The sequence below is a fragment of the Apodemus sylvaticus genome, chromosome 3 (assembly GCF_947179515.1).
Source record: "Apodemus sylvaticus chromosome 3, mApoSyl1.1, whole genome shotgun sequence".
Taxonomy (NCBI): Eukaryota; Metazoa; Chordata; class Mammalia; order Rodentia; family Muridae; genus Apodemus; species Apodemus sylvaticus.
Genome location: NC_067474.1, coordinates 41788963 through 41933141, shown reverse-complemented (window position 1 = coordinate 41933141; position 144179 = coordinate 41788963). Strand labels below are relative to the sequence as shown.

General features: G+C 36.3%; 1 non-coding gene across 1 annotated transcript; it reads right to left on the bottom strand.

The window, feature by feature from the left end:
* Positions 1-33433: 33433 nt before the first annotated feature.
* Positions 33434-33561, bottom strand: LOC127681990 (small nucleolar RNA SNORA17). The gene has a single exon (XR_007977303.1). It is a non-coding gene; the product is annotated as a small nucleolar RNA SNORA17 (small nucleolar RNA).
* Positions 33562-144179: the final 110618 nt, after the last annotated feature.

Genomic DNA, 144179 nt, shown 5'->3' with positions numbered 1-144179 from the left:
ATTTTATTTATTTATTTTTATTCTTTAACTCCATTTTACATTCCACACTTCATCCCTGTCCAGATCTATCCTCCACTGCTCCTCATCCCATAACTCCTTCCTTCCCCAACTCAAAGAAGATATCCTCACCTCCCCACCCTTAGCCCCGTGACCTCCCAACTCCCTGGGACATTATGTTTCTTGAGGGTTAGGTGCATCTTCTCTCCCTGAGTCTAGTCCAGGCAGTCCTCTGCTCTATGTGTCGGGGATCTCATATCAGCTGGTGTATGCTGCCTTGGTGGCTCGGTGTCTGAGAAATCTCAGGAGTCCAGGTCAGTTGAGCCTGCTGATCTTCACATAGGGCCACCCTTCTCAGCTTCTTCCAGCTTTCCCCCAATTCAACCACAGGGGTCCTCGGCTTCTATCCATTGGTTGGGTGCTAGTATCTGCATCTGATTCTTTCAGCTGCTTGTTGGGGCTCTCAGGGGGTGTTCATGCTAGGCCCCTTTTGACAAACACGCCACAACATCAGTAGCAGTCTCAGGGGCCCAGGCCTCTCCTTGAGCTGGATCCCAATTTGGGCAGGTCACAGTTCTTTCTCTCATGCTCTTCTCCATTTTCAACCATGCAGTTCTTTCAGACTGGAACAATTCTGGGTCAGAACTTTTGACTCTGGGATAGCAACCCCATCCCTCCACTTGATGTCCTGTAGACTCTACATGTTCCTATTCCCCACTGTAGATCACTTCATTCAAGGTCCCTCCCTTTGATTCTTCTGCCTCCCAAAGACACTCTTCTCACTGATGTCCAACAAGGCCATCCTCTGCCATACATGGCCGGAGCCCTGGGTCCCTCCATGTATATTCTTTGATTGGCAGTCCAGTCCCTGGGAGCTCTGGGGTATCTGGCCAGTTAACACTATTGCTCCTTTCATGGGGCTCCAAAACCCCTCAGCTCCTTCTTCTTAATAGTTGGGTAGAACTCCATTGTGTAAATGAATAATATTTTCTGTATCCATTCTTATATTGTGGGGCATTTGGGTTGATTTCAGCTTCTGGCTATCACAAATAAAGCTGCTATGAACATAGTGGAACATGAGCATGGTGGGTCATCTTTTGGGTATATGCCCAAGAGTGGTATAGCTGGGTCTTCAAGTAGATCTATTTCCAATTTTCTGAGGAAACTCCAGGTTGATTCCCAGAGTGGTTGTATCAGATTGCAATCCCACCAGCAATGGAGGAGTGTTCTTCTTTCTCCATAATCTTTAGCTAAATGTCCTAGAGTGACTAGGGATACAATACAATATACCACAGCTAAATAAGGGCAAATAACAAGAACCTTGACAAAGGTATTTTACTTGGAATCTGAGAGAAAAGAAAGTAGACAGTAGTCTTGAATTTGGCCTTCTGTACAGGACACCTACAGCTTGAATGCTAACACCAACTACTAATAAATTGGTAGTTATAAAACTAAAATAAAAATAAATAAATAAAGTTTCAGGCTACAGAATGAAAAAAATATGTTTTCCAATTATACATCAATAAAGGGTTAACATCTAATATGTATAAAGAAGTAAACACATATGGGGACACACACACATGCACTCACATACACAAACACACTCACTCACACACATACACACACACACACACACACACACACACACACACACACATATATACAAACACAGACTGGCACATCAAATTATCAAATAACCCAATTGAAAATGGTGTTCACAATTAAACAGAGTACTGATAAGATGATACACAAGTGGCTGAGAATGGCTTTAAGAAATATTCAGCATCCTTAATTGTTAGGTAATTCAAATCAAAGCTACTTTCAGATTTCATTATACATCAGTCAGATTTGTCAAGATCAGTAAAATAAATTACAGCTCATATTGGTGAGCATTCTAGGAATAATGAACACACATTCATTGCTGACAGGAGTGCAAACTTGTACAGCCACTATGGAAATCAGTGTTTAGGTTCATAAGAAAGCTAAATATAGATCTACCTCAAGAACTAGCTGTACTACGCCTGAGCAAATGTCCAAATGACTTTACTCTTACTATAAATACACTTTCTCATCCATGTTCATTGCTACTCTATTCAATAACAGCCAGAAATTGGAAACATTCAAGATGTTCATCAATAGATGAATGACTATTGAAAATATGACAATTTGTATAATGAAAAATATTTATGTTACAAATAAATTTTGAAATTCAAATGAAAATATCTTGACCACAGGGAAAAAAAGACAAATACTGTATGCATTCTCTTATGTGTGTATATTAGTTTTTAAGCCTTCAACCAGCATGGTTCAATATAAAACCATGGTGGTTAGATATATGGAATTAGGTGAGGTGGATTTCCCAAGAGACTGGAAATAAATATATACTCATGGGAGACTAGATAAGGTGGACTGAACTGGGTGTGAGACAAAGAAAAGTTGAGGTAAGGAAGAAAAATGGGGAAGGACAGCCAGCACTTAAAGACCACTTGAGTGGCTATATGGAAACCAACTACTGTGGAAGTACCTTAAAATAAATGCATCTAAATGGGGTCACCAAATAATTGGGAACAAAGACCTCATTTGCCAAGAAGGGAAGCATCTGGTGCTAGAAATGTTTTGCACCTAGTTGAGTTGTGAAAAACTCAGACCACTGATTGCTTTCTACAAACTGATAATAAAGCCCTACTGCTGAATACAACACTTACATAACTTATTAAACACAGAAAAGTCAAATTGCTGTCTGCCTAGAGCCTTTGCCCACTATTGACTCCTGTTCATACTACTGGAAGATACTCTGCATGTTAGCAAAGTAGAAATGTAACCATCAACCTAGCTACAAATCCCATGATGTATCATGGTGACAAGCCTGTATGTTACAGGAGTGAAATAGTGGCACGACCATTGTAAGCGTAACCAGTCATTATCTGACTGGTAAAAGAGCACCATAGCATGGGAGGCAGTCTAGCGATGAATGCTTTGGGAGAGAAAACTCTTCCCCAAGTGTTATGGCTCAAGAAAAACAGCCACTTTCAGATGATCCTCCATGAGATAAATTGTATGCTTCCCTCCTTGTATACAGGGACTATGTAACCATTGAGGGATATGATGGGATTTAGGGATAGATATTCCCTATTGATACAGTTTGTGATGTTAGCAATATTTTATTTGCATGGGGAAGGACTTCAGGTGTTCCCTAATTGACTGATTGCTATAGACCTTTCAGTGGTTTGTTGTGATTATGTATTCCAGAACAGGTGATAAGGAGTGGCTAGATTCTTGCCGATCTTAAGTTTCAGAGACTCTCAACCTTTTCTATTCTGTCTGGTGGAAAGACCCACTTGCCCTGCATATTTGGACTATTTGTGTCTCATTTCACTTTATCACTTTACTTGAGTTTTTTTTTTGTCTTATTGTTCCTTACTTATATATTTTGGTTTCTGATTTTGTATTTTTATAGGTTTTATTTGTATACCCCCCTCTATATGTGTGTGTGTTTCTTGTCTTTTTTCTGTTTTAACTTTATTTTAGTATTCTGTTTGTCTGTCTGTTTCTTTGCTTTCCAAAGAAAAGGAGACAAAACAGGCTTCTGTGAGTGAGTGGTGAGGTGATAAGGGTCTGAGAGGAGTTGGGCAAGACAAAAATCATGATCAAAATATAATATCAAAAAATTTTGCCAGGTGATGGTGGCGCACGCCTTTAATCCCAGCACTTGGGAGGCAGAGGCAGGTGGATTTCTGAGTTCGAGGCCAGCCTGGTCTACAGAGTGAGTTCCAGGACAGCCAGGGCTATACAGAGAAACCCTGTCTCAAAAAAATTCTTTTTTTATATTTATTTATGTTTTATTTATTCTTTAAATTTTGGAGTCTAAATTTTATCTCCTTCCTGGTCAACTCTCTGACTGTTCCACATCACATACCTCCTCCTCCTGTCTCCAAGATGGTGTCCCCATCCCCCTACCCCACTAGACATCCCAACTCACTGGGGCCCTAAATCTCTCTATGGTTACATTCATCTTCTCTGAATGAGTCCAGACCTGGAAGTCGTCTGCTGTATATGTGTTGGGGGCCTCATATCTATTGTGTATGCTGCCTGATTGGTGGCTCAGAGATCCTGTGGGTCCAGGTTAGTTGAGACTGCTGGTTTTCCTATGAGGTTGCCCTCCTCCTCAGCTTCTTTTAGCTTTTCCCTAATTCAACCACATGGGTCACTAGCTTCTGTCCATTGGTTGTGTGTAAATATCTGTTTCTGACTCATTCAGCCACTTGTTGGGCCTTTTGGAGGGCAGTCATGATAGGCCCACCATAGCATCAGCAATAGTGTCAGGCCTCGGGACCTCTCCTGAGCTGAATCTCAATTTGGATCTCTCACTGGACCTCCTTTTTCTCAAGTTCTTCTCCATTTTTGTTCCTGCAGTTCTTTCAGACAGTAATAATTCTGGGTCAGAGTGTTTGACCCTAGTGGCAAATCAAAACTACCTTAAGATTCCACCAATCAGAATGGCTAAGCTAAAAAACTCACATGACAGCACATATTGGAGAGGATATGGAGAAAGAGAAACAGTCCTCCATTGCTAGTGGGATTGCAAACTGGTAAACCCACTCTGGAAATAAATCTGGAGGTTCCTCTGAAGATTAGAAATAGATCTACTTGAAGACCCAGCTATACCACACTTGACCATATACCCAAAAGATGCCTCACTCTGCCATAGGGGCACATGTTCTACTATGTTCATAGCAACTTTATTTGTCATAGCCAGAAGCTGGAAACAACCAAGTTGTCAAACAATAGAATAATGTATACAGAAAATGTGATTCATTTACACAATGGAATATAGCTCTGCTAAACCATGAGGACATCCTGAGTTTTGCAGGCAAATGGATTGAACTGGAAAATATCCTGAGTAAGGTAACTCAGACCCAAAAAGATAGGCGTGGTATGTGGTACTACTAATTGGATATTATCCAAAAAATGCACAGAATTCCAAGGATACAATCCACAGAACTCTAGAAGGATAACAACTTGCAAGGTCCAAGTGAGGATGTCTTAGTCCTACTTGGGAGGGAGAAGAAAGCAATCACAGGGAGTAGGAAAGGAAGGAGGGACCTAGGTGGGAAAGAAGACTGAGAAGGTAAGTGGGGAACATGATCAGGTATTGGGTAGGGGCAGAACTGAAGCCCTGAGGGTTAGAAGAAAGAATGGAAACAGACAACCTCTGGAGGTAGGGGATAGGTATACCTTCTAGAATGTACCAGATATTTGGGAGGTAAGAATCTCTCAGGACTCAAAGGAAGAGACCTTAGATGAACTATTGTGGGGAGAGGGAACTTGTAGTGTCAACTTCTATCAGAAAGACAGGGCATCAAGTGGCGGAATGGGTTTGCCATCCCACAGTCAACATTTTTCTTTTCTTTTTTTTAAATGAATATATTCTTCATTTATATTTCAAATGTTATACCCTTTCCATGTTCATGCCTTCTCCCAGAAAACACCAACTCATCCTCCCTCCCCCTGCCTCCAAGAAGATGTCCCTCTGCCCTACCCACTCCCACCTACCACCCCCCTCGATTCCTCCATGCTGGGGCATCTATCAAGCTTTAAATGGACCAAGGACCTCTCCTCCCACTGGGGCCCAACAAGGCATTCCTCTACCACAATTGCAGTTGGAACCATGTGTACCCCTTGTTTGATAGCTTCATCCCTGTGAGCCCTGGGTGCGGGTCTGGTTGCCTACAGCATCATTCTTCCCATGAGGTTGCAAACCCCTTAAGCTCCTCCAGTCTGCCCTCCAACTCCTCCATTGGGGACCCTGAGCTCAGTCCAATGGTTGGCTGCTAGAAGTTGCCACTGTATCTGTATGGCTCTGGCAGGGCCCCTCAGGAGACAGTCGTAACAGGCTCCTTTCAGCAAGTACTTTTGGACATCCACAATAGTGTCAGGATTTGGTGACTGTTTATAGGATGAATCCCCAGGTAGGGCAGTCTCTGGTTGGCCTTTCCTTCAGTCTCTGTCAGACACTTTGTCTCCATAATTGCTTCTGTGATTATTTTGTTCCCTTTCTCAGAAAAAGATGAAGCACCCACACATCCTTCTTCTTGAGCTTCATGTCATCTGTGAATTGTATCTTGTTTATTCTGAGCTTTTGTGCTAATATCCACTTATCAGTGAGTACATACCATGTGTGTTCTTTGTGACTGGGTTACCTTACTCAGGATGACACTTTCTAGTTCCATCTGTTTGACTAAGAATTTCATTAATTCACCGTTTTTAATAGCTGAATATACTCCATTGTATATATATATCACATTTTCTGTATCCATTCCTCTGTTGAAGGATATCTGGGTACTTTCCAGCTTCTGACTATTATGAATAAGGCTGCTACGAACATAGTGGAGCATGTGTCCTTATTACATGTTGGAGCATCTTCTGGGTATATGGCCAAGAGTGGTATATCTGGGTCCTCAGGTAGTACTATGTCTAAGTTTCTGAGGAACCACCAAACTGATTTCTGGAATGATTTTACCAGCTTGCAATTCCACCAACAGTGGAAAAGTGTTACTTTTTCTCTTCGTCCTCGCCAGCATCTGCTGTCCCCTGAGTTTTTCATCTTAGCCATACCTTCATTTTAAAAGTCTTAGAAGGTCAAGAATTCAAGACCCATACCTAATCATAGTAAAAGCAATATATAGCAAACAAGTAGCCAACGTCAAACTAAATAGAGAAAAATTTAAAGCAATCGCACTAAAATTGGGCAACAGACAAAGCTGCCCACTCTCTCCCTATCTATGTGATAATAGTAGTTGAAGTTCTAGCTAGAGAAATTAGACAACAAAAGGAGGCCAAAGGTATACAGATTAGAAAGTAAGAAGTCAAAATATTACTATTTGCAGATGATATTTTCGTATACTTAAGTGACCCCAAAAGTTCCACCAGAGAACTCCTAAAGCTGATAAACAACTTCAATAAAGTGGCTAGACATAAAATTAACTCAAACAAATCAGTAGCCTTCCTCTAATCAAGAAAATCATTTTCAATAAAATATTTTAAGTAAAATTAAGCAAAGTAGTAACCAAACAAAAACTTGAAGAGAAAACTTAAGGTACAATTTTAAATGTTCAGGATTTTAACTGGAAATCACCTATGATTAAATTACTTGGTTAATTAACAACTAATTAATATAAAGAATATTGCACCCAAGAAAAAGATGGCTCATTTAATTTCTATTTTAAATGACATATTTTCTTTAACTTACATTTTGGATGTTCTTATTTGATGAATTCATGGTACTCCTAGAGTTGTGATATCACGGTGGACAGAGTTTGTGTTTGAACTCCTCTAGTATTTCTATTATATATTCTTCATGAAATTTTTAGTGGCCAAAGCATGAATATAAAACAGGAAAGAGAGTTTTATTAGTACTTCTTGATATCTGCTCAATCATTCTGAAGACTAAATTTAAAATTTTGCATTTTTCACTATTTTAACATTTTTAGATGGACAATGATATTTTCTCTGAGAGTGATTTCCCCATAGTTGCCACATCCCTGATATGGAGTATGTTGAACATTACATTACTTAGCAACTCTGAAAGCCATATTGATAGACTCTTGCTCCTTGTGTAATAGAAGTGCCTCTGATATTTCATCATCAAGATATTATTTGCTATACTCCCATTAACTGTGCTTAGCCAAATTTATTCACAACAAACTAACTACTTCCAAAAATGGCTTCTTTCTTTAAAAAAAGTGAATGAACTCTGAGAAAAGCATCTTGCAACTATGATGCTACAGTTTGTTTAGTAGGCGAAATGGGGGAAACTTAATGGAACCCAATCCAGTAACAATAGCACAAATGTTCCACCTTGCCCTCTTTTATTTAGTTATTTATTTTATAGTTCACTGAGTCCAATTAGTGGTGCCCATATGCTTGTGGTTACTTATCCACCTACTTGGAAGTGAAAAACTTATCAGTGGATATAGTAGCAAAGAACAGATTGATTTTCACTAACCAGCCCAAACTCCATAACTCATATTGGCTTCAAAGTCATCATTATTCCAGGAAAAATTTTTTAAGTACTTGTACTGTAAATGTGTTTTACCATACTTGACCCAGTTCCCTTTCCCTTGTTCTGTGGTGTGTGTGTGTGTGTGTGTGTGTGTGTGTGTGTGTTCATTTGTTTCTGCGAAGTTGTAGTGGTTTTTATGTTATTCCTACATCAATATTCCCAAAAGGTTCACTTTATTATAAAGAGATTCTATGAGTATTGTTGTTCCAGGGGTTTTATGACAGAGATCTTATATTATCCTCAGTGTCCATGGTCACAAAAGAAGTCAATAAAACTAAGAAATATTCTGATACTATAAAGGTGATTATTCTATACCCTACCTTGAAAATGATTTGATTATATGACTTTCTTGAGTCCTCTCATGAGGACAGATACACTTTGATTTCTTTTCTGCTTAATATGCATTTGCCTGCATATTTAACAGTGATATGTTTTTGGACATGTGTCATTTGAATGCACTGTAAAGTTTCTGTTATGTGCACCAGCAGCAGTATCTAGTGAGGAATATGCAATTTAATTGGCCAGGATATTGCCTTCAGGGCTCACAGGAAAGTGTTGTCTCAACATGGCCTTAGCTGGAATTTATACTCCAAATCTTCTTTTGTTTTTCTGCCCATTTTCCTACTAGGTACTCCATCTTGACATCTAATTCTGTGAGGTACTCAACATTAGTTCCAGAAATTTAATTTTTCTTTTATTATTTAGTACTGCACCAGCTGCTCATCTCTATGATTCCTAACTTGGGGGGAAAGTTACTAGGGAATGGGCTGCAGCTAATACCTGTAAGGGTATGCAGAAGCTGCCATTGGATTATTTGGCATAGCGGGGCATGAACCAGTCAAAATCTTCCATACATGCCAAGACTGGAATTCAGCAGCAGTGCAAAATCTAATCAAATCATTGCCTGTGGTCACCTGGCATCAAGTTCTCCTATGCAGGGATGGATTTTGGGAGCTCAGTTGCTCCCATAAGAGAACAGCATGCTTTACATAAGGAATTTATGGACTTAGAAAAAGGGCAACTGCTCCGAACATCAATGGACAGCCTGAAGAAAAAGAATGACAAGCTAAGATCCTTGCATTCTAGGCTCATTACACTGAGTAAAATCCAGGGAGTTTTTAGGATCAAGATAAAAGCATCTTTGGTTGCTTCAGGGACTGAACTGGCAATATATATATATATATATATATATATATATATATATATATATATATATATATATATATTCTTTAGAATAGGGAGGTGAATTCAGTGCTTCTTGTCCCATATAAAAATTAGAGTATTGTTAAGGAAATAATTTATAGGCACACTAAGCAAATTGCCATTGATAGTTCATTGTTACTGAGAAACACACTGAAAATCTTCCTCATACCTTTTCCCAAAGGCAGCTGTAGCCACTTAGCATGATAAAGAATCCTTTCAGAATAGAAAGGAAAGCATTTTCTGGAGATGCTTTGATATAGACACCAAGCACATCCTGACCTCCTTCACGTATTAGGTATTGTAATCCTCTAAAACATACAAGATTTGTGGAACTCATGGAGAAAACTAATGACATAGATATTTATGCTTGTAGAACTTGAAAGGAGTTTCCCACTGCCTTAAGTACAAATCTTTTAAAATATGGTGAGCAGAAGCCAGCATGCTTATGTAATGAAGGAACTAAAAGAAAAACACAATTGAGGAATTACTGAGTAGATTTTTGTAGGCTTAGCATTTAAGGAATATTCGTTCTGTAGGCTTCCTGTTCCCATAATAACAGGTTTAAGATAGTTAGGTGGATAAGAGAAGCTGATCTCCCTCCCCCATTCCAGAAAAACTAAGCACTCACTTCATGAACCAAATATGCTCCTTATGAAAAAGGTAGAAGTTATCTATTAGTATTTGTGAGTATATTAGTATAGACTCACAGGATTCTCCTCACTTAGTTCTTCAAAATAATTTTTCTCAAAGGTATAAACTTGAACTTGTGGTGTTAAACCATCATATTTTCATGTCAGTTGATAACATTGTAAACTGATTTTTCCCCTTTTACAAGAGAAGCCCTATTGACTTTCTCAGACAATGTTTTTTAGACTACTGAATGCCTTATTTAAGATGATCGTTTTTCTCATACATTTCTTTACCAAGTAAAGGAATTCAGTTTCCAATAATGACTTAAGGCAATTGTGTAATACCTCTTAGCTACTTGAGACTTCTGTACATGATAGGAGAGTAAATTATGATAATAAATCATATGATATCCCTCATGGATTTTTATCTAAGCCAAAACAATGCTATTTCTTTCATACCTGTATCCCAAAACTAAAACATAGAACTGGAATTTTTATGTCTCTCATTTAAATGTTATCATTCTTTATTCTTGACTTCATAAGTGTAGAAGCTCCTTTGTGGAAAAAGAATGTCAATTGGTGGATTGGTGGAATGCTATTCAGTAATTCTTTCATGGAAACAAACAGTAGAATGGGACCAATTCAGAGACTAATGACCAGTAAGAAATGAAAGGCGTTTACTGTGTTGGGTTGGCTAATGAATCCCAACAATTAAAAAGAAAGAAGACTAATGGTAAATGATTCCTTAGGGTGAGTAAGGACTGACCCTATTGATCTTCCTGATATTTATGCTGTTATTATGTTTTGTTGTAAAAGATAGTTTTTCACCTAATTATGAGAAAATAATAATTCATCGAAACAAAATAATTATAATAGTTTATGGAAAAGAAATTTAGAATGAGTAAACACTGTAGTTTAACGGCTATATATTTATTATTTATAGGCATAAGTGTTTATCAATACTGTGTCTATGGAAATTACAAACCTGTGAAGAATATCCAAGAACACTGGTCTAAGGGCAGATTTAGTATTGAGGAGACAGGACTGTCTCCTGCGACACTCATGAGGCAAAGCTAAATGGAAATCACATTTTATTAAGGTAGGAGTTGTTTTGCTCAGAAACTGCTCATATGAAATCTTAGCTACCGAAGTGACAATTTCTGATGAGTATATTTTGTGGTCCATGAGACAAAAAATTTGCCTTGAGATTAAATTCTGCCAGAGGGATCCTTGGTTGGAGTGCAGAAACCGTGTATTAATTTTTTCTGTGTTTTGGAACTTACCCAACTTACCTGGCACCCACTACTACCACTATTCCGAATTTTGAGGAAATGCAGGGAAGGGCTGTTTAAATTTGCAGGGTGATAATTGTGTTTAGTACACTGATATCCAGGGGTACTAGGTAGGGTGTCTACTTTGTTAGAACCTTGGTATTGCTGCAATTAGGCTAAATGCTAATTCTTTTTTGTTTGTTTTGTTTTGTTATTTTGAGACAAGTTTGTCTGTTTAGCCCAGGCTGTCCTGGAACTCACTCTGTAGACCAAGCTAGACTTGAACTCAGAAATATGTCTGCCTCTGCCTCCCAAGTGCATTAAAGGTGTATGCCACCACTGCCTGGCTAATTGTTGATAAAGTCTTATTTTTTTTCTTACAGAATTTGATACTTTGCCTCTTGAATTAATGTTAGTATCTTCTCAGTAGGTACTACAAATTATAGTGTCTTTTGAATCATTTTACAATTCAATTTCTTTCTCCATATTATCTTCAATAGCATAGTCTCCCTAAGTCTATATTGCTAACCAAAATTCTTTTTAAAAATTTATGCATAGTAAAATACTATACATTAATTATTTGAAATTTTATATACATACATAATATATTGTCTCTTTCTTCTCTGATTCCATCTAAATCCTCCTTTATCATTTATCTCCTCCCAAATTTATGGCCACCTTTTACAATTTCTTGTGAACACATCATTAGTCCAATTTATGCTGCCCATATACTCTTGAGTGCGGAGACACCCACTGATCTAACTCCCAGGAACTATACCCTTAAATAAAATGGACTCTTCCTTCCTCAGCAGCAATAAACTGCTCATAGTATCTCAGTTAATGGTGGTGGTTCCTGAGTCTCAACCCCATTCATTTAATAACACACTAAAGCTTTATGCTATCATTTTTATTATGTTCATCTCCACTTACACTACAGTTGTGTCCTTTTCATGTTATCTTTTCTATCAGAAACAGAAGTAAAGTTAAGATAGTCTACAGAGTTTGGTGGAGAATACTATAACTGTCAGTGAGTATAGTTGAATATTCAGATATTCTTTTCCAATAATCATTGAATTTTGTCACTCAGCATAAAGTCTTTCTTCTGAACATCTTTCTCTAAGGTTACTATGTAAATCTGAAACATTTGTCTGCCCCATTATAGCTTTTGAATAGTAGAAAAAAAACTAGAGGAAACTGTAAGAAGGATGATAGAAGAAACTTACTCTATCGTGATTGTTTGAGATTGACTTCCTGTTTACTTCTTGTCAACACTTTGTCCTGGTTCTCATAGTTGGCTTTAATAGAATGTATGAGTGTATAAAGTCTTTCAATATTTGCAGAAACCCTTAGAAAGCAGTCCAGCCATATGGCTCTATTGCATAGCGTCACTTTTCAGAGGTCTGGATTCTACTTCCGTGAGGTAGCATATCCCAGCCTATGTGGAGCACTGCATATCTGAGGTCTGATCCCCTCCTTCAAGACTGTATAGTCCTTCCACATCAACATCATTTTTCTTTCTGACATTTTAAGTCTTTAATACCTATTTCAATTAAATATTCATGTAATCTATAAAATATCATGGAAATAGATTACATGAATGATTTTGGCTACAATACTGGTTTTGATTTTGTTCTTTTGTTGGAGCCTGGCTGATATATACCCAATTTCAGGGTAGAATATGTAGAAACATCTTTTGATGATACGGTACAGCTGTGATACAATTTAGACCATAACTAGGAATGAAAAGCTCTTCTGCTTGTATTTTCATGTTTTATAATCAAAACTTATATCAATGACATTCCTATTTCATCCTATTTTGGGACTGTTTAAACAGTCTACAAGGAGATGTCACTTGAAGCCTGTGTAAAATCTATATTCACCTTGAATAATGTGAAATGATTAATAAAGGAGTTTCTACAAATGGCAGATTCAGGTATATAGAAATCAGAAGACGTAATGATGTAGGCAGGGCTAGTTTCTAAATAGTAACTGGCTATCACTTTAGAACTGAAAGGATTAAAAACCTTTGGGACATGCATGACAAGAATCTCCTAGCAAGACTTGTGACCTTCAGCAGAAGTTCACAATCAACCTCTAGAAAGGAGCCATGGAAACAGGTTCCTCTCTAGCCCTCTGATCTCCTACCAAGGTTCCCCATTAGCTGAGCTTAACTGGATTTCCTGGCATCAGAAATGCTACTTGGAGTGGGAGGACTCAAGGCATGAAAGAATGGATGAATGGAGGCCACTTGATTCAGAAAGGTTACTTACAAGCAACATTAAAATGTGTGTAAAAATGGAAGCATTGAAAAGAATACTCGGATAAGCATCAAAAATGCACTGATGTCTGGAAGGAAGACATTAAGAGGAGAATCTGTTCACAGAGCATTTCTAGAACACAGACGTTAAACACTAATGAGAAATAATTTACCATCTGAAAATACCATAGAAACAGGAAATGAACATTCAAACTAACTTTTTTTTTACTTTTAATAATATATAGATACTCTTTTTTAAAAAATATTCTTTAATCTTGTTTTATACTCCAGAATTTATCCCCCTCCCAGTATACCCTCTGACTGTTCCCCATCCCACACCTCCTCCCCTACCCCCTATTGGTCTGCAAGAGGATGTTCTCACCCATCACCTACCACCCACCCCACTAGATCCTTAAACTCCCTGGGGCTTCCAGTCTCTTGATGGATAGGTGCATCTTCTCTGACTAAACCCAGACCTGGCAGTCCTCTGCTGTATATATCTTAGGGGCCCCTATCAGCTGATGTATGCTGCCTGGTTGGTGCATCAGTGTCTGAGAGATCCTGGGGGTCAGGTTAGTCGATACTGCTGGTCTTCCTATGGGGTTGCCCTACTCCTCAGCTTCTTCCAACTTTTCCCCTATTCAACTACAAGCTGGGTCAGCAGCTTCTGTCCATTGGTTGGGTGTTAATATGTGCATCTGACTCTTTTAGCTGCTTGTTGGGCCTTTCAGAGGACAGTCATGATAGGCCCCTGTTTGTAAGCACCATAGCATCAGTAATAGTGTCAGAGCCTTGTGGCCTTCCTGTGAGCTGGATCTCAATTTGCGTCTGTCCCTGGAGCTTATTGAAGTACTTAACCAATTCATCTTGATTATGGAAAGCAGTTTAGTGCTAGGTAACATCAGAAACAATGAAGTACCATAAAAATTCCATATATATATATATATATATATATATATATATATATATATATATATATATATATCTCACATATATATGTGTGTACATATACATATACATACACATACATATGCCTCATATATATATACATGTTATATATATAACAGTATATGAAATGCTTCAACATTTCAATATGTAATATGTGATAAGTTGGAGAGCATTTAAAATTAATTAAGTTGTTCCACAGTCCTCTAGAAGAATATTGAATTTTTTTTATCCAAGAGTCTGACTACACAAGCATTGCATGGTTTATTTATAGACCACTAATGAAGTTGTAGCTAATCATTATAATTAATTGGTATTTTTGTGCTTTGAGACCTAATCACAAACCTTTCACATACTGGCTCAAAGCAAAACAGGCTGTGGTACAGACATTTAAGGAAATCCTGCTTAATAATTTTATTATGTAGTCTGACACTAGATTATTTAGCATTTCAGAGTTATAGTAATATAAGGCCAAAACCAGTATCTCATTTGGCCAAATCAACTTTAAAAAAGATACTTTGAAAAAAAAAGAATGGAAAGTAAGACAAAAGAACTGTGTGTTCATAGTAGATGAAAACTTTATTGGTCTGCATTATTTATTGTGTTGTGTTACTGTTAGATCCCTATACTTTATAAGGATTTTTATTATAATGAAGGCAAAACAGAATTTTTCTCTTTAGAATTACTTGTTAATTTTCCTTTATCTTTTATTTATGGCAAAAGTAATTTTAACACATGAGAAAGATGATTGTTTTGCTTATTTCATTATAGCTCTGGGGAATTTCTGAGAAGAACCTCATTGTACTAGTTTTCATTTTTGGATATTGAAACAGTAAGAAACTGCACAAAGACTCAGTGAATGAATAACAAACATCTATTTAAGTGTAGAAAATTGCTTGGCTTTAGGACTTGACTGAAAAATGCTGCAACAACAGTCAGACTGGTACAGACCTTCAGGTCACAGGCCACAGCATAGGCAGTCCAGTCTTGGAAGACAGGGCAATACTGACAATTTTCAAGTAGTTTTTCCCCTTTGGAGGAGGAGAAAGACAGAGTAGAGTCAAGTAGGCCTACCTATTCCATCACATTTATAAATTTCCTAAATCAGTCCACCTCCAAAGTGGTCACCAATCAAGGAGGAATGATGTCAGTTATACATGCTAATCTCTTTTCCAAAGACAACCGTTGATAAAGATTTGGTTTGTTAAAAAGAAAAAGAAATGATAGCTCATATTTTTCAGTGTAAAGTGGTTAGTTGAATGAAAATGCTACAAAGTGGCCTGTGGAGTCTCACCTCATGAATTTTTGGAATTTATGGTCATGTTTAATAGGGAATGTATAATGCACACAAGAAAGGAAGAAGGCAGAGCTCTTGTTGCGTTCTCCGGAACTTCTAATTAAATGATCTGCTGACTGATTACTTACAAAAGATGAGGTAATTGTAAGGTAAGAGAAGTACTTCTCTGTGCTCCTCATCCAAGTTCAGTGTGGAATAAAGGAAGTTGTGTGGCAAAGGCTGAGAAAGAAGGGTAGTCAGTTCTCTTTCACAGTAGTAGCATGTTTGTCTTCTGGAAGAGTAGAAAGTAGTCATGTTGTCACCTTCAGAGACTGTCTGACTGGTTGTATAAATGCCCCACAAAATGACCAGAAACATGTCAATGATATCAGCAGACCTAGTTCATTGTGATATTTTTCAGGGGGTTGTAAGAGGGAATATGCTGTGAGAGGTAACAGTATGGAGTGATAGTAAATATCCATGCTTTGTAAAAACTATGTCCTGGTCAGAAAATGGGGTGCATAGCCATTTTATTTCTCATGAAAAAAAAACTCTTCTAAGATGTGCTTCATGTCCAAAATTGTCATTTGCTTGTCCCAGAACAGTTTCCATATTGTTGCTGAGTTACATGATGATATGGTGAATATGAGGCCTTCAAGAGTTCAATGGAGGCCATTTCTTTTGCTTCAGTTGTGATTTAGCTCAATACTTAGGTTGCTGGATGTTCACGGCCATACTAAATGTACCCTGAGTTAAGTGGTTTCTGAGTTCTCATTGTATGAATTTGAGCTATTCATGAACTATAGATGTCGAGTTTTATAAATAAATGAGTGACCCAGAAGAGAAAAGAAGAAGGAAGTGCTCTTGTTTCCAGGTCTCAGGAAATAAGATACTGAGCATCTGCTATTCCACAAGGGAATATTTCCTGAAAAGAAAATCAATGGCTTATACTCTAAGATCAACAACAGACAAATAGAAGCTTAAACATTTGCAAAGTTTCTGTAAGGCAAAGGACACTGTCAACAAGAAAAAATGGCAACCAACAGATAGGGAAAAGATCTTTACCAATCCTACATCTGATAAAGGGCTAATATCTAATATATACAAAAAACTCAAGAAATTAGACTCAAATAACCCTATTAAAAATGGAGTACAGATCTAAACAAAGAATTCTCAAGGAATTTTAAATGACTGAGAAGCACCTAAAGAAATGTTCAACGTCCTTAGTTATCAGGGAAAGGCAAATCAAAACCACCCTGAGATTTGACTTCACACCAGTCAGAACTGCTAAGATCAAAAACTCAGGTGACTGCAGATGCTGGCAATGATGTGGAGAAGGAGGACCACTCTATCGCTGGTTGGATTGCAAGCATGTACAACCACTCTGAAAATCAGTCTGGCTGTTTCTCAGAAAGTTGAACATTAGTATTAACTGAGGACCCACCTATACCACTTCTGGGCATGTAGCCAAATGATGCTCCATCATATAACAAGGACACATACTTCACTGTGTTCACAGCAGCCTTATATATTATAGCTAGAAGTTGGAAAGAACCCAGATGTCCTTCAACAGAGGAATGGATACAGAAAATGTGGTACATTTACACAATGGTGTACTACTCAGCAATTATAAACAATGAATTCATGAAATTCTTAGGCAAATGGATGGAACTAGAAAATATCATCTGGAGTGAGGTAACAGATGGTATTCCCTCACTGAAAAGTGGCTAAATCTCAGAATACCCAAGATACAATTTATAGATCACATGACGCTCAAGAAGAAGGAAAACTGAAGTGCAGATTCTTCATTCCTTCTTAGAAGAGGGAACAAAATACTAACTGGAGCAAACATGAAGACAAATTATGGAGCAGAGACAGAAGGAAAGGCCATTCAGAAACTGCCCCACCTGGGGATCCATCCCATATAGAGTTACCAAACCCAGACACTATTGCGAATGCCAAGAAGTACATGCTTGTTTCTATTTCAGGTGCAAAATAGAGCTTAAGATATGACTACACAGAAACTCTTTTGTAAAATACATGTGAATTGTCCCATAAAGATGGATTCTTTGTCATACAGGCATAGAAGTAGAGTTCAGCTGATTATAAATTATGTGACATCTCCCCTAAGGATGGGTTGTATTAACTGAGAGCTAAAGATAAAGGTGTCGAGGAGGGAGAGTCTAGGATCAACATTATGGAGGCATTTGGTGAAGTCTGTCTCTACAGAGAGCACAGGTCACTGTGTTATTAACAATACTGACTCCAGCGTTCTGGATGGACAGTAGGTATTGTATTTCCTCCATTGCAAAGACACTGAGTTTTTAGCATTCCTGGTTTCCCCAATGCTTATTTATGAGAACAATGACCCTGTGCCCTCCGTGTCAGGTAAATCTGATTTCTCCCTCCTCACAATCTGGGTTTTGAGTCCTTCCTGGCAATGATGAAACCTCTTCATGAACTCCCAAGCTTCACCTCACTGCATCAGAGAACTAAGATTTCATTAACCATCCAATATTTTGTGGACACAGTCTTCCCATACTGAGAAAGTAGTTCTGTTTTATTTTAAGACTGATATCAGCTATTAGAAATAATGACAAGAAATGTAAATTTTTGAATATTTTAATTTATTTAGTAATCAGCTCAGATTTTAAACATTCTTTGATTTTAAACTAAAGATACTATAAGAGTATCTCAAAGGCTAGTTGAACATCTAGACAATAATTTATGGATTTTCAAGAACTAAAATAACTTTCCTAATCAAATTAGTAAATATACTAAGGTTGCTTTTCATGGTTCTTATGAACATTTGCATTTCATATAAAATGCCGATTGACTTAATGTTATTTACTTGCTTCTCTAGAAATTGCAATAATTAAATCATTCATTATGAAGTCTTCCTAAGAAGCCATCAGGAAAACCAGAAAGTGAATATTGCATTAAAAAGCAAAAATCAAACAGAATGAGAGACAAATTAACATAATTGGCATGGATTAATCTAATGAAATTGTTTCAGAACTCAAAAATAAGGGAAATTGGGTGCAAATAATTTTTATTTCTGAATTAGTTAATTTGTGAAGAGGTGATGTTGTAACTCTAAGTCAGCTTGAACTACTGGAGAAAAATCTCATGGAACAAGTGCCTTGAAAATGAGCCCTGATTTCTCCTATCTCTGGAGACTGGGAATTCCATGAATAAGGTACCATCTGGAATAGCTCTTGGAGACCCTCGTTTTGGATTAAAGATGTCTACCTTAGAAAGCATTTGGTTACTTGATATTATTATTTTTTTCAACTGCTAGGCAAAGAGAGTGTCAGCTTTCTCATAGGTCTCCATGTTAGCCACACTCCAATGGATGGCTCCATATTTTGGCAATACTAATTGTAGTGTGTGTTTGTGTGTGTGTGTGTGTGTGTGTCTTTAAAAAATATGATATGAAATGAAATTGGTAGGGTGAAGGGGAGTTGAGCAGCAAATCTAGAAGAAATTCAAGATGGACAGGAGAGTAGATATGTTCAAACTACATTGCTTATGTATGTGAAATTTTCAAAGAATAAATAAAATATGCGTTGTTCAAAAAAATGATGTGCATCCTCACATCATTTAAAGGCAGAAACATTAGTTAACTCTTCTTCTTATGTAGTAATAATCAGCCTTATCCTGAACTCTTATGCTGTGATTTCATACATCTCTAAAATCACCAAAGCCTCAGTTCCCAATACTACCCTCTTATGGGGTAAGATGGGCTAAGTTTTTAATGTATAAATGTTTAAAGAACATATTATGCTGTAAAGAACTGTTCTTATTTGTGGTTTATGATACATAATGTCAGTTTCCCAGGTGTGGGAGAGGCATCTGCATCCAGGCAGCACTATTATGAGAACACTGAATGTAGAACAAATAATCTGCAGATGGGTTCCAACTGTACCGAACTCATTCTGCCACGCATGGGCTAGGTTGCATCCCTTAGAATTAAGATAGAACTGCCAGTGCTAGAGAGATGGCTCAGTGGTTAAGAGCACTGACTGCTCTTCCAGAGGTCCTGAGTTCAATTCCCAGCAGCCACATGGTGGCTCACAATCACCTGTAATGGGATCTGGTACCCTCTCCTGGTGTGTCTGAAAAGAGCAATAGTATAATCATATACATAACATAAATAAATAAATAAATCTTTAAAGGACAAAAGGATGGAACTGCCAAAAGGTCATGGTGCTCAAATTAGGAGGAAATTGAACTGAAGACTATGTTGAATAATAATAGAAGATATAAGTACTAGAAATAATAGATAAAATGAATAATCTATTCACTCTGTGGAATAACATGGTGTATGAAATATACTTTTAAAGCAGTTATAGTAATGAAGGTCTTCGGATGACTCTTCGCCATTGGGAGAAAGGCAGTGAGTATAAGAAACATACTTTGGAATCCTATTAAAGCCCATTTATGACACTGTTTTAGTAACCTTTCTGCACTGCTTGTTGGATACTTTTCTTTCCCGACATGTTGGATTTTCACTTTAAAAAATGAAACTCATGAACTGAGACCTGTACATTCACACTCAATTGGTTGAGCTACATAAAGATAGCAGACTGCTTACCAGTGCAGGGCTGCTGAATCTCCCAGACATTTGCTGAAAAAATTGTACAAGACGGGGGAAAGCCATGGTGTGAGAACAGGAAGACAGAACTAGTGTGAAACTCCTGTAACCACAGTGTTAGATCATTGGTTAATTATTACTCCCCATGGTTAATGGTATGTAGTGGCTCAAACCCATTAGTGAGGAAAGGAAATACAAACAAGCCAGACAGTGATTTATCCTCCAAGTTGTGGGAAACAGGACCTCCTTGAAATATCTGATTTTATTTATGGATTGTAAGATAACCTTTAGAGACTGGATGTGTCAAAACAGAATCAGAAATTAAATCATGTGCCAAAGCCAGCGCAGCTTAGCTCCAAGAATCAGTAGATGTTTTCTAAGGGAACACCAAGTTTATTAAATTTAAGCACATGCTTTTTCCTCGCGACTCCTTTCCTGAGTTCACTAGGAAGTTCCTGCCCATCTTAAAAAGCTGCACAAGACATCAAAGTCCTTGCTCTGTGAACTGTGCAAAACAGACCAAGCAGTTTCGCTTGCTAGTAAAACCGGCTGTGTTTTGTAATCACTCTCACTTATCCCAACTATAGAAGCCGAAATTATACCAAAGCAGCATAATGAATAATGATGATGGTGCTTGCAAAAATTATTGTGACTAATCATGTTAAGCCTACTTGGTTAAACTACTTGGAAATCAAGATGCAATCCCTCTCTGGTTGATTTGATATTTTAATACGATTGTAAAAATCAAAATGTAGTTATGTCATCTTTAATTTTCAAAGATAATTGCATTGTTTTTCTAACTGTCAGAATGTATTTTCAGTGTTACATACACAGGAAACCAGTCTGATATGATAGTCAAATACAACCAGTTACAATGGTTGTAGGTCCTTTTGCCTTTGTGTGGACAATTGTTCTAGTTTTATCCTGTAATGCTTGTCTATGCTTTGTGATGAGAAAATATGTTCAATATTGGAAATTTTGGTAATTTGGATTGTCAACTTTTACTAGTGTGTTCCTTATTTTTTATTTTCTCTACAAGATAGGAGGAATAATTTGAATCTATTTTGAAAAATGTTCAATAGTCAGTTCTCTCTCTCTCTCTCTCTCTCTCTCTCTCTCTCTCTCTCTCTCTCTCTCTCTCTCTCTCTCTCTCTCTCTCTCTCCTGTGCCAAGTATGTAATGAATAGAGTTTACACAAGAGTTCGATCTGGTGGATAAATTGATTCAGGATTTTGATTTAATTGTTTGATTGGTTTGGTTTTTGAAATCAATTAGCCACTTTGTGTTTACCTCTAATTCCCATGCTTAGATTCTAAATGTTGGCTTTTCTGGTACCTTTGTTAGTCTGGTTCTCTCTTGTGTTATGTGTCATCAAAAGATATGCAGTTTAATAAACCTCATGTTCAATGAACTAGTTATTAAAATATTTACTCTCTTTGAATATGTATTAATCAGCATGATGTGTTACTTATTCAGATGTGAATCCAGGCAAAGGTAGGGTATAAGATCCAAAGCAAAGTACAGATCCTGCCCTGCTGGGGGAAGGGTGCTTCCCAGGCAGCAGCCAGCATCTGAGTCTTAAGGACACTGGGAAGCATGCAGCTGGATGAAATCCTGTGTGCATCTCCCACAGCTGCTGCTTTACTCTCTGTCAGAGTAGAGCTATGCTGATTAAGCCCAGAGTATTTACATTTTTTTCATTATATCTTTTTCTCTGACCATCTGTAAATCATGAAACAGAAGTAGGTGGGTTTCCCCTTTTGGTACCAATTCAAATATTCTTTTACAACAAATGTTCTGCCCAGGCCCAGTACGTTTCTATCCCCTCATCAACTCTGGCATTGCATTGTATTGATTTTCCTCAATATCCATTGATCATCAGAAGGCATCATCAGTCACGTATTCATTGACCTCTTTCCAAATCACTTAATTTCGTCAATTGAGCTTATGAATTTATTGAATGTTTTGCCTATAAAATATCCACTATTCTGGGCTTTGTCATATACAGGATCCTGATAACTTAAAATGTTTACTATTTAAAGCATGTTCAGTTGTCTGTTGTATATTATTTTGTTTTTGAGACAGACATGTTTTTGCTGTTTCCAGCTTATTTTGAGTAAGATTAAGCCTGAGTCCTCAAAGTAGTTGAACTATATACCTATACTACATTTATAATTAGTTTAAAGTTATATCCTTAACTTTTTATATTCCTTCTTGAAAAGCAATACCTTTATTCTGTGGCTCTTGAGTTGAGGTTTCTCCCATTCCCTCTCATCCCTCTACCCTCTCACTGTCTTGCTCTGGAAGGAGTCTAGTATTGTGACTATTCTTGCTAATTTTAGAGAGTCCCACAGAGGGAGGGGGAGGACCTGGTGTATTCTAATGCCAGTTTGGAAATCAGTCCTCCCCGTTGACCTGTGAGAAGACTTCAGCTCTAGTCTACACTCTGGTTGAAATCACATGAGTGACGGCATAAGGCAACTCAGCTGCAGGATACTGTCAGGATACTTGTGACTATTATGTGTATCTGTACTACTAAACTTGTGGTGTATGATTTTAAGCAGTGGGGAACTGAACCACTTTAGCTTTGCTTTTTTCTTTACTAAACAATGAAAAGTTTGAAAAACCAAGATTTTTTTTCTTATGGCTGTTCTAATTTTACTAAACACAATTCACAGCTATAGGTTTAACTAATAAAACTTCAAGTATATTCCAGTAAGACATGAACACATTTTGGCTCCAATATGATTAAGAAGCAAAATAAAATCTAATACAGAAATAAGGCAATTTCTTTGACTAATGGAAACTCCCATGCTCAAGCAATCCTTTATTGATTGCTAAATCTGCCTTCGAAGAACCAGAGCTACAGTTGCAGGCCACTCTGCCCAGCTGCAAAGGCAGATTTTGTCCCTGGGAGCTCTGGGAGTACTAGGTGACTCATATTGTTGTTCCCCTTATGGCAAACCCCTTCAGCTCCTTTGATCCTTTCTCTATCTCATCCATTGGGGATCCTGTGACACCTATATTTGGCTCCTGTCAGCAAACACTTGTGGGCATCTATAATAGTGACTGGGTTTTGTAATTATATATGGGATGGATCCCTAGGTGGGGTAATATCTGGATGGTCTTTCTTTCAGACTCTCCTCCAGAGCTCCAGAGGGACAAAACCATCAACCAAGAGTACAATTGAAGTTACCCATGGCCCCAGACACATCAGTAGCAGAGGATGATCTTGTTGGACACCAAATGGGGGAGAGGCCCTTGGTCCTGGAAAGACTTGATACCATAGTGTAAAGGAGTAATAGGACAGGGAAATGGGGGGGAGTTGATTGGGGAAGGGGAGATGGCTTATGGGATTTTCAGGGGAGGGCAGAACCAGGAAAGGGGACAACATTTGAAGTGTAAATAAAGAATATACCTAATTTTGAAAGGGGGAAAAAGAGCAGTTTTTGATGAGTGATTGATAGGATGGAAAAGAGATAGATTCACAAGAATGGATTCATTCTATTTAAAGAATGTTTTGCTGTTTGATGTACATTGTTTTATTTTTGAGACATGATTTTGCTGTTTCCCAGGCTTACATCAGGTGATGTGAAGGCTAAGTCCTCAAATTAACTGAACTATAGGCCTATGAACCATACAAAAGATCTTTTGAAAGTAGGTCCTGTCGAGTTTTGTAATGTATACATCAGTGATCAGTTTAACAAGCAATCAGGAAAAGAAAATGTCTTCCATCCAGTGATTCACAGCAATTTCTATCATCTGACAAGATGATTTTCTGATAAGAAGCAGTATTATACTAAATTGTGGAAAGAGATAAATTTTGATAAAACAGAAGGAAATAAACCATATGGTCATTTTTATTGTGATTTTTGATAAATAACATATAATAGAAAGAAATATGTATCCAGGAGCCCCTAAATGCTAGTGATTGATCTTTGAAGATACTGGCATTATTGCTTGTACTGACTAACATGAATGATAAAGTCCATTTAGTGAACTGTAACCTGAGGTCCATAATGAAGGCTTGTACTGTGTTGAAATATTAAATCCACACTGTGACAGATGGATCTTTGAAATCACAGTTTTAGTCTATGGGAGCTGATTTGGGGAACATTAAAATGAGTTGGAAATTAGCCATAGTTTCCCCTTTGCAGGTATGTTTTGATATGATATAAATTCACAAATAGTTTCAATTCATTCATTTCAGTTTTGAATAAAAGTATTCAGTTAAGTACAAATGAATTCTTACAATGTGGGACATAAAATCTGATTTTTAAAATTTATACTTAAATCAAGATTATTTGTGAAATATACAGTCCTTTAGAATCAAAGTGTGGTGGCATCACTTAACCTGTGCTTGATTAATTTATACAAAATAACACAATATAATTAAATCAAATTAATTTAAATGTGCTCAATATCTTTTTCTTTTCTGTGTAATATTAATAAGCATAATTTGTTATCTTTTTCTGTCATTTTTTAAAATTTATGTTTAATTCTTTCTACATCACCCTAAATTTTAATTTAGTGAAAAATTCTATGACAAAGGTTGAGGTACTGGTCCATTTAATTTTTAAATTTAACTGTTTAGTTATGAGATTAAGAACACTTAAAATTTGGGGTAATGATTAAGTCCTTTTGAAATATATACTTAGCAATCACCACTAGTTTCCAGAACTTTCAAGTATAAAAATAATATGCTTCATTTTCTTAACACATACAAATGGACACACACATACACACGCCTGGGCCTTCTTTACACATACACATAGATACACACATATATAATTGTAAAACTTTGAAATTACTATGTGTAATTTACTCCTCCTTTTTTATTCTGTTGTAATTTAATTTGTTCCTTTCCTTTTTACAAGTAAACAAGTGTTAATTGCACATATACAAATTAATACAAATTGTAGTATTGTACAAGAGTGAGCAATGGGGGCTTTTCTAATCATTGTTATTTCTATTATCTGGACAGTATGTGTGTATACCTTAGTGTTTAAAATTTTAAACATCATATATTTTTATTATTTTCCTGTATTACCCTGGAATGAAGGTGACCACAAACTGTTAGCATATTTTAATATGCCAAACAACAAATAGATTATCTTTATTCATGGATTCTATACCCAATAATATATCTTCAAAATAAAGACATCAAAACTTGAGGGGAAATGGTTTCTCCAGTGGAGTAATTGGTGGGTAGATTGGAACACATTCAAATAAAATATAAATCTGATACAGAATAAATCAAAATTCATATTAAAAATGAGAAATGCAAGGAAAGATGCATTATAAATTAGTATTTTGTTTTCACGATATCTTATCCTGAACTCTGGGTATTCCTTGCCAGAGTTAAAGGTATCCCCATTATTCTATGTACTCTCCTCAGTGGAGTAAAGGAAAATTGGTGTTGAAACCTGTCTTATTCATTTACCTTCTACCATTATAATTAGGAATATAATAGGAGCCAAACCAGTGTCAGAGTTCTATGTGCATAAGGCAGTTAGATTTGTCTGAAATACAAATTCTGAGGATCCAATCTATGTGCCATACAAAGATTAATTGTTCAAATGTCAATCGTGTAGGGTATTTATTAAATTATGATACTTAATTAGCATCGATGCCAGTGAAAGAAAAAGAGTATCCAAGGTTTCCCTAAAAGCTATTCACATTCAAATAGCTATTGATTGATAGAAGCCTATTGTTTTCTAATGTCTAATAATATTCTTCACTGCATATATTACCAGAAGATTTCTCTAAATCTAAGATATTTTATATATGGAACTCTAATTTAAAAATCTTTCTGTTTCTATTCTGATATGGAAAGTGAAATTTATGAGGAGAACTAGGGGTTCTATTTTTCTACCCATTAAGCATGCATCTACAATTTGATTGATTACAACACATCCTTTACCAGGCAGTTATTGGTTACAGAATCTCATGAATCTATATGGTGTTTGCCTTCTCAAAAATGCTAGCGGCATGCTTTCAACTCTATGAAGTATCATTTCATCTTCATTGTGAGGTGATATCAAACAATTTTTAAAAAAACTATGATGTTTTAAATTAAATCAAATTTATTTTACACATTTGAAGAAGTAACTTTTTAAAAATCTTAGCAAGTGATTCCTTTTAATAAGCATAATTATGCTGGAAATAAATGTGCTTCCCATATGAAAAATGAATATAGTCTTACTCTTGGAACTGCATCACCGTGTTCTCTGATATTTGCAAACATAGAAATGATTCCGGATTTTTTTAATAGGTGGAACATTAGTGAACACAACAGAAAGCAATATTATGTCACTGTAGTATGACTCTGGCTGTCATCAGTGTATATTAGGTTTTAGTAGGTCCTATAGATATATTAGGTCACAGAGTAAAGGACTGAGACAAATTAAATAAGAACCACGCCCACTAACTAGGAAACAGAAAATGACTGGCATGATTTTATTTACCAAAAATAAATATATTTTTATCAAAAGTTTCAGTGTATGACTTCAAAATTTATTTCTTGTTTGTTTGTTTGTTTGTTTGCATTTTTGAGACAGGGTTTCTCTGTATAGTCCTGGCTGTCCTGGAACTCACTCTGCAGACCAGGCTGGCCTCAAACTTAGAAATCCACCTGCCTCTGCCTCCCAGAGTGCTGGGATTAAAGCTGTGCACCACCATCGCCCGGCTCAAAAATTATTTCTTTCTCTACTTTCTAAATGCTTTTAAAGTAACCAAAAAAAATAATCTGCTAGAGACCAAGAGATAGGAAAGAAAAAATATCCCAAATGAGAATCTCCAAAAAGAAATCTGAATCATGAGAAAAAATCTGATACTAGATACAAATAAAAACTGCAGTCTTAATATAATATTAACCCCTACACAGGATGTAATTAAGAATATAAGAAAGACACAGTTCCATAAATAGTTGCCCATAACCAGATATAATTTTCATGCCATTGTTTGCCATTAAAAAAGAATAAATGAGATAAAAGACATTGTTAAATGTCCAATAGAATTGAGCTCCTCATTAAGCCTTCAGCTGAATGAATAACACATCTCTCTTTTGCATTTCCTTTATGTGTTGTATATAGGGCTGCTGAAAATGCTTGACATAATTATAGTCAAAATAGATGTGTTTTTGCCTGTTCTGAACAACATAAGATTTGTCAGTGAATTAAAAATTCCAACACAGCCTAATTATTGAATCTTTAATTTGCTTGTGCAAGCAAGAAAATCCTATGGCCTTGAAAGCTAAAAAAAAAAAAATCATTATACAGTTGTGAACACTCCTTTATCCACCATAGATTTTATAAGCTTCCATGTCATTTGGATATACCTGATAGTTAATTACTAAGCAGGGATTTTACCTATTGAATAGTATTACAAGTTCCTCATAGATGTTCTAATTATCAGTGCCTTTAATAAATTTATTAAAACTCTTACTGTTTTGGTGTGTGACTTCTCCCTCCAAGTTGAGCTGTTATACTCTGGCTTTTGCTAATAGTATTGAAGTTTATGTTTTTAATTTTTAAAAGGTTTTAATTTTAAGGTTGAGAAAACACAAAATGTCAGGAAAGCCTTTTCTCAGGAACTCTTACATTTAAATGCAGTGTCTAATCCAAGGATTCTACATACTACTACAAACTGAGCCTTTATTCATTTGGCAAACTAGTATATTCTTAGAATTTTTACAAGAAATAAAATAGTATATTTGAAAACTTTCCAACTTATAATTGTTAAAAAATCAGACATTTATTTAGCTACAAATTTTATAAAAACCTATCACCTACCTATGGTACTTAGTGTAATTGGAATTTCTGGTTCCACTCATGGTGAAGTAGCACATTTAACACTTAAATAGAAACCTCATAAGCATATCACAGTTATAAATACTAAAATTTTATAAAAATAGACTTTTTCATATAGTATAATACTGTGGTAAATATTTGAATGACAGTTAATCTAAAAAAATCATTTCCAAGTTTAGTTTACACTACTACATGTATTTTCCATGTTCCATTTATTATGCTATGCTATTTAATGTGCTGTGCTATTAGAAATAAAGACAGAACTGTGGTTGATGTCACAAAATGTGAATATTCATCATGAACAAATATAAAATTTCTGTGCATATACTAAGAACACTATATACTCTTTCAATTTTACTTAATCATTCCTATCACATTTCAATATCTAGTAAGTAAATTTGGTACATCAATAACTATTTCTATGCCAATATATCATCATGGCTTGTATAACCCAAGGAACTCTGAGTTAGATCATCTAAGAGATGGTTTCTTATTATGATACTGTTAGAAACAAGGGTCCATGACTATATATAACATTAAAAGGTATTAATCAGTGTGAACTTTCAGACAATAACCTTGATAAAATGAACTTTGTATTTGAAAACTATCAATGATTTTTACCTAAATGAGCTCCACTCTTAGGATCTGTTTTCAGCCAGTGGGCAACTCCTTACTTTTCTTGGGCTTTGCACTTATCTGATTCTTTTAAATTTTTACTAGTCATTTTTAAGATTTATATATCTCAAATTGTTATTTACTTAAAATAGCATATCATTTTATTATAGACAAAACAATTTTTTTTCCTAAAAAGCAAGCTATTAACTACAAAGATAATTAAAGGATGAAATTGAGTATGTATATTAATAAGAGATTCCTTACCTAGTAGAAGCAAGGGCCTGAGCTCAAAAGAGAGAAGAGAGAAGTAAGAGAGATGTGAGTGAATTGAAAGGAGAGGAAACAATGCAAATAAAACAAAAATGTCTCAAAATAAGAGGAGCGAATACTTTGAAATGGTCAGATGCGAATTCTTTCCCAGCTTTTCTTGGCTTTCTGTTTGCTCTGTGAAACATTCGCAGCATCTAATCTGATAGGATATTACTTCTCATTGCCTCAGCAAAACTATTTTTGAATCTACAAAGCTTTTGCCATCATCTTATTCAGGGAAATCTATCACAGTTTTGCAAATCACTCAAATTTCACAGGAAATTATAATGCTGAAAATGATCATATGGGGCTCCATTTCTGCTTTGGTCTAGTTCTGTGCTCAGCTATTGGAATATATTGCAGGTGTCTAAACCTAAAAGGACTGGAAAATTTTGGCTCCTATTGTCACTTCCCTTCAAAAATTTTGGCTCTTATTGTCATTTCCCTTCAAAAGTAATCAAATGTGTGCTCATCATAGGATTTCATTTGATATACAATTTGCAGTTATAATGTGTTAAAATAGCTGTATTTTAAGTTAATTAAAATAGTAACCTTTTTATAACCACTGTGTTCTGCTTTGAGATTAAAAAATATCACATGTTTCTATACAGAATAAAGAACAGTATGTATGTGTGTGTGTGTGTGTGTGTGTGTGTGTGTATTAGAAATTGATATACAAAAGACTGATGAACTTGGGATATGAAACACATTTTTATTGTGGAATAATTATTGTATTTTCTACAAATTTAAATGTTAGTTTTGATTTGCACTAGAAAATAGGACAGTTAATTTTTGTTGTTTATTTTTTGATTGTAATTTAATTACTTTCCTCACTTTAATTTTCTCCCTCCAAACTCTCCCATACATCCGTTCCCACTGTCTTTCCTTTCATCAGTTTTATTGCATGCACATATGTTTTGGTATATACATTCATATTCTGAAATATGACCTGTTGAGTCTATACAATGTTACTTATACATGGGTTTGAAGAGCTGATGCCACATGGGTGTGGCACTGGTCAAGAAACTGGAGAGCTCTCCCATGGGGAGACTGCTTCTCCTGCTCCCAGTTTTTATTAATTGCCTAAGTGGGGGAAAATGGAGGAACAGAAATATTGTTTGCCTACTCTAAGAGAGAATTCAAGACATCAAAGGAGAGAGTATAGTCCATGGAGAGAAAGTATGGAAAGACTCAGAACCAATAAGATAGTTATGAAAATCTAAATATCATAGAGAAGCAGAAAGCAACTAAGAAAAAGTTCTTAAAACTCTCATGATCCTTTCCCTTGAGATGAGGAGATCTAGCTTCTATAAGAAAGTGCAAGAGATGGGCCTTGCCTTGCCTTCAACAAGGCAACAGTATAACTGTATCCACTGATCTAGTCCCAAGAAAACCCCTAGGTTTTACAAAATAACCTTATAAATATGATTTTTACTCTAGAACATTGTAATATAACCAAAATGAGAGAGGGGATGATTAGAGTGTGTAGAGGAGAATCATTAGAAAATGGAGAAGGAACAAACTAAAACTTCAAAGCAGCTCAGGGACTTGGTCAGAGGAAGATTCCCCAGCAAGCTATAGGGGAGCTCTAGGGTTAACTATGTAACTGACATTGTTGCAGCCAGCGGTGATCATAATACATGTCTTGTCATTTGGAACTGAACTTCTCTTGGAAGTAGGAAACATCGCAGGGTATCCAGGGACAACTGGCCACCAAGGCATTGACTAGGGAGATGGCTACAAAGGACAGGGGGTGAGAGCTTTAATTGACAAAGATCTGGGCACTGATACTGGGATATCTGGCAGTGCATCCCTAGACCAAACAGACACATACCTAAGGTCAACTGAGAGGAACTGTTACTTTTTTAAAAAAATTTATTTCCTGGCTATTCTATTATTATTTACTTTATTATATTTTTCTTTAAAAAGTATTTTTTATTCGTTCTTTGTTAATTTCTTTTTTTCTTTTTATTATTACACATTTTCTTTATTTGCATATCAAATGTTATCCCCTTTCCTGGTTTCCCCTCCAAAAAAAAAAAAAAAAACCCTCTATTCTATCCCCCCTCCCCCTGTTCATCAACCCATCCACTCCTGCTTTCCTGTCCTGGCATTCCCCTATACTGGGGCACTGAACCTTCTGAGAGCCAAGGGCCTCTCCTCCCTTTGATGTTCAACAAGGCCATTCTCTGCTACATATGCAGCTGGAGCCATGGGTCCCTCCAAGTGGACTCTTTGGTTGGTAGTTTAGTCCCTGAGAGCTCTAGGGTTACTGGTTGGTTCATATTGTTGTTCCTCCTATCAGGCTGCAAGCTCCTTCAGCTCCCCGTGTCGTTTCTCTAGCCCCTCCATTGGGAACTTTGTGCTCAGTCCATTGGTTGGCTGAGAGCACCCACCTCTGTATTTGTCAGGTACTGGCACAGCCTCTCATTAGACAGCTATATCAAGCTCCTGTCAGCAAGCACTTGTTATCCACAACAGTGTCTGGGTTTGGTTACTGTATATGGGGTGGATGTCCATGTAGGGCAGTATCTGGATGGTCTTTTCTTCAGTCTCTGATCAACACTTTGTCTCTGGTAGATTGCCATGATAGTGGTTAGTACTCTGCGTTGCGCCTCAGCAACCTCGGTTCCAATCTGACTCAAGGCATTGTGGCAACACTGGCACCATTAAGGGTTCTTTCTTTATGAATTTCATTTCATGCACCCAGTTCTCATCCCTCTCTCCCCTCATAAAGACCCTCTACCCTTGCAATCTCCACCTCCAACAAAGAAAAAAATCTTACTGTGGAAGCTATAGTGGGTCACAATATGTCCACAGTATACACTTCTGTCCATATTTCTTTGATTGCAAATGTTGCTCATTGGTGTAGTACAAAACGTCTGGCTTTTGAAACGCTATAAACACTAGAACTTCACTGGGACCCTCTCAGATAGCCTGTTGTTGGTCTGTGTAGTGGAAATCCTGTAGTTCTGGATCTATAGGGACAACCCCTTTATGCATGCCTGCACTAAGGAAGATGTTGTGGTAGACCAATTAAAGGTCTTGGATCTGGGCCACAGAGATATCTGAGATGGTCTGAGAGGCAGCTTTCCCTCATCCACACTGCCCCAAACCTGACAAGTGACAGAGCCAGAACTCTTATGCCTACACCTCCAAGGTGGCTCTGTCAGACCCCTGCGATCAGGGTCAGCTCTATTCATTATGCTGTCAAGGTAAGGTACAGGGTCTGCTCTCTTTCTCTCATGACTCTGTCAGGGCCAACTCTCCAGCCTGATGCAGTTTGCAAGAGAAAATGGAGAAGAGTGATCTCTACCTCACTGATGCCACAGCACAGCAGACAAGAAGCAGGGCCAGCTCTCCCATACCATACTAATGCTCTTGGGGCTGACTTAACCACAAGCTCATATCCAAGTTCAGCTCTACTGTTCTGCCCAGATGAGGTACAGGGCCTTCTCTCCCAAGTACTTCAGCAGGTAAGGGACAGAGCCAGTTCTCTAGCAACAATCTCCTTGGGGCCAGCTCTCCTGCTTGCCTTAGATGGCAATGAGTGAGAGGCAGGGAGCATTTCTTGTTCACGATCCCATGGTAGAGAAGTGGCATGGCCATCTGCCCCATACTCACATCATCCGAGCCAGCCTGCCCACACCCTAGCCACCAGGGTCAGTTATACTATACTGCCCAGGTGAGGTTCAGGACCTCTTTTCCTGACTGCTGTACCTGGTGAGGGGCAGAACCAGAACTCCTGCCCACATGACCATGGGGCTAGGACTCTTGCATGCCTCGGGTGGTAAGGGGTGAGGGGGAGCAGAGTATCTCTCCCTTGTCCATGCCACCACAATATGGAAGGGTCAGCTCCTCCATTTTTATATCCTCCAGGCTAGCTCACCCACGTTTAAAATATGCAAGTCTACTCTCCAGAGTACTACAGATGGCCAAGGGTGGGATCAGCAATTCTACTCTCATGCCCCACATGGTTAAATCTCCCAAGATGCCCAGGTGATAGGAGAGACCAGTTCTGCACAGCCCTTAGACATCAACATGTCCTTGAGTGGCAGCCAGGACCAGAAATATCCACCTGGCCTTTGATGGTAACAGACCCTTACTGCTGCAAGGCATAGCCCCAGTGAGCACAGGCAAGGACACTATCATGGTTCCAGGTCACCAGCTACTTATATCAGGCTGTTCCTTACTACCCTCCAGTCTCCATCATTCTCACATTCTCTTTCTCTTCCATTTCTCTACTTACTGTCTCTTCTTAGTGGTGTCCAGGATCTCTGAGTGTCTGGGATCATCTCAGGCATGGTTAAGGTATTATGGCATACTTATGCATTATTGCACCTGGTAGGGTCATCTTTAGCCTCATTTGTAGCTCAGACTTGTATGGTCCATACTGATGACATTTGGGTCCTGTGGCACTGAGCTGGTAATCATTTCAGTGGATGCATTATTTTTTTTCAGAGAATTAGGCTACCGATTCAGATGTTGGTAGGTAAGATCACTTAGCATAAACATAGCCTCTCTCCTCTTGGCCACGTACTGACACACATGTGACACAACTGTTACACCTGCAATGCATTTTTTTCTAATTTTCCATTCAACTTTAATAAAATGTTTACCCCTTTTTTTTCCCACTGTCTCATTTTCCATTTACTCTTTATGAGTACAAAATTGCTCACAGGACTTTTTATGCCTTGATTTTCACCTTTCAGCTAATTATTTTTCCTTTATTAATATTTAATTTTTTATGTATTTTGCAACAAAATTGTTCAACCTATTTTTATTACTGGTACATTTATACTGTTATTTTCCTCTCTTTTATTTCAGATATGGTGTCACTATGAAGTCTTGGCTGCTGCATCCTTACTTCTGACTCCCAGTGCAGATTATAGATGGGTGGATCTGTGCCTGGCTGTCATTTTGATTGAGAGTTGCTGTGTTTCTAAATCTGGTTTGGTTCCATGTTGTAATGTTACCATTGTTGTTTGTTATTTTTTTCCATGTCAGCAGAGCTGGAATCAAGCCTGGCATAATTAAACACGAGAGATAGGTATATTATCATAAAATTACACACACAGGCCAACTGAGAAAAATTGCACTTCTCTATAGCTGTGATTGAGGCATGCTTGAATTCTGAAAAACTTTATAGAACAGGGCATATGAGCCAAAGGCTGTCAATATGGCTGTATACAAACATGGAGAGAGATGGCTCAGAGCCCAGATCAGGGATATCCACACAAGGGCCCTCCACAAATTCAATTCCCATACTCCTTTAGAGCAATCATTGTTGAAAAGTCTGGAGAAGTAACTGAAAGCAGTACATGGAGAAACATGATCCCTGCTGTGTAATTTTCCAACAGACACTATAAATATACTAAACGCTACAAAATGAATTTTATGTTAAAAGATATGGCTTATAGTTTTTCTAGATGGACAAAGAAATAGCATAGTTTTGAAAAATACAAATTAATAGCAGAAAAATTTCCTGCTCTTTATAGAGGTATGGTTACTTAGTACACTAAACATTTATAGCCCATGTAATTGTATGACCAGGAAAGAACCTTCCTATGTCAATTACAAATATAACTTGTAATATATACTTGAAAACATTTTTAATATCTTAGAGAAATAGTATAAAATGTTAAACTCATGAGAATAGCATCTTCTCCCTCAGAAAAGCCAAAGACCAGAAAACCATGGTGTGCTTTATATTCTAGAAATCAACCAACCAAATCAAGCAACCAACCAAACGGACAAACTGCTCAACCAAATTGCTATATTCAGCAAAGCGATCCTTTCATATTCAAACTGGACATGAGGATGACTCAAAGTAAGCATAAGCTGAAAGAATTCATAACCACAAATTCTATGCTACAGTCCTCTACACAGGGGAAGAGAGAGAAAATAGACAGCAATAACACAGGAAAGGAAAGCAATGTCAATGTCAGTCTAAACAAATACCAATCATTACCAGAAATTCACATGGAATTAATTCAATAAACCATAAAATTCTGTGAAAAACTGGGAATAAAAGAAAATACATAGGTTATTCAAAACAAGATGAGAAAATTCTCACAAGGAAGGAAATCAGCTCATTCACTTCTATGATAACATTAAGTGAATGGTATTTATTAAATCTTTCATTTAAAGAGACTGACAACCTGACTGTTTTGATTAAACAAGAACCACCTATTCACTTTGAAGTAACTTACTTCCCTGGAAGAGGTATACATAAACTGACAATAAAAATATGAAATATAATATTAAAGCAAATAGACTTTGAAAGTAACCAAGCAATCTATACTCACACCCAACAGAGTTCAAGTCAAAATAAGAGAAAAATGTTAATACACAATGATAAATAGCAATCAATTTATAATACTTAGCAAGGAAAACAAGTATATATAATTTTATTAAAGAATTCTTTATTAAAGAATAATTTTAGTAAAGACTATAGACAGAGAGATAAATCCTCTACAAAAATCTTGGGTGATTTAAATATCTCACTCTAAGAGATACTACATACAGAAAGATTAATGAAAATATCATTTTTGGTTAGGTGTGTCACTGCACACACTTGGTTCTAACACTTTATTTACTGTAAAGGGAAGCTTCCTCATGAGGACTGAAAGCTATGTAATTTTAGAATGCCATTAAAAGTTATAATCATTTATTAAAGTGGTAGTATGTTCCCTTCTAAGACACATAACTTCATTAACCCATGGTATTTTTTATGTTTCAAATTCCATGAATGATTTTCCTCCTGTTAACTGATTTTTTCTGTCCAATTAAACATATTTTTACCACCAACACACGAGTGTCAGCATCTCACCTATAGAGCTATCTTACCATATATGTTGATCAGTTTTGTAGTTCATAGGTATCTATATGACTATCTATTGTTTCTCTTTCCTCTATAGCTGATTGCATGGTATATTCTGGTAATATGGAAGCAAGACCACACAGCATGGGCGGGGGGGTTCAGGTTAGTTCTAGCTCTAATCTTCCAAGTTCTGTGTCAAGTGTATAGTGTCTTCAACAAGTATAACAGCCATGATGAATATTTCTTTTGGGACTTAGACTACCCTTACTGAAACTCAAGGATTCTCATGCCTGGTACTGATTTCTTGTTATTAGATCATTTATGGTTCTTATATGGAGAATTGCCATCCCAAGTGGCATAATTCAAATTAATCCATATACATATATATAAACATATATATTTTACATAATTTTAGGTAAATATAAAATAATACAATACCTTGAGGTTTTATTAAATAATCTTGGTAATATTTGTCTCTTCCCCCTCCCTCTCATTCTGTCTTGACTTCCTTCCCTCTCCACAATTTAAGTCTTCCACCCTTCTTCCAATTTCTATTCATATAGTGTCTCTTTGTGATTAAATGTTGAAAACAGAACAAATAACATTCTTGTATTTAATCAGATAAAATTAAATCAGCAACATTTTGATTAAGTTCATGTTATAGCTATGTGTACAACTGAGATTTTTTATCTTCTAATTCATGAACATAGCATACAAAATTTAAAAATTTCCACGATATTTCAATAATGTTTTGTCTTCCGCTTAAAGCTTCCGCTTAACAACCGGTTAAAATAAGACTTCCCATGCTTTGTTGCTGCCATAGAACTATGACTAACTTTTTTGTAAACTCGTCATCAGTTAAATTGTTTTGGCAAATTAAGCTTAACCATATAAATGCAGGTTATTTTACATTTTACATGGGAAATCATGTTATCTGGTGAGGAAGACATTTTATGATCATTAATTGTGTGTTGGAAGATTTTGCCATTAAGATAGCGGTCCACCTTTTCACCATAGCTCTCTGAACCTGGCACAAAATGGTGGTTTCCCTTTCTCTACCTGGCTTCCCCTTCTCCACTGACTTTATCTGGAGAGTGTCTCTAAGCATAGGTGCTTATCTTTATCTGTAGGATAACCCTGCACAGAGTTTTCTGCATGCATTGCACGATTAAGCACATAACTCCTGTTCAGACCTTCCCACAGTATGATAATTAGGTACTGTGTTAAAACCAATCAACCCTTCCCACCCATAATCCCTCAACTCCTTATATACTCTACCTCTGAAACCATAAAGTATAGCTTTCTCACTGAAGCTTTCTCTCCCCAAGTCCTTCTGTTATACTCACAACCCATCTGAACCCATGTCAATGGCTCTGCTCCCTCTGCCCTTTTGGGTTGGGCCCCAACCAAAGAAAGGAAGGCCCACAATTATTATTGTTAATAATTAGTATAAATATAGTACTGGTAAGTTCTTACTTTAGTGTTTTTAGTAATGGTTCTTAAATGCTTTAACCTTCTTTGGAGGTAGTGAGAAAGAAAACAGAAGAAGTGGATTTGTTTATAAATGGTTATTTGGAACAACTCCCATCTATGTTGTCTGGAAATCTACAGTTTAGTTCACAGATTAGCAGTTGCAGCTCTATCCACTCGCAAACACTTCACAGATACTCCAGCACTCCCCTTCAGTAGAGTTGGGAGAAAACACAAATCAGCAGTGGTAGCACTACATAACAGAGACAACCAGGCCGCAGGCTTTGTAGGATTCAGCAGGAGGGACCAAGATGACCAGAAGTTCTTGGCCTTGCCTCTCTCAGCAAAGGGAAGATCTGTGAAGAAGACTGGAGACCAACAAGCCTTGAGCAGCTAGCTCTATAAACAAGCCTAGCTCAGCCCCCTTCACTGTCCCTGAAGTCCTATTTATACCCTCCAAACACCAAGTGTCCTCAATGAGTCTTGTCTCAGCATGTGTTTTGATTCACTCAGCTGGCATCACTCTGCCAATTAGCCTGAGTCTGTGGAAGCAGCAATGATCTGCAGCACACCACCAGAAGTCTTTTGGTGCATTTCTCTATGGATTCTTGACAAATGCAGCTCACCTATGCAATGTAAGGCAGAACAATATGTACTTGTTGTTAGAGAAAAGTCCTTCATCACGTGTCCTTTCCTGAGCTTGTTTTAGCAGGACATCCTTTCATTAGTGTCTGCTTCAGCTAAAGATTTTTTCATGAGTCTGCCTTAAACTTTCTCATGTGTCCACTTCACTAAAATATTCATTAATGTTAGTTCCAGCAAAATGACATCCAATGATTTTCCAAAGAGCCCATAAGCTTCCACTTCAGTATGTGCTTTACTGGATGATGAGGCATCTGCCTAGAACGTAGGCTTTTCACATGAAGTAAAATGAATCATAAGTAAGTATTCTTATTCAAGAACTCAGAGCTCATTTTATTGCTATTATATATGGCTGCTGTGGTTCTTTTAATAGGTTATTTAGGTCAAAGAAAATACTGTTTCTGTGGTGGTTTGAGTAAGAATGTCCAAAATTGGACCCCATATATTTGATTCCTTAGTCACCATTGTGTGGAAGTGATAAAAAGGATTAGAAGGATTTGGATGTGTGTTCTTGTTGGAGTAGGTATGATTTTGTTGGAGGAAGATTCTCATTGAGGAGGCTTTGAGATTTTGAAAGCCACACCAGGCACAGGATCTCTATCTCTGCCTGCAGATTAGATATAGAGCCCTAAAATAATGTTCCAGGGTCCTCCTACATGCAGCTAGGCTCCCACCATAATGATGATAATGTACTGAACATCTGAAACTAAAAGCAAGCCTTTAATTTAAATATTTGCCTTGATCATGATGCAGTGATGAGACAATTTCCTTTTTAATTTTTGTAGTCTCTGTGTGCATGTGTGTGTGTGTGTGTGTGTGTGCATGGTATATGTGTTTGTGTGGGTGAGTGCAGATGTATATGCATATGGAGTTCAATGTTCAGGGTTATCTTTACTTGTATTCCAGGTTATGTTTTTAGAATTAGTCTCTTGCTGATCCTGGGTCTTATTGATTGTCTGGACTCACTGGCTTCCCTGAACTCTTCTGCCTCTGACTGCAGATCTCTGAGATTATAAATGTACAGGCCAAATCTGGTTTTATGTGGCTGCTGAGGATCTGGACATGACTCAGACTCTCAGGTTTACATGCCACCATTTGTTTAAATGGAGCCCACCCCAGCTTGCTTTCTGATATTTAAATATTGAAAGTATTTGGAGATCTTTTTTTTTATCTATTTGAATCTAGAAAATGATACTTATTGATATAAAGTTTTTAAAAGACCTCTGACATCTTAGAATAAATTCTAAGATTTTAAAATAGCACTTCATTGTAATTTGATTGATATCTTTGAGAATATTTTGTTTAGGGTCTTGGCATCTATTTAAGTTAAGCTTAATATCAGATAATACTAGACACATAATGAATTTGGAATATTCTAACTCTGAATATACAGAAGTGCTTAATTTTGAGCTTCTTCATTTCTTAAGGGATTATTCCTTGAATTACTTCTGAAGATAGAATTTAAACTAAAAAACTAGGTTCACTTGTAGTAGCATTATAAATTAAGACTCAATCATTTTTTAAAAACTATAATTTTTTCTAGGAACTTTAATTAAATTTCCATGGTTTCTAAACATAAGAAATAATATTTATTTAAGTAATAAAAATATGAAATGATAATTTAAATAATGAACATTATTTAAAATAATATACTCTGGATACCATTTTCTCATACTAACATTCCAAAGCAAAGTTTTAAAGATTTACTGACCTAGAACATATTTTAAGGGTTTTGTATATTTCTGTTTTTTTTATGAACTTTTTAGAAATGCATTATTTTCAGTAGTTTAATAGATTTGTCTGAATCCTATATGTTATATATCATGAGTTGTTTCTTTGCAAATAATACAATTTATTTCTTCCGTTTTGGTGTTCCACATTTATTAATGCAGTCATCTTAATTTTAACTTTTTGTGGTTTTCACCATCAAAGCTTTGCTTAGTGTTGTCACACATATATCAAGTCACTTCTACATATGTGGACACTTACATCATCAGGGTCTATTTGTTATATTTCACATGGTCTGTCACTCTGTCACATTAGTTTGGACTCATAAATATAGGAAGGAGTAACATTATAGTCCTTTATAGAACTGAGCTTAGAATTCATATACCATCATCTTTTCAGTCAGGAAAGTGGAAAGACAAGACCACTTCATAGGAAGGTGAAAGCTATTTAATCTTTTTATATGGGAGGAATTGCTAAATATTACATAGAAGGAAATTGGAGATAGCCATTTCTACAACTGATCTATCAATAGTCAATACTTTGTTTCACTGATTTTTATTCTATTGTCTTTTATCTCTTTTATTTCTCATATTCCTTTCATCTAACTGCTTCCTCTGCTTCTTAGTAAATTTTATCGTTATAAATTTTGCTAAAGCCAAGTTAACCTCACTGTTTTTTGGTTTATCTTTCAAGAATTTCTCATTATTTTTTCAGATGATAGCTATCACTAGTTGGCTCATCTTCACTTGTGTTTCCTAATTCACAATGTGGAAACATCACTAATAAAATTTATTAGTATTTTATTGTTTATTTATATAAATTAAATTTTTTTAATATTTTTATTTTCTATATTCTTTGTTTACATTCCAAATGATTTCCCCTTTCCCGGATCCCCCCTCCCCATATGTCCCATAAACCTTCTTCTCTCCATCCATTCTCCAATCATCTCGTCCTTTTTCTATATCTTTATATTCCCTTCCATTGCTAGATCAATTATTTCCAGGATCAGGACCTTCTACATACTTCTTCATGGGAGTCATTTGTTATGCAATCTGTGCCTTGGGTATTCAGGGCTTCTGGGCTAATTTATATCCACTTATCAGAGATTGCATTCCATGTGTATTCTTTTGTGATTGGGTTACCTCACTTAGGATGATATTTTCCAGATCAAACCATTTGCCTAAAAATTTTGTGAATTCATTGTTTCTAATTGCTGAGTAGTATTCCATTGTGTAAATATACCACATTTTCTGTATCCATTCCTCCTTTGAGGGGCATCTGGGTTCTTTCCAGCTTCTGGCTATTATAAATAAGGCTGCTATGAACATAATGGAGCATGTGTCTTTATTGCATGTCGGGGAATCCTTTGGGTATATGCCCAGGAGAGGTATAGCAGGGTCCTCTGGAAGTCTCATGTCCAGTTTTCTGAGGAAACTCCAGACTGATTTCCACAGTGGTTGTACCATCTTACAGCCCCACCAGCAGTGGAGGGATGTTCCTCATTCTCCACATCCTCGCCAACACCTGCTGTCTCCTGAGTTTTTGACCTTAGCCATTCTGACTGGTGTAAGGTGAAATCTCGGAGTTGTTTTGATCTGCATTTCCCTAATGACTAATTATGTTGATCACTTCTTAAGGTGCCTCTCGGCCATCCGAATTTCGTAAGGTGAAAATTCTTTGTTAAGATCTGTACCCCATTTTTTAATAGGGTTATTTGGTTCCCTGGGGTCTAACTTCTTGAGTTCTTTGTATATATTGGATATTAGCCCTCTATCAGATGTGGGGTTGGTGAATATCCTTTCCCAATTTGATGGTTGCCATTTTGTCCTTTTAACAGTGTCCTTTGCCTTACAGAAACTTTGTAATTTTATGAGGTCCCATTTGTCAATTCTTGATCTTAAAGCATAAGCTATTGTGATCTGTTCAGGAACTTTTCCCCTGTGCCCATATCCTCAAGGGTCTTCCCCAGTTTCTTTTCTACTAGTTTCAGTGTGTCTGGTTTTATATGGAGGTCCTTGATCCACTTGGAGTGAAGTTTAGTACATGGAGATAAGAATGGATCAATGCGCATTCTTCTGCATGCTGACCTTCAATTGATCCAGCACCATTTGTTGAAAAGGCTATCTTTTTTCCACTGGATGTTTTTGGCTCCTTTGTCGAAGATCAAGTGACGATAGGTGTGTGGATTCATTTCTGGATCTTCAATTATATTCCATTGGTCCACTTGTCTGTCACTGTGCCAATACCATAAAGTTTTTGACACTATTGCTCTGTAGTATTGCTTGAAGTCAGGGATACTGATTCCACCAGAATTTCTTTTGTTGTTGAGAATAGTTTTAGCTATCCTGGGTTTCTTGTTATTCCAGATGAATTTGAGAATTGCTTTTTCTAACTCTGTGAAGAACTGAGTTGGGATTTTGATGGGGATTGCATTGAATCTGTAGATCGCTTTTGGCAAGATGGCCATTTTAACTATATTAATCCTGCCAATCCACGAGCATGGCAGATTTTTCCATTTTCTGAGGTCTTCTTTGATTTCCTTCTTCAGAGACCTGAAGTTCTTTTCATATAGATCTTTCACTTGTTTGGTTAGAGTCACACCAAGATACTTTATATTGTTTGTGGCTATTTTGAAGGGTGTCGTTTCCCTAACTTCTTTCTCAGCCTGCTTATCCTTTGAGTATAGGAAGGCAACTGATTTGCTTGAGTTGATTTTATAACCAGCCACTTTGCTGAGGTTGTTTATCAGCTGTAGGAGTTCTCTGGTGGAGGTTTTTGGGTCACTTAAGTAGACTATCATGCCATCTGCAAATAGTGATAATTTGACTTCTTCCTTTCCAATTTGTATCCCCTTGATCTCTTTATGTTGTCTAATTGCTCTAGCTAGAACTTCAAGTACTATATTGAAAAGATATATAGAGAGAGGACAGCCTGTCTAGTCCCTGATTTTAGTGGGATTGCTTCAAGGTTCTCTCCATTTAGTTTGATGTTGGCTACCGGTTTGCTGTATATTGCTTTAATGATGTTTAGGTATGGGCCTTGAATTCCTGTTCTTTCCAATACTTTTAGCATGAAAGGATGCTGGATTTTGTCAAATGCTTTTTCTGCATCTAATGAGATGATCATATGGTTTTTTTCTTTGAGTTTTTTTATGTAGTGGATAGCATTGATGGATTTCCTTATATTGAACCATCCCTGTATCCCTGGGATGAAGCCTACTTGATAATGGTGGATGATCATTTTGATGTGTTCTTGGATTCAGTTGGCAAGAATTTTATTAAGTATTTTTGCATCAATATTCATAAAAGAAATTGGCCTGAAGTTCTCTTTCTTTGTTGGATCTTTGTGTGGTTTTGGTATCAGCGTAATAGTGGCTTCGAAGAAAGAGTTGGGTAGAGTTCCTTCTGTTTCTATTTTGTGGAATAGTTTGAAGAGTATTGGTGTTAGGTCTTCTATGAAGGTCTGATAGAACTCTGCACTTAAGCCATCTGGTCCCGTGCTGTTTTTCGTTGGGAGACTTTCTATGACCCTTTTTATTTCTTCACATGTTATGGGACTGTTTAGTTGATCTATTTGATCCTGATTTAGTTTTGGTGTCAGATATCTGTCTAGGAAACTGTCCATTTCCTCCAGATTCTCCAGTTGTGTTGAGTATAGGCTTTTGTGGTAGGATCTAATGATTTTTTTAATTTCTTTAGTTTCTGTTGTTATATCTCCCTTTTCATTTCTAAGTTTGTTAACCTGGATACTGTCTCTGTGCCCTTTGGTTAGTCTGGCTAAGGGTTTATTTATCTTGTTGATTTTCTCAAAGAACCAGCTCCTGGTTTTGTTGATTCTTTGTATGGTTCTCTTTGTTTCTACTTGATTGATTTAGGCCCTGATTTTGATGATTTCCTGCCTTCTACTCCTCCTGGGTGAAATAGCTTCTTTTTGTTCCAGGGCTTTCAGGTGTGTCATTAAGCTGGTAGTGTATGCTCTCTCCATTTTCTTTTTGGAGGAACTCAGGGCTATGAGTTTTCCTCTTAGCACTGCTTTCATTGTGTCCATAGATTTGGGTATGTTGTGTCTTCATTTTCATTGTGTTCTAAAAAGTCTTTAATTTCTTTCTTTATTTCTTCCTTGACCAAGGTATCATTGAGTAGAATATTGTTCAGTTTCCACGTGTATGCGGATTTTCTGTTGTTTTTGTTGCTATTGAAGACCACTTTTACTCCATAGTGATCTGATAGGAAGCATGGGATTAGTTCGATCTTCTTATATTTGTTGAGGTCTGTCTTGTGACCAATTATATGGTCGATTTTGGAGAAGTTACCATGAGGTGATGAGAAAAAGGTATATCTTTTGCTTTAAGATAGAATGTTCTATATATATATATATATATATATATATATATATATATATATATATATATATATATATATATGTTAAATCTAATTGGTCCAAAGTTTCAATTAGTTTCATTGTGTCCCTGTTTAGTTTCTGTTTTCCTGATCGGTCCATTGAGGAAAGTGTGGTGTTGAAGTCACCCACAATTATTGTGTTAGGTACAATGTGTGCTTTGTGCTTTAATAAAGTTTCTTTTACGAAAGAGGGTGCCCTTGCATTTGGAGCATAGATGTTCAGGATTGAGAGTTCTTCTTGTTGTATTTTTCCTTTGACAAGCAAGAAGTGTCCCTCAGAGTCTCTTTTGATGACTTTGGGTTGAAAGTCAATTTTATCTGATATTAAAATGGCTACTCCAGCTTGTTTCCTGAGACCATTTGCTTGTAAAATTGTCTTCCAGCCTTTTACTCTAAGGTAGTGTTTGTCTTTGACCCTGAGGTGTGTTTCCTGTAAGCAGCAAAATGTTGGGTCCTGTTTACGTATCCAGTCGGTTAGTCTATGTCTTTTTATTGGGGCATTGAGTCCATTGATGTTAAGAGATATTAAGGAATAGTGATTGTTACTTCCTGTCATTTTTGACGTTATTTTTTAAATTTGATTGGTTAACTTCTCTTGGGTTTGATGTAAGGTTACTATTTTGCTTTTTCCAGGGTGAAGTTTCCCTCCTTGTATTGGTGTTTTCCTCCTATTATCCTTTGTAGGGCTGGGTTTGTGGATAGATATTGGGTAAACATGGTTTTGTCATGGAATATCTTAGTTTCTCCATCTATGGTGATTGAGCATTTTGCTGGATATAGTAATTTTGGCTGGCATTTGTGTTCCCTTAGAGTCTGCATGAGATCTGCCCAGGATCTTCTAGCCTTCATAGTCTCAGGTGAAAAGTCTGCTGTGATTCTGATAGGTCTTCCTTTATATGTTACTTGGCCTTTTTCTCTTACTGCCTTCAATATTCTTTCTTTGTTTAGTACATTTGGTGTTTTGATTATTATGTGACGGGAAGTATTTCTGTTCTGGTCCAGTCTGTTTGGAGTTCTGTAGGCTTCTTGTATATTCATGGGCACCTCTTTCTTTAGGTTAGGGAAGTTTTCTTCCATAATTTTATTGAAGATATTTGCTGGCCCTTTAAGTTGTAAATCTTCACTCTCATCTATGCCTATAATCCTTAGGTTTGGTCTTCTCATTGTGTCCTGGATTTCCTGGATATTTTGGGTTACAAGTTTTTTGCATTTTGCATTTTCTTTAACTGTTGAGTCCATAGTTTCTATGGTATCTTCAGCATCTGAGATTCTTTCTTCTATCTCTTTTATTCTGTTGTTGATATTTGCATCTATGTCCCCTGATTTGTTCCCAAGGCTTTCTATCTCCAAAGTTGTCTCCCTTTGAGTTTTCTTAGTTGTTTCTACTTCTGATTTTAGATCCTGGATGGTTTTGCTTAGCTCCTTCACTTGCTTGTTTGTGCTCTCCTATAATTCTTTAAGAGATTTTTGTGTTTCCTCTTTCATGATCTCAGCCTGTTGACCAAAGTTCTCTTGTATTTCTTTAAGTGTTTTTTGCGTTTCCTCATTATTGGCTTTTGTATTCTCCTGGATTTCTTTCAATGATTTTTGTGTTTCCCTTGCAAGGGCTTCTAACTTTTGTTCCATTTTCTCCTGAATTTCTTTAAGTATGTCCTTCATGTGTTCCTGTACCAGCATCATGACCAGTGATTTTAAATCCAAATCTTGTTTTACTGGTGTGATGTGGTATCCAGGACATGCTGGTAAAGGAGAATTGGGTTCAGATGTTGCCATATTGACTTGATTTCTGTTAGTGACGTTCCTGCGTTTGCCTTTTGCCATCTAGTTCTCACTGGTGTTAGTTGGTGTTGTCAATGCTGGACTCACCAGTGCAAGCTGCCCCTTCCCAGGTGGCCTCTGGTACACAGCTTACCTCCTGCATTGCCTGGAGACAGGGTGCTGTTGGCCAGGCTGTTCAGATCCAGCAGCAGACACCTGAAGGTTCCCGCTGGGGCCTGCTGGATTCACTAGAGCACACTGACTTCTCCCCACTGGCCACCCTGAAGCCCCTCTTGCCTCTTGCAGGACCTGGGCATGTGGTGTTGCTGCCCAGGCTGATCTGGATCCGGAAGCGGAGAGATCTGAGGGCTCCAGCCAGAGGCCTCAGGACTGAAACCTAAGCTTCCTGCCACCAGAGCAAGCTGTGTGCTCCCAGACTGCCTCTGGGTGCATACCAGGTCTCCTGCACTTACTGGAGACCAAGTGCTGTGGCCCAGGCTGTTCAGATCCCAAAGCAGACACCTGGAGGCTCCTGTCAGGGCCCGCTGTATTCACCAGAGCACACTGACTTCTCCCTGCTGGCCGCCCGGAAGCCCCTCTTGCCTCTTGCAGGACCTGGAGATGTGTTGTTGCGGCCCAGGCTGATCTGGATCTGGAAGCGGAGAGATCTGAAGGCTCCAGCCAGAGGCCTCAGGACTGGAACCTAAGTTCTGTGGCACCAGAGCAAGCTGTGCGCTCCCAGCTATATAAATTAATTTTTATATTCCGTATAACCTTTATATCTATAATCTTTGAAATTTCAGTGTTTTATCCTTTTTTATTATTTTTTATAGAATACTGTCAATTTTCTGTGCTTCCTTAGCGCTGAAAAACTCTGTAGCGTCAAGTCAATTTTATATGTTGGTGGAGTTTCTGTGTATTTCTCCAGCTCTCATTCTGTCACTATTAAGTTGCAAGAGTTTATGGCCATATTGATTCTTTTGCCTTTTCTTTTAATTTCAAAAAGCACATATATGTACATATATATGTATATATATGTTTGTGTTTATATATATGCTTGTTTATGTATATGCATGTGTTTAAATATATGTATAAATATGTATGCATATACATGTGTTCATGATTTTACAATAAAAGCTTAATAATTTTGTAATCTGGTTTAGATAAGTAAGTTCTTTAATATTTCTCCATACATAAGGTTCCCAAAACAGTGAAACCTTTCACATATTTTGTGGAGCACAGATCCTCTAAGTCTTTTTATAAACACTCCTTTCAAGGGGTTCAGTGAGTCCATTAATGACATGATCAAATATTGTTCATCATGAGCACGAATTGGTTTTTCACATATTAGAATCTCCACTATAGTCTTTTAAATGATCTTCATATTTAATTGATATTCTGAAGTAGCTACCTAACACACATATTTTAGCATGAGCATATTGTATCAAGAATGCAATAGTAAAATGTATTTTCTCTTAGACCTAGTGTCCATAGAGTAGCCAAAGATGAAAACCTTTGTGGAGTAGGGTGCATGAATCTCAGTTTAGACACTAGGAATAACTCTACCATTACTCGAAAACAATGTTGTATAACTTGCTGGTCTGTTGAATGCAATGACATCTGTATATCAAATATCAGTATTAGACATACTTAGTTGTAAAAACATAAATAAATCAATTACATTTGTTCCAGTGAGGGCGGCTTGCAACTATCAATGCAAAGGAAATCTAGTCAATTGCTTAGAGCAAGAGAATGCCTATACTGCCATAATCTCATACCTGGGTGTCAGATTCCATTTCTTTGTCGTCATTTCATCTCTTTGTGTTCACTCTGACAGAAGAATGTGATTGAATAAATTGATGGATGAATCTTCTTTGGAGCATGTATTCAAATGCACATGCATGAGAGTGAATTCAGATCCCATATGTAAATAAGAAAATGACAGCTATTAGTGAGCTGCTACATGTTTATTGCACATGAGTTTGTGTTGTATAATATTTTCTAAAAGCTATATGAGGTTGTTATGTATTTAGGTAGGTATAATAATATATGGCTTCAATTTGGGAGCACAAGAGATACAGACAGGTGGATTTATGTGAGTTTTTATCCAATCTGATCTACATAGTAAGTTTCAGCCTGCCAAGACTACACAGTGATACTCTGTCTCAAAAGTAAACAAACAATAGATTTATATGAAAGCCAAAGAGTATTATGTTTTATAGGAATAATACCAAATTGTAAAAATGTACATTTGGCATTTATAATTTTAAAATATACATCAGTGAATTGATCAGCTATTACACAATGAAATGATAATATATATTATGTGACATGGTGTGAGCTCAATTCAGTAAGCAACATTTCTAGGCAATAGATAATATAGTTGACAAGGAGTAACTTGGAAGAGATGGAGAGAAAGAGGGCAGCACAAATGTAAGAGAGAAATGTTGTAAGCAAAATGCAAGAGAGAAAGGAAGTAAAGATTCCTGATGAATTTATCAGAAATTTTTGGAGAAATGTGAGTGATGAGAATTCATGCTCTCTTCCATCCTGTTATATATTTATGGACTCAAGACTGAAAAATTACAGGGCAAATGATAAATTTCACTCATCTGTATTTGGAGCTGGAGATATGACTTAGAAGTTAAGAAGACTGAATGCTCTTTCAGAAGATTGAGGTTCAGATCTCAACCCTCATGGCAATTCATGACTGTTTGTTAACTCCAGTTCCAGTGGATCAAATGTCTTCATTTGTTCTTCTTAGGTACCATGCACATATGTGGTACACAAATGAATATGCAGGCAAAATACACTGGAGAAAGAAATGTACCTACTGAAAGCAATGACTAAAGGATGTAATTGTTCAGGACAACCAGCTGGAATTCCCAATCCCAATTCTTCTGACCCTGGGTTCCCTGGCAAGCCCAGCAGCTGTGAAATCTGCCCCATTCTGTCTGTGCTCCATCTACCCATCCACACCTCAAACTGCAAACTTGAAGGCCTACAGCCATCAGGGACTACCAGCATTTTCAGCATTCTTGGAGGCCTGGAGGCCTGGAGTCCTGGAGGCCTGGAGACCTGAAGAAAAAAGAATTCTACTTGCATACCCAGAGGCCTACTGCCATTAGGAACTGCCAGGCTTACTGGTAATACAACTACACATTATCAACACCAGGGACTAACAGATGGCTAAAGGCCATAGTAACCATCCAATCAACAAATACCAGGGTAATTTGCTACCACCAGAACCCCAGATATCCTACTACAGAAAGCCTGGATATCCTAACATACTGGAAGCCCAAGAAAATTATCTTACAGCTAACTTATGAAGATGATAGAAGCCTTTAAAGAGAAAATGTATAGATCCCTTAAAGAAGTACAGGAAAATAAAATCAAATTGGTAGAAGTCTTTAAGGAGAAGATGAAACAACTATAAAAAAAAATAGGAAAATACAATTAAACTCGTGAAGGAAATGAATAAAACTGTTCAAGACTTGAAAATAGAAATTGAGCCAAAACCAACCAAACAAACAATCAAAACGAAACAAACCAAGCAAAACAAAATGAAACGAAACAAAACACCCACAAATTGAGGCAATCTAAGAGATAAAAACCTTGGCAATGCAGATTCAAGAATCACCAACAGAATACAAGAGATGGAAGAAAGAATCTCCAGCATAGAAGATACGATAGAAGAAATTGATTTATCAGTCAATGAAAATATCAAATCTAAAATGTTTCTACCATAAGACATCCAGATACTTTGGGACAATATTAAAAGACCAAACCTAAGAAAAATAGGAATAAAAGAATGAGATGATGCATAGTTGAAAGGCTCAGAAAATACCTTCGACAAAATGTTGGAAGAAAATTTCTCTAACCTAAAGAAAGAAATACCTATAAATATACAAGAGTTCTACATGAGAACAAATTGATTGGACCAGAAAAGAAAACCATTCTGCCACATAATAAGAAAAACATTAAATAAATAAGAATATAGAAAGGATACTAAAAGCAACAAGAGATAAAAGGCCAAGAAACATATAAAGGCAGACCTATCAAAATTACATCCAATTTCTTTTTTTCTGATTTTATTTTTCTATGAATGAACATAAATATTTCTTATTGGATATTTTATGTATTAACATTTCAAATGTTATCCCCTTTCCAGGTTTCTCCTCCAGATCTCCCCTCTTCCATCCCTCCCCCTACTTCTATGGGATGCGCCCACTCCCACCCATCCACTCTTACCTCAGAGCCCTGGTATTCCCCTATACTGGGGAATTGAGCCTCCACAGGACCTAGGGCTTCTCCTCTTATTGATGCCAGACAATGCTATCCTCTGCTACTTTTGCAACTGGAGCCCTCAAATCTGAGACTCTAAAAGGTAGACTTGCCTTGCCAGAGGTCTTGCAGACTATAAAACTCTAGAGAAGTCAGCATAGACTACAGTACCCAGCAAAATTTTCAGTCACCATGGATGGAGGAAACAAGATACTGTTGGACAAACCCCAACTGAAGCAGTATTTTCCAGTAATTATGCACTACAGAAGGAAAAACAGAGGAAAATGTCAACAAAAAGTGGAGTTTTGTATTTTGTCAAAGGCTTTTTCAGCATCTAATAAGATGATTGTGTGGTTATTTTATTTGAGTTTGTTTATATAGTAGATTATGTTGATAAATTTCCACATATTTAACCATATGTACATGTCTGGGATGAAGTCTACTTGGTCATGTAGAAAGATCATTTGTTGTGATCTTAAATTTGGTTTGAAGGAATTTTATTAAGTACTTTTGCATCAATATTCAGAAGGGAAATTGGTTTGAAGCTCTCTTTTTTAGGTCTCTGTGTGGTTTAGATGTCAGCAGAACTGTGGCTTCATAGAATAAGCTGTATATTGGGTAGGGTTCCATTTTGGGTTTTTTGTTTGTTTGTTTGTTTTGGGTTTTGTTGTTGTTGTTTTTGTTTATTTGGGGTTTTAATTACTGCTTCTACTTCCTTATGGAATATGGGACTATTTAGATGGTATCCTGATGGATCCTGATTTACTTTGGTAGCCATTATCTCTCTAGAAAATCATCCATTTCATCTAGATTTTCCAGTTTTGTTGAGTATAGGCTTTTCTAGGATTTGATGATTTTTTTTTAATTTCTTCAGTTTCTGTTTTATATGTCTCCCTTTTCATTTCCCTGATTTTGTTAATTTGGACACTGTCTATGTGTCCTCTAGATAGTTTGACTAAGGGTATATCTATCATGTTGATTTTCTCGAAGAACCAGCTCCTAGTTTGGTGGTTTCTCAGAAAACTGGGCACCTCACTTCCAGAAGATGCTGCTATACCACTCCTGGGCATATACCCAGAGGATTCCCCAGCATGTAATAAGGATACATGCTCCACTATGTTCATAGCAACCCTATTTATAATAGCCAGAAGCTGGAAAGAACCAGGTATCCCTCAACAGAAGAAAGGATACAAAAAATGTGGTATATATACACAATATAATTCAGCCATTAGAAACAATGATTTCATGAAATTCTTAGGCAAATGGATGGAACTGGAAAACATCATACTAAGTGAGGTAACCCAGTCTCAAGATCAATCATGGTATGCACTCACTAATAAGTGTATATTAACCTAGAAAACTGGAATACCCAAAACATAATCCACACATCAAATGAGGTACAAGAAGAACGGAGGAGTGGCCCCTTGTTCTGGAAAGAATAAATGTAGCAGTATAGGGTAAAACCAGAACAGGAAAGTGGGAAGGGGTAGGTGGGAGAACAGGGGAAAGGAAGGGGGCTTATGGGACTTTCAGGGAGTGGGGGGGACAGAGAAGGGGAAATCATTTGAAATGTAAATAAAAAATATATCAAATAAAAAAAAGGAATACAAAAAAAAAAAAAAAGAAATGGAAGGTCAAATGCTAGTAAATGAACTGCACACCTGATATCTCTAGAACAAAAGAAATCCCATATACCCCAGAGGAATAGATGGCAAGAAATAATAAAACTTAGGGCTGAAATTAATAAATTACAGACAAAGAGACCAATTCAAAGAATCAACAAAATCAAAGACTGGTTCTTTGAGAAAATCAACATGATAAATGATCTAACTAAAAGGCCGAGTGACAGTATCTAAATGAACAAAAGCAGAAATGAAAAGGGGGAGTAATGACAGACAATGAGGAAATTTTTTTTAAAAAAAAATTACATCTTACTTCAAAAGGCTGTACTCCACAAGACTGGAAAATATAAATAAAATTGATTATTTTCTGGAGAAATCTTATTTATCAAAGCTAAATAAAGATCAAGTAAACACTCTAAATAGTCCTATAACATCTAAGAAAATGAAAGCAGTCATTAATAGTCTTCCAACCAACAAAAAAGAAAAACAAGAAAAGGCCAAGTACAGAATTCTACTAGACTTTCAAGGAAGAGCTAATGCTAATACTCCTCAAATTATTCCACAACATAGAAACAGAAGGAAGATTGCCAAGTTCAAACTTATTCTATAAGGTCACAGGCACCCTAATAGTTCAAATACTTAAAAAAGATAGAGAATTACATAACAATTTTCTTTATGAACTTTGATGCAAGAATAATCAATATAATACTCACAATCAAAATATAAGAACACATCAAAGACATGATCTACCATGATCAAATAGGTTTTACCCTAGGGGTGCAGAGCTGGTTCAATATATAAAAAGAAAGGAAGGTTATCCACAATATAAACAAACTGAGAGAGATAAAAAAGCACACTCATGGCCATTTTGTATGATGCTGAAAAATCCTTTGATAAAATCTAACACCTTTTCATGTTAAAAGACTTGGAGACATTATGGATACTAGCTGCATACCTAAACATATTAAAGGCAATAAGCAGCAAGAAAATAGCTAACATAAAATTAAATGTAAAGAAATATAAGTCAATTACACTAAAATCAAGGACAAAAATAAAGCTGCCCACTCTCTCCTTAGGTATTCAACATATTATTTGATGTTCTATCTAAAGCAATAGCACAGCTAAAAGAAATCAAGAGGATATAAATTAGGAAAGAATAAGTGAAAGTATCATTATTTCCAGATGATATGATAATATACATAAGTGACCCCAAAAGGCCTGCCAGAGAACTCCTATAGCTGATAAACACCTTCAGCAAAATGGCTAGACAAAATGATTGCACACACACACACACACACACACACACACACACTAAATCAGTAGTCTTCTTTATACAAATGATAAATGTGCTGAGAAAGAAATCAAGGAAACAACTTTCACAATAGCCACAAATAATATAAAATACCATGTAACTTTACCAAGCAATTGAAAGACCTGTATGAAAAGAACTTCAAGTACCTGAAGAAATAAATTGAAGAAGTTATCAGAAGATGGAAAGATCTCACATATTTATGTATCAGTATGATTGATGTAGTAAATATGGCCATCTTATCAAAAGCAACCTACAGATTCTGTGCAATTCCCATCAAGTTTCCAACACAATCCTTTACATACCTTGAAATAACAATTGTCAACTTCATATGGAAAAACAAAAAATCAAAAGTTATCATCATCCCTGATCGCAAGCTGCACTAAAGAGCAATAGTAATAAAGACTATATAACATTAGCATAGAAACAGAGGTTTGTCAACTGATTCAAGTTGAAGACCCAGAAATAAGCCTATTCACCTAGTATCCACAGCTACTTGATTTTCATAAAGAAGCCAAAACCACACAGTGAAAAAAAAGAAAGCATCTTCAATAAATGGCACTGGTTTAACTAGATACCTATATGTAGAATGCAAATAAATAAATCCATCTTTATCACCCTGTACAAAACCTAAGTCCAAGGTATCAAAGACTTCAACAACAACCAGATACACTAAATCTAGGTTCCACATTCTGCTGCTGCTTCTCCTCCACCTTAATCAGACCTTAGACTCCTGAATCACGAGGTAGGCTTCCCTTCCCCCACCAATCTTCCATGCTGTCTGAGCCCTCTGGGCCAAGCCAAGCTGCCCCTAGCAGCCTGCTAGCCCTGGGAAACCTTCATTCTCCTGAAACCTCCCTACTCACCATCATGGGACCTGAGGCTCCTGAACAAAAAAAGAACTTCAGTGTTCCAAAACAATATAGAACAAGGATTGCCATCAGATGCCTGCAACACTAGGACCCTCGACATGTACCACCATCCCAATACCTACTACAGCAAGAACATCTGAGGACCAAAATACGGTTCTCAAAAGAACACAAGTAACAAAAGCCAGGGCAATATGACACCTCCAAAGCATAGTTACCCAAGTACTGAAAGCCCTGGATATCCTAACACATCTGAAACACAAGAAAATGACCTTAAATAAAATCTTTTAAATATGATAGAAACCTTTAAGGAGGAAATGAATAAATGCCTTAAAGAAATACAGGAAAATACAATCAAATATACAGAGGTCTTTAAAGAGGAAACAAATAAATCCCTTAAAGACATAGTGGAAATAGGGTTAAAAAAAGGAAGGAAATCAATAACACTTTGTAAGACCTGAAAATGGAAACAGACATGATAAAGAAAACACGAACTGAGGAAACCCTGGAGAAAGAAAACCTGGGGAAGAGAAAAGGAACAACAGATGCAAGCATCATCAACAGAATACAAGAGATGGAATAAAAAAATCTCAGGCATAAAAGATACAATAGAAGAAAATGACTCATCAGCAAAAGAAAATGTTAAGTTGAATGAAATTCCTAACACAAAACATCCAGGAAATGTGGGATACAACAAAAAGACCTATATAAGAATAATAAGTGTAGAGAGTCTTATTGGGGTACCATGCTGCTGGGCAGGAACTTGACATCGACCAAGGATAAGGACTTCAAGCAGGAATTCGACCTTAGGGCATAATAGGGAAGTAGGTTAAGGCAGGAATTTTGATCTTAGGGTTGAAAGAAAGAAAGCTTCAGGCAAGGTTTTGGACTTGGACAAGGATGTAGGCTCAGGTATTTTGGTTACTCTGACAAGCCCTTGGAAACAACTGTCACAGGACTTTGCTTATTGCCTTGACAATTTTGTGTTTAATGTCTTGCATCTTCCTCATTGTACTACTATTGATCTTAATACCTGCATGCAATTTAAATTGGAATAAAAGTAGACTGGAAATTTTTAAACCCACCTTCAGTCTCAGAATTGACTGGGATCATGCTGCAGTTTTGTCTAATTGTCTTTTTCTTTCTTTTTTTTTGCATTCAAATGTAATCAAGTATTTTATTTAACATTCTCTGTACCTCCTGTATTTGTTATAATACATGGCTTTATATAATTTACAAAAGCTTACAAATTAATGGATTGAGCATTTTGCCACTTGGAAAGAAGTTAATTGGTGAGTGTTAAGAAGCTGAAACTAGAAATGACTTTCTCAGTCACATAACCAGAAGTCCAAGAAGCATTGTTGCAGCTGGTTAGGGCAGCTGTCTTGTGCTCCTTTCTTATGTCCCTGCCATCCTCAGCACAGGACTTCTAGCTTATAGCCAGCAGGATAATAAGGGCTTAACACATCCTCATTACTTTGCCCATAGCACATGTGCATGGACTCCTGGAAGACTTTGGGATTTAGTCCCACAACCCAACCCTGCTGCACATTGATTTGATTCTACTTCCCTTCCCTTACGTGCTGTATAGCACAGTGACTAAATAAAGCACAGAAAGTACACACCTCAGTTCATAAAACTTACAAACTTACGAAATACATAATTCCAAGACTTGTGTATCATATATTGCAACATGTACTTAAAGGCCTTTGAATTTGATTTCATTTATAACCATATAGTTACTTGATAATTAGAAGGAAATGGAAGAAGACCTCAGAAAATGGAAAATTCTGCCATGCTCATGGATTGGCAGGATTAATATTGTTAAAATGGCCATTTTGCCAAAAGCAATATACAGATTCAACGCAATACCCATCAAAATCCCAACTCAGTTCTTCACAGAGTTAGAAAAAGCAATTCTCAAATTCATCTGGAATAACAAAAAACCCAGGATAGCTAAAACTATTTTCAACAACAAAAGAAATTCTGGGGGAATCAGTATCCCTGACCTCCAGCAATACTACAGAATAATGGTGTTAAAAACTTCATGGTATTGGTAAAGTGACAGGCATGTGGATCAATGGAATAGTATTTAAGATCCATAAATTAACCCACACACCTATGGCCGCTTGATCTTCAACAAAGGAGCTGAAAACATCCAGTGGAAAAAAGATAGTCTTTTCAACAAATGATGCTGGATCAAATGGAGGTCAGCATGCAGAAGAATGCTAGTTGATCCATCCTTATCTCCTTGTACTAAGCTCAACTCCAGGTGGATCAAGGACCTCCACATAAAATCAGACACACTGAAACTAATAGAAAAGAAACTGGGAAAGACCCTTGAGGACATGGGCACAGGGGAAAAGTTCCTGAACAGAACACCAATAGTGTATACTGTAAAATCAAGAATTGACAAATGGGACCTCATAAAATTACAAAGTTTCTGTAAGGCAAAGGACACCATCAAAAGGGCAAATAGGCAACCAACAAATTGGGAAAAGATCTTCACCAACCCTACATCTGACAGAGCGCTAATATCCAACATATACAAAGAACTCAAGAAGTTTAGACCCCAGAAAACCAAATAACCCTATTAAAAAATAGGGTACAGAGCTAAACAAAGAATTTTCACCTGAAGAACTTTGGATGGCTGAGAAGCATCTTAAAAAATGTTCAACATCATTAGTCATTTGGGAAATACAAATCAAAACAACCCTGAGATTTCACCTTACACCAGTCAGAATGGCTAAGATCAAAAACTCAGGAGAAAGCAGGTGCTGGCAAGGATGTGGAGAAAGAGGAACACTCCTCCACTGTTGGTGGGGTTGCAAATTTGTACAAACACTCTGAAAATCAGTCTGGCAATTCCTCGGAAAACTGGGCGTATCACTTCTGGAGGACCCTGCTATACCACTTCTGGGCACATACCCAGAGAATTTCCCAGTATATAATAAGGATACATGCTCCACTATGTTCATAGTATCCCTATTTATAATAGCCAGAAGCTGGAAAGAATCCAGATGTCCCTCAATAGAGGAATGGATACAAAAAATGTGGTATATATACACAATGGATATATACACAAAATACGTGGTATATATATACAATTCAGCCATTAGAAACAATGAATTCAAGTAATTCTTAGACAAATGGATGGAGCTGGAGAACATTATATTAAGTGAGGCAACCAAGTCTCAAAAGAGCAATCATGGTATGCACTCACTGATAAGCGGATATTAGCCTAGAAACTTGGAATACCCAAACCATAATCCACATGTCAAATGATGTCCAAGAAGAATGGAGGCGTGGTTTTCAAAAGGCTCAGTGCAGTAGTATAGGGAAATACCAGAACAGGGAAGTGGGAAGGGGTGGATGGGAGAAAAGGGGGAGGGAAGAGGGCTTATGGGACTTTCTGGAGTGGGGAGCCAGGAAAGGGGATATCATTTGAAATATAAATAAAAATAAATTGAATAAAAAAAAAGAAACTCAGTTGTGAAGGAAAAATAACAGCTCTATCTGCAACTGAAATCATTTTGTGAGCTTTATTTTATTTGATCATCCTCTAACATATACAGGAACTTTAAAAGTAACCATCTATCTTCTTCTGAGATACAAAAAAAAATTTAGAAATTTTATTTTTTTACATGTGTGAAATATTCTAATAGTAATTAATGTGAGTCAGAATCATGTTTCAACTTGGCCTTAACTGAAATATCTTAATCAAATTTGCTGATTGAGCTACCTCTAATAGTAGGATTTTATATCCTTTAGCTGTGACGTGAGACTAGAGATGAATTTCTCCCTTTTTTCAAAATGTATGCTCACTTTTAAACAATGCATATAATAGGACACTTAAAATGAATTCCTAACCTATATTATCAAATGAAGTTATAATTAAAAGCTTGACACATATTCCTTAGGATGGTTTAAATAGATTTGACCCAGGAAGTGGCACTATTAGGAGGTGTGTCCTTCTTAGAGTGGGTGTGGCCTTGTTAGAGGAAGCATGTTACTATGATAGCAGGTTTTGAGATCCTCCTCCTAGCTACCTGAGAGATTCAGTCTTCTTCTGTTTGCCTTTGGAATATGATACAGAACTCTCAACTTCTCCAGCACCATGTTTGCCTAGATACTGTCATGCTTCCCTCCATGATGATAATAAACTAAATCTCAGATCCTATAAGGCAGTACAATAAAATGTTGTCCTTTATCAGAGTTGCCTGGGTCATGGTCTCCCTTCACAGCAATGAAAACTCTAAGACAGAAGTAAAACATAAATGTTCCCACATTCTTCTATGTCAAAACTTATCAAGTAACAATTATTAATTATTATCAATTTTTGTCCTTTTCTTTTTAATCCTTGCTTCTGTGCTGGAGAACCTGTTGACTGCCTGAGCAGGCTTGGTCAAATAGGAATAGTAGAAGGTGAAAAGTCCCAGCTCCAAGGTCCAGAAAATGTTCTCAACAAAATCATAGAAGAAAACTTTCCTAACCTAAGGAAAGAGATTCCTATAAACATACCAGAAGCTTATAGCTTATAGTATAGCAATTATACTAGACCAGGAATGAAAATTTTCCTACCACATAACAATCCAAACAGAAAAACTACAGAGCAAAGAAAGAATATTAAAAGCACCAAAGGAAAATGCCAGGTAACATACAAAGAGAGACCTATCAGAATTACACCCCAGTTCTCATTAGAGGCACTAAAAACTAGAAGGGCCTGGAAAGATATCTTGCAACCTCTAAAAATGACAGGTGCCAACCTAGAATACTATACCCAGCAATACCCTAAATCAACATAGCTGGAAAAAAGAAGATATTTCAAGAGAAATCCAACGTCAAAGAATATCTATCCACAAGTCTAGTCCTACTGAAAACACTAGAAGAAAAACTCCAAGCCAAACTATATCCAAGAACACAAAGGAAATAAGCAATTCCACATCAGTAAAAACAAGAAACACACACACACACACATAACACACACACACACACACACACACACACACACACACACCACCAACATCAAAATAACAATGAATTACAATCACTAGTCATTATTATCTTTCAACATCAATGGATTCAATTCTCCAATAAAAAGGCAGGCTAACCAGATATGAAAACATGATCATCTTTTTGTTGCATACAAAACAGCATACCTCAGCAATAAAAATAGACATTACCTCAGAGGAAGGGGCTGCAAAAATTTTCGAACAAATGGATCCAAGAAGCAAGCTAAACTAGTCATTCTAATATCTAATAAAATAGTTTTACAAGCAAATTTAATCAAAAGAGTCAGTAAAGGACACCTTATATTTATCTAAAGAAAAATCCACCAAGATAATGTCTCAATTTTGAAGATCTATTCTACAAACATCTGGGCACCCACATTTGTTAAAAAATAATTGCTAAAGGTTAGCAGTACATTATTGAACCCTATACATTAATGCTATAAGACTTCAATATCTGACTCTCACCAACTGACAGGTCATCCAGACGAAAACTATACAGAGAAATAATGAAACTAACAGGCATTTTGAATTAAATGGACCAAACAGACATCTATGGAATATTTCACCCATCCAGGAAAGAATAAACCTTCTTCCCAGTACCATGTGAATTCTTCTCCAAAACTGACCACATAGTCTGTCACAAAGCAAGGCAAAATAGATACAAGGAAATTGAAATAATGTTTTATATCTTATCAGAGCACTGTGGACTAAACCTGGACGTCAACAACAGAAACACTGGAAGCTCTCCACAGTCATGGAAATTAAACAATTCTCTATTAAATGACCCCTGGGTCAGGGAAGAAAGAAAGAAAAAATTAAAGATTTTCTAAAATTCAATGAAAATTAAAGCACAGCATAGCAGAGCTAAAAGGAAAGTTCATGGCACTAAGAGCCTCCATAAAGAAATTAGAAATTTCCCATACCAGCAATTTAAAAGTAAACCTGAAAGCTCTAGAAGAAGAAAAGAAGAAAACACACCAATAGGAGTAGAAGGCAAGAAATGATTAAAATCAGGGCTGAAGTCAATTAGTTAGAAACAAAAAAATACAAATAATCAACAAAATCAAAAGCTGTTTCTTTGAGAAAATCAACAAGCTAGACAAACCCTTAGCAAAAACAAGCAAGAGACAGAGAGACAAAATCCAAATAAATAAAATCATTAAGGAAAAGGAAAAACATAACAACAGACTCTGAGGAAATTCAAAGAATCATTAGATCTCACTTCAAAAGCCTATATCTCACTAAATTGGATAAAGACTCCCAAAACATAAAATGGAAAAAAAAGAAAGCATCTTCAACAAATGATGCTGGTTTGACTGGATGTCCTCATGCAGAAGAATGGAAATAGATCCCTATTTATCACCCTGCACAAAACTCAAGTCCCAATTGATCAACAAAAAAGGAGAACATCATACTAAGTGAGGTAACCCAGTCTCAAAAGATCAATCATGGTATGCACTCACTAATAAGTGGATATTAGCTTGGAATACTGGAATATGCAAAACATAATCCACACTTCAAATGAGGTACAAGAAGAATGGAGGAGTGGCCTCTTGTTCTGGAAAGACTAAATGTAGCAGTATAGGGCAAAACCAGAACAGGAAAGTGGGAAGGGGTGGGTGGGAGAAGAGGAGAAAAGAAGGGGGCTTATGGGACTTTCAGGGAGTGGGGGGGGGGAACAGAAAAGGGGAAATCATTTGAAATGTAAATAAAAAATATATCGAATAAAAAAAAAGAATACAAATGAAAAAAAAAAAAAAAGGAGTGGCCCCTAGTTCTGGAAAGACCCAGTGTAGCAGTATAAGACAAAAACCAGAACAGGGAAGTGGGAAGGGGTGGGTGGGAGGACAGAGGGAGGGAAGGGGGCTTATGTGACTTTTGGGGAGTGGAGAACCAGAAAAAGGGAAATTATTTGAAATGTAAATAAAAAATGTATCGAATAAAATTAAAAAAAAAAGGATACACTAAATCTCATAGACAAGAAATAGGAAAGTACCCTTGAAATTATTGGTACAGGAGAGAATTTTCTGAACAGAATACCAATGGCTCAGGCTCTAAGATCAATAATTGATAAATGGGACCTCAGGACACTGCTAATATTTTGTAAGGCAAAGGACACTGTCAATAGGACAAATCAGCAGCCTACAGATTGGGGAGATATCTTCACCAACTCTATATCAAACACACTGGAGAGCCTTCTCTGGTTTCAGTTGGAGAGGAGTGTCTAATCCTCCAGTGGCTTGATGTGCCACTGTGGGCTGGTACACAGAGGGGTTTCCTCCTTCTTGGAGAAGGAAAGGGGGATGAGAGAAGGGTTATGTGAGGGTAAAACTGGTCAGATATGGAGAAATATGATCAGGGTATAAAGTGAATAAATTAATAGAATTAAGTAATAATGGAAAATAGATGTGGAAGTTAACTAACCAGACTGAACTTCATATCTATACTCTTCTAAAGCATCAGTGACTATCTGTAGATAACTTGTTTTCCATGCACAAAGCAGAAAATGTAGTCAATGGAAAGCATCTCAGAGTCTGTATATATGTATGTGTGTGTATGTGTGTGTGTGTGTATGTATATATACATATATATTTAGTATTGGAAAATGTTTATGTCAAAGACAATGCTTTATGTACTACATGGAATGTTTGAAAACACACATGGCTTTTTACCCATGACTGCCGTGATTCTACTCCAATCTTGTCTCAGCCAGTATCATCAACCCACTCAGCAGAATGTCACTACTGATGGTATTTTATTACATTTGTGCTGTTGAGGCTCGAGGAAGCTGTTGTGAGTATAGTCTATTATTTCTTCTTCCATTGGGGGCAAAAAAAAAAAAAACAGGCCACAATTTTCTTTAGGTATGGTTTAACAAGTCCCCCGTTTGATTGTGTTTACACCTTATAAGCAGTCTTTAAATTAGCAACGCTTCATGGCTTATGAAACAAAGCTCTTTTGTTGTTGATGATGATATACACAAGAAAAGTATTAAATTTTTCTTAACTTTTATATTTTTGATTAACATCGAACATTTCCATACACAGAAAGAAACAAGCTATCTATCCTCTATCTACTACAATAGTATTTGCTGTAGTATCATCAACTCAGGGTAACCAGTATGTCAGTTACCTTAATCATTTATCACTTTTTAATGACACCTAGTTTTTCTTAAATGCCTTCAGTACTATTTTGTATTTAAAAAATTAATTTATTGTACTATGCCACCCACAGAATACCAGATCTTACCTTAACTATCAAAGAAAGATATTTGAACATATTTAACGTATTCTGCCTATTCTTGTTATATTCAGACTTTATCTTTTCATATATTAATTATTTGAACCTTGTTTTAGGAAAGTTGTCATGGAGGATTTACTAATGAATAGATATGAACTATTTAAATTATTTAAACCCTAGAGGAAAAAAAACAACTGAAATACATTCCCATTGTTCTTTACTAGATTCTCAAATTTTTAATTATATTTAAGTAAATTGATACTTATATAAATTTAATTTTCAACATTAATAATTCATATTCCATTTAAGAATTTACTTATGTACTAATGTTTGTGCCACTATGTCTTTTATGTTCATTTTTTCTTCAGGACTTGCATGTAATAAAATGATTCCACGTATATTTCATGGAAATCTGACCAATTTTAAGCTGATTGCTGGAACAATGGACTGGTGCTGCTTACTGGGTTGCTTCCCTTGGATTGCTTAAACAGGTTTCTTATAGAATCCAGAAAAGTCTGACCTGTGATGGCAACCCTCACAATAGTCTTGGCACACCCCTATCAATCAATAATTAAGAAAATACCTTATAGTTGGAGAGATGGCTCAGAGGTTTAGAAAATGCCCTATAGACTTGATTACAGCCTGCTATTATGGAGGCATGCTCCCAATTGAGGAACCCTCCTCTCTAATGTTCATAGCTTGTGTCCAGTTGACATAAACCTAACCACTACAGTTATCATAACTCCATTTTTCATTTTTTAATACCTTAACTGTGAATATTGGAATAAACTGAGAAAAACATGATTTTCGTATCATCATAGAATAGTGTGAAAAAGAATGAATTCTTTAAAAATTGCAATCCATTCCCTAAACTATAAGATTCATTATAGTGGAAACATTCAAATCAGATATCTTCTCTGATGCTGATCACGAAAAAGAACCAAAACAAAACAGTTTTTAGTTTGACTCCAATGTTGTTTTATCATCTGAGACTTACACCTACATCTGTGCTGTGCATTTATACTTGGAAATCTTAAGTGAATTGGGGCATGTATTCATGCAGGAAATGGCATACTCAGGCAATCATTCTGGTCATGACAGGTTTCTTGAAACATAGTCTTTTATCCATTATTCTTAATGATCAAAGATAATTTCATTCTATGTGTGCAAATAACACAGATAGTCTGTTATTGAAAGGGAATTTTTCTTTTTAAATATTGTAAGTAACATATTTAATTAAATGTTATGATTCTATGTAAACTTGGATAAATTATTCTAAGAATGATCAATTCAATGATTAAGAACAACAACCTTTCAAAATGATTATACATGAAATTCTTCCAGTATGGTAGCGTTCCCAATCATTTCAGTCAGAATGTAGTATCATATACTTACTAAAAATATGTTTTAAATTAATATTTCATAGTAACTATTCAGATATTCTTTCTATTCCAAAAATGGCAGTATAGGCTGAAGCTATAGATAACAGATAAAATTTTTTCTAAAAAAAAATATTATTACAGGAAATTATGTTCTACATGAGAGACCTAAAGGATGTTTCTGTTTTGGTTTGTTTTAGAAATTACAACAAATAAATTATTTTCTATCAACTTTTAAGTAAGATATAAAAACATACTTGTAAAATAAGTAATTTGATGGTTTCATGTGTTTATTGAATTGGGCAACATGCGTTGAAGATTATAAAGCTTTATGAATTCTGGCATAGAATTGTGCTTTGCTTTTTAAGAATTAGATGTATAAAAATAACATCAAATGAGAAGATGCAATTAAAATTACTTCTCTGGAGGCCACTTTATAGGAAATTTTTTAATACTTTTAGGGATCCGAAAAATGGTTGTTGAACTTCACTTGAAATTTTTCCAGTTGTTCATGTCTGTGTTTGGATTCACTGTGATTGTGGTTTATTGATTTCTTGATGTGTGCATTATTCTCTGGAATAAATGGAAGCTTATCTTCTCAACATTTTTGCTTGGGTCCTTATTACAATGACTGTAAAATACCACTGTATATTCTGTTTCAGTAAAGTGATACAAACTTAAAGTACATTTTTGTAATTATTGTTTTTAATATTTCCCTGTTCTTTTTTAAGTTTTACCAGGTATATATTTCTTTTAGATTATTTAGAAACAAGATGTTTCCTTGAATATTTGAGAAATCTTGAGACATTTTTTCCTTACTGTGAATGTTTTTTATTAGATATTTTCTTTATTTACATTTCAAATTTTATCCCCTTTTCATATTTCTCCTCCTAAATCTCCTTATCCCATCCCCTCCCCCTTGCTCATTTACCCACCCACTCATGCTTCCTGGAGTTGGCATTTTCTTACAATGGGACAATGAGTCTTCACAGGTCCATCCAAAAAGGCTATCTTCTGCTACATATGCAGCTGGAGCCATGGGTCCCCGCATGTATACTCTTTGGTTGGTAATTAAGTCTCTGGGAGCTCTGGGGATACTGGTTGGTTTATATTGTTGTTCCTCCTATGGGGAGGTAAACCTCTTCAGCACCATGGGTCCTTTCTAATGCTCTTACATTGGGGACCCTGTGTTCAGTTCAATGGTTGCCTGAGGGCATCCAACCATTGGAGGCTCAGTGCCTGAGTATTTGTCAGACCACTGGCAGAGCCTCTCAAAAGACAGCTGTATCAGGCTCCTGTCAGCTAGCACTTGTTGGCAACCACAACAGTGTCTGGGTTTGGTAACTGTATAGAAGAGGGATCCCCAGGTTGGACCTTCTCTTGGACAGTCTTTCCTTCAGTCTCTATTCCAAACTTTGTCTCTGTATTTCCTCCCAAAGTTATTTTATTTACCATTTTAAGAAGGACCAAGCTCTTCTTGAGCTTCATGTCATCTGTGAATTATATCTTGGATATTCTAATCATCTGGACTAATATTCACTTACCAGTGAGTGTATACAGTTTGTGTTCTTTTGTGATTGGGTTACCTCATTCAGGATGATACTTTCTAGTTCCATCCATTTGCTTTAGAATTTCACAAATTCATTGTTTTTAATAGCTGAGTAGTACACCATTTTGTAAATGTACCATATTTTCTGTATCCATTCCTCTGTTAGGGGACATCTGAGTTCCTCCCAGTTTCTGGCTATTATAAATAAGTCTGCTATGAACATAGTGGAGCATGTGTCCTTATTACATATTGGAGCATCTTCTGGGTATATGCAAGGAGGTGTATAGCTGGGTCCTCAGGTAGTACTATGTACAGTTTTCTGAGTAACTGCCAAACTGATTTCCAGACTGGTTTTACCAGCTTGCAATCCCACCAGTAATTGAGGAGTGTTCCTCTTTCTCCATATCCTTGACAGTCACCTGAGGTTTTGATCTTAACCACTCTGACTGGTGTGAGGTAGAATCTCAAGACTGTTTTGATTTGCCTTTCTCTGATGACTAAGGATGTTGAACATTTCTTTAGATGCTTCTCATCCATTTTGTATTCCTCAGTTGAGAATTCTTTGTTTAGCACTGTACCCCATTTTTAGTAGGGTTGTTTGAGTCTCTGGAATCTAAATTCTTGAGCTCATTATATATATTGAACATTAGTCCTCTACAATGATAAAGATCTTTTCCCAATCTGTTCATTGCCATTTTGTCCCATTGACAGTGTCTTTTGCCTTACACAAGCTTTGCAATTTTATGAGGTCCCATTTGTCAATTCTTGATCTTAGAGCATAAGCTATCGGTGTCTGTTTAAGAACTTTTCCCCTGTGCCCATGTGCATGAGGGTCTAACTCACGTACTTTTCTATTAGTTTCAATGTATCTGGTTTTATGTGGAGGTCTTTGATCCACTTGGACTTGAGCTTTGTCAAGGGGATAATAATGGATCAATTTGTATTCTTCTACATGCTAACTACCAGTTGAACAAGTACCATTTGTTGAAAATGCTGTCTTTTTTCCATTGCATGGTTTTAGCTTTGTCAAAGATCAAGTGCCCAAAGCTGTGTGAGTTCATTTACGGGTCTTCAATTGAATTCAAATGATCTACCTGACTGTCACTGTCCCGATACTATGCAGTTTTATCACAATTGCTCTGTAGTACAGCTTGAAGTCAGGGACGGTGATTCCTCTAGAAGTTCTTTTATTGTTGAGAAGAGTTTTCACTATCCTGCTTTTTTTGTTATTCCAAATGAATTTGCAAATTGCTCTTTCTAGCTCTATGAACAATTGAGTTGCAATTTTGATGGAGATATAATTGAATCTGCAGATTTCTTTCAGAAATATGGTAGTTTTTCTATATTAATCCTGCCAATATATGAGCATGGGATGTCTTTCCAACTTCTGAGATCTTCAATTTCTTTCTTCAGAAAATTTAAGTTCTTGCCATACAGATCTTTCACTTGTTTAATTAGAATCACACCAAGGTATGTTATATCATTTGTAACTATTGTGAAGGGAGTTCTTTCTCAACCTTTTTATCTTTTGAGTATAGGAAGGCCACTGATTTATTTCAGTTAATTTTATAACCAGTCACTTTGCTGTAACTACAGGTTTAGGAGTACTCTGATGGAATTTTGGGGTTATTTAAGTATACTATCATTTCATCTGCAAATAGTTATACTTTGACTTCTTCCTTTCCAATTTGTATCCCTTTGATCGCTTTTTGTTGTCTAAGTTCTCTGGCTAGGACTTTGAGTACTATATTGAATAGGTATGGAGAGATTGGGCAGACTTGTCTAGTTCCTGATTTTATTGGGATTGCTTCAAGTTTCTGTCCATTTAGTTTGATGTTGGCTGACATCAGAAAGTGAGCTTGCAGTGGACTTTGAACTAGAACACCTGAGTAGAACCAGCCTGCCAGAGTTCAGAAAGTGATAGACAAGGGGAGTTCATTCAGCAGTAGGTATCAGCAAATGAGATACTCTAGATTTTGGTCAGCAGATAGAGGCTGAACACTGAATGTACAGACTTGTAGAAGATTAGATGAAATGGATGCTTGTAATTTCCTGGCCTAGACGGAGAGATAGATAGTATAAAGAAGGAAATTCTCTGGGCTTAGCCAAAGCTGTGTATATGCTTCAGGGTGTTAGGCTGGCAAGGGAGTGATCTCAGAGCTCTGAAAAGGCAGAGCCATCATTTATGGGAGAGGCATTGGCTAGGTGAAACCCATGGTCAGCGTCTTGGGCTATACACTAGGCTAGGAACAAACAGAGGACGCCAATGCAGACACATAGCCAGATTTAGCATGGGTCGAATTTAAAACCAGATGCTACACAAAATAGTAAAAAAATATTTGGCAGTTGCATCAAAGAAAAGGTAATTATCTAGAATGTACAAAAAACTAAAATCTTAAAAATAAAAAATAAAATAACAGACTTCCAACCAATAAGTGAAACCAGGACCTGAATATACTATTCTTATAGAAAGACAAATAATCTGAAGAGAGGACTCTAAGGTACTTGATGTTATTCCAAAGACCTATGTTCAAAGGAGTCTTGTAATCATTTGAAACTCCATGGCATCTAAGGTCAGGCATGTAGTATGCAGGCATACATGCATGCAAAACAGTCATAAACATAAAAACATAATAATTAAATTTAAAAAAGAAAAACAAATTGCATGAGCAATGAAATCTCCTTTTTAAAGAAAAATGAAACTAGATCTTCTGTTAAGAGAGTGATGTGCTCAGAGAGGCAAATATCATATTTTCTTATCATAAGTAAGTCCTTGTCTGATACATGTATATATCCAGGTAAGAGAAAAGACAAAGAAAATAGAAAGATACCCAGGAGACCTAGGCAAGAGAGTGCAGTGGTAAAGATAATAAAGTAGAAGAGGTTAAAGGGATCAAGAGATCACAGCAGAAAAAAAAATGAGGAGAAATAAAAGTGGTAGAAATGAGTAAATGACTAAATTGAATCTAAAACTAAAGCATGTATGAAAATCTCATAGAGAAATCTGTTACTTCAAAAGCTAATTTAAAAATGAAAATAAAATAATTAAAAGCAAAATAAAACAAACACCCTCCTTCCCCAAAACATGACTAGAGAATTAGAGCCATTAGTCAAGGTATGCCAGCAGATACCAGATACTAAAACAGACAATAAACTTACATTTTACTGCTTCTGTCACCCAGTCCTTTCTGCTGGGCAGACTCTTGGCTGGTCTGCTCCAGTGAAGACACCATCTCCTGATCCATCCTAGAGAACCCACTGCACTCAGATCAGTTGGTAAGAACCCACACCCATCCATCCACCTCCAGAGTCGCTGGAGGCCCATAGAACTCTGGATTTATCAACCACCAAAATCCCTGCCTTCTTGCATACCACCCACTTTCCACCACTTCCAGAGCCTGCTCTTTTCTGCTGTGACAGATTCTTGGCTGGTTTGCTCCAATGAGCACATTATAACCAGATCCATTCTAAAGAACCTGCTGCACTAAGAGCTGTTGAGAACCTACTGCACTTAGAGCAGTTGACTCAACAGTCTGAAGGCCTCCCAACAGATATACTGCAGCAGGGCAAAAGATCAGCACCCTCTCAGCCCCTGTGAGTAGCCCCCCTAAACCCTGTCAAAAGGTCTCACAAGTAGTCTACTATAGCCAGGTCTGAAGACCTACAAGGAGACCTGAAGCAACCCAGGGTCAGAAGAGGTAGATTCCAATCACCCAGATGAACAAACACCAGGGATATCCAGATGGCGAATGGCAAGTACAAGACCATAAGCAGCAGAAGCCATTCTAAGTGGGCATTACTAGACCCAGTTCTCCTACCACAGCAAGTTCTGAATACAACAATATACCTGAAAATCGGGAACCTGACCTAAATTCCTATCTCATGAAGATAATAGAGTTCTTTAAGGGAGATATCAGTAATTCACTGAAAGAAATACAGGAAAACAGATGTAAGCAGGTAAGGGAATTGAATAGTGATTCAAGTAAAAGTAGTAAAAATAAAGCAAACACAAATGGAGGCAAACCTGGAAATGGAAAACCTATGAAAAAGGTCAGGAATTATAGATGTAAGTATTGCCAACATAATACAAGAGATAAAATAGAGAAGCACAGGTATAGAAGATACCATAGAAGAGTTGGACACAATAGTCAAAGAAAATGCACAGTGCAAAATGCGTATTGCTTCTGATCCAAAACATACCAAAAAACCAGGACACAATGAGAAGACCAAACTTAAAGGTTATAGGTATAGAAGAGAGCAAAGATTCCCAACTTAATGGGCCAATAAATATCTTTAACAAAATTAAGGAAGAAAACTTCCCTAACTTAAAGAAAGAGATATCCATGAACATACAAGAAGCCTACAGAACTCTAAAGAGACTGGACCAGAACAGAAATTCCTCATATCACATAATAATCAAAACATGAAATGCACTAAACAAAGAAAGAATATTAAAAGAAAAATGGAAAAAGGTCAAGTAACATATAGAGGCAGACCTATCAGAATTACACCAGACTTCTCACCAGAAACTATGAAAGCTAGAAGCTCCTGGGCAGATGTCATACAGACTATAAGAGAACATAAATGCCATAAATACCAGAGTATACCCAGCAAACTCTCAATTACCATAGATGGAGAAAACAAGATATTCCATAACAAAACCAAATTTGCAGGACATCTTTCCCAAACCCCAGCTCTACAAAGAATAATAGATAGAAAATACCCATGCAAGGAGGGAAACTACACCCTAGAAAAAGCATGAAGGTAATGTTTTACCAAACCCAAAAGAAAATAGCTACAAAAACATAATTCTACCTTTAACAACAAAAATAACATGAAGTAACAATCACTTTTCCTTATTATCTCATAACATCAATGGACTCAATTTCCCAATAAAAAGACATAGACTAACACACTGGACTCAACTTTTTGCTGCATACAAGAAACCCACTACAGTGAACAAAGACAGTCACTACCTCAGAGTCAAAGGTTGAAACACAGTTTTCCAACAAATGATCCCAAGAAACAAGCTGGAGTGACCATTCTTATATCAGATAAAATTGACTTTCAACCAAAAGTGGTCAAAAAATAGGGAAGGACACTTCATACTGGTCAAAGGAAAAATCTACCAAGATGAACTCTCAATTCTGAACATCTGTGCTCCAAATGCACAAGGGCACCAACATTCATAAAAGAAACTTTACTAAAGCTCAAAGAACACATTGCATCCCATACAATGATAGTGGGAGAATTCAACCCCTACTCTCAGCAGTGCACAAATCATGGAAACATAAACTAAAAAGAGACACAATGAAACTAACAGAAGTTATGAACCAAATGAATCTAACAGATATTTATAGAAAATTTCATCCTAAAGGAAAAGAATGTAACTTCTCAGGACCTCATGGTACCTTTTCCAAAACTGACAATAACATATGTCACCCCACAGGCCTCACAGATACAGGAATACTGAAATAATTGCATGCACCATATCAGATTACCACAGTCTAAAGCTGGTCTTAAGTTTCAACCAAAACAACAGAAAACACAAATATGGAAGCTGCTTGATGCTCTATACAAAGATAAATTTGTCAAGGAAGAAACAAAGAAGAAATAAGGAAAGAAATTAAAAACTTTTTAGAATATAATGAAAATGAAAACACATCATACCAAAACTTACGAGACACAATGAAAGCAATGTTAAGAGGAAAACTCATAGTTCTAAGTGCCTGCAAAAAGAAACAGGAGAGAGCTTACACTAGCAGCTTGACAGTGCACCTAAAACTCTGGAACAAAAAGAAAAAAAAATACATACAAGATGAATAGACAGGAGCAAATATTCAAACTCAGAGCTGAAATTAACCAAATAGAAACAAAAGGAACTATACAAAGAATCAACAAAACCAGGAGCTGATTCTTTGAGAAAATCAACAAGATAGATAAACCTTTAGCCAGACAAACCAGAGGTCACAGAGGTAGGATCCAAATTAATAAAATCAGAAATGAAAATAAAATCAGAAACATAACAACAGACACTGTGTAAATTCAAAAATTCATCAGATCCTACTACAAAAGCTTATACTTAAAAAAATTGGAAAATTTGGGCAAAATGGATAATTTTCTAGACACATACCAGGTACCCAAGTGAAAACAGGATCAGATAAACCATCTAAATAGTCCCATAAGCCTTGAGGAAATTGTAGCAGTCATTAACAGTCTCCCAACCAAAGAAAGCCTGGGACCAGATGAGTTTAGTGGAGAATTCTATCTGATCTTCAAAGAAGACTTAATACCAATACTCTTTAAACTATTCCACAAAATAGAATCACAAGGAACACTACCCAATTTATTGAGTGAAGCCACAATTGCACTTATACCTGACCCAAATAATGGCCAAACCAGGAAAGAGAACGTCAGACCAGTTTCCCTTATAAACAATTGCAAAAATATTCTATAAAATTCTTGCCAAACAAATCCATGAATACATCAAAATGATCATTTACCACAATCATGTAGGCTTCAATCCAGGGATGTAGGTATGATTCAATATATGGAAATCCATCAATGTAATCCACTACATAAACAAACACAAAGACATTTGAAATAACAAAAAAACCCAGGACAGCAAAAACTGTTTTTAACAACAGAAGAACTTCTGTGGGAATCATCATCCCTGACCTTGATCTCTACTACATAGCAATAAGTGATAAAAACTGTATAGTATTGGTACAGAGACAGGCAGGAAACCCCCTGGAATATAATTGAAGACCCAGAAATGAACCCACATACGTATGATCACTTCATATTGGAAAATGGAGCTAAACACATCCAGGGGGAAAACAAAGCATTTTTAAAAAATGGTGCTGGCCAAATGGAGGTCAGCATGTAGAAAATTTCAAATCGACCCATCCTTTTTTTTTTTTTTTAATCTTTTGTACTGTATGTTTTTTAATGTTTTTTATTCGATATAATTTATTTACATTTCAAATGATTTCCCCTTTTCTAGCCCCCCCACTCCCCGAAAGTCCCGTAAGCCCCCTTCTCTTCCCCTGTCCTCCCACCCACCCCTTCCCACTTTCCCGTTCTGGTTTTGCCGAATACTGCTTCACTGAGTCTTTCCAGAACCAGGGGCCACTCCTCCTTTCTTCTTGTACCTCATTTGATGTGTGGATTATGTTTTAAGCTCAAGTCCAAGTGGATCAAGGACCTCAACATAAAACCAGATACACTGAAGCTTACAGAGGAAAAAGTGAGCCTTGAACACATGGGCACAGGGGAAAATTTCCTGAGTAGAATACCAATGACTCTAACAATAAGAATCAACAAATGGAACCTCAAAAAGCTGTATAGCTTCTATAAGGCAAAGGACACTTTCAAATAGGACAAAATGGCTACCAACAGATTTGGGAAAGATCTTTACCAATCCTACATCCAATAGAGGGCTACTATCCAAAATATACAAAGAACTCTAGAAGTTAGACTCCAGAGAATGAAATAACCCTATTAAAAATGGAGTACAGAGCTAAACAGAGGAAACTGGAATGTATGTGAAGCACCTAAAGAAATGTTCAACAACCTTTGTTATCAGGGATATGCAAATCAAAACAAACCTGAGATTCCACCTCACAGCAGTCAGAATGGCTAAGATAAAAAACTCAGTTGACATCAGATGCTCATGAGGCTGTGAAGAAAGAGGAACACCCCTCCATTGCTGGTGGTATTGCAAGCTAGTAGAACCATTCTGGGAATCAGCTTTGCATTTCCTCAGAAAATTAGACATAATAAATTAGGTACTATTTATTAGTAACTTTCTCAATAACCTCAAAGCAACAACAAAAACAAAAACAAAACTTTGAGATCACTCTATCCTAAGAGGTGAAATATTTGTATAAGAAAAACAATAACATTTTAAAGAAATAAATTGAACAAAGCACCAGAAGGTGTAAACATATTCCGTATTCATTCATGGATGTGTAGGATTCATATTTTGAACATGGCTATTCTACCAGAAACATTATAGAAAGTTCATGAAATACCCACCAAAATTTGTACAAGTTTGCATACATAAATTGGACAATCTTCAGCTTTATATAGGAACATACATACATAGACACACACACACACACACACATACACACACACACACACACAAATTTTATAGTTGTTATAATCTTGAGTAACTAAAGAATAGAGAAAGGCATTAGCATCCCCAATTTCAAGATATACTAAAAGGTTGTAGCAATTAAATAATCGCATGGTATTGCTATAAACACAGGCATAGTAGTCAGTTGAATTAACTGAAGACTGCAACATAATCCACACACCCATGTAAACCTGATTATAAAGAAATAAGGCAGAAACATATACTGCAAAATAGATATTATAAACAAATGGCACTGATCAAATGGAATGGCTCCTTGTAAAAGAACAGAATCAGATCCACATTTGTCACTTTGCACAAAACACAACTCTAGGTGAATCAAGGATCTCAATTGAAGACAACAAGCCATCAATTTCATAGAATAATAGATAGGGAATAGCGTTGAAATCCTTATCTCAAGAAAGTATTTTCTAAACGGGATCCTAGTAGCACAGATACTAGGACCTCATAAAGCTGAAAAGCGTTTATTATGACAAAGGATATGTATGATATGTTCAAAGCAGCAACTTATAAGTGGAGAAAGATTTTACCAGTTAAACATCTGACAAAAAATTATTATCTAGAATACACAAATATCTAAAAAGTAACAACCTAAATGTCAAAAAACAAATGCTCCAAATAAAAATAGAGTACAGATCTAAGCACAGAATTCTCAAAAGTTGAAAATGGCTGAGAAATACTTGAACAACATTCAGCATCCTCAACCATCAGGGAAATTCAAATTAAAACCACTTTGGGATTTCATTATATCCTAGTTAGAATTGCTGAGATCAATAAAACAAATGACAGCTCATGCTGGTAAAGATTACAGCTATAGTTGAAACCCTATTAATTGCTGATGGGAATGCAAACTGGTACAGCCACTCTGGAAGGAGGTGTGGAAAATTTCTCAAAAAACCTGAAATTCAATCTACTATAAGATCCAGGTATATCATGCTTGAAGAAATATCCAAAAGACTCTACATTTACTACATATATATTTGTTCATTCATGCTCCTTCCTTTTTTGTTCATAATAGTCAGAATTTGTCAATATTTTAGATATCCATAACTGAGGATTGAATAATGAAAGCAAAATACATTTTCACATTAAAGTAATATCCAAATGTTAAGAAAAAAATTATAATGTTTCTAGGTAAATGCGTAGAGCTAGAAACTATCATTGTGTGTGAAGTAACCCTGAACCCATAAGATGAATATTGCAAGTTTTCTCTTATGTGTGGATGTTGGTTTTTAAACTTTAGATGTCTAAATTTCAATCTATTTAATCACAGGGGTCAGGTGGCTAGTGAGTGACCAGGTTAGGGAAGGCCTTCAAAGGGACAATAAATAAAATGTACTGTTATAAATAGATAAAGGACAAGCTAATTAATAGATTTACATGGAGAGAGGAATGGAAGGGCAGGATCAAGAATGGAATAGGCAGAAGAACAAATAACACCAAGGCCTTTAGAAAAGCCATATGGAAACTTAATTCTCCATATGTTTCCTAATATGTATTCATATATGAATAAAATTAAAATTGAGTCACCATAAAATAGGGAATGATTTGCCCCAACTTAACAAACCTCCAATGCCAGGAATGGTTTACCCCTTGTTATATTTTTGCCTACCGAGTCCAATAGACTCCCCCCCACACACACACCATGTCAATACAAAGACTGTTGACAAGACTATCAGTGGTTAAATATAATCTGATATAAAGCTGTATTACTGAGGCCACAACTTATGTATTCAAACATGGCATTATTCCTACTAACCATTATTCATGATACTGGAAGATATATTGCACAAAGTCATAAATATTACCCAGATAGTAACCCTATGACCTATAAAAGAGACTGCAGTATACTTACTGGTGTGATAGTGGCACAAATGTTATGGAAGTAAACAACCTCTTATTTATTGGATGTAAGATCCACTCCATGAGATGTAACCCATATGTGAAACTGCTAAAGTGAACAGGACCTGAGACTAGATAGGTCATTGGTCTAGGGCAAAACCTACTTATAGAAGAATGTAGAAAATAAAAGAAAAATAGTACAAACAATATATTTATAGACGGATATATATATGCATAAAGCATCACTGAAACCTCAAGAACCAGTTTCTTCTTGAAGTAGATAGGAATTAACAGCGAGACCTCCTAGCTGCAAAATGTACAGAGACTGGGAGTCTTTTTAGCATTCAGGCCCTAAACGGGATTGTTAGGAAACCCTGATACTTTAATGTCGCCTTCTACCATATCTGGATAGCTCCTCTTTGCCCTGCACAAAATGGAGGACTACATTTTCCAGAGGGGATTCTCCTTCTCTGAGTTTGTCTGAGAAGCCCAAGCCCTACACTCCCTATCTGAGGAAGGTCATGTCATCCTTAACAAACTTGCATGGTCACCTTCCTCTTTCTGGATGAGAACCTGGATTAGCCAGTACCTGGAATTTCTGGAATGCCTCAACAGGCCAATGAGGCATTCCCAGCATTAAAACGCTAGCCAATGACTTACATTCACCATGAAAACTCCTTCATATATAATCTTTGATCACCAAAATAAAGTGTATGGGCACAAGATGTTTGACTGAAGATTGCCTAAGAGAGTTGTTTACCTGTGAACAGTCTAAAAGGAAGGCCTCCCAGTTCCCCTTCCAGCATGACCAGGAACCTGCAGACTCCAATGGTTTCTGCTTCATCCTTCTAGCTTAGTGTGCTGCTCTGTCTGGATAGGGAAATAGGAAGTAGCTTTGTGAAACCACATGGGATGTCTTCATGAAAGCCCTTTCCTCAAGGCTTAGGAATCTATGTAGAAAAGGAGATGGAAAGATTTTATGAACTAGGGGTGCTGGATGACTTCAAGGAAACCACATCTTCCAAAAAATAACAGGGCTGATACAACTCACAGAGACTGTAGCACCATGTACAAGACCTATAGTGAAAATCACAGTGCTAAGAAGGGACACTGAACAAATACTGTCACTACTCAATAAGTGTTTCTTGGCAATTTGTAATTGCTTGGAAAAGAAGTTTCAGTTTTCTACAATAGGGTGTCCATGACTATATCAAACATTCAGGGAAGACATAATCCCAGGAATAGTTAGCTAATACAAAATGACTCCTCTTTTTCCTTCTTATTTTTTTTTGCATTTTGTTTGGTATTTGTGTCATATTTGTTTTATATACTTACTTTTGTTTTGATTCCTGTGGGTTTTCCTTTTGGCAGAGGGAAAGAACATGAAGTATGCAAGTAGGAAGGATCTGAGCAGAGTTGGAGGAGGAAAAGAATGTGATAAAATACATTGTATGAAAATTATTTTAATAAAAGATTATTATGAACACTGTCAAAGGTTTTTGAAGGCTTAAATGAGGAAATAATAATGAATTTAACACCAAACTCACTATGACCTAGCTCTTCATGGAATACAGGCCTAAACACTGTATATCTGTGCCTAATAGAGGAACACATGAGTACTGCTTTAGAAGACAGCATAAAAAGAGTATACTGCAAAAGACACACAGGAAAAATGGACTTGGGTATATGGTAAAAGACATGTTTGAAGAGTTGATTTCTCAAATGAAGAGGGGAATACACTTGGAAGTCAATCAAAAGACTTCCTTTTCCAAAAAGCAACAGTACTCAAGTACTTAGCTATTTGTTGGGTCATAGACTATGTAATAATACCTTTTTCTGTAGCATTTCTTATCTGCTTTAGAAAAATGACTAAGATGTGTTCAGTATAAATGTTTCACCTAGATGCTTGGTGTGAAGGTACCCAGATCTGTTTGCCTAGCCCCACTAACTACTCTTTTATTAGCTTACAACAGAAATACAGTAATAGGTACACCTGATCTATGTACTCTTAATGGGCTATTAAGATAACATTCTTGCAAGATTAAGCAGCTTTTTTTTTCTCATGTAAACCTTCAATTTTATCAGAAAAATGTAATTCCCCTTTTAATTCATTTAGTAATGATTTTTTTAGAATTTGCATTTTTTAATATCCAAGAAAATTTGTGGTCATTATTTTTATTTCTATTGATTGTCAATTTATTGTTTTCACTAGTGTATCATAATGGGATTCATTGTTACATTTTCATATATTTTGGTCATATTTGTTCATCCTAAAACCTATGCTTACCCCTCCTTCCTGTCCTCACTGATTTCTCTTTTCCTTTCAGTTCGTACTTATTTGTTTGAGATTCCACTTGATGTCCTTAACCAAAAAATGATCATCTCCAAATTTTTTACATGGAAGTGATAGCGTCATTCTTTTTAATGGCTCAAAAATTCTCTAACATAAACTGATATCACAGGATATTTACACACATCATCTTACATTCTATAAACAGTGCCATATAACATGAGCATATAATTTCATCTAAAATATGCCAGTTTTGATCCCCTAGAGCCTGTACCCAGGAATGGAATAGTTATATAACAAGGACTTTATGCATTTTGCATTTTATAGAACCTCATTTTACACCTCCTTATTAATTTTTTTATTAAAGTACTATTGATAACATCTGATGGGCTCTTGTTGCCAGCATCTTACTAAATTATTTTTACCTTTTATTTTGATGGGGTCCTTCTTAATATTCTTCCTGTAGTTTGTTAACATCACAGACTAGCTTAGAAATGCATTTCCCTGATTGTAAAAATTGTTGAATATATATTCATACACACTGATAGCTTATCTATATTTTTGGTGTTAGATTTATTTTCTATATTCCCTTTACTAATTTTATTGCAAACTTGTGGAGGTGAGAGGACTACTTGTAGAACTTAGTTCTCTCTTTCTACCATGTGGGTTCCAGGGATCAAACTCAAATTGCCAGGAAAAACTGCAAGTGTGTTTTCCTACTGAGTTATCTTAATTAAAATGTATATATTCTTTTCAACTGATTTTTTGTATTAATTGAAATTGTACTGACAGTTTTTAGTCATTTATTCTTCCTTCAGGGATAAAAAGTAGACAAAGATTTTTTTCCCCGTTTTCTTTACTTTTGTGGTTATTTCCTTCATAAACTCATAGAAAGTATCAATACTTTATTAAATGAAGACCAAGTCCTATGTAGGTATTACATACTTGGAAAAAATGAAAACAAACTTTTTCTTCAGAAATTTCTTTCCAAAGAATCTGAGCAGCACATAGATTTTTCCATGCAAAACAAAACTTACATCCAATGTGACTGAAGAGATAGAGTGTAATCACCTGTGGGATAGACTTCCAACAGGAAACTTCTTGTCACATTTCATTTGTTCTACATTTACAGAAGCCTATCATAAAAATTCTAATTTTTCAAATTTAGTAGACCATGAGGCATGCTACCTACAAAGTATATGCTTTCTAACAGAAAACATTTTAAAAAGTGATATGAAACCATATTTACAAGTTACGATGATAATGCCTTTTTAGCAGGAAAGAGCATTAATGATAAGAAGCTGAAATCAATAGAGTGATCCAGAAGTTTACCTGTGGGTCCTCCAATGAATTCCACGCTCCTCTAGAGAGTGCAGGCACAGTCAACAGGATTCAGTAACTGCTCCAGAAGAGTTGCTGTGATGTGGTGTGGAACTTAACATCTTTGTTGTTTTTTAAGTACAGATGGTTCTACTTCGAAACAAAATCACAAGGACAGAAATGCCAGGAGAGTAAGCATGCCACTCTGGGCTTACCAGATGAAACTGTGAATTGAGTGAAATCTAGATTCACAACTTCTAGTTCTTTCTATACTTTCTCATTTTTTCTTAGGAGAATTAAGTTCTGATAGTCGATATGTATCAGCTTAAAAACTACAGGTCTTTTAGAGACGGATTTCATCTTGGTGAATTTATAGATTTGAAGGAACTATTTGTAAATGTCAAATAGTTTTACCAAGCAACCAGGAGATAAGAAGCAGATGAACAGTAATGAAAGTCAGAAATCAATGCTAAGGAATGTAGGGAAGGAAGACACTAAATGCTCTATGCTCAGTTTCTTTCAGTATGCAGTTATAAAGCTTGATATTAATTATAGGTGGGACCAGAACCAGAAATCAGGAGGTTTTCTTAAAACCCAAAACAAATAATAAATCCTAAGATTGATTGTACTCAGTTTTATCTCTTAATAACGGGGAAGAACAATAGACTGCATGCTTCAGGCAGGTTGGGGACATACTGGAAAAGGAATTAGATGGGTGGGGCATAGTTGGGGGAATGACCTGTGTAGTGAAGCAAAAGGAAATATAATGAATTGTTATGTTTCATTAAATAGAGGTCATGTAAAGTCCTCCAATAACATCTTCTTTTCTTTTAAAATAACTTATAATTGTGAGCAAAACTAATAAATAAAATAAATAAATAAAATGTAACTTCCAAGGAAGAGCAAAAAGGAAATAACAAGTATCAACAATTCATATTTTGTATTATAATAATATATGCACATACAATTTTATAGAAATGTTTCCTTGATATTGTTATGATTATTATCATTAAGCGACGTTATGTCTTCAGGTTAATCACTAAAATTTTGGCTGCAGTAAGTAGAGTCCACGTTATGAACGTTGCTATTTATAATGTTGTTTAGTACTGTTAATAACTGTAAATATTTACTTGAACAGACTTTATTAAACACACATTTATTATTGAATACATTACATGTATGTGTGTAGTTGCACACATGTTCTGATTAGAAATATTAAACTTTCTATTTGGTTTGTTTAAACCATTTATGTAAGGCTAAAAAGAGCATAATGCATATTGAACTCTTGAAGAGGACCAGGTTTTCTTTCCCAGAAATCAAATCTAGTGTCTCACAACCCTTTTTCAATTTCTGACAAATCTGACACCTCTGACTGGCAGAAACACTGGCATTCAAAGGCAGATATCCACACACAGATGCACATACATTCACATAACTAAAAACAAGAAAAATTATGTTTGGGTATGAATTTTTATTCCATTTGATCTATTAAGTTCAAAACAAGTAATGTTATAATCATCTAGACTAACTCAAAGCATATCTAGCTCATCTCACAATGAGGCCTATTTGACGTACTCTTTTAGAGCTCATACTTTTTCTAAATTATAGCATATGTCAGGATGCACCCTTAATCATTGTGTGTAGTCAGGACTTTGTAACAATGGCCCTGCATTAAATTAAAAACTGATCAATATAATTATATCAACTGTCTTTGTTTTTTATTATCATTTACACCGTTTCAAAAGAAATGTTTGTCATTTTGTTTTCCAAGTATTTCTAGTGTGAATCATGTAATGAGCTATAATTTTTCAGATTGATAGTTTCTGTCCACTGGTTAGACTTGCCTGTTATTACTTACTGTGAATACAAATTTATTTGAATTTATTTATAGTCTCATGTCTTCAATTTTACATTTGCTTTGATTTTTTATTTCTTTTACTTTTCAAAGCTTAGCAGTCATTATTTTAAGAAATTGGTTAAATTACAGATTGTTCCCACAATCATGGGCCATATGTTTCATCAGTACCTCTATGGATGTTTTACTGAATAGTGGTATTATATATATATATGTGTGTGTGTGTGTGTGTGTGTGTGTGTGTGTGTGTGTGTGTGTGTTTGTGTGTGTGTGTCTTAGTTATGGTTTTACTACTGTTATACTGTTCACTGTTCCGGGGCGTGCCTACAGGTTCAGAGGTGAAGTCCATTATTTTGAAGTTGAGAGCCTGGCAGAGTCCAGACAGGCATGATGTTGGAGGAATTAAGAGTTCTGCATCTTTATCTGAGGCTGGTTGGAGAAGATTGGCTTTTAGGCAGCTCGACAAGGGTCTTAAAGCCCAAGCCTACAGTCATAGAGTGACACACCTACCCCAACAAGCCTACACCTATTCTAAGAAGGTCACACTTCTTAATAATGTCACTCCATGGGCCAAGTATATACAAACCATCACAATATACATACACATAGATATAGATTTAAAATTTTGTCATATTATATTTTATATTTTATAATGTAATATACTAAATTATAAACAAAGAATTATATAAACATATATGTGTGTATGTATATACATATACACATACACATACACATATACATATACATATATAGTTTTAAACCCATATCACTACATGAAACAAAGTTCAAAGTTTGCACTTTATAAAACTGGACAATTGTACAAAAACATATCTATCATTAATGTGTTATATAGAAAAATTTTACTAACCTAAAATTTTCTGTGTTATGTCTGCTCTTGTGTAACAGTTTTCTCTGAGATTAAGGCCGTCTGGAGGAGGAATCTCATTAAAGCTCAGGATTACTATAAGGAGGAGAAAAAAAGACTGGTCTAGGGGAGAGGAAACACTCTGTCTTTCAGAAAAACACATCAAGTTCAGCAAATAAACATTGAATAGCTTCCAGTAGTTCCATAAGTGGCTAGATTTACAGGCCTATCTCTCCTCATGCATATATAAAGAAGAAGGATGCTTAGAAACCCTACCAATAACCTGAGCTGGGTGGAAAATCTAGAAACCAATTGAGCTGCCTTGAAGAGATTCAGAGAAACTTATCTAACCAGAAAAGACATGTTCTAACCAGTTGAGCTTCTTGCAGGCTGTGCAGTGTGCTCCTGGTTTCCAGGTTGAGTGAACTAAGACCATTGCTGGAGTGGGGTTTGGTGACATTCCGGACTTTCATGCATTTGTGCTATTTTTAGCAACCCTTCACCCATACACCTGTAGGAAACCCAAATCAAACATGTTGGTTGACTTAGGTTGTGTCTATATTTTGGTCATCAGATCCCTATCAGGAATGAGTAGAAGTTTGTTTCCCTCTCCAGAAGGAGTATCACCTAATACCTGTTCAGCCAACCTTTCCCCCTAAGCCCTAGAGTCACTAATGTTTTACTGCATACATTTGCCATTTCTGGAATATCACATATAGAGGGTCAGATTTTCCTCTCTCATTTAATAATGTAAAGTCCACTTCCCATTTATTTCCTTACAAGTCTTGACATATCAAGTTGTTTTATATTATGTAATTTTGGGATTATATCACATTTTAGCTATTGACCTATTGAAGCACACCTTGACTCTCTTCAAGTTTGAACAAACACAAAGATGCAATAAATGCCTATATACAGGTTTTTTTTTTTTTTTTTTTTTATGGGCAGCATTCAACTTCTGTAGTTAAAGATGAAGGAGTGTGATTTCAAGATTGTATTGTAAAAGCAGGCTAGGGAGCCATCATCAGTTTTCCAAATTAACTGTACTATGCAAAGTGCCCACAAGTGGGAGTTCCTTAAATTAGCATTTGAAAGGACATTTATTAGTATATTAATAATATACTATTGTATTATTTGTATAGTGTAGTATTATTATATTCTAATATAGTATAGTATTATTTGGGCTCAACTACAAGTGTGATGTCATTGTTTTCTGTTTAAATAGTAGAAAAATCCTGCTAAGACTTCTGGGGACACAGAACGCTAAGCTGTGGGCTTCTGCCTGCGCCCAGGACCTGGGCAGAGCAGCAGTTCATCTGTGTGCCAGCCAGGTGCGGGTCCTGTGCCCTGTGGAGAAATCCGCAGCCGCCATCTTGGCACCCAGTCGGACTGGACAGGTGACCCCAGGTACTGAGTTATCCTGAGTCTAGGACCTCTGGAGACACAGAAGGCCAAGCTGCTGGCTGCCACCTATACACAGGACCTGGGGAGAGCAGTGGTTCATCTGTGTGCCAGCCAGGGTCCTGTGCCCTGCAGTATCTCCGCTGCCATCTTTGCTCCCTGATAGAGCAAACAGGCAGCACCAGGTTCGGTTCACAGAGACAACCTAAGCATAACATTGTTTGGGGCAGGACACACCAGGGCTCCAACAGCACCCAAGAGGAGGGCAGCACATCAGCACTCTGTGCCAGGGGAAGCCCAGTCATTCAGTGGTGTGGAAGGGCTCACAGGAGGTTCAAGCAGCAGCCAGTGACAAAAGGACAAACCAACACCAGAGATAACCAGATGGCAAAAGGCAAATATAGGAAACTTACCAACAGAAATCAAGACAATAAGGCAGCATCTGAACCCAGTTCTCCAACAACAGCAAGTCCAGGATACCCCAACACACCAGAAAAATATGATTTGGATTTAAAATCGCTGGTCATGATGCTGTTAGAGGAACACAAAAGGACATAAATAAATCTCTTAAAGAAATACAGGAGAAAATGGATCAAAAGTTAAAAGCCCTTACAAAAGAAACACAAAAATCATTTAAAGAAATCCAGGAGAATATGAGTCAAAGATAAAAGCAAATAGGGAGGAAATGAAAAAATCACCTTAAGAAATACAGGAGAACTTGGGTGAACAGACAGATGAAAGAGGAAACACAAAAATCTCTTAAAGAATTACAGGAAAACACAAACAGGCAAGTGAAGGAACTGAGCAAAACCATCCAGGATCTAAAAACAGAAGTAGAAATAGCTAAGAAACTGCAAATGGAAACAATTTTGGAGATAGAAAACCTTGGGAAAAAAATCAGGGAACATAGATACAAATATCAACAACAAAATACAAGACATAGAAGAAAGAATCTCAGATGCCGAAGATACCATAGAAACCATGGATTCAACAGTCAAAGACAATGCAAAATTTAAAAAGCTTGCAACCCAAAACATCCAGGAAATCCAGGACACAATAAGACCAAACCTAAGGATTAGAGGTATAGATGAGAGTGAAGATTTACAACTTAAAGGGCCAGCAAATATCTTCAACAAAATTATGGAAGAAAACTTCCCTAACCTAAACAGAGAGATGCACATGAATATACAAGAAGCCTACAGAACTCCAAACAGATTGGACCAGAACAGAAATACCTTCCATCACATAATAATCAAAACCCCAAATGTACTAAACAAAGAAAGAATATTAAAGGCAGTAAGAGAAAAAGGTCAAGTAACATATAAAGGAAGGCCTATCAGAATCCCACCAGACTTCTCACCAGAGACTATGAAAGCTAGAAGATTCTGGGCAGATCTCATGCAGACTCTAAGAGAACACAAATGCCAGCCAAAACTATTATAACCAGCAAAATTCTCAATCACCACAGATGGAGAAACCAAGATAGTCTATGACAAAACAAAGTTTACCCAATATCTTTCCATAAGCCTAGCCCTACAAAGGATAATAGGAGAAAAACATCAATACGAGGAGAGAAAATTCACCCTGGAAAAAGCAAGATAGCAATCTTCTTTCATCAAACCCAAAAGAAGATAATCAATCAAATATAAAAAAATAACATCAAATGGACAGGAAGTAATAATCACTATTCCCTAATATCTCTTAACATCAGTGGACTCAAATCCCCCAATAAAAAGACATAGACTAACAGACTGGATACGGAAACACAACCCTAAATTTTGCTGCATACAGGAAACACACCTCAGTGTCAAAGACACACACTACCTTAGAGTAAAAGGCTGGAAGACAACTTTACAAGCAAATGGTCTCAGGATACAAGCCGGAGTTGCCACTCTAATATCAGATAAAATTGACTTTCAACCTAAAGTCATCAAAAGAGAAACTGAGGGACACTTCCTGCTGGTCAAAGGAAAAATACACCAAGAAGAACTCTTAATCCTGAACATCAATACTCCAAATGCAAGGGAACCCTCATTCATAAGAGAAACTTTACTAAAGCTCAAAGCCCACATTGCACCTAACACAATAATTGTGGGTGACTTCAACACTCCACTCTCCTCAATGGACCGATCAGGAAAACAGAAACTAAACAGTGACACAGTGAAACTAATTGAAGCTTTGGACCAATTAGATTTAACAAATATATATAGAACATTTCATTCTAAAGCCAAAGAATATACCTTTTTCTCTGCACCTCAGGGTACCTTCTCCAAAGTCGATCATAAACTGTTCACAAGACAGAGCTCAACAAATGTAAGATCGAACTAATCCCATGCCTCCTATCAGATAACTATGGAGTAAAAGTGGTCTTCAATAGCAACAAAAACAACAGAATGCCCACATACACATAGAAACTGAACAATACTCTATTCAATGATACCTTGGTAAAGAAAGAAATAAAGAAAGAAATCAAAGACTTTTTAGAATTTAATGAAAATGAAGACACAACATACCCAAATCTATTCTATGGGACACAATGAAAGAAGTGCTAAGAGAAAAACTCATAGTCCTGAGTGCCTCAAAGAAAAAAAAAAAAATGGAGACTGCATACACAAGCAGCTTAAGGACACACCTGAAAGCCCTGGAACAAAAAGAAACTAATTCATCCAGGAAGAGTAGAGACAAGAAATCATCAAACTCAGGGCTGAAGTCAATCAAGTAGAAACAAAGAGAACCATACAAAGAATCAACAAAACCAGGAGCTAGTTCTTTGAGAAAATAAACAAGATAGATAAACCCTTAGCCAGACTACCAAAGGGCACAGAGACAGTATCCAAATTAATAAAATTAGAAATGAAAAGGGAGATATAACAACAGAAACTGAGGAAATTAAAAAAAAAAAAAACAGATCCTAGTCCAAAAACCTATACTCAACACAACTGGAGAATCTGGAGGAAATGGACAGTTTCTTAGACAGATACCAAACACCAAAATTAAATCAGGATCAAATAGATCATCTAAATAGTCCCATAACCCCTAAAGAAATAAAAGAATGTGAATTGATCCATTCTTATCTCCTTGTACTAAGCTCAACTACAAGTGGATCAAGGACCTCCACATAAAACCAAACACACTGAAACTAATAGAAAAGGAACTGGGGAAAACCCTTGAGGACATGGGCACAAGGGGTAAAGTTCCTGAACAAAACACCAATAGCTTATATTCTAAGATCAAGAATTGACAAATGGGACCTCATAAAATTACAAAGTTTCTATTAGGCAAAAGACACTGTCAAAAGGACAAAACTGCAACCAACAAATTGGGAAAGGATCTTTACCAACCCTACATCTGAGAGAGGGTTAATATCCAATATATATACAAAAAAATCAAGAAGTTAGACTCCAGGGAACCAAATAACCCTATTAAAAAATGGGGTATAGATCTAAACAAAGAATTTTCACCTGAAGAAATTTGGATGGCCGAGAAGCACCTTAAGAAATGCTCAACATCATTAGTCATTAGGGAAATGCACATCAAAACAACCCTGAGATTTCACCTCACACCAGTCAGAATGGCTAAGGTTAAAAACTCAGGATACATCAGGTGTTGGTGAGGATGTAGAGAAAGAGGAACACTTCTCCATTGCTGGTGGGATTGCAAGATGGTAAAACCACTCTGGAAATCAGTCTGGCAGTTCCTCAGAAAACTGAACATGACACTTCCAGAGGACCCAGCTATACCTTTCCTGGGCATATACCCATAGGATTCCCCGGTATGCAACAAGGACACATGCTCCATTATGTTCATAGCAGCCTTATTTATAATAGCCAGAAGCTGGAAAGAACCCAGATGTCCCTCAATGGAGGAATGGATACAGAAAATGTGGTATATTTACACTACTGAATACTACTCTGCAATTAAAAGCAATGAATTCATGAAATTTCTAGGCAAATGGTTGGAACTGGAAAATGCCATCCTTAGTGAGGTAACCCAATCACAAAAGAATACACATGGAATGCAATCACTGATAAGTGGATATTAACTAGCTCAGAAGCTCTGAATACCCAAGACACAATTAGCATGTCAAATGACTCCCATGAAGAAGGAAGGAGAGAGTGCCCTGACCCTGGAAAGGCTTGATCCAGCATTGTAGGGGAGTACCAGGACAGAGAAAAAGGAGGGAGGTGATTGGAGAATGGTTGGAGAGAAGAGGGCTTATGGGACATATGGGGAGGGGCTAACCGGGAAAGAGGAAAGCATTTGGAATGTAAACAAAGAATTTTGAAAATAAAATTAAAAAAAATCCTGCAGGGGAATGCCATGTTCTTCTTTTTATCCGCTTTGATAAAGTGTTTATTCAGGTATTTTAAAAATTATATTAGTGATGTTATTGTTGAAGTTAAAGTGTTTGAAAACAGGAGAGAGTAAGTATTACTTCATCATATTTGTTCTTGCCATATTATCTCCTCTAGTAAGTTTCCTCATTATCCTCACATTGACCTTTTATAAGACAGTCACTTTTGGATTTAAGATACTCAAAATTAATATTATTGTAAAGTAAGTCACCAGAAAAGTCAAGGTCATTGACTGGTGTGCCTGTAGTTTTGCTACTACATTCAGTCTGGGATCATTTATAAGTTAAAATTTGAAATTTGCATAGTATCTACATCTAGATTCACTATTTTACATGTAGGTGTAGAGTTGGTACATCAGTATCTTCATCATGTTCTTGTCAATGGCTCTTTGACAAAGACAATTTGATGTTATATGAGTGTAATTTTGAGATTTCTAGTTTTATTTCAACTCAAGTATTTTTCATTTTATAATTTCTCATTTGCCTAGAATACTATAATTTTATAGAATATCTTGAAGTGGTTTATTGTTCATGTTTTGATTTGGTTCTTCATTCATATTGATTTTGTTTGAGATTCTTATCTCCCATTCTGAACTTCAGAAGTGTATTTATAAAATAATTCTTTGGATATTTGTTATCCATATTATACCGAGTTTACTATATTTCAGTTTGGGAAGAACTAAGAAAGCAATCATAGTCTTCCTACTTATGAGCATATAATATATCTCCATTTGTATATATATCTGCTTTGATATATTTTAATTATAGTCTTGTAATATTCTCTTATAACATGTGGATCCATTTTTTTCAGAATTAAACAATAGTATTTTACTAAGGGGAGTGCAGTAGATAGAGGCTATTTCAGGATTTTATACCCAAAACTCTCCCTCTTCATTGGTATTCACAGTATCATAATTTCTCATGGATAATTTTTATTACTTTCCATTTTAAATAAGCATATTAACTTGTTCTTAACTAATGAGTAGAGCTTTTTCTTCTCCTGTTTTGTTTTAATTTTAGTATAATTAAACACATTGAGAAAATGTGTACTTGCCTATTTCTTTTTAATTTGACTTGCATTCTTTTTTAAAACTTTTTATTCCATTTTAAATGTTATTGACAATCCCAGTTTCCCTCTGCAAAGCCCCTATCCCATCCTCTCAACCCTGCTTCTATGTGGGTGCTCTCCCTCCCATTTACCCACTACAGCCTGACCTCCCTAGCATCTCCATATGCTGGAGCATTGTCTTAGTCAGAGTTTCTATTCCTACACAAACATCCTGACCAAGAAGCAAGTTGGGGAGGAAAGGTTTTATTGAGCTCACACTTCCACGTTGCAGTTCATCACTAAAGGAAGTCAGGACTGGAACTCAAGCAGGTCAGGAAGCAGGAGCTGATGCAGAGGCCATGGAGGGATGTTTCTTACTGGCTTGCTTCCCCTGGCTTTCTCAGCCTACTCTCTTATAGAACCCAAGAGCACCAGCCCAAAGGTGGAACCACCCATAAGGGGCCCTTACCACTTGATCACTAATTGAGAAAATGCCCCACAGCTGGATCTCATGGAGGCCCTTCCCCAATTGAAACTCCTTTCTCTGTGATAACTCCAGCCTGTGTCAAGTTGACACACAAAACTAGCCAGTATAAGCATCTAGCTTTCATAAGACCAAGGGTCTCCCCTCCTATTGATGCCAGATAAGATCATCCTCTGCTACATATGTAGCTGTTCTCATGTCTCCTTTTTGGTTGGTGGTTTAGTCCCTGGGAGCTCTGAGAAGTCTGGTTGGTTGACACTGTTGTTCTTTCTAATGGGTAGCACTATGAAAATGAGAGGTGTTCCTACATTTCTTGCCCTAACTCCTCCATTTGGGTCCCCATGCTCATTCCAATGGTTGACTGCAAGCATCCACATCTGTATTGGTCAAGCTCTGCCATAGCCTCTCAGGAGTCAGCTATATCAAGCTCCTGTCAGCAAGTACTTCTTGGCATCATTAATAATGTCTGGGTTTAGTATCTGCATATGGGATGGATCCCCTGGTGGGGCAGTCTCTGGTTGGCCTTTTCTTCAGACTCTGCTCCACACTATGTCCGCATATTTCCTTTAGACACAAGCAATTTTGGGTTAAAATTTTGGAGATGTGTGAGCGGCCCCATCCCTTAACCTGGGACCTTGCCTAACTCCTGGATATGGTCTTTTCAGGTTCTTCTTCCCCTTTGTTCGGTATTTCAGCTAGTATCATCCCAGTTGTGTCCTGGGAGCCTCTCACTCTCCTAGCATCTAGGACGTTCTGGTGGCTGCCTCCAATTCCCTATTCCCCATTGCTAAACACCTCTGTTCAATTTCCTGACCCTCTGTATATCACCCCTGTCTCCTCCCATACATGATCCTGTCTCCCATTTCCCCCTCTCCTTCCTGTCTTCTTCCCGTATCCATCCTACTCTGGACCTCCTAAGATTATTTTGTTCTATCTTCTAAGGACTGAAGCAACTACACTGTGATCTTTCTTCCTGAGCTTCATATGGTCAAAAAATAGAAGAAAAACATATAATTCTTGATTTGTATTATAAATATTCTGAGCTTTTGTCCTAATATTCACTTATCTGTGAGTACATACCATGTGTGTTCTTTTGTGACTGGGTTACTTCATTCAGGATGATATTTTCTTGTTCCATCAATTTGCCTGTGAATTTCATGAAGTCATTGTTTTGCTGAGTAGCACTCCATTTTGTAAATGTAACACATCTTCTTTATCCATTCCTCTGTTCAGGGAATTCTGCGAGCAATTTGCAAATTCATTTGGAACATCCAAAAGCCCAGGAGAGTGGAAACTATTCTCAACAACAAAAGAACTTCTGGGGAAATCATCATCCTGACCTCAAGCTGTTTTACAGAGCAATAGTGATAAAATCTGCATGATATTGGTACACTGACAGACAGGTAAATCAATGGAATAAAATTGAAGACCCAGAAATGAACCCACATTGTTACTTGATCTTTGACAATGAAGCTAAAATTATCAAATGGAATAAAAGACAGTATTTTCAACAAATGGTTCTGGTTGATGGGTGGTCAACTTGTACAAGAATGCAAATTGATCGAGTCTTATCTCCTTGTATTAATCTGGAGTGGATCAAGGACCTCCACATAAAACCAGATACATTGAATCTAATAGCAGAGAAAGTTGTGAATAGCATTTAACACATGGATACAGGGGAAAATATCCTGAACCGAACACCAATTGAGTTATTCTCTAAGATCAAAAATTGACAAATGGGACCTCATAAAATTGTAAATCTTCTGTAAGGCAAACGACACTGTCAATATGAGAAAAAGGCGACCAACAGATTAGGAAAACACCTTTACCAATCCTACATCTGATAGAGGACTAGTATCCAAGATATACAAAGAACTCAAGAAGTTAGGCTACAAAAAAACAAATAATGCTATTTAAAAATTTGGTATAGAGCTAAAGAAAGAATTCTCAACTGAGGACTCTTGAATGTTTGAGAAGCACCTAAGGAAGTGTTCAACATTCTTAGTCATCTAGTCATCAGGGAAATACAAATCAAAACAACACTGAGATTCCACCTCAAATCAGTCAGAATGGATAAAATCAAAACTCATGTGACAGCAGATGCTGTCAAGAATGCAGAGAAAGAGGAATTCTCCTCCAATGTTGGTGGGACTGCAAGCTGATTCAGTTACTCTGGAAATCAATTTGGCAGTTCCTTAGAAAACTGGACATAGTAGTATCTGAGGACCCAGTTGTACCACTCCTGGGGATATACCCAAAAGATGCTCCATCATATAACAAGGACACATGCTCTACTTTGTTCATAGCAGCATTATTTATAATCACCTTGCATTCTTATTACCTTGTTCCTATAAATATTTTAAAAATCCTATCAATCTTTTAAAATATACTAATTGTTCTATATTTTAACTTTTTGTAAAATTCTGAATTCCTGGTGAAATTTTAGTTAAAGAATATGTGTTAAGCTCATTTATAAAATGGACTTTGGTAAGAATTCTGATAATTTTTCCTAGTATTAAAAAATAGAATCTTTACTACAAGAAATGGAATATACATAATATACAGAAAAATTGATTCTAACTGGTAGTTTACCAATTGTGTTGAAGCATTCTTTGATGGTATAATAGATACTGTATAGCAGCTTATATGTTTCCTTCTTAGGAGATTATAAGACTATTGAAATCTTCTACTAAAAGCAATATTATCATCAATATGTTTAGTTTCTTAAACATTCTTATCAAATATGACATTTGAGAGTATAATAACTTTTGTTACATCTTCACTTTGGGTACTATTTCTTAATTAATTTGTTTAAGAAATATATTTTTGTTATATTTTCCCCTCTCCTATCTCCTCCCAGTTTCTCCCCTACATATTTAATTTTATGTTCTTTCTCCCACAAAAAAAAAAAAGAAAAATCCAGACAGTTCTTTTTTGTGTTAGTCAATTACTCCTGCGCATGAGGCTTTCCTGAAGTATGGTAGATATATCCAGATTTGCTCTGTTGAAGAAAACTAATTTTATTTGCCAGCAGATCACCATTGCAAATATCTTCTTTATTAGGGATAGGACTTTGGACCCTCTTCTCCTTCTCTTTCCTGGGATTTTATCTGGCTGTGCTTATAAAGGCCTTGTGCACGTTGTCATAATCTCTGTGAGTTCATATACACATAGGCTATTGTATGAACCTTCCACTTAAGTATGTTAGTTTTCTCCCCAATACTTTATGGTTTTCTGTCATTCCAGATGACATTTGCCTCAAGTAGCATATTGCGTATAAATTGTATCACAATAAAAAGGGACACTACTTCAATAAAAACTGAAATAAAGTTTGTATTTATTAATTGTCAAGCAGAATAAAGATCTGCAAGATTTACAAACTGCTATAAAACAGTTTATTAAATTACCTAGATTTAAAAGAAGTGAAATATAAAGGGTAGCAAATTGATTTTCTGAAATTATTATCTTAGAATGATTAATATCCATGGTCTTATATAACTGAGCTTTGTCAATTAGCTGCAGTTATGGGAATGAGTGGTCACAGGAATTCACACTTGAACACATTGGTCCTTCCTTGGCTGTTATAGGAAGTGTCTATAGCTGCCATTGTACCAGCTCCTGGTGGTTCTACCTCTTCCCTCTAGCTTTATGCCCAAACATTACAAGATATTTCTTAGTGTTCTCTCTCTGTATCAGTACCAGAATTGCTGCTATAGCATTGAGTGTTACAAAGGGAAAGCTCATGAGGGTGTAGAGGAACATGGTATTGCTGTTTAGACCCTCTTTCAGGAAGGAACATGTTTTTCAAAAATTTTCACAGCAGTTATGCTTACATCTCATACATAAACCAAGATAGTGCTGAAATCATCCTAGTCTGCAATAGATATTGTGATGGAAAGGCTTTGACAACATTCATTTGTATCAGAAGTAAAATTGTGTATCTTCTGGCAAAGGAAAAGGGTGAAGTAGATATTGGGAAACCAATCTATAGGTCTTTAGAAAAGTCATTCTTGAAGTGGTTGTAGATGTTATTAGAACAGTGCTTCTTCTACAGGATATCTGCTCAGGAATTCAGTCCCATGTAAATCCAAGAAAATTTCCTAATTATTCCAGAGTGAAAAGTTGAAGGTAAAAACCTTAATCTTAGTAAGCATGATTTCAGGTGCAATTAACACAAGTATAATTTTAGATATTAATAAACATGTGGGTTTTTTCATCTTGAACATTATTCCTTACAGGAGGATAAAAAGACATTTATAAAATTACTTTGAAGTTTTTTTCAAATAATTGTATTTTCTCCCAGCTAACACACTAGTATTATTATTTCAAAGACAATTCTTCATGAGGGAAGAGAAGAACTAACTCAGATATTTGACCACTATCTCTACAATATGTATGTCAGTACAGATCAAAAACAGTGGTTATTCTATCATATATAAAACTCTTTTTGAAATGTGTAAAAATAGTCATGTGAGTTTACAGGAGCTGATCTACTTTTCACAAGTCACATGGACTCAGGTAACATCAGTCAACAGTCTGTTTGCCCACTTGGGATCTCTCTCTCATTCTCTGTCTTTCTCAGTCTCTTTCTCCTTTACCCTCCCTCCCTCTGGCCCTCACTTTCTCCTTTCTATCTGGTTTTGGGACTCCCTTACCCCAACTACCAAGACCATTGACTTGGAAGTTTTGAATTGTATACCCAATGTAAAAAGTTTGTCCTCAACTCCTTAACATTACCTTCTGTCCTTTATACCTATTCCAGTAGAATTCCAGTCAACTAAAGAGTGCAAACTGCTTCACACTAACTTGGCCTGCATACTTCTGACAGACTTGAGCCTTTTTATTCTAGAAGGGTTTAAAGCAGCTAGCCCTAGATGGTTCAGCTCAATATTTTCCAAAGAGCCTGCACTTCCTTCGTTCCAGATGGTTTTACAGAGCCTGAAAGAGAAAGGGGTAATGTTTAAAAGCCTAAGGGAATAACAGCCTCACAGGAATACTAACAGAGTCAACTAAGCTGAACCTCTGGGAGCTCCAGGAGACTTAGCCAAAAACCAATGAGTCTAGGGCTGGAATCAGAGGGAGAGGATGTAACTAAATCCTGGAGAGACTTGATGCTCCAGGAAACAGAGATGAGTGTTGGGGGACAGGGGTAGATACCCTTTCAGAGGCAAAAGAGAATGGGGTTAAGAACTCTGGGAGGGGGCATGAAGAGGGTAAAGTTTGGAATGTAAATAAATTTTTAAAAAGTAAAAAATGGAGTTGTCATCAAGGTTAAATCTCTTTCATAGCCACACTATGAAGGTCTCTGATGATGGTTCAGAAAGAGACTGACATTGAGAGTCACAATGATGCAATAAGGGGCTGGGGGTTATCTGTAAGAAGGGGAAGATTGCTGCATTTACTATCCCATGAACGGTAGATGGATTCTAATATCACAGTTTTTTTTTTACAATTCATAAATGAAAAACCATTGGGGTCATTCATCATAAGTTGTGAATAACACTGCAATCATGACGTGATATGCTATCAGGACCTAACAGCACCTTTCAGTTGATGGGAGCAGAATAATAATGGAAGGTTTTCTATACATAATATGACCATATTATTTATTATGTTTCAAATTTAGTAAGAGTGGTGCATGTAATTGAATGTGACAAAGAGATGTTGAAGGAAGGCAGCAGTTCCAAGCATGGATAGCTGCACTCATTGATGTAGCTGCTCATGCCAAGCATCACAGGAAGACCAAGAAAGCATTGAACAGCGGATGTTCCTAATATAAGTGAAGATAGTTAGGTCTCTACATCAAGGAGCCACACTAGCCCTGCCACGTGGAAATGGAGACCTTTAGCAAACTAGTCATACATAAAATGGTAAGACATGGACAAACCACAAGGTAGTTGTTTCAGAAAGCAGTCAGATCTCTTATATGGTTGTCTTGTTCTTTAGAAATTTTAATGGTTGTTCATTCTATAATAAAGGCTAAGGCAAGAGCCTTCACATTCAAAACTGCAATTTACTATTCAAGTCTGAGTTACTCACAATCTAATCAGAAATGATAGAATAATAACAGAGATTTAGATTTCTCAGTGTGTATGTGTGGGGAGGTGTCTTTAATTAGCATGATGCGGCATACTAATCATTTATATCTTGTAGGCATTCTTGCTCTCCACTGGGTTCTCTAATGAGAACGAAAAAGTAATGAAGCATTTTCTAAATGGCTAGCATCCTTTTTGAACATGAGTCAAGAATACTTGTTAAGGACTAAGTAGTAAATAGGGTTTGAGTTTCAATGACTCAATCGTATTTAGTTCAAATCTCACTTTTCTGCTATCTAATTATGAGTGACTATATCACAGTTCAACTTCATAAAGAGTAAAACTTATAATTATAAAATTGCCACTTATCACAAAATAGTTTTATTTTTATTGTGAAGTCATTTTAATATGTGAAACCATTTTAGTCTCTGGATGGACCAAAACAGATGGCAAGCCAGATCTGGCAATAAGTTGTATTTTTCTAACTCTCGTTAGAAGCATAAGATAAAATTAAATAATTTTATCTATGCTAAAATTTAATATATAGTTATAATCTTTCATATGGACATATATGTTTAAAAGAGATGGATAAACACAGATAAATTTGTGGAAAATAGAAACATAGAATACAAACATTTGTACAAAGCCATGCATATATACATACATACATACATGCATACATACATATATATATACATACATACATACATTCATACATACATACCTGAATGAATAGAAGCCCAAAAATTCTGTTTATTTTACCTCAGGGAACACAGTCAATGTTAAAGCTCACATTAACTGCAAGGTTTGTGTGAGAAGCATCTTATGGCATTGCCTTATGGAAAACTGTAATATTCGTGGTTTTCTAGAACATTTTGCTGAGAGAGAACGCAAGGCCTTGCCTCAGCTTAGGGAGAGTAGGTACAGTAATGAATCAGCAATGTATTCCTTGAATGCTGAAGGTGGGAGATGAGTCTCACCATTCTGTGTAATTATTTTCCATCTCTAAGAGATGGAATTAGGACTAACAATAGCCTCTGATTTTGAGAATTTTGGAGTGATTATAGCTTGAAGTTGTTGCATTCCAGGCAATTCCAGATCTGGAAAGGTTTTCACAAATAAACTGATTTTCAGTGAGATGCCCAGTGCCTTGTATTCTGATCTTGTTATCAGACAAGCTCTTTGGATCACCTCATGACTACTATTCTTTGCTCTTCTCCAGTTTCTTATTGTCTTTTAGGACTGCTTACAGTTATGAGCTTCTTCTGAGAGCATATTCCTCCCCATACTTGAGACCCAGAGCAACTATTTTTGTATCCTTTAAATTTTCATTAACATATAACATTGCAATATAAAGATACACACACATACACTTCCTCTCATATTTTATTGTCATATAAAGATGGAACACGAACACATACAAGCTTATACACACTCTCTCTGACATATAACAATGGAACATAAACATACATACACTCTTATTGACATAGAATAATGGAATATAAACACACACATACATACATGCATACACACACACAAACACACTCACCATGAACACTTGTGATTCATCTGTATGTATATACACTGTGAAATGATCTTATCAACATATTTCACATACCTAGTACCTTAAACAATTCTTTGTGGTGAAAACATTCTCATTCTTTTTCTTCTGGGTCTTTTGAAGTATTAAATACAATAATGTGAATCATAGGTGTCTTACTGTACAATTGCATGCCAATTAACCAACCTCTTTTATCTCCTCACTGAACTTATTTAGCATCTGCTAAATCTTTCTGTGATATGTCTTTGTTTTATTCATTTTGGGGCCGGATCTGACAATGTAGCTTGAGTTAACCTGAATCCTGTTATGGAGTGCATGATAGTTTCACATGAGCAACAATCTTCTTGCCTCAGTCGCCAAGTTCTAGGATCACAAGTATGGATTGGTAGGCATGTACTACCACATTCACCTTAAGATTAGCTTCTTTTTTTTATTTGATATATTTTTATTTACATTTCAAATGATTTCCCCTTTTCTAGACCCCCACTCCCTGGAAGTCCCATCAGTCCCCTTCCCTCCCCCTGTTTTCCCACCCAACCCTTCCCACTTCCCTGGTCTGGTTTTGCCCTATACTACTACACTGAGTCTTTCCAGAACTAGGAGCCACTCCTCCGTTCTTCTTGTACCTCATTTGATGTGTGGATTATGTTTTTGGTATTCCAGTTTTCTAGATTAGCTTCTTTAAATGTAAAGAAAATTTTAATCCAATAACATGGCTACTCTGGTTGAAATACAGACAATCCTTTAGTATACATCTTTAATCCCGAACAATGTAGGTAAGGTTAGTTTATAGAAGGAAGTGATCATATTTGATTGTAACATTTAATTGAGGGGCAGACAAAGTGAAGAATCAAAGAAAGATTTCAGAGAATGAGTCAGAGATAGACTATGTCCAATTCTTACAATAACATAAAAGGAAAGGAATGCGAACACACATGGAATGCAATTACTGATAAGTTGATGTTAGCCCAGAAGCTCTAAATACCCAAGGCACAATTAATCTATCAAATCATTCCCAAGAAGAAGGAAGGAGAGGGCCCTGATTCTGGAAAGGCTTGATGCAGTATTGTCAGGGATTGCCAGGACAGAGAAGTGGGAAGGGATTGATTGAGGAATGGGTGGAGGGGAAGAGGGCTTGTGGGACTTATGGGGAAACCAGTAAAGGGAAAATCATTTGGAATGTAAACAAAGAATATAGAAAATTTTAAAAAAAGAAAAGAAATTTTAAAATATGAAAAAAAAAGTAGCACAGAAAAAGTGAATAGGGAAGTTCTGTTCAGTCACTTGAATTTAGTCAAAACAGTGGATTTTAGGTGAGCTTTGTTCGAGGAGTTCAGTTCAGTACAGTGATTGCAGTGCATTAGAACTGAATTTGTTCATCAGGTCATGCAGTCCAGGGTAGGTCAGAAGAGGCAGTTGAAATCAGAGAATAAGAAGGATTTTTGCAGAAAAGCAGAGTAAAATGTCAGAAGCCAATAGAAGGCAGTTTAAATCAGTCAGCTTAGATAGGAGTTTGTACTAGCGCAGCTAAATTGAACCAGCCAGCAAGAGTTTAGAAAGACTCGGAAATGGTTAGATTATTCAGCAGAAAGCCTCCAAGACAATAATTACATCAAGCAAATAAAAGTTGCAGTTACATTTAGTTCCATATGTGTGATTCCAGCATTTTGTTTGCCTTTTCTTGATTTATTTCACTTAACATGGTGGTGTTTTGATTCATATATCACAAATAGCTCAAGTTAACTTACTTGTTTTCATTTTTAGCATTAGTTTATGTGTGTGTGTGGTGTGTGTGTGTGTGTGTGTGTGTGTGTGCGTGTGTCTCTGTGTGTATGTGTATGCATGTGTGTATGCATACCATGCATACCACTTTGTGTGCATAAGATCAGAAGACAACTTGCAGGAATTTGTTCTTCCCTACCACCATGTAGAACCCCAGGTTCAAACTTACTTTCTTAAGCTTGATGACGTGTCTTTAAATAATGAGCCATCTTATTTTTCAGACTTTATTAATTTTTAGTGGTTGAGTAACATTCCAACCTATATATATGCTCCATGTTTTTCTATTCTTTCATCTATTGATGGATTATCAGGTTCATTCTATATCTGACACTATCAAAGTTTTGCAAATATAATGATTTAAAAATCCAGATAGCACTTTAATTTGCTGATTTCACATTTTTGGATATATACACAGGGGTGAGATTTATGATAATACAAATCTTAACATTTGCTGAAGGAGTATCTGTAAGATTGCTTTCACATGTATTCCTAGAAAATAATTGTGTTCATTATTCTCTAATACTCCCAATCCATGCTATGAAAGAAAATTCTTCATTGATCCAAATACTGGGTATAAGGTTGGGGACTATGGGGATATGACGAGGGAAATAGCCTCTAGTTTAAGAGTTTGTTCTTCAGTTCATGCAGTCCAGGGTAGGTTAGCAGAGGCAGTTGAAGTCAGAGAATAAGGATTCAGGAGATTAGAACAAACAACTAGAGTTAATTTGAGGAAAAGCAGAGCAAATGGTCAGAAGCCAATAGAAGGCAATTTGTATCAGTCAGCTTAGATAGGAGTTTGTACTAGAACAGTTACATTGAACTAGCCAGCAAGAATTCAGAAAGATCTGGAAAAGGTTACATTTTCTTATTTAAAGACTCCATAGTTTTTGAGCTGGCGTTGGTCATATTGTGTTTTTCTTCATCTTTAGTTTTGTAGACTCAGCTTTAACTTTTAACACTGATGACAACACTGGGCTCTCTGAATAATACAGAGTCATCTTCCTGTCTTGAGGTCAAATATTGTATGATGTCATCTTCATAGCCCATTTATCATGTCACTTAACAAATCCTTTCATAAAATGTGAAATAAAAGTCATAGCTGCCATAAATCTATCCACTCTGTATATTTATAAAGAAATTAAAAATAATTTATTTGCATGCTGCACAATAATATTATGAACACTTCCGTGTTCATACAATGAATTTTGCTTTGAACATGTTCATATGGCCAATTAGAGAAGCAGCTAAGCTTCTTGTCCATACTTGGATAAACAGTGTTACCTAAGTCATTGTTTAATTCCTCAATGCTTCTGTACTTTAATTACAAAACAATAGTAATATGTTTGACACACCTAAGTCACTGGCCTTATTGGATCATTACAAAACATAAATCGTGCCAAATATCATGTTTCAGAAATTAAGCACTTATATTTTATTTCCTATGTTAATTATAGATCATGATCATGTCTCTTGTTTGAGGAAAAAAAGGAATAAAATAAATCATTGCTGAGTTGGATATGTATGTAGAATTATTTAGCTATTATCAACTTTAGAAATCATATGGAAAACTCCATATGGCACATGTACGTGCAAATAGGGAAAAATTGGATGAAACATTTGTTCCTTCTCATATTCTATTATGATAATAGGTAATATAATGTCTTGCTCCAGCAACTCATCTGTCATTCTGGCATCTATGAGATGACAGGCCACAGTAGGATGTGCTGAGGAAAGCCAGCATAACAGGGCATAGCTGAGGTCTGTGTGGTGGTGCTAAAAATCAGAAAAGCCTAGGCAAAGATATGTTTGGAAGGATTTAATGAAGACTTCTCGTGATAGACAAATAAAGGCAAGGATGGCATGTCATTTTAATAAGATCAAACATGCAAGATATTAGATCTTATCTTCCTGTTCCCCAAATTCTATAATCATCGGTTTGGCATTTAACCTTCACATGTGATTATGACAGCAAACCTCATATGCACAGCATTCCCTTGTAAGAGGGGAATTTAGTGATAGGAAGTAATTGAATTTTGTTCTGACCCTCTTTGGCCTCTGTGCAGAAGCAATTTCTGAATTACTTAGGAAAAAAGAAAAAAGATATTTGCCTCAGCACATAAATGCTAGGTGGAGAGAAGAATTTAGTTCAGTACTGATGTCTCTTAGAACATTCACTGTCCTGGCACAACATGAAAATCAAAATGGAAATTTCTATTCATTCTTATGCATTAGAAAGATCTCTTCCAATCACTGCCATGCTGTCCGTATTCTCAACTGTACCACCACTAGACCTAAAATTTTATAGATTATACTGAAACTTTGTTATTAAAATAACAATCTATAGTTGGACAATAAAGGAGAGAAAAACTACTGCAAATAACTTTGGCATAAGTGAGTTTCTCACATTCAGGCAAATTGAGAACCGTCCAGTTTCTAATCTTATCATTTTGGTTATATATTTTCTATAACTTTTAAAAGTTACAGATATGTTCATAAAAGTGAGGATAAATGAGGTAAAATATGTTCCTTTATCTCTTTGGATGTGATTGTGATTATATAATTCATAGTGACAAATAAAATATTTTGAATATTATCATTAAGCTTTAGATTAAGTCAAAAGTATGCCTAAAGAACTCCATTCTCCAAAGATTTCAAACACATTATTTCTTATAGCCATCAACAATATTGGTATGTGTGTGGCAGACAAAAGACCAGAATGAAAATGATTTAATAAATAAATTTGAAACTAATGTGAAAAAATGAAACTATACTTGAGCTGTCATAGCCTTAGAGAGCTGAGGAGCTAAGATGAAACATTTTGTTTTATTTCTGAAGCTTTGATTGTCCTGCCAACATACATTTGTGCTGTCAGTCTGAGGACCCACTGGTAGGACATTACTGGCAGGCAGCTCTTGATTGATGAGTGTTCCTATCAATTTTATTATTTGTCGTATATCTCTTCTCTGACATGTTTAACTGAAAATATTCATCCAGGAATCTTACAATTATGCAAGTCAACCAGCAGCAGAATTCCACTTCAGTGTATTTAGCACATGTCAGTAAATAAACAACTGCACAAAAACCTATTTGGAGATAAGAAGGACAATGCTAGTTCCAAAGTATTATTGGTCTATTTGTATTGAAGAACAAAGTAACAAAATATGAAAAGGCAAAAATACAAAAATTAATTACAAATCAGAAAGGGATGCTGTGAGCTTTCTTTTTTATTAATATTTTTATTTTCTATATTTTTTGTTTACATTCCAAATGATTTCCCCTTTTCCAGATCACTCCCTCCCCATATGTCCCATAAACCTTCTTCTCTCCACCCATTCTCCAATCACCTCCCTTCTTTTTCTCTGTCCTTATATTCCCCTCCAATGCTAGGTCAATCCTTTCCAGGATCAGGTCCCTCTCCATACTTCTTCATGGGAGTCATTTGTTATGTGATTTGTGCCTTGGGTATTCAGAGCTTCTGGGCTAATTAATATCCACTTATCAGAGATTGCATTCCATGTGTATTCTTTTGTGATTGGGTTACCTCACTTAGGATGATATTTTCCAGATCCAACCATTTGCCTAAAAATTTTGTGAATTCATTGTTTCTAATTGCTGAGTAGTATTCCATTGTGTAAATATACCACATTTTCTATAGCCATTCCTCCTTTGAAGGACATCTTGGTTCTTTCCAGCTTCTGGCTATTATAAATAAGGCTGCTATGAACATAATGGAGCATGTGTCTTTATTGCATGTCAGGGAATCCTTTGTGTATATGCCCAGGAGAGGTATAGCAGAGTCCTCCGGAAGTGTCATGTTCAGTTTTCTGAGGAACCGCCAGACTGATTTCCAAAGTGGTTGTACCATCTTACAGCCCCACCAGCAGTGGAGGAGTGTTCCTCTTTCTCCACATCCTTACCAACACCTGCTGTCTCCTGAGTTTTTGACATTAGCCATTCTGATTGGTGTAAGGTGAAATCTCAGGGTTGTTTTGATTTGCATTTCCCTGATGGCTAATGATGTTGAGCACTTCTAGGTGCCTCTCAGCCATCCGAATTTCTTCAGGTGAAAATTCTTTGTTTAGATCTTTACCCCATTTTTTTAATAGGGTTATTTGGTTCCCTGGGGTCTATCTTCTTGAGTTCTTTGTATATAATGGATATTAGCCCTCTATCAGATGTAGGATTGGTGAATATCCTTTCCCAATTTGTTGGTTGCTGATTTGTCCTTTTAACAGTGTCCTTTGCCTTACAGAAACTTTGTAATTTTATGAGGTCCCTTTTGTCAATTCTTGATCTTAGAGCATAAGCTATTGGTGTTCTGTTCAGGAACTTTTCCCCTGTGCCCATGTCCTCAAGGGTTTTCCCAAGTTTCTTTTCTATTAGTTTCAGTGTGTCTGGTTTTACGTGGAGGTCCTTGATCCACTTGGGGTGAAGTTTAGTACATGGAGATAAGAATGGATCAATTCGCCTTCTTCTGCATGCTGACCTCCAATTGAACCAGCACGATTTGTTGAAAAGACTATCCTTTTTTCCACTGGATGTTTTCGGCAACTTTGTCGAAGATCAAGTGACCATAGGTATGTGGGTTCATTTCTGGGTCTTGAATTCTATTCCATTGGTCCACTTGTCTGTCACTGTGCCAATATCATGTAGTTTTTTAACACTGTTGCTTTGTAGTATTGCTTGAAGTCAGAGATACTGATTCCCCTAGAATTTCTTTTGTTGTTGAGAATAGTTTCAGCTATCCTGGGGTTTTTGTTATTCAGATGAATTTGAGAATTGCTTTTTCTAACTCTGTGAAGAACTGAGTTGGGATTTTGATGGGTATTGCATTGAATCTGTAGATTGCTTTTGGCAAGATGGCCATTTTAACTATATTAATCCTGCCAATCCACGAGGATGGCAGATTTTTCCATTTTCTGAGGTCTTCTTTGATTTCCTTCTTCAGAGACCTGAAGTTCTTGTCGTACAGATCTTTCACTTGTTTGGTTAGAGTCACACCAAGATACTTTATATTGTTTGTGGCTATTGTGAAGGGTGTCATTTCCCGAAATTCTTTCTCAGCCTGCTTATTCTTTGAGTATAGGAAGGCAACTGAATAGCTTGAGTTGATTTTATAACCAGCCAGTTTGCTGACGTTAAACTTTGGTCGGAGTCATTTGCTATTTTTTTCATTTTAATCTTTGCTTGAGAAACACAAAAGACCTCAAAATTGAGACATTAACTTACATTTCCTAATCTTCTAAATATCAACAAGAAGTTGTTAATGATGACAGCAGCCTTAGAATCAAATACTCAATGCTTTCTTTTATGAACCATTATTGCTTTGCAGTGTTCATGCCACAGTCTGTGTTTGATTTCTGAATCTGTTGATATCATACAAACTGGTTTCAGTTTGGTCTCTAAATTTGTTCTTCCTGATTGTTTATGGGGAAATTATATTCCTCTCTTCCTTTCTTTACCTTGCAGTAGAACTAGCTCTCATAGATATTAGGGTTTTTAATAGCTCAGCTGGAGGAAAGGTAGCACAGATTATATGATAAATGACTGGATTTTATTTGCTTTTCTCATGTTTGATTGATTGCATTTGTCATGTGTAACTAGAAGATCCAGGGATAAGTTTGAAATTAGAGGTAACTTGTTTTAAGTATTCATGGTATTCTATTGAGCATGTGTTGGTAGCCAGTTACATTCTCTCAGAGTAATTCTGTTGCCAGGTAAATGATGACTATGTAGTCTGGACTTCACACACATTTCTTCACTTTTTAATTGGACACAGGCAGGTTTCTTCTGCAGAAATCACCCCAAACTAGATCTTATTTCCTCTAATTGAATCAGATTTTTATGCTAGAGGCAACACAAAAGGAATGGCTAGCAAAGACTAAATGCAAAGCATAGAGCAATTTAAATTAAGAAATGCTAAAGCCCATAAGTTAAGCATTAGTGTTCTATTGATTAGCTTGGTGAAGGAATTATTGTAGGAGTTGAACTCATTAGTCTTGAAAACCATCTGGGAACAAATTATATTCTTCAGCAATATTTGAAATATACAAAAGAAGTTATGGCACATCTGGGAAATTGAAGCTCAATGCACATGTAGTCACTGTATTTCAATAGTTTGGTATATGTGTCTGTGATCCTTAAAGATAATTATTCTTACAATAACAAAATCAAATCCTTTGCTAAGCTCCATGCAGATATTTTTCATAGCATACATTGTACTATTTATAACTAAATATTATCTTCCTTACTTAGAAAATGAGAAAGCAGTGGTATATTGAGTTTAAGCTTTATAAAGAAGAAATGAGAAGTGATTTGCTTGTTTACCTTTTAATTTCAACATTTGCTTTTGTGATTACTACATTATTGTTATACAAAATATTGTCTCTCAGGTCACTTTCTTCTTATTATGAACACATAGTAGAAACAAAAATATTCCCAGCTTCTTTCAATAATATATCTTTAAGTGCCTAAATCATAGTATGGATTATAATAAAAGTCTAGTATTTACACAGTACTGAATAAAGATACATAGTGCTTCTTCCATGATATTATGTTATTTCTTGGATTGGTTTTTTTGAATGAGAATTTTCTCCATATATACATACATACATACATACAAACAGACATACGTATTCTTAGTCTCAGGCAGTAGATCTGTTTGTGAAGGTCATGGAAGCTTTATGGGTAGAGCCTTTCTGGAGGAAATATGTCATGGAGAGCAGGGTTTCTATGTTTGTTTTCAGCCATCTTCCTTTCTGGTTCTTCTTTTCTACATCTTGTATACACATGAAATGTGACATGCCAGTTTCTTTCCTGCCTTTCTTAACAATTAGCAAACAGTCCTTTCTATGTTGCCTTCTATTAATCTGTAAACTACTCTCTTCCTAACTTTACATTCTGTAAATTATATCCTATTGTATCAATAAAAAAGTAACCAATGTACTTGGTATAAAGACTCATGGAATTGAATGCTCTCCATAAGTGGACAGAATGAGAATTTGTATTTAAAAAAGAAACAATGTATATTATGATCTTTGAGTAAAATTCTGAATTTGCAATCATGCAAAATATATGACTTACATAGAATTTTCTATGTATTTGCTTACTTCAGATAAGCAAGGTATCTTCAAGATAACTTGTGGTACACTTCTTTCTCCAGTATGACATATCTGCCTATACTCTCCACAGAGCTCAGTCTAATTTGGTATATAGAAAACTGAACAGTAGATTTGGAGGTCCAAAACCGATGTTCAATACATCAGCATTTCCTTCTCTAAGATCTTTTCCTCCCTTCCTCTCTCTCCTTTTCTCTCTCCCTTTCCCTCTCCCTCTCTTTTCCCTCTTTTCTTCCCCTTTCCCATTCTCCCTCTTGCTTTCTCCCCCCTCTTCACACACACACACACACACACATACACACACATACATATAAAAACAGAGGATATGTACTGATAAGGATAAAAGTATCAGTGTGACACACCATTAAAAGCTTAAGATTCTAATAGTTATTAATGTATTCACGTAGAAATAAAAAATAAATAAAATACAGCTGTAGTTTTCATCCATCTAAAGAAGAAAATCTTTGTTTTAGTTCTATTAAATCTTTTTCTGCATATTACTGAACTCAATACTATTTTTCTTTGCTAATTGAGGCAGTCCTATACTTGTTAATTTAATATAGATTAATTATAAAATATCGCTGAAAGGTAGAAATGGCATTTTGACTGAGGGTCATCAGATTCTTTTCTTTCATTTCTTTACCCACTCAGGTACTCTTCCTACTGTGGTAAGAAAACAGAAGCAGTTGTGTCCCATTCTTCCAAATCTGAAAGAAGCCTAATGACATATCTCAGAATGTATACTTTGGCGAATTTGAAGGCCATTCATTTCTTCACTCTGTCTACTGATGACAGAAGGGATATTTCCAGAAACTCAGGGCAGAGAGTGAGAACGCAAAGCTAACCTACTGTGTGGAGTGGTTCTCATCCTCATTCTCCTGGTTCATATCACACCAACTGTTTTCTGCAATGCTTCTCTATGCTTATCCTTTATCAAATTACATTATCTGATGTAAGCAGTAAGTTTTCCACTGACCTTCAAAGTCTGTTCAGTCAGAATGGTCATCTGTGCAGGTTGAACCTTCTCCTGGGCTCTTTGCACAGTCTCCCAACAGTGTGTCTAAAGGTGAAGGTGACCATCAAAGAGGACGAGGATGCCCAAGTTTACTAGAGCCTTTCACCAACTATATTTCAAAGATTTGATTAGCATAACCTTCTTCCATTTCTTTTTTGTCCATTTACATAATGAGTTTCATATTGCTCCATCTGCATATGTAAGGACATAGTAATGAATAGGAAACAATGCTGACCCAAAGCTGTTTTGTCTTAGAGGGTGGGCTGGGAAAGAAAATTGATCAAATCATAGAGATATATTAGTTATTAGCATAAACAGAGTACATACTATAAACTAGCTCATAATTCATATTTATTATCTCAGTTTTTACTCACTTCTGAAATACAGAGGCTGTTATCTTTTATTCTGAATACTATACAATGAACACTCACAGTCAAGCAGATTAATCAACATTCAAGGTAGATGTATTTATCCTGTGTCTAATTTGGGACTTGAAGTAGTCATCAGACTTAAGTCTCCATGGAATCAAACTGCTACATACCTGATACTTTGTGATCCATGAGATTCCTCAATACTCAGAGTTAATTATTAAATAGCGTTTTGCTCTTAGAAGCTTAAACAGACACAAAATTCTGATTTTTGAAATTATTGTAAGAAAATGTACCTGAAAGAATAAGTATCTAGGACTCTTTATAAGCTCATAGTCAAAGAAAATACTTAAATTGTATTGAATATAGGGAATTAGAGCAACATACTGAGCATAGACGTATATAAAAACTGTAGGACCCTGTATTAAGGCAAGAAGTTCTCCATACTTAGAACAATCCTGCCCTATTGTTCAACTAGATAGGACGTCTAATTAGCTAAGCACAGATTTTTCTTTTTTTTCCTCCTCCAGAAAGCCATTCAATTTTTAAAATATTCAAAATTCCTAAAAGAAACAATTTTAATCACCTATCTGTAAGTTGGTAGCACTATAGGAAATTGACAGCCTGGAATAAGAGTTAAACACCCTTTTAATTCTCTGTGCTCCTAATTTATATCATTAGCATATCTTAATCTGTCAAAGTAATCAAAGCCATCAGTGTGGGAGAAAAGGTGACTTGTACCTAAGAAGATCATGTACTTATTAATATGAATATTTAAATCAGTCAGGTAGAGAGCGCTGGTGTGAAATGTGTACCCACTGACCATGTACAGGTTTCCCTCTTTCTCCATGACTGAAGGCCTTTCTTTAAATAATAACACATTAGCTAGCCCCTGAAACATTGAATAGCACTGGATAGTGTGTGTGCAAGCACCATAAGGTATACATGTATGGCCTCTATGAAGATTCTCAAGTCTGGTGAGACCAAGCTTTATTTCCCAGTTGCACTAGTATAAGGCTTTCTTCCCACATTATCCAGAGTGGATTCACTGCCCAGGATACACACATACTGCCCGTTATCTTTTGTTATGAAATCCTTTTCTCTAACTCAGTAGTAAGTGACTTCATCTCTCTGCATTCTGTAGGAACTATTGTTTGTGGTTGGGTGCACAGGGCTGTAACAGAATTTTCTGTTGTTCTCTTCTGTGAGCTTAACCTATCACCATAATGTTTGTCAGTTCTTCCTAAGCCCTTGGTCAGTGACACTAGATCATCATAAAACAGCCTAGAGAACTAACACTTACTATTTAGGTATCTACTGTATTTCTTTTCCTCTTTATCTTGTTCTCTCTCTCTCTCTCTCTCTCTCTCTCTCTCTCTCTCTCTCTCTCTCTCTTTCTCTCTCTCTCTCTCTCTCTCTCTCTCTCTCACACACACACACACACACACATGTGAATTTATATATAAACTGTATTTATGAAAACAGCCCTGCTCATAGATAAGCACATGCTAATTGAGATTTCCTCAGGAGGACATAGCTTCTTTAAAAGCAGCGTTTTATTTTTAGTATCGTGAAAGCATTCGTTAAGGGTAAAACAGGGAAAATGATCAAAGCACATGAAAGAGAAATGGCATTCTTTGTACTTTCCTTGTTGTCTTGACTGAAACTTAGCCCTCTTCACCTCCTGCCCCACTGGATTCACTAACCTCCAGTTCTCCCCTCCCTATTATGCTAATGTAAAAAAAAAAGTGTTTCTAGAAACTAACAAGTGAGGTTGACTCTGACTTTTGTATGCTTGAAACAGCAAAGTACACGGAGCCGCTCATTCTCCCAGGGACTATTGAATATTCTCTACCACCACCAGGAAAATGGGCTTTCACCTGCCCATACTGTGGTCATGGCTAGGTTCTGGGACACTAGGTAGCAGAACCTTTCACTGACTATCAGCAACAATATTGGATGGAATGACTATTCCCACGAGAATCCCAGATACACAGCATATTATTTTTCTTCATTTGCTTCCTTCATTATCTATCTATGCTGTAGAGCAGGAGAAATAATAGACCCTCCTAAAAGTGCCACAAAACAGCCATGAAAGATTTTGTCTGACAGCCAAAAAAAGAAAAAACCTAGAGGTGACATATGTCTTGTTTAGTCACCCTTTCCATGAGATAAAATCAGAAAAATTTGGACAGTGATGCCCAGTGCGTTTGTCTGGGGTTTCCTTGGTGTATCTGCAACTTGGCTTACCTGTGTTTCCTATTCAGACACCCAGGTATGAACACTAGCTTAATTTACAAGTTTCTTTTAATTAAAGCCTCTATCAAAGCCCCTTTGTGCGGCTGCTGCCATACTGTTGTTGTGCTGCTTTATTTTTGACATTTTCCCTCATCACATAGCAACTCCAGGCATGGCATGAATTTGTGGTCTAGAGCCCCAAAGCATGTGTGGTACAGCAGCAGACCCTCTGAGACTGCAGCTTCAGAGCAAGCGGTCTCCTCAGGAGTTAGCTCTTCTCTAAACCCTTAGCATCACTAGATGAAAAGTTCTTTTTCAATTAGTTTAATATTTAAATAATATGACAATAAAAGACATTTACAAAATAATTAAATGGGTGACGTTTGGCATCAAAAACAATGTAAGCAAAAAATTGCTGTATATTTAATTAGAACAGCTCAATCCCTTTAAAGATACTAAATTGTCCTAGCTAAGAAGCAAATAACTTGAGCTCCGTGCCATGAAGGGATGGTTTTAAATGAAAAAAAAAAAACTTTAGCTATATCATATATTTTGATGTCATACCCTCAATAATCTAAAATTAAAAATGATACATAACCAAATATTTATAAAGAGAAGCCCAACTTTACTTAGGAAATTATGTTAACCACACAGACTTGCTTATTCTTTCAAAGTATTTTTCTTTATCATCAACAGCTCCATTTAAATGAAATAAGTCGTGATTTCAGGATAATTATTGAAAAATTAAATAAACCAATGGAGGTAATAGATATGGTCTTCCAAATCATACATGATCAGAAAATAGCTTTATTAGTCTATTATTCATTTTTCTTTCATCAATAACATTCCTTTCATCAATAACAACTGACTTTTATAACATAAACTTCTGTAATTTATCCTGTTTGGTTTTTTTTTTTTATTATTTGATATAATTTATTTACATTTCAAATGATTTCCCCTTTTCTAGCCCCCCCACTCCCCGAAAGTCCCGCAAGCCCCCTTCTCTTCCCCTGTCCTCCCACCCACCCCTTCCCACTTCCCCGTTCTGGTTTTGCTGAATACTGTTTCACTGAGTCTTTCCAGAACCAGGGGCCAAAAGGTGAATCATGGTATGCACTCACTAATAAGTGGATATTAACCTAGAAAACTGGAATACCCAAAACATAATCCACACATCAAATGAGGTACAAGAAGAAAGGAGGAGTGGCTCCTGTTTGGTTTTAATGTCACTCAGCAGTGAAGAAAACAGGTGACTTCTTGTTCACACAAACTCATCAAGTACACAGAAGCTACCCCTTCCCCATTCCTTCGTCACCTAAATTCTTTAATATCTATCTGCACTATTCAAAATGTTCAATGATGTGTTTCTAAGACCTTCATTTATTACTAATACTATCTATCAATGAGGAGATTCATGTTCTTTTCTATAAAAAACAGGTCAAAAATTAAAAGCATACAGAAAATTCTCAAGAAAGAAAACATACTGAAGTTTGCATACTAAAAATAATTTTAATGTGGATTATTTTGCTTTCAAGTTTCTGGAGAAGCTAAATACATTGCTTACTTCTGTGTCTTCAATATATGTACAATATTTATAATGACATACACAGAAGCACTAACATTTTGCTTTTACCAGAAATTCAATGTTGCGGTTTTTCTGTATAAACAGGAAAATCTTGCCCATGTGACTCATACCGTGTGCTTATAACTTTAATGCCTTTAACAAGACAGCTTAATGGCCCATTATTGTTTTTAACAGTCCACCTTAAAATAACCTTTCGGCAAATTTTCTGACATATTTTATCTAAGCCTCCATTTATTTCATTTGTATTGACCCCGGTCTCTTTAGAATAGCTGGGTTCTGAGGAACACTGGAGTAAGCGGTGTTTCTACACAGGCTTTCTGGTCCTTCCCGTCATCCACACGGATGCGGCTTAGCTTTGTGGGTAGTAATATGCTCTTCTTTTGGAATCTGTCATGATTAGGAAAAATGAACATTAATCATTTTCTTTAAGAGTGCACACCAAATTCCTGCTCCAGCATGATGATAACTGGACACTTGTCAGGAATTTTTCACATTCACATGTGATACCTGAGGCCATCGTTTCTCAGCCTTTTGGCTAAGATCAAGTGTGATACCTGGGGCCAGTATCTCCTACACCAGAAAGTGCTCCCAGGGACCGTAAATGTCCCTGCAAACACAGTCAAGGGGATGATTGACTATCATAGAGAAAATCTTCATTGTCTCAGTTAGAAGCATTTTTTTGCTCAGATTGAAGGAGTTCCGAAAGAGGAATGCCACTTTCCTAAAGCTTTTGAGTCGGGAGCAAAGCCATATGGGAGAAAATTTTTACTTAGGCCTAGTAGTGAAGAAAGCTAGGCTGGCTATGGTTCTAAACTGGACAAATTGGAGAGATGTAGTTGGTTTCTCCATCCAACTTATAAAAACAGCTCTACTTATTTTGACATTGTGTAAGATCACAGTCCCAAGAAGTCATTAGCTGGAAGCATTCTGGCATAATGTCTGTCATGGGAATATTTTATATGCTGCTATTTTATTCTCTTCGTTATGCAAGCATCTGGCTTAGCTTTGTAGCCTTGAACTCTTCTTTAGCAAGTATGATCATTGATGGAATTACAGGAAGAACACATTACCATTGGAAAGGTAAAACTCAGCATGAGTTACATAGAGGACAAGTGTTAGCACAATATTATAAAAATAAGATGGGTTTCATTGACTTATTAAATAAGTACTGAAAACATACAAGAAAAAATATGAATATCATTTCTTCATATTAGATAATTCCATTTCTGGAAATTTATAATCTTTTATCTTAAAATTTTGACTCATGTTATCACTGAAATTACAGTTATAACTGTAACAGAATAACTGTTATCCATATATCCTATTATCTTTTACTTTCAACAATAAAAAACATAAAACGCAAACTTTGAGACTCTGACTCATTTGATTCTGTTTTGATTTTGCCATATCCATCTTCGTTTATCAGTATCAAATACTATTTAACAGCTACACATCCAATGGAGGGCTAATATCTAAAATATATCAAGAACTTAAAAACTCCTGGGTATCAAGCAAACAAATAGCCCAATTAAAAATGGGAAGCATCTAAAAGTATTCTAGAAGTGAAAACTCATTTTAAGGAAATGTACAACATCCTTATTCATCAGGAAAATACAAATCAAAACTAAATTGAGATTTTATCTTATACCAGTCAGAATGACAAACAAATCGATGAAACAAGAAAGAGCTCACACTGGGAAGACTGTGGAGTAAGTATCACACATTCATTGCTGCTAGGAATGCAAACTTGTAAAGGCACTCTAGGAATCAATGTGTTGGTCCTCGATTTCTTTTGCAATACATGGGAACTACAGCAGAGAATCACAACTGGAAAATATGTAGAGTGAGAGATCTTGGAACTCTAAGTCCTAAATGTGATGTCTCCATCTATTCCTGCAGCTCAAGGCTCAGAGAATCCTAGAGGAGAGGACAAAAGAGTGTGAGTCAGAAGGGATAGCAGACCTCAAGGATACAAGGCCTTCTACACACACCCGAGGCATGTATGAAATCCCAGAAACTGGCGGCCAGCATAGGGCCTACCCAGGTCTGGACCTAGTGGGGTCTCAGGACTGAGGAAGGAAGTAGACCTTTGCCCATATCACTAACCCAGAAACTGTTTATCTGATAGCCACTCACAACTGAAAAATTCTCTCCTTCAGAGTTTCACTGGGTATCCAAATCACTTTTAAAGTCAGATCCCATGCTCACGAGTAGTTCTCAGACTTAGCCTCCTGAGTGCTGAGATTTTAGGCATCTACTCCATATACAGCTATAGCCAGTATTTTAAGATACAAACATTTTCAGGTTGATAAAATATATTTCACAGTAGTGTAATATGGCTTTGTGTGTATATGAGTCAGATTAAATTATTTATTTGTTTAGGTATCAATTTGCATTTATAAAATTGCATTTAGGAATATAGGTTTTCTTTTTTTTAATGAAATGAGTGTATTGGCTTTATACCATGCACACTCTACCTGTGTACCCATCACTAAACATCTCTCAGCCTACCTAGTTTCCTGTTCGACTTTGTTCCAGTTAAGAAGGCCCCCTTTGCTGTATATACTGTCTTTATTTTCATTGTTTATCAATATCGATCCTTTGTCTCTGCAATTGTTACCCATATAAATTGTTACTCCAACTGATGCAACCCTAGATCATTGAGGCTAAACATGTCCTCTCAGATGATTCCTGTTGCTCTGACTTTGAAAACAGTCTTGCAGTCTGCCATCAGACACAGTAATGCATGGGTTTCTATCTCAGCAATATCCCACAGTATTTGTAGTTTATAAGCAATTTAATTATACTTTTTAAACATAGCCTCTTTCACTTTAAAATGAAGCCATTGAAATAATTCATACTTTGGGCATTATATATAGAATACCCAGAACACTGATCTGTTACTCTCTTTGCCCCTATCTTGACCTAGACCCTAGGTTTGTTTTTCATAAGGTACTATGTTTCTTGAATTCAGTTCTTGAGCAGTACTTAAAGAAGAGTATATTGAATATTTTCAGCCTTTGTGATGTGATAAAAGTGATAAAAGTTCATCAATCTAATTGATCCAGCATTCATTTTTCTAAATGTTTGGCTGTAAATAAAAGTTTACTACTAAAGCTAGTGACATAGGGCAATGATATTAGTGACATTAGCAATTATTTTGATTACCTGAAGGAAGAAGAGTCATGAAATAAAACAAATGACAATGGAGGAGAGCATTCATTCATCACAATAAAAAAAAATACTAGTTTTTAGGAAAAGCTATTCCATAGAAAAGAATTTGGTTTTTGGTGAAATGAGTGTGTTGGCTTTATAACTGGCTAAAGATAAAAATATCTTCTTGGGAGTGCTGAATTATGTCTTTTTTTTATATGTAGCTAATGATCACCCAAGTATTGAAACAACACAAATTTCCTGGTAGATGTAAGATATTTCTACTGATTCATTATTTAATTGCATAATAACTAGGGGCACATCCAATCAACAGAGACAAATGTAACCTTGTAAATTTATTTTAATTCATAGTCAATATACTAGAGAATAATATTCTAATTACTTTTAAGTTAAGAACAAAAACAGATTTTTTCTTTTAAAAATCACTTTAATCTTTGAAAACTAGCATATGCTAAGTCAAGTGATGAGAAATAAAAGAGGCTTTATAGCTTTGAAGGTATTTAAGACAACCGTGCTTTAAAAAAAAAACAATTTAGAAAGTAAGTACAAACTATATTAGGAAATAACTGCATGTCCTGGCATCCACATTTAATCATGTGGCAGCAACTGGGTCCCAAACAGTGATCTATAAATGAACAATGCAGCATTATTAGTAATATAGCCTCACACTTCATGAACCAAGCTAAAAATAAGAGCACTGTGTAAAACTGGTTGCTGTGAGGCACTCGCTGCAGGGGCATTTCTTCTGCATCACATCCTCACCCCACAAAGGGGTAAAAACATCAACAGAACTGTCACTGAGTCATCCACACTTCTTAACTCTGGTCCTTCCTGGCAGCTGCAGCACCTGCTGCTGCTTCTGGTTCTGCAGTCTGGCCCGCCTCACTCAGGAGTGATGGAGTGATGGTATTTACTGGCAGTGGTAGGGATTTGAGCCGATCTGACACAGTGTCACACAGGCCAATATATCATGAACCCCATAGGCAAAGGAGAAACTGCCAAAAATGGTCTTAATTCACAACGGGCAGATTACAGGAGTCCAAGTAGATCTAGAGTCCAGATGGAGGAGGGGGAGGAGGGAGGAGTAAGGGAAGGAGGAAGGAGGAGGGCGGAGGGGAGGAAAAGGACAGGGAGGAGGAAGGGGAGGAGGAAGGAGGAGGGAGGAGGAAGGGAGGAAAAGGACAGGGAGGAGGAGGGGGAAGAAAGAGGAGGGAGGAGCAGGGAGGAAGAGGGAGGAGGAGGGGGAGGAGCAGGAGGGGGAAAACGAGGCTGGTGAGGAAAAGGAGGGGGAGGAGGAGAAAGAGAAGGGGAGGAGGAAGAGGGGGAGGAGGGAGAAGAGGAGAAGGAGGGAGGAGGAGAGGAGGAGGAGGGGGGAAGGAGGGGAAGGAGGAAGAGGGGGAGGAGGAAGAGGGGGAGAGGAGAAGGGGAGGAGGGAGAACAGGAGGAGGAGGGAGGAGGAAGGGGAGGAGGGGGAGGGAGGAGGAGGGGAAGGGAGGAGGAGGGGGAGGGAGGAGGAGCGGGAAGAGAAGAAGAAGAAAGTGATGGTAGAATTCTTTTCTGGTTTTGTTCTTTTTTGTTTAGTTCATAGGTCTGGAATTTCGATGAATGGCTAATGATCAACCTTTTTTAGCTATCTCTTTAAGAACAGTGTTGAAGGAAACATGAGATGAACAGATGTACCTAGAATAAAAGAGAAGATGCCATTATTTACCCTTTTCCCTGAGTCTGCTTTCCTCCCGCCCAATTCTCTCTTCTTTCCTTCTTCCTTCTTTACATTGCTAATAGTTTAATACTTGAAACTGATTTGGCTATTATCTTTCGAAAGGAAGGTATTTTTTTTCATTTTGAATGGTGTGTGTGTGTGTTGTGTGTATTTATGTAAGAATATAATTAATTGACAGTTTCTAAATACTTTCTTAGCCAGTTTATACTGCTTTTAGCATTTCATTGAAATTCCTTTAGTTTTTACCTTAGTAAAATGCTTAAGTTGTGAAAAGTTAAATTAAGTACATATCTATGTGTGATATAAATAGAAAAGACCTGAAAAATAAACATATTTCATTCTTTCCTGGGATATTGAAAGTAGCTTTTATACACTTAAAAAAGCACCGATTTAATCTTTCTAACAATGAGAGAAAAGAGTGATTCACCCCCAGCTAAAACAGTTTGTTGTTAAAATACCACTTGTAACATAATTTCAACTATTGAGTGCTCATTGTGTTTTATATTCACAAAAACTGTTTTGTGTTTCCTGGGTCTGTATTACATCAACATAAATTACAAAGTGGCTGGATGCATAAAATATTTAGCAAATTATATTGCTTTAAAAAGAAATCACTTAAAGTGGTGCTATTTTCAAAGAATCGTGCAGTCTATGATATATCAAGGATGTGAAAATGACTTTATGTGTTAGAAAATTGGCCTTTAACAAAGCAAAAAGAAAAAAAATGTTAGACAATTCTAAGTGCAAAGCTATTAACTGACTGATTTCTGATCCCTGACATAGGATGTCATCCTCAACCCAGTGCCTGGCTGCTCCTCATCCTGTGGGAACAGCAGGCTTCCGAAGATCCTTCTTTACAAATAACAATCAGTTCAGACAGAGGAGACACAAGGAGAGCCAGTTCAATCTTTTGCATCATTACCGGCCTCATTGTTTTGCAAATCAGCCGCACAGAGTGGAACACGTGCAGGAATCCTCTTACAGGTTTCTGAATGCTGGGGATTTCAGACTCTCGAATACTGGTGATTAGCAGTGAATGAATAAGCCGCATGACAAATCATTGCCTTCACCAGATAAGAGACTAGTTTCAATTAAAGATTGCCGGGTATAGCTTGAGTTCATCAAGATGTGTCCTTGTATAATGAACCCCTGTTTGTCTGTCAGTCCAGCGTTATTGTGCAGTCAGCCTTACTGATCACGAGCTTATTCGAATAGCTCAAACCATTAGCTTTAAAGTATTCTGTTTATAACAGAAATATGTAGACCAAATCCAAACAATGCCTACTTTTACACGTGAATTCTACTTTGCCAAATAATTTATCTCGGGAGACTCTAATTCTCCAATTGGGGAAATCCTGAAACCTTGAGCCCAAACAAGGCACAAATCCAAAGTCTTGTTTGTTTGCCTTCATAAATCGATGTTACAAATGTAACTCTTCATCTTTTGTCATATCTCACTATGAGTATTTGCTATGCATTAAAATTTTGGTAATGATTTTTCAGTACAGTTTTCCACAAATGTCAAAAGTCCGGAGTTGTTCATTTGGGTCTCTAACAATGAAAGCCTCTAATTACAGAGTGCAGCTAGCAAGACAACAGAGCGCGCCTCCCAAAACATCACTCCTAATGCCAAGGCACCGGCAGAGTGCAATGAGTTTACAAACGTATTTCTAACTTTACAACGTTTGGATATTTTACTTCTTGTTATTACTTTCTTAACGTTGCAGCCATCTCTGGAATAAGACATCCTTCACCCCGGTTTTTATCTCTTAATTAAAGAGAACTTATTCTCCACTGATGCAGAGAAATTGCCTGAAGCTGATGGCCCTGTAGGTGTGAAGATATATTTCTCTAGACTAAAATCACAGTATAGGAAACAGTTGGCACTGACCCGCATTCTGACTTACTCATGTGGGCAGTTCTATGCCACTTTACTGCGGAGCACATTTATTTGTTACACATAGAAGAGCAATATTGGTTGCGTGGAGTACACAAGGAAAGAAACGATTTCCCTCCCACTCCCATCTGCTGTGGAACACACAGGTTTTTCCTATACAGGTTTAGTGCAAGCTCCTGTCCTTGGAGCAGAGGCAGGCACAGACTGGGCTGTGATCACAGTGCGAACCTTCCTCCCACTCCTCAGCCCACAGACATGTTCTCAGGCTGCATTCCGATTCTGAATATAGACTTCCAAGGAGCTGTTGAAACATGAGCCACTTGGGTAAACAACAGAGGCAGGAGATGGATTGGGTGAACTGACACAGAGCGCATGCTCAGTGGTAGCTGCGCTTTATGAGAACGGTTCTCCTAAAATGCCGAGATATTTAACGTTTTCACTAAATAATTATTGATTTTTATTCGTAAAACTAAGCACTCATTCCATGCTTGTGTGAGTAAGGAGACACTAAGGAGAGAGTTAATTTACGGAATGCTGAGCTGAGTGTAACTCGGCATGACAATCCTGTTCTGTTCTGTCTGCCTCTCTCCACCTCTCTGTCGTTCACACAGCCTTCTTGTACAAAGGAAGATTAGCACTATGATTACAGAGCTACAAATCCAAAGGTTTAATTTGTATCCTTGGCTAATCATAGGTAATTTGTAGAATATTTCCTAAATTATTTAAGGTGCTTGCTTGTGTGGATCCATCCTTTACCCTCCGTTGTCGTTTTAAATGTATCTGTTCACAACCCCGTATATGGTAAATTTAAGGAAATAGGAGAAACGTTTTCTTTATGGGGTTTACTTTCTATCTTGTTTTGATACATATTTAGCATTTATCGAAATACATATATACATGGGCGTGATAAAGGGTTCAGTGGGCAAAGGGGTCTGAGACTGAAAATCTGGTTTCATTCCACAGTACCTACATGGTAGAAGTGACTCCCACAAGTGGTCATACGTCAGCCAGATATGCCAAAGGATATGAACACACACACTCTCTCTCTCTCTCTCTCTCTCTCTCTCTCTCTCCCTCTCTTTCTAAATAAATAAATAAATAAATAAATAAATAAATAAGGAAAATATTTAAATGTTTAAAACTATAACAAAGACAAAACTGCTTTAGCTAAATTATGGGCTCATAACTGTCAATGCTAGCAATGTAAATTTTTCTTTCCTAAAAATTCTACCCTGAAATCTAATGAATGAACTTTGAGACAGAGAAATAAGTGATGAGATCTCCGTATAACATTGGTTACAATTACAGGGCTCTCGTTTATTGCTGTTGTTTAAAAGGAAAGATGAAAAGTTACTCTCTGTTACAAGGATGGGAGGAGAGAGCATGAGTGCAGGGCACCCCCTACTGATTTCACTGCACAGACCTGAGCAAGAATGATAAAGACCCAGTATTCCTTTCACACAATGTCAGCTTAGTTTACAGCCAGGGACAGGCATTCGTGATTCCCTTTTCCTTAGGCTGTAAGGTTGCTTTTTTTTTTCTCCTGAAAAGGTGTTTATCCAAACAAGAATCCAGAAACAAGAGTACTCAGTACTATAAAGAGTTCTGTCTGATAAAAGCCAGAATTTCCCAGGAACTTGTGAAGCCTGATCGTATCTACCTAAAGGAGTTATTTCCCTTAGAGCAGTCAAAGTAGAAATATCACTCTCCAATTAACATAGACCTTTGTTTTTTGTTTTTGTTTTTATCTGCATAATCAGGATCCATTCTAGCCTCCATCAGTTCCTTCATACGAGTGCTTGGCTTGCAGCTCCAAGCCCCGCACAAAGCTCATGGCTTTCTCCATCCCACAGCTCCTAGCCACTCTTACAACCCACCTATACTCATTACTCTAGGCTCCCGGCTTGTTACTCTCACTGTCCCCTCTCTAGTCGCTATTCTCCACTCTTCCACAAATGCCGCTGGGCATGTCCAGTCCACTGTCCTGCAGGATTGCTTATCCTGTGTCTTAAAACACAAGGTTAAGGACACAGTTCCTAATAACACTGTAGATACTGGGAAACCCTAGAATCTTGTTTTGTGCTTTAACTTCACAGACTCGCCTATTTGAAAGAACTCCCTGTACTAACGTTATTTCTCAGATATTGTTTGGGAAGACTATTAATAATAATATTCCATCTGCTGTATTCCCTGTTTAGCCCAGGATTCATGCAAGCTAACATAAGTCTGTGTGTAATGCATTTAGGACAATTCCTGGCAGTGATAGAGAAAAAAAAGTGAACTCTGTCTTGTTTTTAAATTCCTGACCATATTTCTGCATTTTTGTAAGGGAGGGATATGGTCTACTTTAAAATCCTTTAACACCCTTTGGGAAAAAATAGCTAAAAATCAGGCAAACCCGCAGCAATAAACATGTATGTATATATATGTATGTATATATATATATATATATATATATATATATATATATATATATACACATATATATATAAAAGTTTATGGTTTATAGTGGTATTTATTAGTAAAATATTCTAAGTGTATGACAACAGACAAAAATGAGCCAAGATATGTGGAAGGGAAAGGATTACTTTAAAAGCAGTATCACCTATGGTGGAATACTATCTTTTCGGAGCAGACACATAAACTCAAAATCTCAACTGAAGAAATTGAGATTCAGACATCATAGAAAACGACAGTGCCATCTCATGTCTAACACATAATAGTCAGTGTTCAAACTCCTGGCTGTTGTCTGCTGAAGTCATTTCTGTAATCATTATGAAAACTATTTGTGCATCTAGGCATTAGGAAGCAAACTACATTGTTACCGTTGACTGGAGTCATGTTTGATAAATCTGATTTATTATGAACTTAGTGTATATGTAGTACTTCACAGTATTAGCAAAATATACCCTGTAAGTAATTCATGCAAGTTCTGATCTATACGACAGTTTTTGTTTCAATTTTTTTATGTGAGAGAAGAACAAAGAACTTTTTCATTATGTCCTCGTAATATTTTTTTTAATTTTACAAAATGAAAAAGGGGGAGAATATCTTAGAAATATCAGAGAAGACATTTTAGTATCCCATGAGTAAAATAGAAAGTAAATTTTGGGAGGAACTGAATATATGCAATTTGGGGGGAAATTCACATTCCCATTTCTTCCTTTTTCTCGTCTCTTCATGATCTCTTGCACTATAAATATTTTCATGCTTCCATATCCTCCCTTTATTCTTCATAATGTATCATTTTATGTATATCACCCCTTCCTTCTTTTCTGATTTATTCATTATTATTCTCATTCTAAGTTTTTGAAATAAGTGTGAGAGTCATTGTAGGGCATGCATTTGTGGTTCAGTCAGTTCCAAATCACTTACAAATGCTCTGTGACTTGCTTTAGGCCAATACAGACAACCCTGCCCCATCTCTGATTGAAAAATAATTTTAAACTTCATTGTGCATCAGATGACAAGGCTGATAAATTAAAAGTTATATAATATAACAATATCTTTATACAAAGCATTATAACACAACTCATTTTTCTATTGAAATCATATTTATAGAGTTGTCCTCATAAAGAAATTAATATAAACTAAAATTAAAGTTATACAATGAAAACAAAAACACTGTGAGCTTACATTTGCCCCATTAAGCACAAATAAAGAAACTCCAAAATTTCCTTGTAAAAAATTTTAGAACATTCACTCCTTGATGGGTTGTCTTCATGAAACTCCTCCACTCATCGGTCAGGGAGCTCTGTGGAAGGGGAGATGCTAAGATTGTAAGAGCCACTTAAAAGGAAAGTATTTTATTTTTCTGTAATCCATACTTTTAATTTCTGAAACACTTTAAAAAGTGTTTCCTTCTGCACCTGTGTCAATCACCTGTGATACTGTGTTTTCAATTTTCTTCTTGTTTTTGTTCTTGTTCTTCTTCTTCTTATTATTATTATTATTTATTAGAAATATTCTTTACTTATATTTCAAATGTTGTCCCCTTTTCCTGGTTCCTCCCTCCTCTGAAAATCCCATAAGCCCTCTCCCCTTCGCCAATCAACTCTCCCTCGCTTCCCTGTCCTGGTATTCCTCTACCCTATAGCATGAAGTCTTTCTAGGACCAAGGGCCTCTCCTCTAAAAGGCCATCCTTTGCTGCCTATGTGTCTGGAGCCATGGGTGACTCTATGTGTACTCTTTGGTTGATGGTTCTGTCCCTTGGGAGCTCTGGGAGTGCTGGGTGACTCATATTGTTGTTCCTCCTGTGGCTTTGCAAACCCCTTCAGCTCCTTGGGTCCTTTCTCTTGCTCCCCCATTGGGAACCCTGTGTTCAGTTCAATGGCTGGCTGAGAGTGTACCCCTCCTTATTTGTCTACTAGGAGAGCCTCCCAGGTGATAGTTATATCCGGCTTCGGTCAACCAGCACTTGTGAGCATCAACAATAGAGTCTGGGTTTTGTAACTGTGTATAAGATAGATCCCTGGGTTGGGCAGTCTAGGTACTTTAGCTTTGTTTTTTGTTGGTTTTGATTTTTAGCACATGATCTTGCTGAGAAGCTGGATATTCTGTCTGGGCCTCCCAATTGCTGGGATTGGAGCAATGGCTTTCAACTTTTTTGATGTTGAGGAATCACATTTTATATAGCTCTTCGTGTTGTGGTGACCCCCAACCATAAAATGATTTCACTGCTACTTCTTAAATGTAATTTTGCTACTGTTATTAAGCATAATATAATTATTTTTGGAGATATTTTTGCCAAAGGATTTGTGGATTACAGGCTAATGTCAACATACTTGGCTCTATCCTCCTATCTTAATTTGCATTTGTGATTTCAGATAATAATGAATCTGGGGGTCAATTGTTCAGCCAGTAACATTTCAATTATTCTGATTCCTTGACCATTTTTGAACACTTAGGGTGATATAAGCAAATAAAGCCAGGTTACAAGTTTGTATCATATACATACACATTAAAAAATAGTCAGAAAATGCATGCACCAAAAATGTTAAAATAGTTGTTTCCTGCATGCATGCATATTCATGTGTGATTTTCATTCTCTCCTTTAAAAAATATCTTCATATGCTAATGTCATATATGATTAGTATATAATTTTAAAACAACTAAATAAAAAAAGCAGGAAATACAAAGCTGATTTTTAAAATAGGCAATCTCAACACCTGGTAAAGATTCTCTTGTAGGGGGGCCATAAGAATATGAAAAGACCAAAAACATCATTAGTCATTAGAAAACACAAGATATACCAATAATGAGGTGTTGTCACACAACGGAAGTTACAAACTACACTCATATTTTCAGCAGCTGTAACAAAACAAATCTATTTCCATACATTATCAGTGGGGATACGGGCACTTTGATGCTGGCAGTCTACCATAGGACCAAATAAGTTCTCTTGAGAGAAGAGAATCTCATTTCAATGTCTCTACCATGGCTCTATATAATCATGTTGGCAACATGGTTTAAAGATTAACATTTCAATTAAGTTTAAAAAGAAAAGTAAAGAAAAATGTTGTAAGAGTCAGAGAGGTTGGATGACACCAAGGATCCAGTGTCCGCTGGACACAAGTTATGAGCTCATTAAGACTGTGTCAGCATGTGCAGGGCCTACACAGGTCTAAGCCAGATGAGGCTCCAGCACTCAGAGGGGAAGTGGGCATGAATTCCCATCCATAATCTAGAAGTTGTCCCAATGGACAACCGATTGCAAATAGAAATTAGTTTTCTCTTTCAGAGTCTCATTGGGTATAAGAATCATACTTAAGACAGGCTGCATGCCTGGCAGAAAATGGTTTGCAGAAAATAAACTCAATGGTATTGTGGAGAACTTAGGCTCATAACAGTTTCTTTGGATATTTTTAACCTTACCCATCTTATTGGGATATATCCCAATAAATATAAATAAATATGTATTTATATCCCAATGAAAACACTAACATCACTAATAAATTTTTCAATTGATAGATAGATAGATAGATAGATAGATAGATAGACAGATCGACTTATAGATAAAATAGATAAATAGATTAGAGGTTTTAGTGGGTTGTGTGAATATGTCTATGTATGTGTGTGTGTGTGTGTGTGTGTGTGTGTGTGTGTATGTGTTTGCATGTGTGTTTGGGTATGTGTCTTTGTGCATGTGTGTTTCTGTGATTTTCCATTTTTTTATTTTTCTTGTTTGTTTTGGTTTTCTCTGCTTTTGTTGTTGTCTTGATTTATAGCTTGTTTGTTCAGAGTTGCACAAATGGTGAGATGGGGAAGGATATGGGAGAAGATGAGAGTGAAGGAATTATAATCAGAATATATTGTCTAAGAAATTACTTTCAGGTAAAAATATAAATACCTTATTGTGTCTGATAGCCTGTTAAAAAGAAAAGAAAAAAGGAAAAACTACAAAACAACCCTACCATTTTTGTAGTCCTTTTCTGTATACTAATCTGTATGTCCATTTGCTGGGCCTGTGTGCATTCCTAGATTTTGTTACATTTTCAATGTGACAGTCTCCAAACATAATTTTGCCATTAGCTGCTGCTTTAGAAGCTCAGCATCCCTCTTTGTGCTCATATTAGTTCTTCTGAAGCATGGAAAAGCTTTCCTTCTCTAACCTTTACTCTCTCTTACCAGATAAAAATATGACACTGGCAGAGCCTCTCAGGAGACAGCTATATCAGGCTCCTGTCAGCAAGCACTTGTTGGCATCCACAATAGTCTCCAGGTCCGATAACTGCTTATGGTATGAATCCCTGGGGGGCAGTAGTCTCTGGATGTTCTTTCCTTTAGTCTCTGATCCATACTTTGTCTCCTGTGGGTATTTTGTTCCCACTTCTAAAAAGGACCAGAGTATCCATACTTTTGTCTTCTTTCTTCTTGAGCTTTGTTTGGTCTGTGAATTGTATCTTGTGTATTCTAAACTTCTGGGCTAATATCCACTTACCAGTGAATACATACCATGTGTGTTCTTGGTCCAGAGAAGGCTTGATGCTCCAGTATAGGGGAATACCTGGACAGGGAAGCAGGAGTGGGTGGGTTGGTGAGCAGGAGCAGGGGGGATGGGTTAGGGGGTTTTGGAGGGGAAAAAAGGAAAGGGGACAACATTTGAAATATAAATAAAGAAAATATCTAAAAAGGAAAATATTTCCAGTACATTAAAAAAATACGATATACTAAATAAAGCTAATTATGGCCCGCTACTTTGAGTACATTAAAAAAATACAATGTATTTTTAAGAAAAAAAACTTTTGAATTCTCAATCTATTACTGAGTTGTTGTTGACAATACTTATTTATTTTTAATGATATGTGAGTAATTTAGGTTTACTTCAATTTTAGAAATGTGCTTATGTCTCATGTGACTTAAATCTGATTTATGCACTATACCAGGAAAATACTAACCATAAGCATTCTTTCATTTTAAAGATGAGAGAGATAATTTAAACAATTGACATAAGTAATACATTATTCTATTGTCTAAAATGATTTAAAGAAGTTAGTAGAGAGGAATAGAAACATGGGAGCTCTGGGTAGGTACAACACACCTTTACATATAATGTTCTGTAGGGTCTCTGAGAGGTGACCGAATTGGAGAAAAAAATAAAGGCAGCCAAATGAATTTTACAGAGGAAAAAGTATTACAAAGACCCTCCAATGAAAAACCTTATCCAAGAGAGCAAGCGTTTGGGAGGTCCAAAAGGAATTGAGGAAAACCAGACATATGCTGAGAAGTGGAGCAAACATTTAAGGTCTGGGCTGCAGAGAGTCAGTTATCACTGTATTAGCATTTGAAGCCCACTCCTGGTAACAAAAATAATGTTTTCATATAGTTTAAAGTATCACAGACTGTGGTAGTCATTGTGGATGCTTTCTCTCATTTGCTCCATGAATGCTGAAAGAGCAAGGCGCCATTTCTAGGCACACTATGAGCAGAGAGGACATAGCGAAGGCCCTTGCATGCTCTGTCATTGGTCCTGGCTCACACTCCTATGAGGCAGGGATAGTAGCCATCAGTTGACCACAGAAACTGACTGTATGTATGTATGTGTGTATGTGTGTATGTACATACGTATGTATGTATGTATGTATGTATGTATGTATGTATGTATGCACGTACATATACATGTATGTACGTATGTATATATGTATGTATATACATATGTATGTATGTATGTGTGTACATATGTATGTGTGTATGTATATAAGTATGTATGTATGTATGTATGTATGTATGTATGTATGTATGTATATGTGCTAACATGCTTCCCTCCAAACATAAAAAGATTCTCATTTGCTTTCCAGGTGAGTCTTCACTCTCTTTTACTCTCAGATACTTGCCTCTGACCCATGATTTCACAAGTGTATGAAGGTATCCAGTGTACTACCTAGGAAAAAAGGAACAAGTTGTCACTAGATTTGATATGGATTTCTGTTTTTGTTTGTTTGTATTTGTTTTTGTTGTGAGTTTTTTGTTTTGTTTTGCTTAACCAAGGATTGCATTTAACTGTCCCTTAGCTATAATGCTTATTGAACAAGAACAATATTTTCACTATGGCCTAATAGCAATTTTATGGCTATATTCTCTGAATCATGTAGCTTGTCACCATTTACTATTTCATGGCTTTCATACCACCACATCTTGCTTTAACATGGTTCATAATGTCATTATATTTCATATATTTTAACTTGAACTCTTTTATTGTATTAAATATTGTCAGTGGTTTGATGAATTTTTTATTAATACTGTGTTAACATGTAGAGTATTATGTAATGTTGGGAACATTAAGAAATAAGATCAAATAAAATAATTACCTTATTTACAATATCAAAAACTGCTATCTTTATTTACCTTAAAATGATATTTTCAGATGTTGTTTTAAAATGTAGTGGTTTTTTTTTTTTTTTTTTTTTTTTTTTTTTTTTTTTTTTTTAGTGCTACAATGTCATGTGCTTTTTAAGGGATCATTCTGGATTGGAGAGATGCCTCAGAGTTTAGGAGTACTGCATTCATTTAGGAGTACTTGCAGCTCCTTCCTAGGGAGGCTCACAAGCAAGTTCTTTGCAACTCCAGATGAGCTGATGCCCCTTCTGGTCTGCACAGATTCCTGCATCTATATGGCATGCACACACAACCATATATAGTACACAAAAATGCTTTTAATCTAAAATAAAGAAATAAAAATACAGAAGAATAAAATTAAGCCAGCATTACCCTAAGGTTAATGTCTACCAATGTTCTCCTTTATTGGTATTTTTTCAAAACAATTGCAGTTTATAATTTTTAGTTTCCTAATTTAATCCCCGCTGTTTCTCTGTTTATGTGCTCATAACAAAGTACAAATTCATAACTCACAATACTATCTTTTAGTTTGTTTTTGTTTTACATACTGTATTGGTATTCCAACATTTTGTTTTCCTTAGTTGTGATCAATATGGATTTTAGGATGCAGACGACTCTCCACAGAAGGGCAGATTTAGGAATTATGGTTTCATCATAGTAAATCCTCATAATGGTAGCAGAGAACAGTGCAGATGAACACAGTTAACCAAGGTTGTTAATGATGCTCAAATCCACTGGCTCTCTCCTGTCCAGTGGTGCTAACTTTAAATCATTAGAATCATTGGTCAAAATACACTTTGAGGCTGAAAACAAAATAAAAGTTTACATGAAACCACCCTATTATGCAACAGTTCTCAAAAAAGGTATAGCTGAACCATGTGGAACAGCTGTGTGACTTGATTTTGAAAGGTCTTGAAAAGTTAAGGTCACTTAGAAACATAAAACCAAAGTCATTATCATCCAGTGTGTAGAAAATATTTTGGTGTGATATTTTTTAAAGTTACGCATTATTTCATGTTGTTAAAATGTTTTCATTAACAGTTTTCTCTTTTTTTATTGAATATCATCTTCATTTACATCGCCAATGGTAAAACCTTTTCCGATTTCCTCCCTCCCCAAAGATACCCAATCCCTCCTCCCACCCCCTGCCTCCATGTATATGCCCCTCCACCTGACCCACTCCCACCTCCCCCTCCTCAATTTCCCTTTTTTGGGGCATCTATTGAACCTTTACCTGACTAAGGACCACTCCTCCCACTTATATCCAACAAGGCATTCCTCTGACAATCCACTCTCTCCTGTCAAGAAGAGAGCTCATAAAACTTATATGACTCTGTGGCTTGTTACCTTAACGTAGAAAGCGATTTAAAGGAGTAGCAAGGTAAGGTAAAAAAGCTGTGGGAGAATGGAGACAGATCTATAAGCTGCAGACCTAAAAAAGTGATGTAAATGATCATCAAATATGTTATCCAGAGGATAGAAACATCTATCATGTTAAAAATGAGAAATAAAACTGACCATTGAATCAGGAAGAAAAACTGATTCAGAAAGAGTTTAACTCTTTTGTCATCCTGATCTTTTAAACCTAACAGATCACTGAGCACAGATCACCCAGTGCTAGGGAGGAAAGAAGGTGTCCCACATATAGAAGTGGCTAAGATGATACCAAGTGACCAACTTCAATTTTGCCTTGAGGACATCTGTTCTGACATGCACTCTTTATGATTTGTCACTCTGTTTGTTTTTTTTTTTCCTGTTTTATATGGGATATATTCTTTATTTACATTTCAAATGTTATCCCCTTTCCTAGTTCTCCCCCTCCCAGATAGCCACTATCCCATCCTCCTTCCCCCTACTTCTGTGAGCTTGTTCCTTCACCCACCCCCTCCCAACTTCCTGGCCTCGATTCCCCTTCAGTGGGGAATCTATCCAGCCTTCAGAGGACAAAGGACCTCTCCTCCTTTTTTTTTTTTTTTGATAATGATAAAAGCTTTATCCCAATATTTCTAAACTTGTTGTGAAATCATAGCTACTAGTGGCTGGCATATGCCATGCAGGTACACATCAGAAGCCATCTTGGTTCTTCCTCCTTACCCTCTGGCACTCTCCCTCTCCACCAGGACCTCTCCTCCTATTGATGCCTGACAAGGACATATGCAACTGCAGCCATGTACCCATTGGTTGATGGCTTAGTCCCTGAGAATTCTGAGGGATCTTGTTGGTTGATATTGTTGTTCTTCCTATGGGGTTGCAAACCCCTTCAGCTCCTTTAGTCCTTGCTCTAACTCCTCCATTGGGGACCCCTCACTCAGTCCAATGGTTGGCTGTGAGCATCTGTCTCTGTATTTGTAAGGCTCTGGCAGGGCATCTCAAGAGATAGCCGTATCAAGTTCCTTTCATTTCTTAGCATCCACAATAGTGTCGGGTTTGGTGACTGTATATGGGAAGAATCCCCATATGGGAAAGTCTCTGGATTGCCTTTGCGTCAGTCTCTGCTCTACACTTTATCTGAATATTTGCTCCTGTATTTTGTTCCTGTTCTCAGAAGAACCGAAGCACCCACAATTTGGTCTTCCTTCTTGAGGTTCATGTGGTCTGTAAATTGTATTTTGGGTATTCTGAGCATTTGGGCTAATATCCACTTATCAATGAGTGCATAGCATGTGTGTTCTTTTGTGATTGGGTTACTTCATTTAGGATATTCTCTAGTTCTATCCATTTGCCTAGGAATTTCATAAATTCATTGTTCTTAATAGCTGAATAGTACTTCTTCTTTTTTGTTTTTTGTTTTGTTTTTTGTGTTTTTGGGTTTTTTTTTGTTTTTTCAAGACTTTCTAACCATCATTTATATTTTGTAAACATTAATATAAAGTAAAAACATACAGTCTGATGACAGCTATATCAATTTATTTTAGGCATAATGTGAAAAGGATATATTTAGCCTTCATAATTGCTAAAACTATGTTTTGAAAAACTACAATTCCCTTACTAATTTTTGATGCATAGAGTGTATACTTCCAATTACTTCCAAATTAGAAATATAGTTAATGTAGTTTATTGGCTATTTTCCCATGGGAAAAATAGCTTAAAGTTGGTAAGTGCAACTTAATTTATAAAATAAAATTTCCTTCATTGTGATATATCATATGTGTCTGTAAGCAAAGTAGTACTCGTGAAGTAAACACCTTACATTTACTACACATAATTTATATTTAGCGGCTTTTATTTGGCAGAATGAATTCGTATTTGGATACTATTTTGCTTGATTCTCAGATATTCATTATTTTGAGAATCTTTTACTTATATATTACATTTTTGACAGAAAATAAGTCAGGTTTTTTTTTTTCAGGCCTGCTTGCTCCAGCCCTGCTTGCTTGTCAGTTTTATTTTTAATATATAAATTGGGGTTGTTGGTATTTTATTGTTTTCAGATAAGGTCTCACTCAGTATAACAAATTGCTGTTAAACTCACAATGATTTTTAAGTCCTAAGCCTATAGGTCTCTAGAGTTATAGGAGTGAGTCATGATATCCAGTCCAATTGTTTATATTTATATAATCATTGATTAATGCTGTAGAAAGTAATTGAAACTACAAACTCCTCAACTATGAAAGAATAGCAATTCCCAGGAACTTGTTTTTTGTCTTAGGTAGATAATTCAATTATCAAGTATAGAATAAGGTAAGCATTAAGAATGGATATATATATGATGACAGACAAGTAGCATATTTTAATGAAGTAATGGGATGTATACATATTCTAAACAGAGAGTCAAGGAAGAAAACAAATTAATACTGATAAAACATGGGGAGTCAAATGCTAGGAGAATAATCCTAAAGTGAACAAGATAAGAAATGTGCTAAGCTTTGGCATTATTTTGAGATGACTGATAGGGATAAACATATGTCAACAAATACATATATATGTTACTGATGTAAGAAACACATTTGATGGCGTAGAGAACATAGCTCAGTTGTGGAACAGTTCACCTATCTACATGGCTATCTACATTGTTGCTCTCAACACCCAAATACATGAATGGCCACATTTTGTATATTTATAAAACAAAATACTGAACAGAAACTAAAGTGCTCTTTTTGCTAGTTGACATGTTTTCTTACTGGATTATTTATAAATTTCTGTCATATTTTGCAATATTTAGTGTTTGTAAATTATATATGATAGTTTATGACTTTCACTTTTATTATACAACAAATTTGTAACTTTAATCACTCATAGCCAACTTCCAACAATAGACAGCAGTTACTTCATCTGTATAGAACTTCACACATGGGAAAGTAAATCTGCATTCAGGTGAAGAATCATGCTTGCTCTTGTCATGATTACAATCTGAAAGCAATGTACTCCCATCTCTCTGTTCAAAGTAGAGTGATTTAGAGCCATATTGTCATTTTACAATTCTTGACTTCTAAATCCCCACTATACATCTTGGAAACAAAAGAATATTATTACCTGACAAATAGCCAGAGTCCCTTGCCATGCGTGCGTCATATCTAGCGCTCAGAACAAGGAAAGAATCAGCATCGTGTTAACTGCCTCCTGCTCCAATCAGCAATGTTCTGAACCTTTGCAACCACCACATAAATCAGGACTGCTGGGACTCACAACTAAAGTCCCACTAGATTTCTTTCTTATCACATCTTTTCCATTTATTTTTTAAAGGAACTGTGTAATAGCTGGGTGATTTAAAAAATGACCTTCCCATCTAGCAACTCAGTGAGACCACATGCTAATAAGGAATTTAGAGATGATAAACTCACATAAAATAGATTTCAGGAGCAGACTCTCATGAGAATCCAGGGAATGTGCTTAGTTAAAGATTAAAGGTCTAGTTGGAATGCTATGCTTGAATATTTGTAAGACTTCCTTTTTTAACAAGATGCAGAAACATAAGTAATCTATAATTTACTTACAGTTTACCCCAGTGTTTAATAAGCATTAGTTACATTTTATGTGCATTCTTATATAGAGATATGAAGAGCAAAAAAGGATGTATAGTATGCTCTCTGTCACTGAGTGATAAATGCCTATATAAACAACCCACTGTAATAGAAGGAGAAAACAAAAAAATCATGTCTGTGTATAGAGGCTCTAATCCAAAGATAAGGAAGTTTTAAGGAAGATGTTCACAAGATGTTCTTGACAGGTAGGGGATTGAAGGAAGACAGTTCAGGCTGAGCAGTAGAGTCAAGATGTTTCAGACAGTGACAACTGTGCTTCATGGCTTGTGAAATACAGTTGAACAAGAATAGCTCAGGAATCTAACTTCAAAGGCACTATATGTAATAAGGTCAGTTAACTGGCCATGGTAAGTATTTTCCTATTCTTTTGGTGAAATGTGGAATTTACCTTAGTGTTTAGGTTTTTGAAGAGTCATTATATATCTAAGAGAAGAATTCCATGTTAAAAAATACCACCATGCAACTCATACCATTACAATGTATATGACGGAAATCAGGCAAAAGGAAAGGTAACAGAGGTAAAGTGTTTTGATTTGTTCGTATGTTGGCTGAATCAAACATGCTAGCTATGTTTAATGTTACCCTATGCACAAAACAGGGCTTATCAATAAATAAGAATCATCAAATTTCTCATTCAAATAATCTTTATATTGTTCTTCTTTATTAAATTTAAACTTATTTATTCAACTGAATCGAATAAAACATTTTTCAGCAAAATTATAGTTCCCAGACATGATGAAAATCTCATTTTTTCCTATCAAAACTGCTGATGAGTTTGTGATAGTTTCTCTGGCACTATTAAACTACATGGAACATAGATGGAAAGAGGAGAAATTTCACTTCTCTCAGTTTTGAGGAAGGGAAGTCCAAGAATCAAGATACAATATGATCAAGTCCTGACAGTGATTTTCTGGCTGGCAGACAGCCTCTCCAAATGATTTTTCTCTTAAAGGCTGATTCTTCCACTATGACTTGAGAGTGGGAACAGTTATGTGCTTAGTAATTATCTGCTGGTTCCATCAAATTCAGGAATGTCTCACAAGCCAAATATATTCATGCGACTTCAGAGTCCAGAAATGATATTTTCTGGTTCCATTCATTTGTCTGAAAATTTCATGAAGTCATTTTTTTAATAGCTTAGCCGTACTCCATTGTGTAAATCTACTACATTTTCTAAATCCATTCCTCTGTTAAGTGACATCTGGATTGTTTCCAGCTTCTAGCTATTATAAATAAGTCTGCTGTGAACATAGTAGAGCATGTGTCCTTTTTATATGTTGGAGCATCTTTTGGGTATATGCTCAGGAGTAGTATAGCAGGGTCTTTAGGTAGAACTCGTTCCAGTTTTTTGAGAAACCATCAGAATGGTTTCCAGAGTGGTGTAACCAGCTTGTAATCCCACCAGCAGTGGAGGAGTGTTCCTCTTTTTCCATATCCTTGCCAGCACTTGCTGCCTCTTCCTTTTTTGATCTTAGCCATTCTGACTGGTGTGAGGTGGAATATCAGGGTGGTTTTGATTTGCATTTTTAATGATTAAGGACGTTGAACATTTCTTTAGTTACTGATTCCCCCAGAATTTCTTTTACTGTTGAGAATAGTTTTAGCTATCCTGGCTTTTTGTTATTCCAGATAAATTTGAGAATTGCTTTTACTAACTCTGTGAAGAGCTGAGTTGGGATTTTGAGGGGGATTGCATTGAATCTGTAGATTGCTTTTGGCAAGATTGCAATTTTAACTATATTAATCATGCCAATCCATGAGCATGGAAGATTTTTCCATTTTCTGAGGTCTTCTTCGATTTCCTTCTTCAGAGACCTGAAGTTCTTGTCGTATAGATCTTTCACTTGTTTGGTTAGAGTCACACCAAGATACTTTATATTGTTTGTGGCTATTGTGAAGGGTGTCATTTCCCTAACTTCTTTCTCAGCCTGCTTATCCTTTGAGAATAGGAAGGCTATTGATTTGCTTGAGTTGATTTTATAACCTTCCACTTGGCTGAAGTTGTTTATCAGCTGTAGGAGTTCTCTGGTGGAGTTTTTTGGGTCACTTAAGTATACTATCATGTCATATGCAAATAGTGATAATTTGACTTCTTCCTTTCCAATTTGTATCCCTTTGACCTCCTTATGTTATGTTGTCTAATTGCTCTAGCTAGAACTTCAAGTACTATATCGAAAAGATAAGGAGCGAGAGGGCAGCCGTGTCTAGTCCCTGATTTTAGTGGGATTGCTTCAAGTTTCTCTCCATTTGGTATGATATTGGCCACTGATTTGCTGTATATTGCTTTAACTATGTTTAGGTGTGGTCCTTGAATTCCTGTTCTTTCCAAGACTTTCAGCATGAAAGGATGCTGAATTTTGTCAAGTGCTTTTTCAGAATCTAATGAAATGATCATATGTTTTTTTTTCTTTGAGTTTGTTTATGTAATGGATTGCATTGATGGATTTCCTTATATTGAACCATCCCTGCATCCCTGGGATGAAGCCCACTTGATCATGGTGGATGATCGCTTTGAAGTGTTCTTGGATTCAGTTGGCAAGAATTTTATTGAGTATTTTTGCATCGATATTCATAAGGGAAATTGGCCTAAAGTTCTCTTTCTTTGTTGGATATTTGTGTGGTTTTGGTATCAGCGTAATTGTGGCTTCGTAGACGAGTTGGATAGTGTTCCTTCTGTTTCTATTTTGTGGAATAGTTTGAAGAGTATTTGTGTTAGGTCTTCTTTGAAGGTTTGTTAGAATTCTGCACGGAAGCCATCTGGTCCCGTGCTTTTTTTGGTTGGGAAACATTTTATGACTATTTCTTTAGGGTTTATGGGACTGTTTTAATGATCTATTTGATCCTGATTTAACTTTGGTGTTTGGTATCTGTCTAGGAAATTGTCCATTTCCTCCAGATTCTCCAGTTGTGTTGAGTATAGGCATTGGTAGTAAGATCTGTTGATTTTTTGAATTTCCTCAGTTTCTGTTGCTCTATCTCCCTTTTCATTTCTAAGTTTGTTAATCTGGATACTGTCTCTGTGCCCTTTGATTAGTCTGGCTAAGGGTTTATCTATCTTGTTGATTTTCTCAAAGAACCAGCTCTTGGTTTTGTTGATTCTTTGTATGGTTCTCTTTGTTTCTACTTGATTTATTTCAGCCCTGAGTTTGATGATTTCCTGCCTTCTACTCCTCCTGGCTGAATTAGCTTCTTTTTGCCCCAGGGCTTTCAGGTGTGGCATTAAGCTTCTAGTGTAGTCTCTCTCCATTTTCCTTTTAGAGGCACTCAGGGCTATGAGTTTTCCTCTTAGCACTGCTTTCATTGTGTCCCATAGATTTGGGTATGTTGTGTCTTCATTTTCATTAAGTTCTAAAAAAGTCTTTGATTATTTTCTTTATTTATTCCTTGACCAAGGTATCATTGAGTAGAGTATTGTTCAGTTTCCATGTGTATGTGGGCTTTATGTTGTTTTTGTTGCTATTGAAGACCACTTTTACTCCATAGTGTAGGAGGCATGGGATTATTTAGATCTTCTTATATTTGTTGAGTTCTGTCTTGTGACCAATTATATGGTCAATTTTGGAGAAGGTACCATGAGGTGCTGAGAAAAAGGTATATTCTTTTGCTTTAGGGTGAAATGTTCTATATATATATCTGTTAAATCTAATTGGTCCAAAGCTTCAATTAGTTTCACTGTGTCCCTGTTTAGTTTCTGTTTTCCTGATCGGTCCATTGAGGAAATTGCAGTGTTGAAGTCACCCACAATTATTGTGTTAGGTGCAACATGTGCTTTGAGCTTTAGTAAAGTTTCTTTTACCAATGAGGGTGCCCTTGCATTTGGAGCATAGATGTTCACCAGTGCAAGCTGCCTCCCTTCAGTTGGCCTCTTGATGTACCACTGACCCTCTGCCGCCCACATTTATTTTAGGAATCAATTCATTTTCTAAGACTCATAGATAGGTTGGCTGGAAATCAAGCCCTAGTACTTTTTTGTCTCCTTCTCCCCACTGCTTTCATGTCAAGTGTAAGCCATCACATTCTGAATTCAGCATGTGTGCTGGTGAGCCCAAGTCTTAATGCTGCAACACCAGTACATTGCCAAATGAGCTGTTTCCTAAACACTTCTTCTCTTCCTATTTCTGAGACTGCATATACTGTATTGATTTATCTCCTAATTCACCAATTGCTTTTTTCCTCTTAGGTCAAGCCTGACTTCTCCATTCTCAGACAGTGTTTGTTGGCGATACTCTATTAATACAATAATACATGAATGCATTTATTGTAGTATATAGGTCATTGTTGTATCTGCTCACTTATATCTGTCTACAGTTAAGTATCAGTCAAAATTTTACCCATGCATTTACTGAATAACTCTCTGTATTCTGCTGAAGGATAGATTTTATGTGCCAATGTGTTTCTATTCTAACAGAGTAAAACTCTCTATTGGAATTTCCTTACTGTTTTTTCAGACTCATAATGTAATAACCATATGACTCTACTAAGGTACTCATTCTTCATTTTCCTTTCTTTCTCTCTCTCTTTCTCTCTCTCTCTCTCTCTCTCTCTATATATATATATATATATATATATATATATACACACATATACATATGTATATATATACATGTCTGTCATATGTATGTGTATGTATATATATTCATATATGTGTGTATGAAGTTATTACAATTATAATACTATAGATTTAAAATTTTTCTAAACTTTCATTGAATAGAATCAGTAAATGCTTACTAGGATAAGGTTGTGGGCAAGAATGCTATTGCAGCAAATTTAATTTTAAATATAGTTAATTTGAATTTTAGATTTTCATATCTCACACAAAATATTTCACAGTTACCTAAAAGGTAAAGATTCAACTGTTTGATAATTAACAAACAAAATAATGCTAGCCAGAAGAACAGATAGGCTGTCATCTTACCTGAATTCCTATGCCCTCTGTTAGGTTCACAGAGATCTAATCCATTACCCTTTCTTCTTTCCCTCCTGATCATACCCACTGCTATGCTCCTACCCTCAACTTTGGCAGATATTCACTACTCAGGCACAGGCTATGAGAAGAACTGGTGCAGTCCATGCCAGTCTGAATAACAGATTGACAAACTCAAGGAGAGACTGACTGCTGGACCAGAGGCCTCACAGACTCCAGAATTTCAGAGTCTGAGACAGGTAGCTTGCACACAGAACTCCTTCAATCTTTGAATGTTCCTTTAGACAACAAATATCCAGTCCCACTACCCTCCTTATAACCACATTTCACACTCTGAGGCAGAGAACCCTGATGAACCAAAAGTCACAATTGTTGCCAGAATTTCAGCACCTAACTCAGACAGACTTCCTCTCCTTGACCACAGGTCACACCTGCTGCCAGAAACTCAGTCCATAAAGGCCCGAAAGAGAGAAAAGAGGGAAAAGTACACATCCAACAAATTTAGAATAAGGTACCCAGACCTATAATCATCACAAACACTGATGCTGATATGCCAATGTAAGCATTCAACAACAGTAGCCAAGGTGACATGTCAACACCAGAGCCTAGCTATCCTAATAAAGAAAGATTTGAATATTCCAAAAGAGCTGAAACACAAGAAACTAACACCAAAACCAACTTGATGAATAAGCTAGAATTCTTTAAAGAGGAAATGAATTAATCCTTAAGGAAAGTTAGAGAAAAAAGAAACAAATGGAGGAAATGAATAAATCTTTGAAAGAAAGTCATGAATAAAACACTTTGAAAATAAACAAAACTCATAAAGATTTGAAAATGGAAATAGAAGCCACAAAGGTAATAAAAAGTGTGGGAGTTCTGCAAATGGAAAATTTAGATATGTGAACAAGAACTACAGACAGAAGCATCATTAAGAAAATAAAAAAGATGGGAGACATATCTCAGGCATTGAAGGTACAATAGAGGAAATAGATAAGCCTGTGGAAAAATGTTAAATTAAAAAAAATCCTGACTGCAAACAGCCTGAAAATCTAGGACACTATGAAAAGACTAGACCTAGAATAAGAGGAGTAGAAGGAGAAGAAGACTACCAGCTCAAAAACTAAAGAAAATATTTTTTACTAATTCATAGAGGAAAAATTTCCTAACCTAAAGAAGGGCATTCCTATAAAGATACAAGAAGCTTATAGTACAACAAATAGATTAGAGAGGAAAAAAAAGGCCCATTTGGCACATAATAATCAAGAAACAAGGGAAAGGGGCCATGATGGCCTGGAAATATGTTCTGTAGACTAATTGACCCCAGATTCCAGTCCCGAATTTGATACCCAACAAAATTTCTGTGACCACTGATGGAGGAACAGGATATTCCTTGACAATGTCAAATCTAGACAATATCTATATACAAATCCACCCCTATGGAAGACACTAAGAGGAAAACTCGAACCTAAGGAAGGGTGTTAAGTGCACCTATGAACAAAAAAGGAATGATATCACAACACTCAGCCAGAAAAAGGGAGTTACACAGACACAAACACATGCACGCACGCGCGCGCGCACACACACACACACACACAATCTACCACCATGAAAAACAACAAAACAACAGTGATTAACAATTGTTGGTTGTTAATATTTCTGAATATCAATAAAGTTTCTGTAAGGCAAAGGACACCATCAAGAGGACAGATCGGCAACCAACAAATTGGGAAAAGATCTTCACCAATCCTACATCAGATAGAGGGCTAATATCCAATATATATAAAGAACTCAAGAAGTTAGACTCCAGAAAACCGAACAACCCTATTAAAAAATGGTGTACAGAGTTAAAAAAAGAATTCAAACCTGAAGAACTTTGGATGGCGGAGAAGCATCTTAAAAAATGCTCAACTTCATTAGTCATTAGGGAAATGAGAATCAAAACAACCCTAAGATTTCATCTTACACCAGTCAGAATGGCTAAGATTAAAAATTCAGGAGACAGCAGGTGTTGGAGAGGGTGCGGAGAAAGAGGAACACTCCTCCACTGCTGGTGGGGTTGCAAATTGGTACAACCACTCTGGAAAGCAGTCTGGCGGTTCCTCAGAAAACTGGGCACCTCACTTCCAGAAGATCCTGCTATACCACTCCTGGGCATATACCCAGAGGATTCCCCACCATGTAATAAGGATACATGCTCTACTATGTTCATAGCAGCCCTATTTATAATTGCCAGATGCTGGAAAGAACCCAGGTATCCCTCAACAGAAGAGTGGATACAAAAAATGTGGTATATCTACACAATGGAGTACTATTCAGCTATTAGAAACAATGAATTCATGAAATTCTTAGGCAAATGGATGGAGCTAGAGAACATCATACTAAGTGAGGTAACCCAGACTCAAAAGGTGAATCATGGTATGCACTCACTAATAAGTGGTTATTAACCTAGAAAACTGGAATACCCAAAACATAATCCACACATCAATTGAGATATAAGAAGAAAGCAGGAGTGGTCCCTGGTTCTGGAAAGACTCAGTGAAACAGTATTTGGCAAAACCAGAACGGTGAACTGGGAAGGGGTGGGAGGGAGGACAGGGGAAGAGAAGGGGGCTTACGGGACTTTCGGGGAGTGGGGGGGGCTAGAAAAGGGGAAATCATTTGAAATGTAAATAAATTATATCGAATAATAAAAAAAAACAACAACAACAAAAAAAAGATACATGTTAACAAAATATATATGAAAACATGTACCATAAATTCCTATATATAAGAAGTATGTCTTAGCATAAAAAATATAATTTACATCAGAGGAAAGGTTTAAAAAAGATTTTCCAAACAAATTTACCCAAAGAAGCAAGCTTGTGTAGCTGCTCTACCATCTTACAAAATATACTTTTAATGAAAATTAACTGAAATGGGGAAGGATACTTTATACTCATGATAGAAAAAAAAATATCTTCTAAGATAACACCTTAGCTCTTAACATCTATGCCCCAAATGCAAGGATACTCAAATTTTAAAAAGAAACATTACTAAAGCTTAAATAATATCGCAAATCAAGCTTTATGAAGTGAGAAACTTCAATACTCCACTATCACCAACAGACAAGTCACCCAGAGATTTTTCAAAATGGAGAAATAGTGGAGCTAACAAACCTTATGAACAAAATGGAATTAAGAGAAGTGTATAGAACATTTCACCTAAACACAAAAGAATATACTTTCTTCTCAGCACCTCACAGAACTTTCTCCAAGACTGATTACATATTCACTCATAAAAAGCAAGTCTCAACAGATACACAAAAAATCAAATATCCCCTTGTAGCCTATCAGAACAGAATAGAATAGAGCTGGATTTCAATGACAACAGAAGTAATAGGGACCCTATAAACTAATGAAAACTGAATAGCTCTCTACTGAATGACTCCTAGGCCAATGTAGGAATAAAGAAAGAAATTAAATACTTCCTAGAATTTAATAAAAATGAATACATAATATACCCAAACTTTTAGGACACAATGCAAGCAGTACTAATAGGAAAGTACAGAGAACTAAGAACTAAGTGTTTACATAAAGAAATTTGAGAGCGCTTATAAAAACGATTAAATAGACACATGAAAGTTCTAGAACAAAAAGAAGCAGACACACCCAAGGTAACAAGAAATCAAATTGAGGGCTAAATTCAATAAACTAGAAATAGAAACTAATAAAAAGTTTCAATAAAACAATGAACTTGTTTTCTGTGAAAATGAACAAGATAGACAAACCCTTCCTACTAACTGAATGATATAGAGGAAATATCTACATTACTAAAATGAGAAATGAAAATGGAAGAATAGCTAAGATAAATTGACCTCTAACTTCTAAGGAAATAGAAGGTGTCATTAAGAGTCTCCCAACAAGTCTCCCAAACACCAGAGCCATATAATTTTGGTGCAGAATTATACCAGGCATTCAAAGTTCTAATACCAATACTCCTCAAATTATTGTACAAAATTGAAACAAAAGGAACATTGCCAAATTTATATGATGAAGTTATGATCACCCTGATAACCAAACCATACAGATTCAGAAAGGACAGTCACAGAGCTATTTTCCTTGTGAAAATTGATGAAAAAATAATTAATAAAAGACTCACAAACTGAATCAACTACATAGCAAAAAGATCATCTTCTATTATTAAGTAGACTTTATTCCATAGAAGTAGGAATGTTTCAACATATGAAAATTTGTCAAAATCTACCTTATAGAGGAGCTGAAAGAAACAAAATGCAAGATCTTCTCATTGGATGCTAAAATATAGCTTTTGACAAAATAGAAGACCTTTTCATGATAAACCTGCTACAGCAAGCCTACTGACAACATCAAATTAAATGGAGAGATAATTAAAGGAATTCCATTAAAATAAGGGGAATGAAAAGCTGTGTACTCTCTCTTTATCTATTAAAATGTCTAACTGAAGGTCTAGCTAGAGCAGTAAGACAGAGATCAAGAAGATAGAAATAGCAAAGGAAAATATCCAAGTATTGCTATTTGCAAATGATATGATTGTATATATAGTTGACTCCAAAAATTTTGCCAAAGAACTCCTACAATAGATAAACACCTTTAAGCAATGTGAGAGATTAAAAATTAACTAAAAAAAAAAAAAAACAAAAAAAATACAGTAGACTTCTTTTGTACAGTGATACAGGGTAAGAAAGTAATTAGGGAAACAACACCCTTCATAATAGCCACAAATAGTATAAAATATCTTGGGATAACTCTAACCAAGTAAATGAAAGACTTCTGTAGAAAGAACTTCAAATCTTTGAGGAATGAAGTTGAAGAAGCTTTCAGAAAATGGAAAGATCTGCCAAGCTCATGGATCTCAAGGATGAACGTAATAAAAAAGCCATCTTACCAAAAGCAATCTACAGATTCAAAGGAATTCCATCAAAATCCCAACACAATTACTCATAGGCCTTGAAAGAACAATACAAATTCATGTGTTAATACAAAGAATCCAGGATTGCACAAACAATCCTAAACAATAAAAGAATCGAAGGATACATCATCCCTGATTTCAATCTGGACTACAGAGCAAGAGTGATTAAAACCACATCTATTTGGTACAAAATGGATTTGAGTTGAAGACCCAGACATAAATACATTGACCTATGGACATATGATTTTTGATAAAGAAGGCAGAAAAATACAATGGAAAAGAGAACTCATATTCAACAAATAGTACTAATCTAACTAGATGCTGGCATATAGAAAAATATAAATAGATCCATATGTATCTCCCTGCACAAAACTAAAGTCTAAATATGTCAGAGACCCAGTATAAAACCAAGTATATTGAACTGTTAGAAGAAAGTATGAGATAGCTTTGAACACACTGGCTCAGGAAACAACTTCTTGAAGAGAGCTTGAATATCACAGGCAGTGAAACTGACAATTAATAATGGGATCTATATAAAGCTCTGTATGTCAAAGGACACCATCAACAGGACAAATTAAAGTATGCAGAACGTAAAAAGATTTTCACCAACCCTACATCGGATAGAGAGTTAGTATCATATTTATAAAGAACTTAAGAAACCGAACATAAACAAACCAATTAAATTGGGAAACAGATCTAAACAGAAAATTCTCACCAGTGGAATTTCAAATGGCTTAGAAACACTTAAAGAAATGTTCAACATCCTTAGCCAGAATTACACCAAACATTCAAAGAAGACCTGATACAAAATTTCCTCAAACATTTCGATAAAACAAAACAAGAAGGAATGTTACCTAACTAGTACTATGAAGCCACAATTACTCTGATACATAAATCACTCAAGGACCCAACCATAAAAGAGAGAACTTCAGACCAATCTCGCTTATGAATATGGATGCAAAAATACTCAATAAAATTCTGGCAAACCGAATCCAAGAACACATCCAAACCATCATTCACTATGAGCAATAGGCATCAACCCAGGGATGCAAGGTTGGTTTTAATATATAAAAATGTATTAGCATGATACTCTATAAACAAACTCAAAGAAAAAATCACATGTTCATCTCCTTAGATGCAGAAAAAAGCATTTGACAAAATACAACACCTCTTAATGTTAAAAGTATTGGAGAGATAAGGAATGTAAGGCCCATACTTAAACATAATAAAATCAATTTACAGCAAACCAACTGCCAATATCAAATTAAATGGAGTCCTACTTGAAGCAATCCCACTGAAATCAGGGACAAGAGAAGGGTGGGCACTCTTCCAATAACTATTCAATATAGTATTAGAAGTTCTAGCTAGAACAATAAAACAACAATATGAGATCAAGGGTATACAAATTGGCAAAGAAGAAATAAAGGTATCACTATTTGCAGATGACATGATAGTATGCATAAGTGACCACAAAAATTCTACCAAAGAAATTCTCCAGCTGAAAAATAACTTCACAAAGTTGCCAGATGTAAAATTAACTTAAATAAATATGGAGCCTTCCTTTAACCAAATGATAAACAGGCTGAGAAAGAAATTCTAGAAACAACCCCCTTCGAAATAGCCACAAATACTAAAAAAATGACTTGGGGTATGTATAATCAAACAAGTAAAAGACCTGTATGACAATAACTTCAAGTTTCTCAAGGAAGAAATTGAAGAAAACCTCAGAAAACAGAGAGATCTCCCATGCTCATGGACTGTCAGAATTAATATAGTAAAAATGGTCATCAGACCAAAGACAATCTATAGATTCAATGCAATCCCCATCAAAATCCCAACACAATTCTTCAAAGACATGGAAAGGACAATCCTAAATTCATCTGAAAAGGCAAAAAACTCAGAATAGTGAAAACATTTCTGAATAAAAGAATGGCTAGGAGAACACCTTCCCTGACCTCAAGCCTTACTACAGAGCAATAGTGCATGATATTAGTATAGAGGCAAACACATTGACCAAGGGAATACAATTAAAGACCCAAAAGTAAAACCATACACTGACAGACACCTGATATTTGACAAAGAATGCAAAAATATACACTGGAAAAAAGAAAGTATCTTCAGTAAATGGTGCTGGTCTGTCTCTCTGTATGTAGAAAAATGAAAATAGACTCATATTCATCACCTTGCACAAATATCAAGTCCAAGTGGATCAAGAACCTCAACATAAAACCAGTTATACTGAATCTCAGAAGAGAAAGGGGGAAATAGGCTTGACTCATTGGCACAGGAGGAAGAACTCCAATGGCTCATGCTCTAAGATCAAGAATTGATAAGTGGGACCTCATGAAACTAGAAAGCTTCTGTAAGGCAAAGGACATGGTCAATAAGACAAATTGGAAAAGGAAGAGGAAAAAAAGACAAATAAACAACATAAAAAATTGGAAAAAAATTCTTTGCTAACCTCACATCCAATAGAAGGCTAATATCCAAAATATATAAAGAACTTAAGAAGCCAATCACCAAAAAAAAAAAAAAAGTAGAAGAAGCTCAATCAAAAAATGTGGTATTGAACTAAACTGAGATTTCACAATTGAGGACTCGAATGGCTGAGAAGCAACTGAAGAAATATTAATAGGCCTTAGTCATCAGAGAAATGCAAATCAAAATGACCATGAGATCCCACCTTCCACCAACCAGAATGGCTAAGATCAAAATCTCAGTTGTCAACATATGTTGGAGAGTATGTGGAGAAAGAGGAACACTACTCCATTGCTGGTGGGTTTGCAAACTGGTGTAACCACTCTGGAAATCTATCTGGAGGTTCTTCAGAAAATTTGAAATAGATCTACCTGGTTTTATGTGGAGGTCCTTGATACACTTAGAGTTGAGCTTAGTACAAGGAGATAAGAATGGATCAATTCGCATTCTTCTGCATGCGGACTTCCAGTTAAGCCAGCACCATTTGTTGAAAAGGCTATCTTTTTTACACTGGATGGTTTTAGCTCCTTTGTCAAAGATCAAGTGACCATAGATGTGTGGGTTCATTTCTGGGTCTTCAATCCTATTCCATTGATCTACCTGCCTGTCACTGTACCAATGCCATGCAGTTTTTAACACTATGGGACTGTAGTACTACTTGAGGTCTGGGATACTGATTCCCCCTGCAATTCTTTTGCTTTTGAGAATAGTATTAGCTATCCTGGGTATTTTGTTATTCCAGATGAAATTGAGAATTGCTCTTTCTAACTCTATGAAGAACTGAGTTGGGATTTTGATGGGGATTGCATTGAATTTGTATATTTCCTTAGGCAAAATGGCCATGTTTACTATATTAATGT